At 42.8% G+C, this 144,179-nt stretch overlaps 3 protein-coding genes, 1 long non-coding RNA gene and 1 pseudogene across 5 annotated transcripts; 3 read left to right on the top strand and 2 right to left on the bottom strand.

The window, feature by feature from the left end:
• Positions 1 to 43,826: 43,826 nt before the first annotated feature.
• On the bottom strand, positions 43,827 to 63,701 carry LOC311106586 (CD109 antigen-like; the record flags this gene model as incomplete). Its single annotated transcript, XM_084148968.1, has 33 exons — positions 43,827 to 44,011; positions 44,126 to 44,228; positions 47,530 to 47,686; positions 47,887 to 48,020; positions 48,976 to 49,041; positions 49,167 to 49,322; positions 50,208 to 50,398; positions 50,655 to 50,826; positions 50,925 to 51,153; positions 51,263 to 51,344; positions 51,438 to 51,614; positions 52,328 to 52,469; positions 52,978 to 53,196; positions 53,978 to 54,091; positions 54,594 to 54,711; positions 54,860 to 54,977; positions 55,076 to 55,145; positions 55,272 to 55,361; positions 56,655 to 56,807; positions 57,010 to 57,186; positions 57,307 to 57,369; positions 57,624 to 57,725; positions 57,883 to 58,161; positions 58,794 to 58,903; positions 59,033 to 59,171; positions 59,322 to 59,415; positions 59,645 to 59,726; positions 61,348 to 61,387; positions 61,830 to 61,955; positions 62,104 to 62,343; positions 63,046 to 63,074; positions 63,283 to 63,458; positions 63,625 to 63,701. 33 exons carry the CDS (start codon positions 63,699 to 63,701, stop codon positions 43,827 to 43,829), a joined length of 4,410 nt encoding a protein of 1,469 aa, XP_084005094.1.
• A 694-nt stretch (positions 63,702 to 64,395) lies between these two features.
• On the top strand, positions 64,396 to 65,544 carry LOC311107065. Its single transcript, XR_014610382.1, has 3 exons — positions 64,396 to 64,757; positions 64,883 to 64,973; positions 65,169 to 65,544. It is a non-coding gene; the product is annotated as an uncharacterized lncRNA (long non-coding RNA).
• Positions 65,545 to 65,593: 49 nt separating this feature from the next.
• LOC311107066 (crooked neck-like protein 1) lies at positions 65,594 to 71,053 on the bottom strand. The gene is made up of 14 exons (XM_084149526.1): positions 70,893 to 71,053; positions 70,300 to 70,452; positions 70,038 to 70,129; positions 69,755 to 69,913; positions 69,386 to 69,552; positions 68,986 to 69,164; positions 68,715 to 68,885; positions 68,425 to 68,616; positions 68,254 to 68,313; positions 68,041 to 68,121; positions 67,709 to 67,948; positions 67,434 to 67,535; positions 67,039 to 67,287; positions 65,594 to 66,275 (listed from the first exon to the last, which is right to left on the bottom strand). Exons 1-14 carry the CDS (start codon positions 70,938 to 70,940, stop codon positions 65,757 to 65,759), a joined length of 2,412 nt encoding a protein of 803 aa, XP_084005652.1. The 5' UTR covers positions 70,941 to 71,053; the 3' UTR covers positions 65,594 to 65,756.
• A 3,106-nt stretch (positions 71,054 to 74,159) lies between these two features.
• Positions 74,160 to 110,247, top strand: LOC311107152 (cilia- and flagella-associated protein 61-like; annotated as a pseudogene). Its single transcript has 20 exons — positions 74,160 to 74,194; positions 80,159 to 80,291; positions 84,199 to 84,399; positions 84,550 to 84,627; positions 84,733 to 84,860; positions 85,427 to 85,470; positions 85,936 to 86,084; positions 87,695 to 87,821; positions 88,364 to 88,565; positions 89,267 to 89,395; positions 91,888 to 92,017; positions 97,431 to 97,525; positions 97,815 to 97,983; positions 100,126 to 100,294; positions 103,411 to 103,705; positions 104,466 to 104,827; positions 106,094 to 106,143; positions 108,965 to 109,168; positions 109,785 to 109,881; positions 110,050 to 110,247. The product of its transcript is annotated as a cilia- and flagella-associated protein 61-like (transcript).
• A 3,003-nt stretch (positions 110,248 to 113,250) lies between these two features.
• Positions 113,251 to 114,663, top strand: LOC311106684 (insulinoma-associated protein 1a-like; the record flags this gene model as incomplete). The annotated part of the gene is made up of 1 exon (XM_084149078.1): positions 113,251 to 114,663. The coding sequence occupies one exon, from the start codon at positions 113,251 to 113,253 to the stop codon at positions 114,661 to 114,663; it is 1,413 nt and encodes a 470-aa protein (XP_084005204.1).
• Between the last annotated feature and the right edge of the window lie 29,516 nt (positions 114,664 to 144,179).

The raw sequence follows: 144,179 nt of genomic DNA on the forward strand, positions 1-144,179 counted from the left end.
GCTCAGCTTTGGCCATCTGACCATTGTGTTTGATCACACTGATGTTGTTACATCAGCGCAGATGGTGTGTGTGTGTGTGTGTGTGTGTGTGTGTGTGTGTGTGTGTGTGTGTGTGTGTGTGTGTGTGTGTGTGTGTGTGTGTGTGTGTGGAGTGTGCGTGCGTCGGCCGGTCAGCCAGCAGGCGGGCAGGCAGACGGGAGGTGTGTTTGGCTGAGATTCTCAGGGGTAGAGACCAGTGACGCATTTGGAGCTGTAATTTTAAATACCAAAGGAAGCATTTCCCCATTAAGGGAAATAGTGAGCATTTTTAGACATCTGCATATCCCTGAAAGTATGTCAATGATGAACAATTACCTCTTAGATCACCACCATAACCCATCCATCCAAAATGCTTTTTCCATGAGGTTTCACATTGTGTGGAGTATTCCATCTTTCATACCCCCCACCTTTTTTCCAGTGACACCCTTTTCCATATAGGAAATGATCAAACAAAACAGGAGTTATTTTCACAAGGACAATCCTAGGTTATTTCTAGACCATTATAATAGAAAGGTATGGAACATGTCTGTAATTTTAAATATATAGCTATCATCTGAAACAGATTGGAAAGAGATTTTGATTGCACACACATACACACACACACACACACACACACACACACACAAGACACTCAGTTACAGACACACAGACAGCCTGGTGCCCAAGTTAATTCTGACGTCACTTCAGTAAATGTGCTTGCGCCTGTTTTCAGCAGCATAGGTTCACTCCAGACTGGGATCACTGGCACTGCAGCGATGTTGGGCGCATGTTGCTCGTTCTGACAGATGACCTCTTTGGAGATATTGTTTCCAGACGTGGTCGCCCTGAGGTGAAATGCGGTAGTGGAATAAATATCCTCCTCTCGTCTGTGTGCCTTTCAAAATGTTCTGCACCGTGGACAAAGAGAGTGGGGAGTAGTGTGGTCTGGGAAGTAGGACTGGGGGGGGGGGGTGAAAACACCCTTGAAGTTATATCATGTGTAAAAGCAATATGTAGAGGCTCTATCGTACCCCCTCATCGCGACTAGAGGAACCCCAGCAGAGAGCTATACTGACACCTAGTGGTAGCTCTAGGCGAGGCCACTAGGTTGACAGATACACATCTCAATCAGTCTCCTCATGATGGGAGGGTTCAAGCACATAAATCATCTGAGACACACCGCATGCTACTAGAGGGTTTGTGCATGTAGTATGTACGACACAACTAAACTAAGAAAAAGGAATAAGATCAGGTTTTATCTCACACTAGTCTTACCCTTATACACTGAGTGTACAAAACATTAGGAACACCTGCTCTTTCGATGGCATAGACTGACCAGGTGAATCCAGGTGAAAGTTATGATCCCTTATTGATGTCACTTGATAAATCGACTTCCAATCAGTGTAGATGAAGGGGAGGAGACAGAAGGATTTTTAAGCCTTGAGACAATTGAGACATGGATTGTGTATGTGTGCCATTCAGAGGGTGAATGGGCAAGACAAAACATTAAAGTTCCTTTGAACGGGGTGTAGTAGTAGGTACCAAGGGCACCGATTTTAGTGAGTCAAGAACTGTAACGCTGCTGGGTTTTTCACGCTCAACAGTTTTCCGTGTGTATCAAGAATGGTCCACCATCCAAAGGACATCCAGCCAACTTGACACAACTGTGGGAAGCATTGGATTCAACATGTGCCAGCATCCCTGTTCAATGTTTTCGACACCTTGTAGAGTCCATGCCCTGACGAATTGAGGCTGTTCGGAGGGCAAAAGGGAGTACAACTCAATATTAGGAAGGTATTCCTAATGTTTTGTACACTCAGTGTACATCTGTAATATGAATGTAATAACAGAGCAACTAACAAATTATACTGTAATTCCAGCAAACACACTAGGAAAAAACGGTTTACCCAGTAATTTTGTTGTTCTTTAATGACTAGTGTCATATAAAGTTCATGAACTTTACTTCCAGACTTTCCCGGGTTTCTGATAAGACTTTGGGACACTAAATCAGAAGCAAATGAGATGTTTGACAGAGAAAATCCCAAATGCCATCAAATCCTGTGGAAAATATTTTGCCCAGCGGATCACTGAAAGAGAGACACTGTGTGCTAAATGAAAAATTGGATATCTGATAATAATGGCAACAGAAATCCTTTCAAAACAGTAGCAGGATAATTTAATTTGGATCTCCCAGTAACATTTCGAAGTCCAGTAACAATATACACCATTAGGTTATACTCACTAACTGGTCCGCCTCTGTCTACTTTTGCCACGTCTAGGAATAAAAATACCCACTTTTCACATAGTTAAATGCACACTGTGTCCAACAGAAAAGTATATAAAATTCCAAGTATTTCTAGACAAATAAACTAATCATAATCTCAGTTTTTTTGTAGTTCATTTGACATATCCAGTCCCCATCCATTTGTGTGAGACTAAGCAGAACAGGTGACCTTTCTGACCTCTGAACTTAACAAACAAGTTGAGGCGTCAGGGTACAAATTAAACCATCAATGGCTGAAGTTATCCTCCCCTCTGGCATGTGACTGTCTCTAATGACATCATTATCCACAAGTTCATTCAAAGTGGACCATGTTTCAGTCTAGTCACCACTGTCTATTTTTCACCAGCATACTCCAGATTCCTCAGGGTTTATACACCAGCCCTGGTTCTCCTTCCTCTGTGTGTTCTGTTCTGCCACGTAGCTGTATGAGATAGTAGCGTTCTGCACAGATTATCCCCCAGTAATCCCACCAGACCACTTTGCTGTAATTGCTCAAATAATTTCCCATATTTATTCATTCGCTTTGTATAAATCATTTTCCATCACTAGTACAACACTTGCCTTATAAAATATACTGAACAAAAGTATAAACGCAACATGCAACATTTCTAAGATTTTACTGAGTTACAGTTCCTATAAGGAAATCAGCCCATTTAAATTCATTAATTAGGCCCTAATCTATGGATTTCACATGACTGGGAATACAGATATGCATCTGTTGGTCACAGATACCTTTAAAAAAAGGTAGGGGCGTGGATCAGAAAACTAGTCAGTATCTGGTGTGACCACCATTTGCCTCATGCAGCCCGACACATCTCCTTCACATAGAGTTGATCAGGCTGTTGATTGTGGCCTGTGGAATGTTGTCCCACTCCTCTTCAATGGCTGTGCGAAGTTGCTGGATATTGGAGGGAACTGGAACACGTTGTCATACACGTCGATCCAGAGCATCCCAAACATGCTCAATGTCTGGGGAGTATGCAGGCCATGGAAGAACTGGGACATTTTCAGCTTCCTGGAATTGTGTACAGATCCTTGCGACATGGGAACGTGCATTATCATGCTGGAACATGAGGTGATGGCGGCGGATGAATGGCACGACAATGAGCCTCAGGATCTCGTCACGATATCTCTGTGCATTCAAATTGCCATTGATTTACATTTACATTTCAGTCATTTAGCAGACGCTCTTATCCAGAGCGACTTACAGGAGCAATTAGGGTTAAGTGCCTTGCTCAAGGGCACATCGACAGATTTTTCACCTAGTCGGCTCGGGGATTTGAACCAGCGACCTCTCAGTTACTGGCACAACGCTCTTAACCACTAAGCTACCTGCCGCTTTGATAAAAAGCATTTGTGTTCGTTGTCCGTAGCTTATGTCTGCCCATACCAGAGCCCTACCTCCACCATGGGGCACTCTGTTCACAACGTTGACATCAGCAAACCGCTCGCCCACACTACGTCATACATGTGGTCTGCGGTTGTGAGGCCGGTTGGACGTACTGTCAAATTATCTTAAACAGCTCTGGTGGACATTCCTGCAGTCAGCATGCCAATTGCATGCTCCCTCCAAACTTGAGACATCTGTGGCATTGTGTTGTGTGACAAAACTTCACATTTTAGAGTGGCCTTTTATTGTCCCCAGCACAAGGTGCACCTGTGTAATGATCATGCTGTTTAATCAGCTTCTTGATATGCCACACCTGTCAGGTGGATGGATTATCTTGGCAAAGGAGAAATGCTCACCAACAGGGATGTAAACAAATTTGTGCATGTGGACAATTTCTGGGATCTTTTATTTCAACTCATGAAACATGGGACCAAAACTTTACATGTTGCGTTTATATTTTTGTTCAGTGTAGTTGGCCCTCTCATAATTCAGTCTTTTTTGGGGGGTTTTGAGAAACGGAACATCTGTGAGCCAGTCATGAATTGTGCCGTTAAACTCTTCCAAGCAGTCTCCTCCTCTAGTTTGATCCCGAGCCTCAGGGTTCCTCACTTCCTGATGAGACTGCAGAGCTGAGCCGATAGTTCTTCAAGGCCGTAGTCCTTCAAACAGTCATAGTTATGCATACCAGTATGCAATATGAACTGACAGACAGAGTCCTGTCAGTACTGTTGCTTTCCTCCTATCTACAGTATGTCATGGACCAGAAGCACACATATTTCAACATGAAAAACGGTTTCTCATAAATGACAGAACATTCCTGCAGGACCTGTCTTCCCCTCTCAATCTTTCCTTTACATTGTATAATCTGTACAGTACAACTGCAGGGCAAGAATTACTCAGGTACAGACCTGACATACCCCTCAATCTAATCAGGCAGGCACACTTGAAACAAACCTTAACCTTTACACAGCTCATGTCTTCTCTGACATCTGTCCAGACCACAGTTCAAATGCTATTTGAAATAATTTAAAATACCTTAGCTGGGCTTGATTGATTGATTGATTGATTGATGAACCAATAGAATAACCACAAAGCTAGAAACCCTGTCCATCTGGCACTCCAGGAGGAAAGCAAACATTTAAAGTAGTTGAGAGATTTCAATAGTATTTGAACCCAACTCTATCCCTCCCATGACACACAATTAAAATGGTCCTCGAGGGGCGCATTCACACTAACATTAGCCACTATAAAGATATAGCCTACTCATCATGTGGATTTATTTTACAGTTTCCTAGCTGTGGGATGTGAAATTAAGTTTGTCAGGGAATTAAAAATAGACATTGCCTCATGCACATGGGTAACCATCATATTTGAGTTCTGTAACGTTTGGGTGTTTGGTTTAATATTTTCTGCATCCTTCCATTTGGCCTCCAGTCTCCCTATAGCTCCTCCCATTCCTGCCATAAAGCAGCAGTCATTGTCTGGAAATTCATTACTTCTGCACACTCAATACTGAGTCTGGGTTGAGGGATAAATCTCCAAGCCAAGTTTCAGGAAAAAGCCACAAAAAATTTATGAGCCTTTTCCATGGATAATGTTGTGCATACTGAATAGGAAAGATAATCTAGAGAAGCTTCCATGGTCATAGACCACCTGCAGTCTCAGACATTCCAGACCTCATTTGTATCTCTGACGAGACTGTGGAGAAAGCTTTACACACTCTCACTGTGCCGTGCCTCTCACTGTGAAGGGGCTACGGCTGCTATCTGCCAGCACTATCAATCTGCTTTAATGTGCACAATGACAACAATGGGCTAACATGCTATATCCACAGCCATGTGAGCAGGCTTTTATTTGCCTCTGAAGTTCTAGCACACATCTGGGAGACATTTTGTTATGGTTTACATTTTGAGAAACAAAATAGTTTCTTGCTAGCACTAGGGCTAGGCTAGTGATCACAGTCTAGTCTAGATTCAGCCAAGGTGTATATTTTCCCGGGTCGTTTACAGTCCAAAAGTTGTGGGAGTATATGACAATATAACCATGGTGATGTAGAATTATAGGTCGGCAAAAGAAAATCAGGAAAGCTGGACACGACATGGTTGAACAGTTACACCACAATATTCTAGACTTGTGGGTTTGTGAACTTGCTTGCCTCTTAACCTTCTGTGTATCAGCCCACTACCAGCTGAGTTTAATACACTAAACGGGAGGAACTGTTACTGCACAAACACATAAATCAATCAAAGCATGAAATAGGATTCCCTGGTTGAGAGACACTAGGTCCACTGAAGGAGTTGTATTAAACCCCAAAGGACACATTCACCTAATTATCAAACACATGGATGAACAAGCTTATGGTAGTTTACAATCTAACATCCCTGGGAGTCCCATAGGGCGGCACACAATTGGCCGGGGTAGGCCGTCATTGTAAATAAGAATTAGTTCTTAACTGACTTGCCTAGTTAAATAAAGGTTAAATAAAAAATATATAATGCGTGAGCTTTTAATGAGTGGAATAGAGAATTGAGCAATGTTTACGTAGCTGGGTTGGAAAGTATTCCAAGCCCTCTGGCGATTTGGTAAACCCTAAATGTACATGTAGCAATTAATAAAGCTGGCATCGAACACTACAAGGCACTAGGGCGATAAAATGCCTACTTGTCAAGGGTTTGTGTGTACATGCATTTCACGTTTGTCTACCTGTCTAATCATATGATTGTGTGGGAGTATCGTTCTCATGTAATTTAAATGTTTCTAACTAATTTGTTTCCCACCACTCAGTTATGTGGGAGTTATAACAAGCTGAATAAAAAGGCTTATGCTGTAGGGAAAGGGAAGGCAGACTCCCATTTACTGATCGTTTTATTCCATTACTATCTTAATTAATTTGAACTGATGTAACGGCTGCATTTCACACTAAATTGAAACCCTTGGCATCCAGGGTGTGGTATGATATTATGGCAGATCTTTGGATACCAGAGTTAAGTATTCTGGGGTCATGAGTAGAGTAAGGCAACTCATTGTTTTTGCATAAATGCTGTAATATTATTCACTTTGAAAATACTTTCATTTTACAACCTATGCCACTTAAAACTATCATGAAAAGCAGTCCTTCCAGACGAGAGATTTTAACAGCATCTTAGAAGGAAGGGCCTTATCAGTCACATTCATTCACCAGATATTACCTCATCTCTTTCAAAGCTTCTCTAATAGCACTGTTCATTTACGAAGCATTACATTACATCAAGAAAGGGGCAAGTATGACACTTAAACAGAAGCGTATGCTAAAATGAAATATTTGTACTGGGTTACCTGGTTAGCTGGGGCTGCAATGAGTGTCAATGAGTGAATAACCATACCAGCTATCTCCCCACCATGCCAGACACGAGGTCACATTTGTTGGCCCTTGCTGCTGCCATCTCTGATCATTTAACTTCATCAGACATCCCATTTAACTTAATCTGAGTTGTTTTGTTGCTGATGATCAAAGAAAGAAGCATGATGGCACCGTAAACAAATGCTTATGCTGAATGTCTGCAGAAGACGTGCAACACACTCACACACACCCTCCCTCTTTTCACCACCAAAAGCTGTTAGTGTCCCACTCTAACCCCAGAACTCTCACTTCTCCCAGCCAAAAACACAAAGTATTTGCGACATTCGAACAGAACAAAGTGTGACTTGAAATCAAATCACAGATGAATCACTTCAGAATCACTCTTTTAATGTTCTGGTCAGTGTGTGGTGCTCACTCAGACAGCCTGCGGACACTATTCTTTTTCTTTCTTTCACTTGACCTCCAGGTATCAAGTTCAACCTTGCTGTCCAGACTGTCCGAGTGTTGGATGGATCAGCTGTTAAACCATGCTAGGTCACCACATCAGAGGACAGAGAGGAGTCCTTCATGTTGATAACAGGGTGTGTCGGGGCACAAGTACAGGGGACACGGGGCCATCCATCATCACAGCTAGAGGAGAGTGCAAGGGAGGTCAGAGGTCAGGTACATCTGGTAAACGCTTTACATTTTACATTTTACATTTTTGTCATTTAGCTGATGCTCTTATACAGTTAATGCATTCCTCTTAAGATAGCTAGGTGAGACAACCACATCTCAGTTCCCTTTCAGTCAGTCAACTTCGGTACAACATACTATGGGGAGTCGCACTCTCGCGACTTCAGTTGAAGGATTTACAATCACACCTGTCAAAGGCCAATGAAATCCGCGCCTCGCTGGAAGCCCTGCCTTCCACAAGTTATAAGCGTGAGGCTCGGATTCATTCCTTCAATTATTCTCTCTTCACCTCGGTGTGAACAGGAACGATTCACGCTACTAAAACAAACGATTGGAACACGAGACTGTCTTACGTTGAGCCAACTAAACTGTCCCTTAGTGGTAGAGTGTGCACACCCACTGGACGCTGTGTGCTAAAGTTGTATGGTTCTCATAAGTTTCTTAATCGAGAACAATGAGTTATTATTCAAATTGCTTGGCCTTGCTATAGCAATACGTAAGATGACTAATGCGACCGAAACGACGAAGGCTAACAAGCCAGGTTTGGGTTCACGACCGTACCCCAATGAATTCAAATATACTCATGTTGTTGTCTTGTATGTCTTGGCTTGGTGCATGCTCAGGCTTCCCTCGCTCAAATCAGTTAGAGTGTGAGACTAGGGGACGGCTGGCACTGTTAATCTAAAAAGACCATGCAGTGGTCAAATATGCTAGCTAGCCTAGCTTAGACTAAAAGCCTCATCATGGCTAACATCTGCTAGCATGCATAACTTCCGGCGAATGAAGCTTACTAGCTTTCCCCCGGCGTTATGGCAATCACATTCCTATTTCCAATTCCTGGAGTTGGAGGGAGTGGAGGAAGCGGGGATTGCGGGCACATCCGGGCACTTGGCTTGGGTAACCCCCGGAGCGAGGGGCCTTAGCAACGGTCCGAGCGACCGGTCAGCCCCTCCACAAAAACATCACGTCAGTGCCCCCACGTTTGGGTATGGCCAAATGGGGTGCTACGTCAGCCATTGCCGGAGCCCCCTGTGTCCATAAGGGGCTGGGCTTCATCCAGGCTATACAGTCTCACAGAAGCACAACTTAATTTGGTAGCTTGTCCATGTTTAAAGCCCCCTCTGTTACCCCGTGTTCCATGGTGTTCACAGGGTTCAAGGGGTATATCAACCTCCCCAGGGTGAGAGTAATAAGTTGGGCGATTCACTCTCTGTCCACAAGGGGGTATTCCACCCCATAGTTGGCTCATTACTGGGATTCATTGCTGATTCCTGCCTGTAACTCACTAGTCCCTTTTAGGTGCTTAGTGATACAGGTTATGGGTTGTATAGGCGATTGGTTTCATTCCTGGAAATTAGATTCAATTACGAATCGCCCCTTGGCTGTTACCACAAAAGGGGTCTGTTTTCACCCAGGGCTGATGTCGGGGTACAGGCTACAATTTGTTGCGCGACCCCTACACTCCTGCGGAATCATCACGTTGACTGTTCCCGAGGCCTCCTTGTCCTTTTTTTCAGGGAGGGAATGTCCTCCCGTCTCCAGACGCGGGCAGTCCAAGTGGTTTCTATGTCGGATCCTGGACAGCTGGTACAGCCGGTATTTCCTGGTTTCCTGAAAGGGGTCGGGACTTTACGCCCGTTTTAGACTTCTGTGTCCTCAGAAAGCATCTCAGAGTTGGCAGGCTGGTGTCCCATTTTCAGTCTATAGGTTTTATTGTAAACCAGAAAATGAGCTGTCTAACCCTATTGCAGCGCATACCATTACTGGGTCTCAAGTTAGACTCGTGCATAAATAACCCGGAGAGGGTGTCCGGGTTCAAGCTTTGCTTGGCCCAATTTCGGTTGGGGCGCACAGTAAGTTTTCACCAGTTCCTGCACCTACTGGGGATGATTGCCTCTATGATTGTGGTCATTCCCCTGGGAATATTATTGATGCAGCTGTTCCAGCGCTTGGTGCTAGCCATCTAAACTGGTCGATTCAGGTGTCCCCGACATGCCTTCGGGCACTGGCCCAGTGGAGGGATCCCCGGCTACTGTCGCAAGGGGTACTCATGGGCTAGGTGTTGTTCCGCAATATGGTCACGACAGATGTATCCCACAAGGGTGGGGGGAGCTGTCTGAGGGTTACTCAATTTGGGGAGTATGGACGGTGTCACATAGTGCACGGCATATCAATTACCTGGAACTTCTGACGATGTACGTTGCGGTCAGGTGCCATCTCCCACGTTTGTCGGCCGGCTTGTACTGGTCAGATCTGACAACATGACAACGGTGGCACACATCAACAGTCAGAGGCATTGTAGATCTTTACGCATCACGAGAAAACTCACGTCTATTTTTTCTCAATGAGGGACCCGAGTACCCCGTTGGGAACAGATGCTCTGGTGCACCAGTGGCTTCGGACCCTCCTTTATGTATTTCCACCAGTAGTTCTGATTCAGCCCATGTTGGCGAGGGTGCGCCGGCAAGACTATCATTGATTCTTGTGGGTCTCCGTTGGCCCAGGCAGCCTTGATTCGCGGAGATCATTTCCCTTTTAGGTGGGGACCCATGGAAAAACCCGTTACGAAGGGACCCGTTGTCCCAGATGCATGGGCAGGTTTGGCATGTGGGCAGGTTCTAGCCAATCTGATGGCTAGAGGTTTACCTCCAAATGTTATTGCTACCATTCAGTCTGCAAGAGTGCCTGAATGCGTATAAGTAACAAGCATTGGCGCTCTGGTGCCAAGATAAAGGGCTGGTTCCTTTTCAGAGTGACATCCTTATGTTCCTTCAGGAGTTATTCGTGCAGGGGTGGGCATTCTACACATGGCTGCAATCTCAGCATGTAATGTGGGAATTGACGGATCCACACCAGGTGCCCACCCCCTGGTTGTGCGGTTCCTGAAAGGTGTACGTCATCTCAGACCTGTCTCTAAACCTATTGCGCCCACATGACACTTGCCGCTGGTTTTGGAGGCACTGTGTGCGGCCCCCTTTGAGCCTCTGGAGTCGGTGGATCTGAAGATCCTCTCCTACAAAACCTCCATGCTCATGGCTTTGGCCTCGGCTAAATGTGTTGGGGACCTCCACACGTTATCCATACACCCTTCCTGTACTCAGTTCGCAACAGGCGACTCTAAGGTGACGTGGAGTCCAAATGCGGCCTTCGCCCCGAAAGTCATGGCTATGTCCAACAGGTTCTTAGCTTTGAGCCATTTCCCTTTTCGCCTCCTCTTTTTGCTTCTGAAGAGCAACAGAGGTTACATACAGTGGGGGAAAAAAGTATTTAGTCAGCCACCAATTGTGCAAGTTCTCCCACTTAAAAAGATGAGAGAGGCCTGTAATTTTCATCATAGGTACACGTCAAATATGAGAGACAAATTGAGGAAAAAAATTCCAGAAAATCACATTGTAGGATTTTTAAGGAATTTATTTGCAAATTATGGTGGAAAATAAGTATTTGATCACCTACAAACAAGCAAGATTTCTGGCTCTCACAGACCTGTAACTTCTTCTTTAAGAGGCTCCTATGTCCTCCACTCGTTACCTGTATTAATGGCACCTGTTTGAACTTGTTATCAGTATAAAAGACACCTGTCCACAACCTCAAACAGTCACACTCCAAACTCCACTATGGCCAAGACCAAAGAGCTGTCAAAGGACACCAGAAACAAAATTGTAGACCTGCACCAGGCTGGGAAGACTGAATCTGCAATAGGTAAGCAGCTTGGTTTGAAGAAATCAACTGTGGGAGCAATTATTAGGAAATGGAAGGCATACAAGACAACTGATAATCTCCCTCGATCTGGGGCTCCACGCAAGATCTCACCCCGTGGGGTCAAAATGATCACAAGACCGGTGAGCAAAAATCCCAGAACCACACGGGGGGACCTAGTGAATGACCTGCAGAGAGCTGGGACCAAAGTAACAAAGCCTACCATCAGTAACACACTACGCCGCCAGGGACTTAAATCCTAAAGTGCCAGACGTGTCCCCCTGCTTAAGCCAGTACGTGTCCAGGCCCGTGCTAGAGTGCATTTGGATGATCCAGAAGAGGATTGGGGGAATGTCATATGGTCAGATGAAACCAAAATAGAACTTTTTGGTCAAAACTCAACTCGTCGTGTTTGGAGGACAAAGAATGCTGAGTTGCATCCAAAGAACACCATACCTACTGTGAAGCATGGGGGTGGAAACATCATGCTTTGGGGCTGTTTTTCTGCAAAGGGACCAGGACGACTGATCCGTGTAAAGAAAAGAATGAATGGGGCCATGTATCATGAGATTTTGAGTGAAAACCTCCTTCCATCAGCAAGGGCATTGAAGATGAAACGTGGCTGGGTCTTTCAGTATGACAATGATCCCAAACACACCGCCCGGGCAACGAAGGAGTGGCTTCGTAAGAAGCATTTCAAGGTCCTGGAATGGCCTAGCCAGTCTCCAGATCTCAACCCCATAGAAAATCTTTGGAGGGAGTTGAAAGTCCGTGTTGCCCAGCGACAGCCCCAAAACATCACGCTCTAGAGGAGATCTGCATGGAGAAAGGGCCAAAATACCGTGTGTGAAAACCTTGTGAAGACTTACAGAAAACGTTTGACCTGTGTCATTGCCAACAAAGGGTATATAACAAAGTATTGAGAAACTTTTGTTATTGACCAAATACTTATTTTCCACCATAATTTGCAAATAAATTCATAAAAAATCCTACAATGTGATTTTCTGGATTTTTTTTCCTCATTTTGTCTGTCATAGTTGACGTGTACCTATGATGAAAATTACAGGCCTCTCTCATCTTTTTAAGTGGGAGAACTTTCACAATTGGTGGCTGACTAAATACTTTTTTTCCTCACTGTACATTGTGTCCGGTGCAAGCTTTACACACGTACATTGAAGGACCCGGGGTATCCGGTTATTTGACCAGCTTTTTGTATGTTTTGCTAATCCAGCTCGCAGCAGGGCGCTCTCTAAGCAGTCTCTCCCACTGGATTGTGGAGGCTATCTCCCTGGCATATAGCAGCAAGGGGTAAGGGTTAACTAGTGGGTGCATACACCGCTCCACAAGGGGTCTGGCAGTGTCTTGGGTGTTGTTTAAAGGGTTGACTATAGGATATATTTGTGCTGCTGAGAGTTGGGCATCACCACACACTTTTGTGAGGTTTTATCGCTTGGATGTCAATGCTCCCAGTGTAGCCCACAGTGTGCTTATGACTGGGACAGGGGCAAGTCACTAGGCAGCATTCTGTGTGCGCAAATACCCAGACTGCCGCATCTGGCGAGGACAGGTCTGGGGGGTCTGCCATGGGGTCATTTCATTTAGTACCCATTGGGGTCGGGTTGGGGCGTGATTATATTTCCCCATAGCATGTCGTACCCAAGTTGACTGACTAAAAGGGAACGTAAAGATTGGCAGGGACTCTGCTGTCTTAGTGTCAGGGGGAAGCTCGTTCCACCATTGGGGTGCCAGGACAAAGAAGAGCTTTGACTGGGCTGAGCTGGAGCTGGCCACCCATAGGGGTGAGAGGGCCAAGAGACCAGAGGTAGCAGAACTGAGTGCTCAAGTTTGGGTGTAGGGTTTGAGCATTGCCTGAAGGTAGGGTGGGGCAGTTCCCGTTGCTGCTCTGTAGACAAGGACCATGGCCTTGAAGTGGATACGAAATTCGACCAGAAGCCAGTGTTCGGAGGACTGGGGGAAACTAGGTACAACACCTGGGAGGGAAACGAGGCACAACACCTGTTTGGCCCTGCGCCGCCCGTTCCTGGGCTCGGTGAAGAGCGATATTAAATTGAAGGAATGAATCCAAACCTCACACTTATCATCTGTGGAAGGCAGGGCTTACAGCGTGATGTGGATTTTATTGGCCTTGTCATGCGTGATAGTAGATCCTTCAACCAAGGTCGCGAGAGTGTGACTCCCCAAAATATGTTGTACCTCGTTTCCCTCCTTCAGGGAACATAGTTATATTCATAACATTATGTTATAGTAAATACATTATTCCTCAATAAAGTAGCTATCAGAAAAGCCAGTGCTTGTAGTAAAAAGTCTAGTGAGAGTTTTAGTTCACGAAAGGGTGTTAGAAGCTGAGCTATGACCTTCTAAATTCGAGGAGTCAAAGAAATTGGACTTTGCTTGGGAAGTAATCTTATACAATGTCACTATCAATTGATCTATTCACTTTCTGTAAAATGTATAATTAAATTGAGGGTTCATATAAATTATAATAATAATAAAACATATTTGGTAGCGGAATAAGATTGGGGGAAATCAGGTCGTGACTTTATTTTCCTTATCCATTATTATCATAACTAAATAGCCAGTCTAAAAGATGTCATGAGTCTTGTTAAACGATGTGTAATTGCAGGAAATGAGCTTCAAAACAACAACATTTTCCAAGGTCCCTCAAAATAAACAATTTCAAATGTGAAAAAGGGGGCCCTAGGGAAAAAAGGTTGTGAATCCCTGCCGTAGAATCAAGTCTTGTAGATAACAGACCACAGGTCTGACATTGGGACTGTGTTCCTGCCTCTGGAAAGTAAATGCTTGGAGTTGAGTGACTGTCGGCTTTCAGCATAGTGACAACACAGCCATCCATTCAAGAGGAATAGAGGGAAAGTGAGGGAAAAAAGTATTTGATCCCCTGTTGATTTTGTACGTTTGCCCACTGACAAAGAAATGATCAGTCTATAATTTTAATGGTAGGTTTATTTGAACAGTGAGAGACAGAATAACAACAAAAAATTGTTGTCAAAAATGTTATAAATTGATTTGCATTTTAATGAGGGAAATAAGTATTTGACCCCCTCTCAATCAGAAAGATTTCTGGCTCCCAGGTGTCTTTATAAAGGTAACGAACTGAGATTAGGAGCACACTCTTAAAGGGAGTGCTCCTAATCTCAGTTTGTTACCTGTATAAAAGACACCTGTCCACAGAAGCAATCAATCAATCAGATTCCAAACTCTCCACCATGGCCAAGACCAAAGAGCTCTCCAAGGATGTCAGGGACAAGATTGTAGACCTACACAAGGCTGGAATGGGCTACAAGACCATCGCCAAGCAGCTTGGTGAGAAGGTGACAACAGTTGGTGCGATTATTTGCAAATGGAAGAAACACAAAAGAACTGTCAATCTCCCTTGGCCTGGGGCTCCATGCAAGATCTCACCTTGTTGAGTTGTAATGATCATGAGAATGGTGAGGAATCAGCCCAGAACTACACAGGAGGATCTTGTCAATGATCTCAAGGCAGCTGGGACCATAGTCACCAAGAAAACAATTGGTAACACACTACGCTGTGAAGGACTGAAATCCTGCAGCCCCCGCAAGGTCCCCCTACTCAAGAAAGCACATACTGTATACAGGCCCGTCTGAAGTTTGCCAATGAACATCTGAATGATTCAGAGGAGAACTGGGTGAAAGTGTTGTGGTCAGATGAGACCAAAATTGAGCTCTTTGCCATCAACTCAACTCGCCGTGTTTGGAGGAGGAGGAATGCTGCCTATGACCCCAAGAACACCATCCCCACCGTCAAACATGGAGGTGGAAACATTATGCTTTGGGGTTGTTTTTCTGCTAAGGGGACAGGACAACTTCACCACATCAAAGGGACAATGGACGGGGCCATGTACCGTCAAATCTTGGGTGAGAACCTCCTTCCCTCAGCCAGGGCATTGAAAATGGGTCGTGGATGAGTATTCCAGCATGACAATGACCCAAAACAAAGGAGTGGCTCAAGAAGAAGAACATTAATGTCCTGGAGTGGCCTGGCCAGTCTCCAGACCTTAATCCCATAGAAAATCTGTGGAGGGAGCTGAAGGTTCAAGTTGCCAAACGTCAGGCTTGAAACCTTAATGACTTGGAGAAGATCTGCAAAGAGGAGTGGAAGAAAATCCCTCCTGAGATGTGTGCAAACCTGGTGACCAACTACAATAAACGTCTGACCTCTGTGATTGCCAACAAGGGTTTTGCCACCAAGTACTAAGTCATGTTTTGCAGAGGGGTCAAATACTTATTTCCCTCATTAAAATACAAATCAATTCATAACATTTTTGACATGCGTTTTTGTTGTTATTCTGTCTCTCACTGTTCAAATAAACCTACCATTAAAATGATAGACTGATCATGTCTTTGTCAGTGGGCAAACGTACAAAATCAGCAGGGGATCAAATACGTTTTTCCCTCGCTGTATGTTGAAAGGGGCGGCAGGTAGCTTAGTGGTAAAGAGCGTTGTGCCAGTAACCGAAAGGTCGCTGGTTCTAATCCCCGAGCCGACTAGGTGAAAAATCTGTCGATGTGCACTTATCCCTAATTGCTCATGTAAGTCGCTCTGGATAAGAGCGTCTGCTAAATGACTAAAATGAAAGGGTGATGATATGTAAATCTACACTAACAATTTTTTGAGGTGAGTTATATGATTTATACTTACCGGTATTTGTCTTCAGAGTGAGGATCTAGTTGTCATAGTTCAGTGTTTACTTTGGAATTCTCCTATATCATATTTAATTCCACAAGGATCCCATCCAATGTGCGTGCATGCGTGGGTGCGCAGCTCCCCTGGGACTGCTGGGCAGAAGAAATATCAGCCAGCGCAGAGAAGAACGAGATTGAACTTCACTCAACTTTCTAGAGTTTTCCCCCTTAGTTAACACTATCAACGTTTCCCCTTACTGTGGGAATTGTGATTGAACTAACGCAATATTAGCCACTTTCAATGCAACATACCGAAACAAAACAAACTATGCAAGACTTAGTATGCAAAACTAACTATGCAAGAGATTTTGTTGTAGGCAGAACACATCGGAGTAGGATTCTATTGCATTGACAGGCACCACTCAGCCTGTACTCTACACAGACCTGTGCGGCATAACCAATCAGAGCTCCAGTAGGCCTATATGCAAATAGACCATTGCCAAATATGGATTTGTGCCATTCACTTTGAACTGGACTGTGTTTACAGCATGAGCGGATGTGAGAAGATGCTTTTGTTTTGAGATCAAAGCAAGAGCTGTATGTAGCCACATGTGCACATTTGTTAATATTCTTTGCTAGTTAGTGAGTTCTCCATTGTTTTTAATGGTAGGCCACCCTGGTAGGTCTACATTATGATCAAATAGCCACAGTAGCCTACTTGACCACTGTCAAAACTGTAACTTAAAGCAGGTACAGCCTCAGTGTTCACAGTAAACACACGCTGGAAGTTGCACAGAATTATCACAACATTAAAGTTTGCGCTCAGAAAATGTTTTGAGGGAACATTGATCACATCTAAAACAACTTATTTAGATAATGTTTGTTGTACATTCTCATTGTTGAAACATTTGAGGCACTAACTAACTAAGTGCTGCCCCACTGTGCACAGACGTCATTACAACGTCTATTTTTTATTTATATTTGGTTGAGTTGTCAACTAACGTGAATTGAACTTGAAATCAAAAAACATTTCACCATGTTATTGGATTTAGGTTAAAAGTTAGGTGAAAAAAAATACTACATTCCCTTGCGCTGATTACTTTTTACAAATCCACTCAGTTTTCCACATTGATTTAACGTCATCACATCATTTTTGTGTTTAATTGACATGGAAACAAGGTTGATTCAACCAGTTTTTGCCCAGAGGGGCCATTCCTCATGTAACAAAAAGATGGATAAGATCAGTGAGGGCCATTCAAGTTTCAGTCAAGATGAGTTACATTTGGTGAATTAAGATCTTGAGTTAATTTCTTCCAGGGATCATAATTCTATATGTCATCATGGGAATTTATGTGTGCTTTTAGCTGAAACAGATGTATAATATAGTTTGTCTGACTAGCATGTGTGATTGTTTAAACACATAACAATTCACAACATAGCTTAATTGTACCATCTCTCTCTGGTGTTGGCCAAAAGATAACAGACTATAAAATGGTTTGGATGGAGGATCCGTATCACCAGACAGATCGCTTCATGTGGAGCTCAGATGTTCGAAGTGAGCCATCAAACGGAAATTCCTCAGAGCACATATTTCTACAGGATCTGGCAACCCATGGTATGTGGCACCTTACGGACAGACGGACGGAGGGGAATCAGATGCTCAAATCTCCCTGGGAAAAAACATGTCCAACATTCTGTCTGTATATGTGAGGATTCCACACGCAAGCCCATGTTAAGTGGGCATTGGATGGCCAGAGCCCATGCAGACATCACAAATCATACCCCACACGAAAATGTGAATATTAGCACTCACAGATCACCTCTCACAGATACAGTGCATGCATGGATAAATATAAGTTTAGGACAGATCTTGTGTCTGTGTCTGGGGAGTGGGTAGCACCAAGCTTCCCACCAACTTCCCACAGTGGTTTGTTTTAATGGCGTGTATCATGATATGTTATACAGTAGTCATACCATGTATATGTCTTGGATTCCACACATTTTGTTGTGAACAAGGATTACGTCTGGTATCTAAGCAATGACATGTATCTGGATGTGTTTGTTATATCCCCATAAAACTCAACATTTGTCTTGTAAGATTATTTTGGTCATTTAGTATCCAGAGCGATTTACACTAGATGGCCAAAGGTATGTGGACACCCTTTCAAATTAGTGGATTCGGTTATTTCAGCCACACCGTTGCTGACAGGTGTATAAAATCGAGCAAACAGCCATGCAATCTCCATAGACAAACATTGGCAGTAGAATGGCCCGTACTGAAGAGTTTAGTGACTTTCAACGTGGCACCATCATAGGATGCCACCTTTCCAACAAGTCAGTTCGTCAAATTTCTGCCCTGCTAGAGCTGCCCTGGTCAACTGTAATTATGAAGTGGAAACGCTTAGGAGCAACAATGGCTCAGCCACGAAGTGGTAGGCCACACAAGCTCACAGAACGGGACCGCCGAGTGCTGAAGCATGTAGCGCGTAAAAATCGTCTGTCCTCGGTTGCAACACTCACTACCGAGTTCTAAACTGCCTCTGGAAGCAACGTCAGCACAATAACTGTTCGTCGGGAGCTTCATGAAATGGGTTTCCATGGTTGAGCAGCTGCACACAAGCCTAGAATCACCATGCGCAATGCCAAGCGCTGACTGGAGTGGTGTAAAGCTCACCGCCATTGGACTCTGGAGCAGTGTAAACACGTTCTCTGGAGTGATGAATCATGCTTCACCATCTGGCAGTCCGACGGACAAATCTGGGTTTGGTGAATGCCAGGAGAACGCTACCTGCCCGAATGCATAGTGCCAACTGTAAAGTCTGCTGGAGGACAAATAATGGTCTGGGGCTGTTTATCATTGTTCGGGCTAGGCCCCTTAGTTCCAGTGAAGGGATATCTTAACGCTACAGCATACAATGACAATCTAGACGATTTTATGCTTCCAAAGGTTTGGGGAAGGTCCTTTCCTGTTTCAGCATGACAATGCCCCCGTGCACAAAGTGAAGTCTATACAGAAATGGTTTGTCGAGATCGGTGTGGAAGAACTTGACTGGCCTGCACAGAGCCCTGACCTCAACCCCATCGAACACCTTTGGAATGAATTGAAACGCCGACTGCGAGGCAGGCCTAATCGGCCAACATCAGTGCCTGACCTCACTAATGCTCTTGTAGCTGAATGGAAGCAATGTTCCTAGAAGAGTGGAGATTGTTATAGCTGCAAAGGGGGGACCAACTCCATATTAATGCCCATGATTTTGGAATGAGATGTTCGACAAGCAGGTGTCCACATACTTGGCCATGTAGTGTACAGTCAGTGCATTCAACTAAAACGTTTGTCTAGTAAGATTTTTTAGGTAATTTAGCATCCAGAGCAAATTACTACTTTTTGCTACTTAGCATGTTAGCTAACACTTCCCCTAACCCTAACTCCTAACCCTAATCTTATCTCCTAACCTTAACCCCTAGCCTAGCTAACGTTAGCCACCAAGCCACCAAGCTAATGTTAGCCACAACAAATTGGAATTCATATCATATCATACATATCATACATATTGCAAATTCGTAACATTTTGTACAAATTGCAATTCGTAACATATCATACGAATTGTAATTCGTAACATATCATAAGAAATGGATGATGGACATCCACAAATTAATACATACCATATGAAGCGTAAAACACTGCTTTCAGAAAGTATTTAGACCCCTTGACTTTTTCCACATTTACAGCCTTATTCTAAAATTGATTCAATAGTTTTTTTCCCTTATCAATCTATACACAATACCCCATAATGACGAAGCAAAAACAGGTTTTCAGAATTGGTAGCTAATTTATATATATTTTGTAACGGAAATATAACATTTACATAAGTATTCAGACCCTTTACTCACTACTTTGTTGAAGCACCTTTGGCAGCGACCACAGCCTTGAGTCTTCTTGGGTATGATGCTACAAGCTTGGCACATCTGTATTTGGGGAGTTTCTCTCATTCTTCTCTGCATATCCTCTCAAGCTCTGCCAGGTTGGATGGGGAGCGTTGCTGCACAGCTATTTTCAGGTCTCTCCAGAGATGTTATATCAGGTTCAAGTCTGGACTCTGGTGGGCCACTCAAGGACATTCAGAGACTTGTCCTGAAGCCACTCCTGCATTGTCTTGGCTGTGTGTTAGGGTTGTTGTCCTGCTGGAAGGTGAACCTTCGCCAGAGTCTGAGGTCCTGAGCGCTCTGGAGCAGGTTTTCATCAAGGACCTCTCTGTACTTTGCTCCGTTCATCTTTGCCTCGATCCTGACTAGTCTCCCAGTCACTGCCGCTGAAAAACATCCCCACAGCATGATGCTGCCACCACCATGCTTCACCTTAGGGATGGTGCCAGGTTTCCTCCAGACGTGACTCTTGGCATTCAGGCCAAAGAGTTCAATTTTGGTTTCATCAGACCAGAGAATCTTGTTTGTCATGGTCTGAGAGTCTTTATGTGCCTTTCGGCAAACTCCAAGTGGGCTGTCATGTGCCTTTTACTGAGGACTGGCTTCCGTCTGGCCACTCTACCATAAAGGCCTGATTGGTGGAGTGCTGCAGAGATGGTTGTCCTTCTGGAAGGTTCTCCCATCTCCACAAAGGAACTCTAGGGTTCTTGATCAGAACCATGGGGTTCTTGATCACCTCCCTGACCAAGGTCCTTCTTCCCTGATTGCTCAGTTTGGCCGGGAGGCCAGCTCTAGGAAGAGTCTTTGTGGTTCCAAACTTCTTCCATTTAAGAATGATGGAGGGCACTATGTGCTTGGGGACCTTCAATGCTGCAGAAATGTTTTGGTACCCTTCCCTAGATCTGTGTCTCGACACAGACACCTTCTACTTCATGGCTTGGTTTTTGCTGTGACATGCACTGTCAACTGTGGGACCTTTTATAGACAGTTGTGTGCCTTTCCAAATTATGTCCAATCAATTGAATTTACCACAGGTGGACTCCAATCAAGTTGTAAAAACATCTCAAGGATGATCACTGGAAACAGAATGCACCTGAGCTCAATTTCGAGTCTCATAGCAAAGTGTCTGAATACTTATGTAAATAAGGTATTTATGTTTTTTATTTTGAATAAATTTGCACAAATTTCTAAAAACCTGTTTTCACTTTGTCAATATGGGGTATTGTGTGTACATTGCTGAAGATTTAAAAAAACATTTAATCCATTTTAGAATAAGGCTGTAACGTAACAAAATTTGGAAAAAGTCAAGGGGTCTGAATACTTTCCGAAGGCACTGTATATTGTACTAATTACAGTGTCACAGATTTACATTTACTATGTTACGTCTACCCCTGAGTCCAGGTTTCCATATCCAGTGGTGTAAAGTACTTAAGTATAAATACTTTAAAGTAGTACTTAAGTAGTTTTTTGGGGTATCTGTACTTTAATTTACCAGTTATATTTTTTACTACTTTTACTTTTACTTCCCTCATTCCTTAAGAAAATATTGTACTTTTTACTCCATACATTTTCCTTGACCCCCAAAAACATGTTACATTTTGAATGCTTAGCAGGACAGGAAAATGGTCCCATTCACATCTTATCAACAGAACATCCCTGGTCATCCCTACTACCTCTGATCTGGTGGACTCACTAAACACACATGCTTCATTTGTAAAGAATGTTGAAGCGTGCCCTTGGCTATCCCTTAAATTTTAAAAACCAATAAAATGGTGCTGTCTGGTTTGCTTAATATAAGGAATTTGAAATGATTCATACTTTTACTTTTGATACTTAAATATATTTTAGCAATTACTTTTACAGTTGATGCTTAAGTATATTTTAAACCAAATACTTTTAGACTTTTACTCAAGTAGAAATTGACTGGGTCACTTTTACTTGTGTCAGTTTCTATTAAGGTCTCTTTAGTTTTACTCAAATGTAACAATTGGGTACTTTTTCCACTACTGTCCATATGACAGTGTGGTCTGGTTTACTATATGTTTTTATATAAAGCAGTTGCAGTATAACTGTACTAATACAGGACCGTTAGAAAACTACAGTGCCTTCAGAAAGTATTCATACCCCTTGACTTATTCCACATTTTGTTGTGTTACAGCCTGAATTCAAAATGGATTAAATATATGTTTTTTCTCACCAATATACCATAATGACAAAGTGAAAACCTGTTTTAGAAATTCTAGCAAATTTATTGAAAATGAAATACAGAAATATCTAATTTACATAAGTATTCACATTTCTGAGTAAATACATGTTAGAATCACCTTTGGCAGTGATTACAGCTGTGTCTTTCTGGGTAAGTCTCTAAGAGCTTTGCACATCTGGATTGTACAATATTTGCCCATTATTCTTTTCAAAATCCTTCAAGCTCTGTCAAATTGGTTGTTGATCAATGCTAGACAACCATTTTCAAGTCTTGCCATAGATTTTCAAGCAGATTTAAGTCAAAACTGTAACTCCTGAAAATCTCCCCAGTCCTTAGCGATTACAAGCATACTCATAACATGATGCAGCCACCACTATGCTTGAAAATGGTACTCAGTAATATGTTGTATTGGATTTGCCCATAACACTTCGTATTCAGGACAAAAAGTTAATTGCTTTGCCACATGTTTGGCAGTATTACTTCAGTGCCATATTGCAAATAGGATGCATGTTTTGGAATATTTTTCTTCCTTCTTTTCACTCTGTCATTTAGGTTAGTATTGTGGAGTAACTAAAATGTTGTTGATCCATGCTCAGTTTTCTCCTATCACAGCCATTAAACTCTATAACTGGCTTCATGGTGAAATCGCTGAGCAATTTCCTTCCTCTCCGGCAACTGAGTTAGGAAGGACGCCTGTATCTTTGTAGTGACTGGGTGTATTGATTCACCATTCAAAGTGTAATTAATAACTTCACCATGCTCAAAGGGTTATTCAATGTCTGCTTTTTTTTTGTCATCTACCAATAGGTGCCCTTCTTTGCGAGGCATTGAAAAACCTTCCTGGTCGTTGTGGTTGAATCTATGTTTAAAATTCACTGCTCGACTGAGGGACCTTACAGATAATTTTATTTTATGTGTGGGGTACAGATATGAGGTAGTCATTCAAAAATCATGTTAAACACTATTATTAGTGTCCATACAACTTATTATGTGACTTGTTAAGCAAATGTTTTACTCCTGAACTTATTTAGGCTTGCCATAACAAAGGGGTTGAATAATTATTGACTCAAGACATTTCAGCTTTTAATTTTGAAATACTTTGTAAACATTTTAAAATACATAATTCCACTGTTTTTTCAAGATTATTATTTTTTTAATCAGCTACTTTTACAAATTATTATACTCATTAAGAAGAATCAATGTCATCTGAGGTGTCACGTTCGTTGAACGGAGTAGACCAAGGCGCAGCGTTGAAGGCAAACATACTTTATTATCCAAAGTGATAATACGAACAAAACAATAAACGAATAACGTGACGTCCTAGGTTAAACAACCAACACGGAACCAACCAACTGGAACAAGATCCCACAACTATTGTGGGAAAACAGCCTGTATAAATATGGCTCCCAATCAGAGACAACCAGCAACAGCTGACACTCGTTGCCTCTGATTGGGAACCACTCTGGCCAACACAGAAATACAAAACTAGAATCCCGACATAGAAACACAACACATAGAATATACACACCCTGGCTCAACATATAGAGTCCCAGAGCCAGGGTGTGACATGAGGACTGACATACATACAGCCTGACTTAAAAACGTCAGTAGACTTTACATATAAATCTCACTTGAAAGGGTGATTTACTTTAAATAAATGCAGAAAATGTCTGAAATATCCTTGTTGCCAACATGGAGCCTTGCATTTTACCTTCTCTATCCATACTCATGTCATCTGCAAGATTTACATCAGTCGGTGCTGGCTGTAAAGCCAAACTGTATGGAGCTTGGTTGTGCTTTTCATTTCTGATAGCTCTTTACCATGTCCCTGGAAAAAGGGAGAATTCTAATCTATCTGCTCTCATGGATTACATATTCGTAGAGTCCTCAACAGTATCAAGCAATGGGGAAAGAATGCATATGGTGAGGAGCAGAGGAGACATGGGGTATGTTCTCCACACACATATATATATATATACTGTTTGGCATATCCTCAACTTTAAAGAGGGAAAAATATAATACAAATGTGAGTGAGGGAGAAAAGCTAATATTAAAAATATATATATAATATATTTAATATTAGCTTTTCTCCCTCACTCACATTTGTATTATATTTTTCCCTCTTTAAAGTTGAGGATATGCCAAACAGTTTGAGCCAGCCACTGGGAAAATGTATAGCAGTGTGATTGATACCACATTGTGGAATAAAGCCCCATATTAATTGGGATTTGAAGCCATAGATCCCTTCAGAACTGTTAGTCGAGCTTACATTGTTCAAATGCAACTATTCTAGATTTGAGGGTAAAGACACTTTGGCTAAACCCTCAAATTACTGTCATTAGATGATAAAGAGCTCTGACTTAAAGCAGTTTTCAATTACAATTATAAATGACATGGACTTACCTATACTCCCCATATGGTCTCCTTTGACTGGCTTAAACATGAACATAAGCACTTATCAAGGATTTAATAACAGTTCATCATCCATTGACCTTATAAAGCTACCCTAGCAGCTTTCTTAGTGATAATATCTGCATCAAAGAGGAACCGGATTTGTACATTCACACGAAAAACGTTTCTCCCTATAGCGCAGCAGATTTGCCTATTCATCGGGTTAACTTTCTTTATGGCTTACATAAAGACAGTCCCCAGCTCTGCAGGGCCAGAGAATGGTTACGTCCCAAATGGCACCCTATTACCTATGTAGTGCACTACTTTTGGCCAGATCCTCAAGGGCCCTGGTCAAAAGTAGTGCACTATGTAGGGAATAGGGTGCCATTTGGGACATAACCTGTATGATACCACCCACCCTGCAGGAATGGGGCACCCGGAACAATCTCCTCACTGGGGTCCTGCTCTCCACCCTAAGCCCTAGCTCACCACTGATGCTTCCAGCCAGCACTGCGGCAGTGGAAATGTTGCTTCTGGAAGTCTAATATAATCTGGCATCATACCACTGAGGCCTTAAATAACTGATTCTATCCAGCTCTGCAGCTTTAAAGTGAGAGCCCTCCACAAGGTCAAATATGTTGCCATTACTGTAATGTCTTTATTAGAATTTTGGATGAAGATTTGATGTTATAACGCATTCACCCAGAAAGACTGAAGACTGATACTTTTGAGAATGGCTATTGTTGTTGTCACGCACAAGGTAAAGGAAGCAATTCTGTGTGAATCAGGTATGGCCACAACTATCATGTTTTCCACACATTAGTCCATTCATATGTACGGTGGTGACACGTGCCACAGAATATTAATGCAGTGGCCTGTTTCTCATTACGCTAAATTGATGACTGTGGTAAGGAAAATGTATGGCAGCTGTCTAAATTTGTACTAGTAAGCTCATGCTGGGCTTGGGCAAAATAAATGAAAGCTCTTCTGCTAATAAGAGAGGCTGGCTGAAGCAGCGACTTCCCAGTAGCTTCACCTGCCTGGCAGCATCTAAGAACTTAACACTTAGCTAAGGCTCTTGAAAGCTCTAAAGCCGTTTTCAATGGCTTTAAGCTGGAGCCTCTCGTTTTACCTTTGGTCATGTTTGGCCAACCCATGAAGAATTGCCCCCCACTCCCACAACCACTACTACCAACCAGCCCCTAGCAGTGTACAGTAGCTAAGCCCCTTTCCCAAATCTCTCCTTTGAGCTCAGTTTTCCACGATACAGCACTTTTCCCATCAGCAGAGACCATCCGGAAACCCCAACTGAGAAACACTCACACTCCCAGGGACCATAAACTGGCCTCTCCTCCTAGCATGTTGGAGAATGACTTACTACAGACGGCCTGTGGACACTGCCAATCATCCATTCCTTTTGTGTGTATGCAGGGAGAGGGCCACAGGCACGCCGGGGCCTGCCCTTTTGCCCTTTCGGTGGAGAAAGGCACGTTTTTTTCCACAAGCCGAGGGTTTTTGACCCTGTTAAAGGTTTTCAACTCTCCCTTTTTGGGATTCCATTCATAAATCATAGCTCCAAACCATACTTACATCACTGTCAGCCATAGTAGTTATTAATGAACTGTATTATTTCATGGGCATCCAAGGAATGGAATGGATATCTAGTTGTTGAACACAGTAGTTACTCGGTTATATGATATATGCTATAAGTTATGTAGGCAGTAACTTGTGGCGGTAGAAAATGATTGTGTTGCGCGTTTACCAACAGTGCTCATTATCTTCAGAACAACCATTATCCCATATTTTCGAAGAGCAGAAGTTCCATGTTAATCACAGTGAATAAGGGTAACTGCCTACAAATGGTACCAAATTAACCCAACTGACTTAAATTGACTAAACTGCGGATTAGATTTATGATTAGATAAAGAAAATCATCAGATCTGGTCTGGGACTCCCAAGTGGATCGCTGTCTTGACAGGTACTGTAATCCCCATTGTAACTACAGCTGTTTCAAGCCTAGCGACAGAAAACAATAGACATTCGTTCCATCAGCGCTTTAAGTGAAATGTGATGTATAACTCCCATAATGTTGTCTCGCATCACAACGTTCTCTTTGATTTCTCAGTGGTGCTCCCAGTAGTGTGGCTAGCCAAGTTGACTCGGTGTGCTTGGCCTGTGAAACCTTAGACTGAATTATGAGTTAGCTTGTGGGAAGAGGACCAGAGGACTTTCCATGACTCCCCGGGATGAGATGAGCGAGTCCTGCCAGATGCATGCATCATCATCACCACGGCTGGCGAGCCGCACTAAGGTCATGTTTGGTTCTTTGTCAGAAACAAATGAGAGCTCCCCCATGGGCTATTCCAAGGGATGGGATGACATCATGACTTGATTCTGGGCCAAATCAGGATTATGCTGGTAAGGCATGTTTGCTTTTGAATCTTATCAAATCAAATCAAATCAAATTGTATTGGTCACATACACGTGTTTAGCAGATGTTATTGTGGGTGTAGCGAAATGTTTCTGTTTCTAGCTCACACATTGCAGTAATATCTAACAAGTAATGATTAACAATTTCACAACATATACCCAATACACAAATCTAAGTAAAGCAATGGAATTAAGAATATATAAATATATGGACGAGCGGCATAGACATCAGTGGGACTTTGTGTTAGGGGGCTTTCAGCTTAATCTGAAGATAATCATTACACAGCTGCGATTTTGGGCTCACGTTTTGAAAGGAGGTAGTTGAAGGGGATGAGTAGGCATTCATAGTTTAAGGGAGTTTTAGAAAAATGTAATCAAAGTTCCATCACTTGTCCTGTCAAGCAATTTTGGATAATTAAGATAATGAGACATGGGCTATTACAGTAAAACATGTATAGCATTGGTAGTGTAATGGTTACAGTGCGCCGAAGACGATTTAGTGATACCTTTTATAAATATCTATGAGAGCTAGCGCTCAACCTTTGCACTTATTTCCATGGCAACGGTTATGTGGTGGTGTTGTCTTTTATAATTAAGGGCAGGCAAAATAAATGAAAATATTTGTGACGCTAAGGTTGACTTGGCTGAAATAGTTGCAATACATTCACAGTTTTAAGTAGCCTACCCACAATTGATCATGCATTAAAGCTCCTTCCAATCCAAATATGTCATAGCATTTCTGTATTAAGTGATTCTTGGTAAGTGTTGAATTTGTATTTGTTTATGACATCTGCATCCTCATGGTAAACATTTTATAGGTGTTATTTGAGGTATTTCTTAATTGCTGGACATCATTACAGTGCCTTGCAAAAGTATTCATCCCCCTTGGCATTTTTCCTATTTTGTTGCATTACAACCTGTAATTTAAATTGATTTTTATTTGGATTTCATGTAATGGACATACACAAAATAGTCCAAATTGGTGAAGTGAAATGAAAAAAAAAACTTGTTTAAAAAAAAATAAAAAAATACATAACGGAAAAGTGGTGCGTGCATATGTATTCACCCCCTTTGCTATGAATCTCCTAAATAAGATCTGGTGCAACCAATTACCTTCAGAAGTCACATAATTAGTTAAATAAAGTCCACCTGTGTGCAATCTAAGTGTCATATGATCTGTCACATAATCTCAGAATATATACACCAGTTCTGAAAGGCCCCAGAGTCTGCAACACCACTAAGCAAGGGGCACCACCAAGCAAGCGGCACCATGAAGACCAAGGAGCTCTCCAAACAGGTCAGGGACAAATTGTGGAGAAGTACAGATCAGGGTTGGGTTATAAAAAAATATCTGAAACTTTGAACATCCCACAGAGCACCATTAAATCCATTATTAAAAAATGGAAAGAATATGGCACCACAACAAACCTGCCAAGAGAGGGCCACCCACCAAAACTCACGGACCAGGCAAGGAGGGCATTAATCAGAGAGGCAACAAAGAGACCAAAGATAACCCTGAAGGAGCTGCAAAGCTCCACAGCGGAGATTGGAGTATCTGTCCATAGGACCACTTTAAGCCGTACACTCCACAGAGCTGAGCTTTATGGAAGAGTGGCCAGAAAAAAGCCATTGCTTTAAGAAAAAAATTAATGAATGAATGAATAGTTATGCACGCTCAAGTTTTCTAGTTGTTTGTCTTATTTCTTGTTTGTTTCACAATAAAAAATATTTTGCATCTTCAAAGTGGTAGGCATGTTGTGTAAATCAAATTATACAAACCCCCCCAAAAATCAATTTTAATTCCAGGTTGGAAGGCAACAAAATAGGAAAAATGCCAAGGGAGGTGAATACTTTCGCAAGCCACTGTAACTGGTTATTTGATTGTGACATATGCTCTTACCTAGACCTCCTATTGTGTTCTGTTGAACTGCGGTGTGTTACAGTTGAAGTCAGAAGTTCACATACACCTTAGCCAAATACATTTAAACTCAGTTTTTCACAATTCCTGACATTTAATCGTAGTAAAAATTCCCTGTCTTAGGTCAGTTTGGATCACCACTTTATTTTAAGAATGTGAAATGTCAGAATAATAGTAGAGAGAATGATTTATTTCAGCTTTTATTTCTTTCATCACATTCCCAGAGGGTCAGAAGTTTACATACACTCAATTAGTATTTGGTAGAATTGCCTTTAAATTGTATAACTTGGGTCAAACGTTTCGGGTAGCCTTCCACAAGCTTCCCACAATAAGTTGGGTGAATTTTGGCCCATTTCTCCTGACAGAGCTTGTGTAACTGAGTCAGGTTTGTAGGCCTCCTTGCTCGCACACGCTTTTTCAGTTCTGCCCACAAATTTTCTATAGGATTGAGGTCAGGGCTTTGTGATGGCCACTCCAATACCTTGACTTTGTTGTCCTTAAGCCATTTTGCCACAACTTTGGAAGTATGCTTGGGGTCATTGTCCATTTGAAAGACCCATTTGCGACCAAGCTTTAACTTCCTGACTGATGTCTTGAGATGTTGCTTCAATATATCCACATAATTTTCCTTCCTCATGATGCCATCTATTTTGTGAAGTGCCCCAGTCCCTCCTGCAGCAAAGCACCCCCACAGCATGATGCTGCCACCCCGTGCTTCACGGTTGGGATGGTGTTCTCCGGCTTACAAGCGTTCCTCTTTTCCCTCGAAACATAACAATGGTCATTATGGCCAAACAGTTCTATTTTTGTTTCATCAGACCAGAGGACATTTCTCCAAAAAGTATGATCTTTGTCCCCATGTGCAGTTGCAAACCGTAGTCTGGCTTTTTCATGGCGGTTTTGGAGCAGTGGCTTCTTCCTTGCTGAATGGCCTTTCAGGTTATGTCAATATAGGACTCGTTTTACTGTGGATATAGATACTTTTGTACCTGTTTCCTCCAGCATCTTCACAAGGTCCTTTGCTGTTGTTCTGGGATTGATTTGCACTTTTCACACCAAAATACGTTCATCTATAGGAGACAGAATGCGTCTCCTTCCTGAGCGGTATGACAGCTGCGTGGTCCTGTGGTGTTTATACTTGCGTACTATTGTTTGTACAGATGAACGTGGTACCTTCAGGCGTTTGGAAATTGCTCCCAAGGATGAACCAGACTTGTGGAGGTCTACACATTTTTTCCTGAGGTCTTGGCTGATTTCTTTGGATTTTCCCATGATGTCAAGCAAAGAGGCACTGAGTTTGAAGGTAGGCCTTGAAATACATCCACAGGTACACCTCCAATTGACTCAAATGATGTCAATTAGCCTATCAGAAGCTTCTAAAGCCATTACATACTTTTCTGGAATGTTCCAAGCTGTTTAAAGGCACAGTCAACTTAGTGTATGTAAACTTCTGACCCACTGGAATTGTGATATAAGTGAAATAATCTGTCTGTAAACGATTGTTGGAAAAATTACTTGTGTCATGCACAAAGTACAAAACTATAGTTTGTTAACAAGAAATTTGTGGAGCGGTTGAAAAACAAGTTTTAATGACTCCAACCTAAGTGTATGTAAACTTCCGACTTCAACTGTACGTATCGAGCCAAATAAAACTAGCCAATTACAAACTGAATCCAAAGAGCTTGGGCAGTGAGCTCATTACATAACCCCAAAAATATGTTAGCTAATAGCAGATTCAAAGTTTAGTGTTCTTTTCATTTTTGAAAATGTTCTTGTAACCACATCCCATAAGCAATGTTTAGACGGGAACATTTTTGTAATGTTTCCCTTCCCTGATTTTATCAACGTTAACAGCACAAACACATGTCAACATGTGATTGAGTAAATAGCTGCATCCACGACCACACGTGCTTGTTTCAATAAACGGCAACCTCAGCTTGATGCAGTCAGTGTCACTAAGGTAATGGAAATGTATTATTGGGAGATGCAATACAATTATGAAGAGCATGGCAATGGAAATCAATAATTGAATCTGATACTCTGGAGGCTGGGGTCTCCCATAGTGACTGTAAGCTATGTGTGGGATAATCAGGCGCCCCAGTGTTGGAACATTTCATCACAACAACAGTAGCTCAAACCTCTGGACAACCAAACCCACCTGGACATACTGGACAGTTTAATAATGATCCTCTAATGATCTATTTGGATTTTCCTTTCCCTGACCTGCCCCTGCGGATGACCTCACAGAGGCAGCTTAGGGTGTACCGAGGGGCCACAGTGACTTAGTGCCCTACCAGGATCCTGAGAGTCAATAGCCCCTGGCAGGCCCTGAGGCTGTGGATTGACTTCTATGGCCAGGGCCCCTGAGTAGAGCTGAGCTCAATACTAATGAATGTCATACATCACCTCCAGCCAGGACTGCTCTGCTCTCTCCAATGTTGGGATGGACTTATGTTGTAATAATGCTTTCACTCTGCATCCCAAATAGTAACCTATTCCTTATATAGTGCACTACTTTTGACCAGTGCCCCTGGTCAAAAGCAGTGCACTATATTGGGAATAGGTTACCATTTGGGATGCATCCTGTGTGTTACGTTACCAAACTGCCTCACTCCCATCCCCGGGGAAACCTTAATAATCAATTTTTATTTTATGACTTCCATTATCCTAGTCAGCAAAATGAATGCTACATTCATAAATTCACACTTGAGTCGTGAGCCATTTATGTATACGTCCATGCCTGGACCTGATCTGCTATGCTCTGGGGTTTATGGAAAGCTGCACTGCATATCTGCCTGCCTCAGTTCACTCCAGATTCCTGTAAACTGGGGCATGAAGAAGAAGCATCCCTTGTTCTGAGGAGCGCCTAGCTGACCAAGATTCACATGACAGTTTAGTATGAATAAAATAATGGAATGAATTGAACGATAACTATTGCTGTTGCGAAGCAGTCGTTAAGTAGATTGAGAAAATAACTTCCCTGGTGCATTAACGAGCCTACCACATCCTTTTTTGTTTTTTTATTGGCAATTTTGTATTATTACTATTATGCTTTAGTTGCGAGAATACTTTCAAACAGAGCAAGAGCAGTGTTTAATTGTCATGGTTACCCTTACCCTGGTCCCAGATCTGTTTGTGCTGTTATGGCTGATATTTTTTCCACTAATTCGTCCTTTGACCAATCACATCTGATTTTTTCACAGCAGATCTTTTTCAGAGCTGATCTGATTGGTCAAAAGACAAATTAGTGAAAGAATATCAGAATTTGGCTGCCTGTGTAAAAGCAGCCATGTCAACGTCTCGTTATGGCATGACAAGGATTGGCAAGGAGTAGCATGATGGCACAAACAGACTGATACCTAGGCTAAGTTACCCTCACCCAAGGTCAGTCGTGTCACTTTTCACTGTAGATAGACATTATATAAATACACTTGTAATGTAAAATGGTGTGAGGATATCCACCCTAAGTGAACCTTAGCATACTGTAGATTTGGTGCTAAACAGATCATAGGTGTTTCTGTGTGGTGTGCTATCCTTCCACTGATCCCATATTTTCTTAATTATTTTTGTTGCATGTGGTCTATGAGTCTCTGGCAGTGATCTCGGCCCATCTGCCTTCGATTAACAGTGACAGTCAAAAAGGCTCTCTTCTCACACAGTTTGACTTACACAGGCGATGTGAAAGCATCTATAAAAAGGTTCCTGTTGTTACCTTTTTTGTCATGGAAAGTAATTTACTTTTTTTTCTCACTCAAAACTTTCTCTTGAGCAAGTTTGCCACCTAGTGGTGAAATGGATGACTCTTATGGTCAGCACAGAGCGAAGACCATTCAGGATCCACAATGTATTAATTAAATCTGAGGGAAGGTTATTATTACACATTTTCTCGTTGCCCCAGAGGAAGAGGTGTTGTGAATCTTGGCTCCGTCATCTATCACTAATATGAACAAGTAAGACCGATCTTTCCCAATCTTTAGTCCCAGAGTAGCCCAATTTACAGTGGTTTTGATTCCAACAACTGCTCTAACAATCAATTATGTCTGGTTATCTACAATATAAACTAAAATGTGATGGGTGTCCTTGGTAAATTAATTAGAGTGGCTTGAGCGAAAAATGTTGGATTTCTTGTTGGATCCGATGATTGACCTTGTCCTTTACCAACAAATTAGTGGAACTGGATCTTGTTGGAAAATTGGAGCCAGGTGGTTGTTGCAAGTATCATACAGTAATTACTCATCCGCTTTGTCTAAGAAAACACTATTTTCTTCTATGAAATAATACTGAAGCACAGAGTAATTTTGACATTCCTGCCTGTATGTGTTGTTTGATGTCCAAGGGAATGACCAATGTGGTCTGTGCTACATGTGTTGGGTGGGGGTGGATAGATGTAGGATTTACACAAGGGTCTGGCCTATTTAGAATGACTAACGATGAACCAGAACCGTGTGTTTGTATGGAGTAAGAACCTACACTGAGGAAATATTTAACCTTTATTGTGTTTATATTCTCAAGGTCTAGACGCACAATTTTCTGGCTGGGCGTGCGGCGAGCAACGTGTTTATTTACAGGGACGTATCAATTTTTTTTGTACTCGTTGGAACCAGAGGTCTGTCTCTCATGACCAGATACACTAACAAGTAAACAACCGTTCCTCTTGTGTCCTTATTACAGACATAAACCTCACTGTATTATTCCATACTGTACAGTACTGCACAGTGTGCATGATAAAGCTGGGAAAAAACAGGTAGTTTGCTATCAAAGCCTATTTAATTACTATGGGCACGTCCCAAATGGAACCCTATTCCCTATATAGTGCCCTGGTCAAAAGTAGTGCACTAAATAGGTAATGGAGCCTATGAAATAAAGTGTTGCATGCTCCAGTCAGTAGCATATGGTCCAAAGTCCACAGCTCACCTCTGTAATTCACAGCTGCGTTGAATATCCCTCTAATTGCCCTGCTTCCTGGTTTGGCTGTTCAGGTCTCCCTGGTTGCCTGGGTAATTTCTGAAGGCATATCTCCTGAGCATGACGTCCATCTCTGGTATCTCCGACTGAGTCCAATGTTGTTCTGTTACCAGTGGGAGTTGACATGCAACCCCTTTCTACTGTTGATATACCCTGAAGCACCTCCTAACTATGTAGGGAATAGGGTGCTATTTGGGACGCACACCTAACTGAGATCAGAGGCAGGCTGAGGGGCAGGAAGTGATTTTTGGATGGACCTAGTTGAGAGACACCCAAAGTAAAACCCTGTCTGTGCCATTTGGTGCTGTATCCAGTTCAGACCCAGGCCTGCAAGGCGTCAGATACCGGTAAGCAAAGACAGGATTCCCCTCCTCTGGAAGAAGCAACACTTTGGCTCATGGACATTTACGCATATATAGAACCTTAAGGCTTGAGGCTGAGGGATTTGATTGTATAGTAGTTTGTAGGTTCTTTAGATGCTGGATGGATGACTCTCTAAATAGACAAACACCGGATGGACACTGATTACTCTTTTGAGCTGACGACATTCACACCCATGCATCAACTCAACTACTTCTTGTTATGTCCCAACGATTAACCAACATCTGACCAATCAGAATAGAGCAAGGTAGAGCTAAGTAGTAGCTAGGTAGATAACCCATAGAGCTAAGCCATAGCTAGACAGATAATCTATAACCATTACAATTCCAAACAACTGATTCACCATTTTTGAGAACTACAAAACAGTGACATAAAATAATCCTACATGATCAACAGGGTAGATGTATGTCAACTCTGCAGAACTATAGGAATTAACAACATCCATTGCAGTTCGTGAGTAATCAGCTTGTAGTGAGTACAATGTTGAAGAATCGTAACCAAATGATTCTACCAATATCTGCCATGTAAGTACACTACCAGCAAAGGAGTAGTATGTTGTGATAGAAGTGTTTCCCCTCCCCAGCTGTCAGAAGGAATGCCAATAAATAAAAACAGCAGTGTGAAACAGCATGCCAAGGCCCAGAGGGCATTCATTGACCAAACAAAACCTCAAAGGAACTATGAATAAGGATCCAGAACATGAGGTCAAAATGACCTAACAGACTAACGTCATTCACTACACAGTCTGTCTGCGAGGGCATGATTCCAACTGGCCACAGACGTCAATTCAACGTACATTTCATTCAAATGATGTGGAAACAACATTGATTCAACCAGTGTGTGCCCAGTGGGTTGGTTCTTTGACTTTGTTCGGTCAGGGCCAGATCTCCAACCCCACTTATTTTTTTGTGCCGATTGAAGGTTTTTTCAATTATCACTTAATTCACTTGTAACTCTCTCTTCTCCTCATTCTGTGTCCAGTAAGGGCGGTGTGTGGTTGATGTATTTCATCGTCATGGAAACAGCTTGGTTGTATTAAAGAAAATATTGACCCATTTTGAATGTTATACTGTTTTTCGTGCATCCCTGAGCGATGTTCTATCGATTTCCAGGGTCATGTCATGTTTTCATGTGTATCTGAGCTATTCGCCATTCAAGCAGGCAGAAATACAGTGATGCAAAACTCGTCATACCGGCTGTATTTCTGCCTGCTTAAACGGCTAGCTCAGATACACATGAAAACATCAAATGACACCGGGAATCGATAGAACATTGATCAGAGATGCACAAAACAATATAACATTCTTCTTCGATGAGGTTTAACGGCGGTTGGCATCCAATAAATGTTGCATTACCGCCACCTACTAGACTGGAGAATAACACCTTATACTCTGGTTAAAAAAAAGTAAATAATAATAATTATTGTTATTAGAATTCTAATACCCTACCATCTAACACTACACTCACAAAACATAAAAAAAAAAAAAAATGATACCATACTCCAATATTTACATCTATTTAGTTTTACTTCAGGCCAACAGCCTGAAAGCATTGGACACCGCCACTTAACACACACTGTAATGCTTGATGTCAAGTCTCGCACACCCAAATACCTCTCTGCAGCTGCCACCACAACCTCTATTTTCTGCGACTTACGTTCCATCCCTGCAGTACAGTTGATAACCATTGCTATAAATGCCAAAAATCCAATCTTACTGAAACATATATACAGTGCTATGAAAAAGTATTTGCCCCCTTTCAAATTTTCTCTACTTTTGCATATTTGTGATACTGAATGTTATCAGATCTTCAACCAAAACCTAATATTAGATAAAGGGAACATAAGTGAACAAATAACACAACAATTACATATTTATTTAATAAACAAAGTTATGCAACACCCAATTCCCCTGTGTGAAAAAGTAATTGCCCCCTTACACTCAATAACTGGTTGTGCCACCTTGAGCTGCAATGACTCCAACCAAATGCTTCCTGTAGTTGTTGATCAGTCTGTCACGTCGCTGTGGAGGAATTTTGGCCCACTCTTCCATGCAGTACTGCTTTAACTCAGTGACGTGTGGGTTTTCAAGCATGAACTGCTCGTTTCAAGTCCTGCCACAACATCTCAATTGGGATTAGGTCTGGACTTTGACTAGGCCATTCCAAAACTTCCAATTTGTTGCTTTTTAGCAATTTTCATGTAGACTTGATTGTGTGTCGCCAGGCATAATGGGACCCATCTCGTCCAAAATGTTGACTCAAGTTTGCCAAAAAGCACCTGGATGATCATCAAGACTCTTGGAAGAGCGTTCTATGGACAGATTATTCAAAAGTATAACTTTTTGGAAGACATGGTTCCAGTAATGCCTGGCGAAAACCAAACTCTGCATTCCACAGTAAGAACATCATACCAAAGGTCAAGCATGGTGGTGGTGGTGTGATGGTTTGGGGATGCTTTGCTGCCTCAGGACCTGGACGACTTGCCTTAATAAAAGGAACCATTAATTCTGCTCTAAATCAGAGAATTCTACAGGAGAATGTCAGACCATCCGTCTGTGAGCTGAAGCTGAAGCGCAGCTGGGTCATGCAGCAAGACAATGATCCAAAACACACAATCAAGTCTACATGAAAATTGCTAAAAAAGCAACAAATTGGACGTTTTGGAATGGCCTAGTCAAAGTCCAGACCTAATCCTAATTGAGATGTTGTGGCAGGACTTGAAACGAGCAGTTCACGCTTGAAAACCCACACGTCACTGAGTTAAAGCAGTTCTGCATGGAAGAGTGGGCCAAAATTCCTCCACAGCGACGTGAGAGACTGATCAACAACTACAGGAAGCATTTGGTTGGAGTCATTGCAGCTAAAGGTGGCACAACCAGTTATTGAGTGTAAGGGAGAAATTACTTTTTCACACAGGGGAATTGGGTGTTGCATAACTTTGTTTATGAAATAAATATGTAATTGTTGTGTTATTTGTTCACTTATGTTCCCTTTATTTAATATTAGGTTTTGGTTGAAGATCTGATAACATTCAGTATCACAAATATGCAAAAGTAGAGAAAATTAGAAAGGGGGCAAATACTTTTTCATAGCACTGTAACTTGTTGGTTTATCCCTCTGTACTGGTACAGATCTACTACTCACATCACTCCTCTCAGGATCCCTCCCCCTTGACCCATCTTCCTCTACTTTCTTCACTGCCTCAGCATATGACAACTTCTGCACTACTCTAACCCTGGTAACCTCAACCTGCCTCTCTCGCATGGGACATTTCTGATCCCCAGCCCAATGGGCACCACTACAATTAACACATACAGTGGGGGAAAAAAGTATTTAGTCAACCACCAATTGTGCAAGTTCTCCCACTTAAAAAGATGAGAGAGGCCTGTAATTTTCATCATAGGTACCCGTCAACTATGACAGACAAAATTAGAAAAAAAAATCCAGAAAATCACATTGTAGGATTTTTTATGAATTTATTTGCAAATTATGGTGGAAAATAAGTATTTGGTCAATGACAAAAGTTTCTCAATACTTTGTTATATACCCTTTGTTGGCAATGACACAGGTCAAACGTTTTCTGTAAGTCTTCACAAGGTTTTCACACACTGTTGCTGGTATTTTGGCCCATTCCTCCATGCAGATCTCCTCTAGAGCAGTGATGTTTTGGGGCTGTCGCTGGGCAACACAGACTTTCAACTCCCTCCAAAGATTTTCTATGGGGTTGAGATCTGGAGACTGGCTAGGCCACTCCAGGACCTTGAAATGCTTCTTACGAAGCCACTCCTTCGTTGCCCGGGCGGTGTGTTTGGGATCATTGTCATGCTGAAAGACCCAGCCACGTTTCATCTTCAATGCCCTTGCTGATGGAAGGAGGTTTTCACTCAAAATCTCACGATACATGGCCCCATTCATTCTTTCCTTTACACGGATCAGTCGTCCTGGTCCCTTTGCAGAAAAACAGCCCCAAAGCATGATGTTTCCACCCCCATGCTTCACAGTAGGTATGGTGTTCTTTGGATGCAACTCAGCATTCTTTGTCCTCCAAACACGACGAGTTGAGTTTTTACCAAAAAGTTCTATTTTGGTTTCATCTGACCATATGATATTCTCCCAATCGTCTTCTGGATCATCCAAATGCACTCTAGCAAACTTCAGACGGGCCTGGACATGTACTGGCTTAAGCAGGGGGACACGTCTGGCACTGCAGTATTTGAGTCCTTGGCGGCGTAGTGTGTTACTGATGGTAGGCTTTGTTACTTTGGTCCCAGCTCTCTGCAGGTCATTCACTAGGTGCCCCCGTGTGGTTCTGGGATTTTTGCTCACCGTTCTTGTGATCATTTTGACCCCACGGGGTGAGATCTTGCGTGGAGCCCCAGATCGAGGGAGATTATCAGTGGTCTTGTATGTCTTCCATTTCCTAATAATTGCTCCCACAGTTGATTTCTTCAAACCAAGCTGCTTACCTATTGCAGATTCAGTCTTCCCAGCCTGGTGCAGGTCTACTATTTTGTTTCTGGTGTCCTTTGACAGCTCCTTGGTCTTGGCCATAGTGGAGTTTGGAGTGTGACTGTTTGAGGTTGTGGACAGGTGTCTTTTATACTGATAACAAGTTCAAACAGGTGCCATTAATACAGGTAACGAGTGGAGGACAGAGGAGCCTCTTAAAGAAGAAGTTACAGGTCTGTGAGAGCCAGAAATCTTGCTTGTTTGTAGGTGACCAAATACTTATTTTCCACCATAATTTGCAAATAAATTCATTAAAAATCCTACAATGTGATTTTCTGGATTTTTTCTCCTCAATTTGTCTGTCATAGTTGACGTGTACCTATGATGAAAATTACAGGCCTCTCTCATCTTTTTAAGTTGGAGAACTTGCACAATTGGTGGCTGACCAGGGGCGGTGTGTTCAATAGGGCGATATGGGCGACGCACTGCCAAACGGGAAAAGGAAGGGATTTTTTTTCTAATCAATTATATCACGGCAACAGTAGTTATCAGTGTTGTAATCTAGACGTCTGATCTGCCACAGTGCCACTAAATGTCCAATCAGGCTAAAGTCGTGCTTCAAATCCCCCCCCCCCCCCCCCCTTTTGGGGCGATTTCAGTCAGGTTGAAAATCGCCCAGAAGTCTGTCATAGACTCCCATGTAAAATCTATTTTTTTCAAATATCAGAGCTTTCAATACAATCTCTATGGGTTTCTGAGGGCTTGCACTTACGCGCTTTCGTCATACGTAACATAACCATGAACGTAACTAAGAAAAGAGCGGGTAGCAGCCTCAATCAATTCACTACTACTATCAAAATGGCTAGGCTTCAGTGCAACTCGATTGTGTCTTTGAAAGAAGTTCCTTTTTGTCGGCGAACAAATGAAGATAAATTGGCAACGAAACAATTAGGACCTCCCAGACCAAATTTAATAATTCAACAGGTTTCTACTAAAGGGGGGAAGTCCTACACCCAAGGATTTTCCAAAAATTGGTACGAACGAAAAACCTGGCTAGCAGGCTGCGATGTAGCTAATGCAGTCTTCTGCTACCCCCTGCTTACTCTTTCACCCTGAAGGCGGCACGGCAGACAGCACCGCTTGGACAGCGACTGGTGTGTAACGGACATGCACCATCTTTCAGGAAAGATTAAGAAACATGAGCTGTCAAAGACCCACATGGATAGCTGTTTGAGATTGTCTGCTTTGGGGAGAGTGAACATTCCCACTCAACTGGATGAGGGATACAGGCTAGCTGTCCGCCGCCACAACGATGAGGTTAGTGTTGATAATCACAAGTTTACTGGAGAACTGAAACTGACAAGGCTGACAAGATAGGACCCTTTTGTCCATTGTTATTGGAAAGGAACAGAACTTATAACCAGCTCCTGACCTAAATAGATCTTAGCACAACATTTTACTCAACATATCATATTCCATATTCACTATAACAAATATATTTACTACGACATTAGCAAGAACCGCCACATCCTCAGCCGGCTAATCCAGTGTGTGAAGTTTTGCGGAGTGTTTGAGTTAGCTTTGCGAGGCAAAGATGAAACTGAGGGCTCCACCAACCCTGGTAAGCCAACACTTTTGAGATCAGTCAATAAATGCTTCTGGTATTGACTTATATGCTGCCCCTGTCTTCATGTTGTTGCTGGACATATCTTTTTTTAAATGTGTGTAGGTCACCTAAATCATCAGAAAAATTGCCCCCCCTGAGAATTTTTTCAGGAGCCGCCACTGTGGCTGACTAAATACTTTTTTTCCCCACTGTACCACTACTTTCCCCAATGCTACACATTCCTTTGTCTCATGCCCTTCTGCACACTTCTCTCACCTAGGAACATCCCTCCTACACACTGCTGCCACGTGCCCATAAGCTTGACACCTGTAACAACGTAATGTATTTGGCACAAAAGCTTGTGCAGGATAACTTATATATCCTAACATCACTTTGTCGGGCAAAGACTCAACATCAAAACTCAAAAGAACAGACAATGACTTTTCTGTTTCTCCACTCACGCCACCCTGTCTGCGTCACACCAAATGACGAGCATCACAAACACCGGGAATCTTCCCCTTCAGTTGGTCAGCTTTCACATTTACCGCTACCCCAATAATCCCTCCTTTCAATGGCGCCCTTTTCTTGAGAGCAAAACAATTCACATCTCTTGTCCCCATTCATTTAACATGGAGCACCTGCTCCCTCTGACCAGCAGAAACACAATTATCACAAGACCACTTCTCGTTACCTTCACCGATTCCACAGCACCCAACTCTGTTTTCAACCCCCCTGAAACCACACATGGATCAGCCAAAAGGCAAGGGTCCACTTTTTCCAAAACCTTCACTCCTACTGTCACAGACTCATCTTTATTCTGACAATTTGCGCAATCCTCGGGCTTCGAGAACTTCACCACACCTACCATCTCCGATACTTTGCTCTCATTCACTTCCATTTCTACTCCTGTCTTCAACTCACTCTGCTTACACTTCCTACCATCCTGCTTTAACATTTACATGTATTACATTTTAGTCATTTAGCAGACGCTCTTATCCAGAGCGACTTACAGTTAGTGAGTGCATAATTATTATTTTATTTTTTCATACTGGTCCCCCCTGGGAAACAAACCCACAACCCTGGCGTTGCAAATGCCATGCTCTACCAACTGAGCTACACGGGACTGTAACAAACCATCTCCTTTTTTCCCGCCATTTTTAACCGACTCAAGTTCACCCTCTTCCTCTCCCTCTTTGACCTCCTCTGCCTCTCTTTTTCCCTCCATTCCTCCTCCGTATTCCAAGTATAACTCCTTATGATAATACTGCACTTCTCCTGACATACATCTTGTTCTTGCCTTGTCAAGGGATGCCATTTAATCACAATCTCTGTACAATCAGCACAAACCCCTCGAGCATCACAATATAACATTTAAAATATGTCAACCTTTTTTTAAAAGGGCAGTGCAGTCAATAACATGATTTTCCTGTGTTTTTTTAAAATATATTTCCATACTATGAGGTTGGAATAATTCTGTGAAATTATGATAATGATTATTTAAAAAATGATAATGAGCTGTTTGAAAAGACCGCCTGAAATTACAGCTTGTTTTGCATGGGTGGGGTTTTGGACCGCCTGGCGACATCACCAGGCGGTATAAGTTAATAGGCCAATAACAAAGAGAGTTTGCCCTCCTCTCTGCCAATAACAGCTAGTTTTCAGGTTACATATCCCTCCCATTAGGCTCCTCCAATTAGGCCCCTAGGTCACTCAGACCACTCCCAGACAGTCCTAGCAAAATTCTTGCTTGAGAAATAGCTTTTTGCTAAGAAGCATTTTTGTATATTTTTTTTTTTTACAATTTTAATTGAAAACAATCACAGTAAGGTACTTAATTGTTACCCATAAATTATATGATATTGAGATCAAAATGGCTGCATTGGATCTTTAAAACTCCACTCTGTAAATACCTGACATGACCTCTAAATTCCAGTGCCCCACCATTTGTGACTTGGTAAACTGCAATGTGTCTCAGTAATTATATGTTAGTGAACACTAAAGAGAGAATTCATTTCAACATAAAATGTCTAGTGAATACTACAGATAGCACTTTCTGTAATGGGTAATTCCCGGAAAGTATTCCCGATGCATACTGTCTGTCATTTACTTCAAAAAGGTTTGCATGAGAGGCTGGAGGGGTTGTGAACTATGTGTTGTCTGATCTGTTCTGCCGTTTCCAGTTGCCAGCCACTTGAGTATATACAGTTATAGGATCTTAAATTGACCAGTTTCTCACAGCAGGAAAATTATCCTGCAGCAACAGGAAATTTGAATTATTGTGTGGATTATAATGAATGGACATTTTTGTTGGGGTTGATACATTTTTAGTTAACAAATCAAGTCTGACATGTTTAAGTGGAAATTACAAACTTTAGAAGCCTTTTTAAACCTTGAATACACTAAAAGTTTTCATTTCCTGCAACAACAGGGTGATCAAATTAAGATCCTACACCTGTATTACTCAGGTCAGTCAGTCTGCTCTCAGAGAAGGGTGTCTTTCTCTTTATTCAACAGACTTTACATTACATTGTACACTTTCATACCCAACATATGAAGACATATCAGATTGTGACAGTCAGTCATTATATTGATTGTGATATACTATATTGTACTTTTCATGAATGCCTTAAAAGTGATGACAAGAAGAATTGAAGTAAATGCATAATATGCCTGTAATGTTCTGCAATCTGGTAAACCTCTATTTATATTTCACTTAAATGTCCAATAAAAAATTCTAAACAGTATTTACAAACATTCCAGTGCATGAATAAACCCCTACAACTTATCCAGAACGCTGCAGCCCGTCTGGTGTTCAACCTTCCCAAGTTCTCTCATGTCACCCCGCTCCTCCGCACACTCCACTGTCTTCCAGTTGAAGCTTGCATCTACTACAAAACCATGGTACTTGCCTACGGAGCTGTGAGGGGAACGGCACCTCCTTACCTTCAGGCTCTGATCCTACACCCAAACGAGGGCACTACGTTCATCCACCTCTCGCCTGCTAGCCCCCCTAACTCTATGGAAGCACAGTTCCCACTCAGCCTGGCACCCCAATGGTGGAACAAGCTCCCCCATGACGCCAGGACAGCGGAGTCACTGACCACCTTCCAGAGACACTTCAAACCCTACCTCTTTAAGGAATACCTGGAATAGTATAACAGTAATCCTTCTACCCCCCCCCCCCCCCCCCCCCCCCCCCCCATAAAAAAAGGGGTGGTTGTCCCATTGGCTATCCTAAGTTGAATGCACCAATTTGTATGTCGCTCTGGATAAGAGTGTCTACTAAATGACTTAAATGTAAATGTAATGACTGTGAGATGTCTAAGACAAAACATACTGCAGAGCAAGATTGAATATAACGTTGATTGAAAAAAAATACTTCCCCAACCTATTCAGTAAAATCACAGTTTCCACTTACTTATTATTAAACAACCGAATGATATAACAAGTCTATACAGATCTCTTTTACAAACTGCAGGCCAGGAGGACAAGGAGAGAACAGGCGAGAGTGGCCACATGGTGGCAGACAGATATACTGCCAGACACATAGGCCTCCTGTCCTTTACACTGGCTGCAGTCTTCCCCACAGAATGAGCAGGCGTCCATGTCATGCCTCCAATAGGACTGGTATGTCCTCACCGTCTTCCTCCCTTGGTATGAAACAAGAAAGGAAACAATTAGTTTACAGGTACAAGTCCACCAAGAGATTTCAAGTAATTTCATGCCTCATTTTGAATGTGTGTTGAAACTTAAGTATTGCTTACGGGGCTCGTAGTAATCATAGATGAGAACCGTTGCATCCTGGACGTTGGCAACCTTGAAGTCCATGATTAGAGGGATTTTCACACACATCTCCTCTGTCATCACCTGAGGAGGGAGTCAACATGAGAATACAACGAGAGGTGGTTTCCCTGCTGAACAGTGAACTTGATGTCATATAACACAAGTTTTGACTTCTGACCAATGCCTCCATACCTATAATGAGTACTTATAACAATCATACAGTGGGGGGAAAAAAGTATTTAGTCAGCCACCAATTGTGCAAGTTCTCCCACTTAAAAAGATGAGAGAGGCCTGTAATTTTCATCATAGGTACACGTCAACTACGACAGACAAATTGAGGAAAAAAAATCCAGAAAATCACATTGTAGGATTTTTTATGAATTTATTTGCAAATTATGGTAGAAAATAAGTATTTGATCACCTACAAACAAGCAAGAATTCTGGCTCTCACAGACCTGTAACTTCTTCTTTAAGAGGCTCCTCTGTCCTCCACTTGTTACTTGTATTAATGGCAGCTGTTTGAACTTGTTATCAGTATAAAAGACACCTGTCCACAACCTCAAACAGTCACACTCCAAACTCCACTATGGCCAAGACCAAAGAGCTGTCAAAGGACACCAGAAACAAAATTGTAGACCTGCACCAGGCTGGGAAGACTGAATCTGCAATAGGTAAGCAGCTTGGTTTGAAGAAATCAACTGTGGGAGCAATTATTAGGAAATGGAAGACATACAAGACCACTGATAATCTCCCTCGATCTGGGGCTCCACGCAAGATCTCACCCCGTGGGGTCAAAATGATCACAAGAACGGTGAGCAAAAATCCCAGAACCACACGGGGGGACCTAGTGAATGACCTGCAGAGAGCTGGGACCAAAGTAACAAAGTCTACCATCAGTAACACACTACGCCGCCAGGGACTCAAATCCTGCAGTGCCAGACGTGTCCCCCTGCTTAAGCCAGTACATGTCCAGGCCCGTCTGAAGTTTGCTAGAGTGCATTTGGATGATCCAGAAGAGGATTGGGAGAATGTCATATGGTCAGATGAAACCAAAATATAACTTTTTGGTAAAAACTCAACTCGTCGTGTTTGGAGGACAAAGAATGCTGAGTTGCATCCAAAGAACACCATACCTACTGTGAAGCATGGGGGTGGAAACATCATGCTTTGGGGCTGTTTTTCTGCAAAGGGACCAGGACGACTGATCCGTGTAAAGGAAAGAATGAATGGGGCCATGTATCGTGAGATTTTGAGTGAAAACCTCTTTCCATCAGCAAGGGCATTGAAGATGAAACGTGGCTGGGTCTTTCAGCATGACAATGATCCCAAACACACCGCCCGGGCAACGAAGGACTGGCTTCGTAAGAAGCATTTCAAGGTCCTGGAGTGGCCTAGCCAGTCTCAAGATCTCAACCCCATAGAAAATCTTTGGAGGGAGTTGAAAGTCCGTGTTGCCCAGCGACAGCCCCAAAACATCTCTGCTCTAGAGGAGATCTGCATGGAGGAATGGGCCAAAATACCAGCAACAGTGTGTGAAAACCTTGTGAAGACTTACAGAAAACGTTTGACCTGTGTCATTGCCAACAAAGGGTATATAACAAAGTATTGAGAAACTTTTGTTATTGACCAAATACTTATTTTCCACCATAATTTGTAAATAAATTCATTAAAAATCCTACAATGTGATTTTCTGGATTTTTTTTCTCTCATTTTGTCTGTCATAGTTGACGTGTACCTATGATGAAAATTACAGGCCTCTCTCATCTTTTTAAGTGGGAGAACTTGCACAAATGGTGGCTGACTAAATACTTTTTTTCCCCACTGCTCTAAAAAATAAAGGGAACACTTAAACAACACAATGTAACTCCAAGTCAATCACACTTCTGTGAAATCAAACTGTCCACTTAGGAAGCAACACTGATTGACAATAAATTTCACATGCTGTTGTGCAAATGGAATAGATAACAGGTGGAAATTATAGGCAATTAGCAAGACACCCCCAATAAAGAAGTGGTTCTGCAGGTGGTGACCACAGACCACTTCTCAGTTCCTATGCTTCCTGGCTGATGTTTTGGTCACTTTTGAATGCTGGCGGTGCTTTCACTCTAGTGGTAGCATGAGACGGAGTCTACAACCCACACAAGTGGCTCAGGTAGTGCAGCTCATCCAGGATGGCACATCAATGCGAGCTGTGGCAAGAAGGTTTGCTGTGTCTGTCAGCGTAGTGTCCAGAGCATGGAGGCGCTACCAGGAGACAGGCCAGTACATCAGGAGACGTGGAGGAGGCCGTACGAGGGCAACAACCCAGCAGCAGGACTGCTACCTCCGCCTTTGTGCAAGGAGGAGCAGGAGGAGCACTGCCAGAGCCCTGCAAAATGACCTCCACCAGGCCACAAATGTGCATGTGTCTGCTCAAACGGTCAGAAACAGACTCCATGAGGGTGGTATGAGGGCCCGACGTCCACAGGTGGGGGTTGTGCTTACAGCCCAACACCGTGCAGGACGTTTGGCATTTGCCAGAGAACATCAAGATTGGCAAATTCGCCACTGGCGCCCTGTGCTCTTCACAGATGAAAGCAGGTTCACACTGAGCACATGTGACAGACCTGACAGAGTCTGGAGACGCCGTGGAGAACGTTCTGCTGCCTGCAACATCCTCCAGCATGACCGGTTTGGCGGTGGGTCAGTCATGGTGTGGGGTGGCATTTCTTTGGGGGGCTTCACAGCCCTCCATGTGCTCGCCAGAGGTAGCCTGACTGCCATTAGGTACCGAGATGAGATCCTCAGACCCCTTGTGAGACCATATGCTGGTGCGGTTGGCCCTGGGTTCTTCCTAATGCAAGACAATGCTAGACCTCATGTGGCTGGAGTGTGTCAGCAGGCCCGCCCGTTCCCCAGACCTGAATCCAATTGAGCACATCTGGGACATCATGTCTCGCTCCATCCACCAACGCCACGTTGCACCACAGACTGTCCAGGAGTTGGCGAATGCTTTAGTCCAGGTCTGGGAGGAGATCCCTCAGGAGACCATCCGCCACCTCATCAGGAGCATGCCCAGGTGTTGTAGGGAGGTCATACAGGCACGTGGAGGCCACACACACTACTGAGCCTCATTTTGACTTGTTTTAAGGACATTACATCAAAGTTGGATCAGCCTGTAGTGTGGTTTTCCACTTTAATTTTGAGGGTGACTCCAAATCCAGACCTCCATGGGTTGATAAATTTGATTTCCATTGATAATTTTTGTGTGATTTTGTTGTCAGCACATTCAACTATGTAAAGAAAAAAGTATTTAATAAGATTATTTCATTCATTCAGATCTAGGATGTGTTGTTTAAGTGTTCCCTTTATTTTTTTGAGCAATGTATATAATAGTAACACTTACAGAGTCCAGGTAGAGGATGACTTTCCCCGGAGGCGTTTCCACTCTCCGAACCACATCGTTGGTCTCAATGCCATCCTGAGTCAAGATGAAGCCACTGAGAAGGCCCACGTCGAGAATGGCCATGCCAGTCTGGTTAATGCCCTGGCCCTCCAGCAGACTGCAAGAGAGCAATACATAAATACCTACATCTAACGCAGTAGGTACTTAACCTTTAGTAGCATACTGGCACGCCAGACCATGTGGTCCTTTCCAATATCTGTCTTATTTAACAGCAAGCGATTGAAAACAGAGATTTCTTTCTTGTTTTCCATTTTTAAGTTGTAAATGTGTGTTACCAAGCCAAACTCTAACTCTTACCTTGTGCAAATGTAGAGATGGATGTAGTACATGTTAGTGTCAAACAACTCTATGTGCAAATCAAAAGCCTCCTGTGTAGTGTCTCTCCGTTTTCGTGACAAACCTCTGCTCTCTAAATTGTAAAACACATTCATCTAGAGAGAGAAATTGAGAGATATAAATAAAGGACAGGAAAATCTAAACAATTTACAGGCATTTTTCATTTCCATTGTTTAACTGACAGAATGTTTTCTTCAAAATGACTGCAGGCTGATTTGTTGCAGCCCATTCACACGGATGAAAACAGGTCAAGATGACTGAGACTAAAGGCCGATTAACGTTTTGCAGCAGCAGGCTCCATCATAAACTCCCTGGGACACAATCGGACAGTGTTAGCGTGAGATAGGTGTACTCAAATAACAGTGCAAAGTGGACATTTTTACTATATATTTTGGTTATTTCTTATCCTTTTGATATGAGTTTAGTCATTGGTATGATGCAGCAGGCTGGGTAATCACTCACAGCTGTAGAATGTTTTGTTTTCATGTGTTGTACCTTCTTCTAGGCACTGGCAACCTCTATGTCATGGGGCTCATGTGAATACTATAATAGCCCAGCAACCGGGGTGGCTTAGCTTTTGTCTGTAATGTCTTGTAATCACTTACTAACGCAACATTGCTTGGCATGGTGGGTCTACTATTATGAGTGGCGCAGTGGTCTAAGGCACTGCATCGCAGTGCTAACTGTGCCACTAGAGATCCTGGTTCGAATCCAGGCTCTGTCGCAGCCGGCCGCGACCGGGAGACTCATGGGCGGCGCATAATTCGTCCAGGGTAGGGGAGGGAATGGCCGGCAGGGATGTAGCTCAGTTGATAGAGCATGGCGTTTGCAACGCCAGGGTTGTGGGTTCGATTCCCACGGGGGCCAGTATAAAAAAATATATATATATATGTATTCACTAACTGTAAGTCGCTCTGGATAAGAGCGTCTGCTAAATGACTAAAATGTAAAATGTAATGATCGCTAAACCAGGGTGACAGGTTTTCATTATTGAGATTGATGGAAATTGTTGGCAGACATGACATCAAGTACATATAAGATTATCGCTACCTGAAACAGAGCAAATCCTTGGCCCTTGGCAGAAACCTTTAAGCGTACCTCTCGGCCTGTCTCAATCTGAAACGTAAATCACAGCAATCAGTTGCAACATCATCACTAAGGTGGCGCCAACCTGGAGAATCATGCGCTGATTTGTTCTTTATCGGTAGATATTCATTTGAATGGGGATATTTTTTATTTACCTCTCGGCTTTGGTATAGCAAATAGTTGGTGTAGTTGATGTGGAAGCTGGCCACTGTAGTTGAGGGTGCTGTGTTGACTGTAACGTGGAGATTGATGAGTTGAGACCCACTGTAAACTGCATACTCAGACAAGGCCTGCAGGGCTATCACTGTATCCTGAGGAGAGAAAGGGACAATAAAGCAGCTAGACTCCGGCAGCGTCCCAAATGGTACCCTATTCCCTATATAGTGCACTACTTTTGACCAGGGCCCTAGGGCTCTGGTCAAAAGTAGTGCATTATGAAGGGGAACAGGGTACCATTAGGAACTCAACCCTAGACTTCATTTCCAAATATGGAGGCAAGAAGAGGCCACATTCATACACCCTTTTACTAAACAAATGCCAATTCCCACAGAATGAAACCAATATCTGTTTTTGCTTTGGATGTTGTTTGTGTGTCTGAGCACGGACTGGGCTGCTCACAATAACTTTTCTTTTAGCCCAGCCAGCCACAGAAAGTCTCCCTAACGACTTGACAGAGCAGCTGTTCCTTTTCCCTGTTGGTTATTATAATCCTCTATCTAGCTCTAGAGGTATCTCCATGTCAGCTCAATACAGCCAGTTCCTCCTAAATCCTATCTTCACTGAGTATCTCTTGTAAGCTCTTGGGCCCCTAATATCTTTTTATACCCTAACTCTATCCGTGGTGGGATTTTGGGTAATGTGGAAAATTTTATCACAACGTGCCTCACAGCACTTGAGGGACTTCATTTCAATCCATTTGACTGACACAGAACAGGCTCCATAAACACTAGACTAGGGGATTGTTCTTTTGGGTTTTGTGAATGTTCCTTTTGATTATATTCAGTGAAACTGGAATACAGTATGTTCTGAGCCAACCTAACTGATCTGGACTCAGAGATTGACCCTTTAAATGCTTCTGTTCTGACCCAGCCTAACTGATCTGGGTTTAGACACTGACCCACAGTGACCCTTGAAATGCATATGTTCTGACCCAGCCTTGCTGATCTGGGATCAGAGCCCGACCCTTCCTTCCTTGCCTGTGTGGAGCCGTATCCTCCCAAGTGGTTCCTCTGCTGGCTGAGCCATTTCATGAGGCCGAAGCCCTCCACCACCCTGGAAAGCTTGTGGAGGGAGAGCAGCAGGTAGGCAGCCATTTCGATGTCTGCGGAGCGTGGCTGCCACGACTCAGAAAGCCCTACGCCTGATGAACTCCAGGATGGAACACCGTCTGCAAACAGAGGAAGTAACGGAGGGAAACACAAATTAACTACATCATCAACAACAACAACAACAACAATGACGACAACATCTGGAAGAGAAGGCTTGCACTGTATATAGAATAACGTATCATTAAACATGCAGAAATCAAGAAAGTGTCATCAATTGAGTGTTTTCTAAATTCCTCTTGAAATGTTTTTACATATAGCTAGCACCTTTGTAAAGAGGTGTCTCATCCATCCCCATCCAACTCCCCAAGTGTTTACCCTTCATCTCTGCTCGTCCAATCAGCTGTGCCAGCGCTCGGTCTGCACTCTCGCTGTTGGCCAGGGCCAGAGCGTAGGTGGCCAGACACAGGCTGTAGTTACTGGAGATCCCTAGAGCAAGCCTGGTCTCCAAAAACACCAGGGCCCCGGACACCTGGCTCGCATACATGTTCTGAATAATAGAAACAAAGAAAAGGCCAAGATTTAACAGACTCAGATTTAACAAACCAAATACTGTAGCACAGAATCTTATTGTAGCATGACTCCCACCTTGTAGCTGTCATCCTCCAGTAGAGCCATGAGAACGTAGGCTGTGAGAGATACAGGGCCATCCAGGCCTCCCTGGAGCTCAGTGTGGATGACCCGGCCGGGCTCCAAGAAGGCCCCGTCATCCCCCTGCTGGGCCCCCAACCAGGTGGCAGTACTGACCAGCACTCTGCCGTCGATGGAGATGAAGGGCCTCGCCTGCAGGAAGCACTTCAGTACGAACGCAGAGAGCCTTCAGAGAGAAAACATGGATACAGGGTTACAGACAGACAGACAGACAGACAGACAGACAGACAGACGGACGGACGGACGGACGCAGACACACCGGCCGAGTTACTCACCATGTGCTTCCAGAGTAGTCACTATCCCCAAAAGCACTGAAGGAACCATCATCTCTCTGGTAGGACAGTTCATGCTCATAACCTACATGGTTAAGAGACCAAAAGGTTCATTATGAATCTTCATCGTACAAATTTCAGCTCAGTGACATACGAGTTGGTATTATTAGCAATGCACCTTTCATCATGTAAGATGTGGCTTTAATCACAGTATCATGATCAGCTTGTCCAGACGCGGTCAGATACTGGATGACATAGATGTTGGGCGCAAAGTGGATCATGTTCTGCTCCCCGCAACCATAAGGCATCTGGATGAGGGACTCCAGGCCCGTGATGGACGGTCCAAGGATGTCACCTTTTACACCAAGAAAGAATATAAATGAAAGAAGAGAGTGACCAGATAGAAACCATGAGATATGACATCTTGGTCTCACAATGCATCACCAGACTGAGACAGCTCGTACCATAGAATTAGGAATTAGAATACAAGTAATTGAATAGGATCTCTATTGTCGACATCCAAAGGAGCACACGTGGTAACAGACAGCTTAACAAGTAACAAACAAACATGGGCTTCCTTTAATATGGTGACACACAATTAGCCTAACAAGTAACAAAAAGACATACTCTTCCCTTATATATTTACAAGAGCTGCCACTTAAACAGCAAGCATGTTTACCGGGCAACAAATACAAACAACCAAAGTAGCCTGCTAGATTGACAGGTTGACTACAGTGACAGATGCAGCACTCTGTAGGGTTCCATTCTTAGAAGGGTAAGAAACAATCACACAGCTGCTGACCATAAAAAGTGAAGGAAACGTTGCCAAACATGTCATTATTTTCCACTGAAATGTATGATTCAACCTGTTTGAGGCTTTGTCTTTGCTTGTCATTCTTTGTCAGTGTTTCCAAAGAGTGTTCATTTCGCCATTTTATAGGGGTAAAGTGTTCATAAAAAAAGTCAAATATATTGTGAATATGCTCATTATAAGACCGTAGGAAAGGAGTTTTGGGTCACTAGCTTGTGACTGGAGTGGAAGAGGCCAAGCTGGATGTGTTTGCATACCGACTGCAGTCACTTGTGCTCGCTGACTGCCCTCCACAACATCTGCAGGGAAGGTGAATGCCATTTCCCTGTAAAGGCTTTTCTCTGTCCCCACCAGCTCCAGAAACATGGTCTTTGAAAAAGACTGCTCATGTCCTTCAGGCTACCAAAACAACAAGGACGAAAAATGAGTACACACAAATAAACAATAATGTGTCATACGACCTGGGCGAGACTGAAAAGTATTTTGAAGAAGCTGCTGCTACTCTGTTAAGTATTTATACATAGTCACTTTAACTCTACCCACATGTACATATTACCTCAACTACCTCAACTAGCCGGTGCCCCCGCACATTGACTCTGCAACGGTACCCCCCTGTATATATAGCCTCCCTACTGTCACTTTATTTTACTTCTGCTCTTTTTTTCTCAACACTTTTTTTTGTTGTTGTTTTATTCTTACTTTTTTTGTTTAAAATAAATGCACAGTTGGTTAAGGGCTGTAAGTAAGCATTTCACTGTAATGTCTGCACCTGTTGTATTCGGCGCATGTGACCAATAAAATTTGATTTGATTTGAAATTAATTTGATACTCCAATTAGGAGAAAAAAATGTATTGCTTTCGTTAACTTGTAAGTTTATCAAAGTAAAATGAAACTTGTGATCTGTACCTTGACCAGAACCATCCGGCGGACGGCGTCAGAGGCCACAGACGATTTGGCTTTGACCGAGATGGGGATCTCCCCCAGGACCAGTGGCCTGATGGGAAATAGAACAGAGGTTCCTTTCTGACTCTCCACAGACACAGTACGTGTACTGGCCATAGAGAGCTCCTCATTGTCCGGGAAGACAAAATCAAACGAGTCACTCTGGGCAACAATCACCATCACCTGGAAGAGGAGAAGAAGAGCAAACAAAGAGAGAAAGAGAAGAAAGGGAAGTCGCCCAGATCACATTACACGTTTCTCAAAAGACATGGAATGTATGGAGAGGCAAAAGGAACTGTTCTTTACCGCCAAATGTTTGTCATGTAACAATATTACAGATTAGAACTATGATAAATGGATTGTCTTGTCTTGATAAATGGATTGTCCACATAGAGGTGAGTGATAGTGCTGGGATAGGTCCCTGTTGGATTAATAGGTACAATGCTTTGTTACCTCTGGCATACAAACATACAAAGTGACCCAAACTGGTTCATTCTTGTTCTGGCTGCAACTCCACTACAGGATTCTATTTGTAACTGTAAACTGGGTGGTCGAGCCCTGAATTCTGATTGGCTGAAAGCCGTAGTATAGCAGACTGTATACAACGTGTATGACAAAACGTGTATTTTTACTGCTCTAATTACATTGGTAACCAGTTTATAATAGCAATAAGGCACCTCGGGTGTTTGTGGTATATATTCCAATATACCACGGCTAAGGGCTGTATCCAGGCACTCTGTGTTGCGTCGTGCTTAAGAACAGCCCTTAGCCGTGGTATATTGGCCATATACCACACCCCCTCGGGCCTTACTGCTTAAATATGTTATGGTGAATGTGTAAAATAGGGAAATCAATACTGTAACATGTACTGTAGTGAGAGATTCTCAACACAGTAAATAATATAAAAGTGGCTATGCCAGAGAGACATCTGAGAGGCACATTGATGCCAGACAGTGAAGCTCACCTCAAGGTCCTGTTCAAGGTAGTTGAAGAGAGTGACCTCCACGACCAGCAGCTCTCCTCGAATGATGAAAGCAGGTAGATTCAAGGACAGAAAGAAGTCCTGAAACACTGTGAGCTGAAAACACAAGAGAGGAGAGGAGAGGAGAGGAGAGGAGAGGAGAGGAGAGGAGAGGAGAGGAGAGGAGAGGAGAGGAGAGGAGAGGAGAGGAGAGGAGAGGAGAGGAGAGGAGAGGAGAGGAGAGGAGAGGAGAGGAGAGGAGAGGAGAGAATCGTAGATTAAAGTAGAGTAGAGAAGGGTAGAGTAAAGTAGAGTAGAGAATCGTAGATTAAAGTAGAGTAGAGAAGGGTAGAGTAAAGTAGAGTAGAGTAGAGAAGGGTAGAGTAAAGTAGAGTAGAGAATCGTAGATTAAAGTAGAGTAGAGAATTGTAGGTTAAAGTAGAGTAGGGTAAAGTAGAGTAAGTCTATCTGGGAATGAACAATGACTCGTAGGGGGCCAACATGCATATCAGGGTGTGTGTGAGGATATAGTACAGGAAAAGTTGGTAAATAAAATATTGCATCGGAGCTATTAGAGTGTGCAGCTTTTCCTTTTCTTCTAAAGGGTATAGTACAGTACCTTTGCAGGGGTCTCAATGATGCCCATGCCCAGATCTGCAGACATGACAAAGGCAGTGGCTACCCAGGATGTAATGCTGTCTGGTACAGTCAGAGGGAACTCAGCTGTGGTAGAATCACTGTGACCAAGATAAAGAAATGCATGTCGTCAGTAAAAATTGAATTAATGCACATTTAATGAAAGTGTGTGTATGTGTGTGTGTGTGTGTGTGGGTGTTTGGGTGCGTGGGTGCGAGTGTATTATGGACCATGGTTCCTGTCCATCACCCTGTGTTGGTGTCCAGCCACAGCCAGGTCTCAGGGAAGTCCCTGCGTTCCCGAGGCTCCTGCTTCTCCTGTTCCATATCATCCCCCTCATCACCAAGCGATTGGATTCCCTCCCCTGCTGTAGGGAACACAAGGGTTAACACAGCCAAGACAAATACTGCACATAGGCCAACTGGAATCACAATGTGCTTTGTGGGTAATTATATCTGAGCTTACGGAATTGAGGTCTCAATTGCTCCCCCATCTTCTCCAACTTGGCATCTGTCAAAACCATGATGCCAGATGTCTGGGGGTGTAGAGAAACAATCACAAAGAACATAAGAAATATGCAAATGTTCATAGGAATGTGATATATAGTATGTGTGATGGTCTTATGGCATCTGATATGCCTGTCAAGGTCACAGCTAGCCACCGTAAAGATGGAGTAGGGATCTCCCATTCTCCTGGCGCCGGGGGGAAAGTCTGTCGTCTTTATGCCGTACTCTGCCATCTCCTCCAGCACCTGAGAAAAAACACCATCATTCACGAAAGCCTGCTACTGTTACAATCTACACAGCACAACAAAACAGCTCGAGACAAATATGCAATGTATTGTTAAGACCTGTTTGGTCAGGTTCAAAACAGACAGTTCATAGTGACTTTGTTTACACCTGACCGATACTTGGGTGGGGGCAATAGATAGTGTTTCATACGTGTACCTGCACAGGATATTATGTCATGTACAATATGTGTGGTGCACATTGAAATTCAGACAATGAAAAGCTGTAGGGAATCACAAAATGACAAAAAGCTCGCCATAGACCAGGGTTGGGCAACTAGCGACCCGCGGGGCTCCCCCCTTTTGTAGGCCAGCGGATCAATTTCCCCCAAAAAATATAATTTTTTTGCCTGACCCATGAACACTTGATAGGGGGATGAGGGAGGACAGGAAAGGAGGAGAGGATAGAAGAGGGTTGCAACAACAACAAAAAAATGGTGGTCTCAACTTACTGTTGAGAGTTAGAATAGTAGAATACACAAGGTGCAATTTCTAAATTTGGTTGTGCATTAACAGTTTGTCTCATGTTATGTCAGTTACTGACAGTCACTCAATTTTTTGATTGGTGTGTTAGTCTATCCAGCTATCTAAACTTGTATTAAAGTTGGCTGAATACAGACTGGGCACGAGCCCAGGGAACCTGACCTCCAGAGGGCCCCCATTTATTTTGTTAGTCACTCTCACTCAGATATCATATTAACATGGCATAAGTCATGGCAAAACGTGTAGAATTGCATGAAATGTACTTAAAAACAAAAAAATATTATCTCTGCTTCAAGACAGGGGCCAGTAAAATGTTTTGCCTGTGAGATGGGGGGACCCCCAAACAAATCTCGCTTAGGGCCCACAAAAGGCTAGGGCCGGCCTTGGCTGCTGGTATAATGCATTTATTTAAGAGAGTTAAGTAGTTTAACTGCACAATTAGATTGAATGCACAAATCAGTTGACTCCATGTGTGGGTATGGATGTGGGTAAGCAGACCCACGAGCCACTGCGGCCCCTCATGATGAGTTCAGATTTTTTGTGGCCCCCACCCCCAACAAAGTTGCCCATCCCTGTGTCATCACTGGTGCTATCTAGTCCAAGGTTACAAAATGGATCACACTCTTTTGTGAAACAAACAATGTCTTTCAAAACGAGAAGTACATACAGTGTCTGCTTACATGCATTTTCCTTATATTACTGAATTCTGTGGCAGTCAAGTTCACGCATGTTTTTGATGCTGTTTTTTGCTTTTACGACATTGGTCTTCCTCACCATGTCCTTGGTGATGTCATTGTGTGAGTGGGGCCAGCATGTTGCCTTATCCACCACCAGAATCCCCACCAGTGACCCGGGCTCAGCCACAGACACCTTGAGAGACACCTTATCAGCAGGCCTAACCCTGTCCTCACTCCAGCTCAGAGACACCTGCCAGACAGAGGTCACACCACAATATACTGGGGCAGAATATCACAGTCAAGATGATGAATGACTATACTGCTAAATTGACTGTTACTTATTCCAATGATTCAGTTTAGAGATATGATGAAGGGCATTGGGTGTCTCAATCTTCACCTTGAGCTGGCGCAGCACTACAAATGTTCAAAGTCAAATAACAGATGACAACTACCTTGTTTTTTAGATCTTGGGCGATGGGAACATGAAGTGCATCATTGAAGATCTCTCCATCTGAATGTACACAGTATACGACAATGCAGGCCAAGGGAGCCCAGGACTCCTGTGGGCTCAGGATGAGGGAAGAAGAGCTGCCTCTTCCAGAAGACAGCACCTGTCCCCTGGACATTACCTGAAGACAGGGGAGACAAGAGAAGAATGCTGGGCCTTTGGATACTTACTGATGAGATTAAATTAAAGATCAATCTTTTAAGGTATCATTATATGACAGGTAAACTGCTGAGGTACTTACCAGGTAGTGAAACTCTTTCAATGGGAAATTGCTCTGAAGTGTCAACTGGAGCGGGACATCAACCTTCAGAAAATCAATGTTTGGTTTTATCACTTACAGTAAATATACCACGAGGATCTCACCATGTTACTAGCGTTTATGAAACTGTCCATTATTAGCGCAAGGTGCTCAAGCCTAAAGCATCTCACACATTTATGACACAATCTGCTATGGTGTCCATATTAGGACAGCCTCAGTCTCAGCTGGACTTCTTTCAATCTCCTAATACGGACATCTGGTAACATTGATTTAATCTTAACCATGCCTGTGAGATTTACCTGTGGAGTTGAACTGGACTTCTGGATCTGCAGGTACGATTTACTGGGGGACTTGTAGCTGCTATAGACCTGTAGCATCTTATAGCCATCCTTGAATGAAGCCTAAAAAATATGAAATATTATCACAAATGATGATATCTTTATCTTTACCATGTACTGCGGTACCTACAACAGGTACAGTTCAATACAAAAGAGAGATACTGTACATTGTTGGAAGTTGGCAGTGATTTTGAAACAGTGATTTTGAAAGGCCACTTACATCTAGAGTGAGTGTTGCCACCTTATCTGAGAGCTGTATGTGAATGGGGATGACCCCGTCTGCAGGCACAGGTAAAACCATTGTCTGGACTGGTATCTCATCTGGCATTGGAGGGAGGCCAGGACCAGTAGAGTTCAGCACCACACGAGGCAGCATTAACCCCAAGTCATCCAACTTCCAGCTCCATGGACTGTGCCTTTGCTGTGTTACCGAAATTGTAACAGTCTTCCCCTGATCACCTCGAGTCAGGGGCCGCTTGTCGTACGTGGATATTTTCAGCTGCAAGAACAAGGTGTTTGTAACTAAACGTGTTTCAATACATGACATCCATACTCCAGTGATCATAAAGACTTCTATTGTTTTCTGTGTTGAGAATTGGAGTAGTAGGGCACAGCGTTCTGAAAAACCTGGGTATGGCTCGGGAAAGTTCACCAGCATTTTCAAACACTTATAGTAGTACCTTTGTTTCCATGGCATTGATATGAGGTAGTCTGAAACCGTGATATGCCCCACTCATGTACATGTACATTTTAGTAATTTAGCAGACGCTCTTATCCAGAGCGACTTACAGTTAGTGAATGCATACATTTTTATTATATCTATTTATTTATTTTATTTTTTATGTATTTTTTATACTGGCCCCCCGTGGGAAACAAACCCACATCCCTGCCGGCCAAACCCTCCCCTACCTTGGACGACACTGGACCAATTGTGCGCCGGACTCGAACCAGGATCTCTAGTGGCACAGCTAGCACTGCGATGCAGTGCCTTAGACCACTGCGCCACTCGGGAGTCTATAGTATCACTGATCACGCTGCATGAAAACAGCCGTACTGATACAAAACGTGAAAAAGCTACTTAACCTACTTTGTCAGAGCTGCAATACACTATAGACTTATAATTTCGCTTACCTCAGCGGTGAAGCTCAAAGAGGGCTTTATATAGCTGGGGTATCCACGGAAGGCAAGGTTATATCTACATTTAACCACAGCCACCTCCATAGTGCTGTGATAGGTCAGTCCTTAAAAATCAATAAACAACAGATTCTATAGATCAGTAATAGTCTGAATGCGAGAGTTATTCTTCATTCTTGATAAGAAATTAGTGTACAGAATCTAACTTATATGGTTTGAAATAACTATATGATTACCTGTCAGGGACTCTGTGACATAAACTATGATAGTAAGAAACCCATCGTTCTCATACTCCCCATACATGTAGTCTGTAGATCGTTTATACATGACCTGGTAGTCAGGCACATCAAAAGAGAAACCTGTTGAGCCGTCAATCTGTATAAAAAAGACAAACATTGAATCATCTCCCAGATCTCCACTTCAGGTTTTATGAATGTCATTCAAATGCCAACAGTATCCCTTAAGTGATTCATAAGACTAAAACTACAAATGTAACTTTGGGGGTTTTGGGGGGGACGAACTTACCTCTTTATGTTCACCATTACTCACATCGATGCCATGAAAACGATGCAAGTAGGTTATGTTCATGTGACCTTGCACAGGCTTCCCATACATGTATCTGTGAGATAGAGAGAGAGAGTAGATTACAATCCCTCTTGCTGCAGTGGGACCTTCAAATGATCTGAACCAAATAGTTTGGATTGATGTTATTGATTTTATTTCAGTGTTATACACCATTTGGTGCCCAGCCCATATGGGCTTATAAAACACAATTTCTTCAAGTACGAGTGTACAAAACACATAGCCTTGTTCAAACCATAAGGTAAAACATTATCAAACTGATTTACTTAGCAGTGACCATGCCCCAGAGAGTATCGTCATGATGAAGGACACTGGGGGCCTCTATCCGCACCTCAAACCTGGGCAGCACTGAAACAAACACACAGAACATTCATTGAAATCGATTACAATCACACACACACACCTCAGCAAAAGCTTTCCAAATGTGTATTTTTATTGAAGATGCACTACATGACCAAAAGTTTGTGGACACCTGCTCGTCGTACATCTCATTCTAAAAGCATGGGCATTAATATGGAGTTGGTCCCCCCTTTGCTGCTTCTGGGAAGGCTTTCCATTAGATGTTGGAACATTGCTGCGGGGACTTGCTTCCATTCAGCCACCACAGCATTAGTGAGGTTGGGCACTGATGTTGGGCAATTAGGCCTGGCTCGCAGTCGGCATTCCAATTCATCCCAAAGGTGTTTGATGGGGTTGAGGTCAGGGCTCTGTGCAGGCCAGTCAAATCTTCCACAACGATCTCAACAAACCATTTCTGTATGGACCTCGCTTTGTGCATGGGGGGCATTGTCATGCTGAAACAGGAAAGGGCCTTCCCCAAACTTTTGCCACAAAGTTGGATGCAGAGAATTGTCTAGAATGTCATTGTATGCTGTAGCGTTAAGATATCCCTTCACTGGAACTAAGGGGCCTAGCCCGAACCATGAAAAACATCCCCAGACCATTATTCCTCCTCCAGCAAACTTTACAGTTGGCACTATGCATTCGGGCAGGTAGCGTTCTCCTGGCATCCGCCAAACCCAGATTTGTTCGTCGGACTGCCAGATGGTGAAGCGTGATCCATCACTCCAGAGAATGTGTTTCCCTGCTCCAGAGTCCAATGCTGGCGAGCTTTACACCACTCCAGCCGACGCTTGACATTGCACATGGTGATCTTAGGCTTATGTGCGGCTGCTCGGCCATGGAAACCCATTTCATGAAGCTCACGACGAACAGATATTGTGCTGACGTTGCTTCCAGAGGCAGTTTGGAACTCGTTAGTGAGTGTTGCAACCGAGGACAGACGATGTTTACGCGCTATGCGCTTCAGCACTCGGCGGTACCGTTCTGTGAGCTTGTGTGGCCTACCACTTTGCAGCTGAGCCGTTGTTGCTCCTAGACATTTCTACATCACAATAACAGCACTTACAGTTGACCGGGGCAGCTCTAGCAGGGCAGAAACTTGACAAACTGACTTCTTGGAAAGGTGGCATCCTATGACGGTGCCACGTTGAAAGTCACTGAGCTTTTCAGTAAGGCCATTCTACAGCCAATGTTTGTCTATGGAGATGGCATGGCTGTGTGCTCGATTTTATACACCAGTCAGCAACGGGTGTGGCTGAAATAGCAGAATCCACTAATTTGAAGGGGTGTCCACATACTTTTGTATATATAGTGTATATTGAAGTACACAATCAGTAAATGCTATGCAGTTCAATTACAGCCTATTTAGTTACAACCTAAATGTACCATATTGAATGTGTTTGGTTTATGTAAATGAAAAATGTATAGCTTATTAGCTGAAGTTTAATGTCAGAGTAAATAGTTCAGCTTTAGTCCTGTTCAAAATGAGGGGGCGTCAGTGAGTATCCCCTGGTGGGTCATCTACCTTTGTTATGAACAACATAAGGAGGAACCAGAACTCACGGAAAAGGTCCAGGAGCCTTAACTAAGCTTAACTATGATGTAACGTTGATGAAAGCGATCTTACCATAATGTTCCACATTGAATTGGTTTTCACTCACAATTTCCTGCAAGACAGAGAGAAAATGTGAGAGGTGACCACATTTCAGCACCATGAACTATGTCTTGTTTATTTCTAGCCCTCCTACAGTAAGACTTTTAAAATGTCTGGACAGTCTTGTTCTAGTTATCTACTCTCTATTGATTAAAACAACATGAGGGGGAAAGTCTTGACACATGTTTCAGTGAAGACACGTTTTTTTAATAACACTCATTTATTTGAGTATTTAGTGTCAATTATTCCTAAAGATTAAAACATTTGCAGACAAAAAACGCATCCAAGCCCCAAGGCCGTCTGTTAACAATGGTTTCCAGAATTAAATGCAGCATCGTCAAGATGAAATATAAAACCTGTGTCATCCTGAAAAGCTTTAATAAAGCTATAATAATAAATCAATGTTTTGAGCAGCAAAATGTTACCATGGTCCTTTAAATTTTAATAGGACTTACATTGACAGAAGTCACAATGGTCCACTTGCCAAGGGATGGATTCTTAGACAGCTGAAACTCTTTGGACAGAACACCCAGAACACTGTCCAATGACAACCACTGCCGGATCATGTTTGCCTTAGGATCCTGGCTCACAGCGTTCATAAAAGGAAATTAGAATTATAAAACTGGCCATCATAGTTTCATATCTCAAGTTTCCATTAATCCGCATGCTATCACTTCCACACTGAATGTTCATACAATACCCGCTTGGTATGTTAACAGTAACACACACCTTAATGATAATATCTATCTTGCCCTTATATGGCTTGCCATCTGGGTAAATGGACACTGCCCGGATCTTCACAACCTGTCCAGGACTGTAGTTGGCCTTGTCTGTCTGAATAAACGTGGATGAGCTTTTGGGGTTAATACGCAGGACCGTTGAGTTGGTGAACACCATATTGCCCATCCCGACATAGCCTTTAACCACCAGCGTGTAGGGGTGCCAGTAACTCAGTTCACTGTCAGGGATCTGTAGAGGGAGGAATGGCAGAATAGGTCAAAGGTCAAAGTGGGTCAGAAAGAAGAAGTATTCAAGTATTCTGGCAGACACGAGTCAAGGCTAAGGAGTCCTGTTATCTCAGACACAATGATGTACGGTGATACTTCGAACGTGACTTACTTCGTCATGTTTGTGGTTGTTTTTTTATTTATTTTTTATTACGATGCCTGACACAAAATATACACCTGATCCAAGCCTCTCTCTATAAAAGGTATGGTGTGGGACCTCAGAGTTGAATACCAAAACTCAAGAGGCATTTTCTATGTGCCTGTGACCAACAATACTGTGATCATCAGCACATACTATAAAAAGACAGTCTCTACTTTGAAAGGGGGAATACAACTCAAGTAACCAAAATTGTAACAACATCACTGCCACTGTAATATTTGAATGTGTATCTTCATTCATACCATGTATAACTGAGCCTCCTCTGTAGCTCAGTTGGTAGAGCATGGCACTTGCAACGCCAGGGTTGTGACTTCGATTCCCACGTTGGGCCAGTATGAAAAAATGTATGCACTCACTAACTGTAAGTCGCTCTGGATAAGAGCGTCTGCTAAATAACTTAAATGTATAAATGATAGCTTTGACTGTGACATCTAATTGCTACTTTCATTGTTTTTATATTGTATAAGCACACACATTATACATATCAGAAAAATGAATACTTACCGGTGAAAGAACCAACAGCTCAGTAGAACCTGTATAAAGAAAATTTGATAAAGAAAAAGGGATGTTTATCATCAACTGAGTCATAATCAATTGAGTTAAAGCACTGATAATCATACAACATCATTATAGCAGAAATTTCACGGTTGCTGCTTGGCGTGTGAAACAAAATTCAAGCAAACATTTACCATTCAAACAGTTATAGAAATATGAAATGTTGAGTTGAAAATAATATCTTACCTCCTTGAATTATGGTTGCTTCTGAGACGACAGTATTGTTACCATTAACAATCTCAGTAACGACGTGGACTTCCACCGCCTTGGTGAGGATAGTGACTGATAGTGTGATGGGGACACCAGGCAGTAGCACACTCGGAACAGAGATCAGGTATGAAGGCCTGGGGGCCGTGCTGGGCCTGAATGAAAAGAGAATGGAGAAATGTGAAAATAGTGGAGGCAATTTAACAATTTTGTATCCTCTATAACGACAAATAAGTATAGCATCTTCTATAATGGAAAAAGTATAGGATTGCAAATACATTTGTCTAGAATACTTTTGAAGTACTCTTTTTTTCCCCATACCTTGGGGTGTTCTGGGCTCCACTGAAAACGGCAAATAATCCAAGAAATCCCAACACTTGAAACCACTCCATTTGCATGAACCACACACCAAAGTGCTTCACTGATCAATGGAACCAAGTCATTTCTGTCTTCATACGTGTTGTAAAGTAACTCCACCTCCTCTGTCCCCAGAGAATACATATTATACTCTCCACCAACCATATCAAACGAAAAAAAAACACCTCCCAAAAACATGTTCTTGTTCAATCAATATTTTTGTGTCGGGAAAATTGTAGTTCAGTTACTGCAATTAGACGCATGTACTTTTGTTCTCATAGGCTACTTACCCAGTACCCAGGTATGTTTTGTCCATGAAGCAAAAACTAGCAAATGGTTTTTAAATTGCCACCTAATTAATGCATTTTAATTGGACACTACAACAGTATCAAGCATCATTCAGCTATCCATCTGTTTGTGAATTCACTATTGCAAAGTAATGGATTCATATCTCAATTTACCATACAAAACTTGATGCGATAGGTCATACCATCGAAATATCTTTCTGAACATTGCTCATCACGTTCTGCGCCAGTGTTCTAGCCTGCTATTCTTCAGTCCAACAGCAGATGGCAGTAAATCAACAGTCAATGACACCTCCCCAACGATAGAGGGCATCGATGTATTTATTGATGCTGAAGTTTTACGAGCTTTCACGTGCGATGATTTGTTCAAGTTCAACAACATATGAGTTAATTTCGATTTTTTCCCCCCCTAATAATGTTGAATAGGCTAACCTTCTAGCTACACAACACTTATGTTTTAGTGGACAATATCAATAGCATTTTGCTTGTTGGCTAGTTGCAAGTATAGCTAGCCAGAAGCTAATTCTCTTTGGCCATACAGTGAGATGCATAGACGGCGCTAGCTTAAACGAGTCAACTCTGTTGACATAAGATGCAACATTTGGTATGTATGGACAATAGCTCACTAGCATTCTAGCTAGCTAAACTCTCTTTCAAAGAAGATAGCTAGCTAGGCATAAGACAGTAAACTGAAGTCTGCTGCGCCTCATCATCATTCATTGCATTGAATGCATGAAACATCTCAAGCTTTGTTTCTCCCTTCACAGCAATCTGGATCCATTGACAGAGACGGTATCCTTTAACACGTACAAATGGAACCCCTGCATTGTAATAACATACATTCTGTCTATCTATACATATAAACCCCTTTGTCTTGTTATATCAGAAGACAAGCAGTCCTTAACTTTCTTTTACAGTATGGAATCCGATTTTACCTACATTACCTGGCCCACTGGCCTGAGTACTTCATTGTTGCAGAGGCCCCTGGTGGAGAATTGATGGGTGACAGTAGGTACATGTCATATGTACCTTTCTATATGATGATTGCTTTAGAGAAAATGCAATAGAATACATAACAATAGCAAAGGCATACATTCTGGATAGCCTCCATCAAAATTACACTTCTGACTTTGTCCTTGCAGTCATGGGAAAGGTGGAGGAATCAGTGGCGCGAGAAGAGTAGCATTTTGTTGATATTTGCAGATATGAGGAAAGCCTTGTCGAGAGACACAGAGAAGAAGTCCATCATTCCTATACTACATCCTGTCAGACCAGAAGATATAGAATAATAGTAGACTGTGGCATTCTGACACTTTTTAAAACAAATACATTTATATTTCCCAAAAGTCTGCATTGGAAAATGAAGGGTGATTAGGACTAGTTTTATTGTTAAGGTGTAGTGTGTGAAAGCTTACAGTATATCATTGTACATAATATTGACTTATCCAAAAAATGATCCTTTGTGAAACTTGTGTGAAATTTGAAAGTACGAAATGCTATATGGAATTGAAAGGACTAATTCAAATTCAATAAATGATATCTACTTACATGACTCACCCAGGTAAATGATATCTGCTGCGTTGTTACAATCAGTTATATGGTACAAATAAATGAAAACATGTTGGATATCAGTGTTTTTTTAAAATTTTATTTACAATGTCATTGCACTACAGTAAATGAAACAAAGACATGGAATAAGAATTCACATTAACAAAAACATGTTTGTAAAAAAGCACTAGAAATTACCCGATGAGCTCCAACTTGTCACAAGTGAAACATTTTCCAGACAAGCTAATCATTCACTGAATCCTTTTTGCTCTTCCTGGGCTGTTTCTCACCACCATCTTTGTCACTATCACTACTGCTGCTACTATCACTACCGCTGCTACTATCACTACTGCTGCTTTCATCAGAATCATCTCGGTCATCATATGTGCTCTCTTTGGAGTCTTTTTCAGGCCCAGGCTCACTGACCATAGGATTTTCTGATGATGGTGATGCCGAGTCTTCTGACATTTTTTTGTCTCTACCTTTCTCCCCTCTTCCGTTTTCTTCTCCATCTATTTCTCCATCTCCATCTCTCTCCACTCTTCTGTCGTCATCTTCCTCCATTTCTTTGCCACTACCTCTATCCACTACTCCATTGTTTTCTTCTTCTTCTTCTTCCTCCTCATCTTCCTCCTCTTCGTCATCATCTTCTTGTTGCTGCCTCTTCCACATCTTGGCCATGGCGAGTAGCTTGAGGTTGGGCTGGTTGGCTGCATCCTCAGGGAAGATATAGTCGTAGTACTCCTCCCACCCTGCATCCGACTGTTGAATCAAAATGAAAAGTAAATTAGTGATCAACCGAACCACATCATGACAAACTTGCCGAGTACCTCAACTCCTCCAACTAACCTCAGACTCGATAATTCAAAAATGTAAATTCTTAAACCCTTACTGTGTACCTATTTTTGCGTGCCTTTCTTTGTTTGCTGAAATCCATACTTTTTAATAAAACGTTATATACAACCACTGACTGTTTCGTCATTGCTGTTGCTCTAAGATGGCAACTCCGCGTGAATGGTCATCACTAGCTTCTATTGCCACAAAGTCATAAAACCTGGCCATTTCTACTATTTATCTTACAAAAATTTGATTTTAAACCTAATCACACTGCTAACCTTATGCCTAACCCTAAATTAAGACCAAAAGGCTCATTTTTGTAGCCCATTTTGTGGCTGTGGAATCTGACTTTGTGGCTATAGAAGCTAGTGGGCACCAGAGCGAATGCGCATGTGCCAATTGAATCTCAACAAGGAAACAGTCGGTGGTTGTATTTGATTAACATTTTATTAAAAAGTATGAATTTCAGCAAACAAAGAAAAGCATGCAACAACAGAGGACAAACATAGGTACACAGTAAGGGTTTAAGAATGTACATTTTTGAAGTGTCGAAGCATAGCGAGTCAGGTTCATGAAAAAAAATATATAGTGCGCTCTCAACTCGGAAGAGATGAGTTACTCGGCAAGACATAAACAAAGGTAATGAATTGATGTTGGATTGGTATTTACCAAAGGAAACAACACTTACCCCATCCTCTGCTGTGAGCTTTCTCCTCTTCTTCACCTTTTCCGGCAGCAGTTTCTTCACCCTCTCCCTGGTCGTGTCCGAACCAAACTCCTGCTCAAACTCCTTCCAGGACTCCAACAGCATCAGACGCTCCTCCTTCTCCTCACAGCTCCTCAGACCCTTGTTGGCCTCCTCAAAGATCCCCCTACACCTCTGCAGCCGGTCCGAGGTATCGATGGACAGCTCGTACTGGGCATAGCTGATCCAGACCTGCAGGAAACATTTAGTGAAATTACACAATGAACAGGTATTGTTTGACGAGTTGCTGCGCTACAGTGAGTGTTAGGCAGGTGAGTTGTTGCATGGGACGGTTGGTAGCAAGACAGTCACTTCAAGGTTAAAGGGACAGCTCTCACCTTGACGTGCTGTGTGCGCTGCAACAGTCTCTGGTAGAGGCCTCTGGTGTTGTCATACTCTTCCTGCTCAATTTCAAAGTCAATGTAGGACTTCCACAACACCTAAGATTGGGGGAAATATTTAACATTTTAAAGTAAAATTGTTCAGAGGTATCTTCATTAGTTTTCACTACAATACTTTTCACTTGACGGTTGTTTTCAGACATGCTAAAAGACAGGAAGTGGAAAGTCAATACAGTGAGTAAAGGCCCTGGGTGAGCGTTTTTGAGCCTGACCTCTGGCATGTCCAGTCGTGGCTGTCCGATGGCCAGCTCGAAGATGGCCCGGGCCCTCTCTGTGTCTCCTAGAATGGTCTCCAGCTCAGAGAACTTGATCCAGGTGGTGCAGTTCTCTGGGGCAAACTCCAGGTACTTCTCATAGAGCTTCCTGCATCGGTCAAACTCTCTGAGCTGCAGCTCCAGCTCAATGTAGCCCTTGAACAGCTTGTTTTTTGGACATTTACCAATGGCAGTGCCCTAGGGAGAGGAAGAAGGCCCAAATTAGAGAAAGGTTTGAAGTATCACAATGATAAACATAAATAATCTTCAGCAATCAGTAGGGACCTTACCAAGCCTCGTCTGGCTGCTTGAAGGTTCTTCTGGCGGATTTCAAACTGGCCGTACAGTAGCCAAATCTTGGCAAATGTGAACTATGAGGAAGGATGCAAAGTAATAAGTATGATAATTTGTTGATTCATGTTTTTGTTCAATATCAAATGTTGATTATGTCCCATTTCAGAAAGGATGTGCCATTGATTGTAAACATTGCAAATTGCCAATACCTTTTTGTGAGGGATGAGATCCAGACATGCCTGGTACACCTGTCTTGTTCTCTCTGGGTCCTGCCAATCAAAAGAATAAGCACTGAAATCCACAGCCATATGCACAATGTCACACATAGCAATGTGAGAATTATAGCCATTACATAAACACACAAGATGAAGGCGGCTTACCTTGACCTCCAGTTCTTCATATAGAGCGTAGTTTATCCACAGGTAAATGTATCTTCTCCAGTGCCTCTTCTCCTGTATAGGAGGGATGTTGGCGATGGCTCTCTCATAGACCTCCCTGGCAGTGTCAGGATCCGCATCGCTCTCCACCAGGCGGAGGTAATCAAACCATGCGTCGTAATTGTGTGGGCTTGCCTACACAGGAAACAAAACACAATACAATAGAAAGCTATTAGGGGATGAATTATTGAACCATAAGGGTTTCTTTGCACATTTGTACAGGTTGAACGTACCTTGACTTCCTCCTCATACTGAAATCTCCGCTTGCTGACGATGACGTCCTCAATTCCTCTCCGGTCTCCAAACTTCTTCTCAAATACAGTGTAGAACTTGAAGAGCTCCTGAGCCTGATGCTTGGGGATTCTGTCCAGGGCGTATTTGTAGATTACTCGAACGCGCTCAAACTAAGAGACAAAGGGGGAGAAAAGTTGGGTTGTTCTGTTGACCACAGTATAAATGTGTGGGAATAAAACTGACATGGTTCAAAGTGTCAGATTTACATACCTCTTTCTGTTTCTCTTCAAATCTGGCGAAGGCCACAAAGAGGTTCTCATTGACATGCTCCTCACCAAAGAACTCCACCGATCTCTCAAACACCTTCCTCCCATGGGCGATGTAGCCGTGCTTCTCTTCAAAACGGGCATACTTGATCCAATTCTTCACGTCAGGGTGGACAATCACAAGTGCACTGGAGTTAAGGAGCTTTAAAAGAGATGCACTCTACAGGCATGACGACAATATGAAGGTAATACCACTACAGTAGGTTGCAATGCATCATTACAAATGTAATCACCTGTTAAAATCAAACACCTGTGAATTAATAATGCACTCTACTGCAACCACAACTAATTTACCAATACATTGTAGTAAGTTTATGCTTAAGCACTTCCCATCAAAAGGATATATCTCTCATAGATGGAGCGGGCCTTGTCGACCTCCTTGTAGCGCAGCTCAAAGTTGATGTAGGAGTGCCAGGCTTGTTCCTCTGGTTCCCACTCTGTCCAGCGCTCAAACACCTGTCTGCAGCCAGCAATGTTGCCCAGCATCTCCTCCATGTAACTGTACTTGTACCTGAAAGGGGGGAAAACAGCAAAATAACAGATGAGCCGCAACATAATTTTGCACATTGGTGGTAGACTCTGCATGCTTTAGTCATTATTCTGCAAAAGTCTGATTCATTGAGGATCAATAATGTGACCACATCAGATGATTTTTTACCAAAACGTTTTTAACCAGATATGAACGGTTTAGGAGAGGTAAAGTTGTTCATTACCAGAACTGGTTGACACGGGGCAAGATGGTGATGGCTCTGTCCCAGATGTTGCGGGCGTGGTTCACCTGCCGGTTCTTCATCTCCATTTCGGCATACTTCAGCCACAGAGCAATGTTCCGGTGGTCTACATCCAGAGCACGCTCGTAAATAGAGCGAGCCCTGGGGGGGAGAGACGAAGGTCAGACAACAAGTATCCCAGTCAAAATCCATCTATAACATTCACATCCGATTTCAAATAGGTATGGTTCACAATCATCAGCTTCACAATGTGAAATTAGCATACCTCTGGACTTCTTTCAGGCTCTCCTCCCATTGTGCGTATTTTATCCAGTTGCTGATAACAGTACGATTCTTTCTGATGTTGTCTTCAAATCCCTATGAGAAGGTGTTGAGCCCAATATGGATCTAATTAGATCAATGTATTTACTTTGTTCTTCACAAGATTTACAGACAATGATAAAACAGGCAAGTTGGCAGACCAACAGAATATCAACAGTAAAAGTTTGAAGTGTAATGCATGTGTCCACTGTCACGTGGGGTCTTACCTTTCTCTTCTTCAACTTGTAATCGTTCAACTCCTCTTCATCAGTGATTTTCTGTTTGGGCGGCGGTGGCAAAAGCTCGAGCTCCCTCTCCTTTGCCTCCCTGAGCAACTGCTCAGCTGTGATTTGTACCTCTGCTGGAGCTTTGTTTTTCACCTACACAGAACAAATTAAGACGTTAATTTAAGAATGGGTGAAACTAGTTGATTGGAGATAATACTAGTTAGCTTTATAGTACATGTTCCAAGTGGAAACAGTTCGTGTGGCCAACGTTAGCTGGCCTTAAATCTAACTCGCTAACCAATTACGTAACAAGCTAGCTAACCCTTCATCACAGACACTGACTGTTGGGTCAGAGTATCTAGCTAGTTACGTTAGCTTTCTAAATACAAGTATTTGCAGTGCTTAGTTAAGTAGCCTGCTACCCTTTCGTTCGTCTAAAGCTAAAAGTAATTTAACTACATTTGTACCATAACAAAGGACAAGTCTTGTTGTGGTTAGCTAGCTACCTGGCTAGGCCCATATAGACATGTCATGGCTAAGCACTACAAGTTCGCTAACGTTAGCTAGCTAACTGTTTTGAAATGTTTCGTTACCTTAGCCACTTTCGGTATCCTCTGTTTCCCTGCCGCAGTGGATGCCATTTTGCTGGGTTCTATGGCAGAGTAAATGAGAAACAACTATTACAACGAACCGATAAAAGTTTAGAATATTTTCACAGCGCAGTGGGCTCCGCTACGACACTTTCAAACGTGCGTCGAACGTAACCTATAAACTGTAACCTTTCACCCCAAGACGTCACTGAACGTTTTGTTTCTCTGGTTACACAACACATCCCCATCAGCTGGAGCTGGGGCTAGCTTTACCAAAGACAGTACAGTGGCATTACTTTATTTCTTAGTTTTGTTTAATACAGGAGGACAAACAACTATTGACACTTTATGTTTCAATAATTAGCTAAGCATGAAAAAATAGAAACCCTGATTTGCATCCTTGTTGTAAATTCGGAAGAATTCTAATAATAGAGTATGTTTCCATGATGCTAATTTTACAAGAATGCTGGAGTGGACTTCAAACGTAAATACTTGTTGATATGATACCCCATAGCTATTGCATTTTTAACTATTACAGGTATGCATTTGTTGTGTTTTGTTTAATTTTGTATTGGTAAGCCATTTCCCAACGTTTACACCCTGTATTCAGTGCAGGTGACCAATAAACGTTGATTTGATTATCATTTAGTTGGTTTGCTTGTCATTTGCTTTTCTCTCCCAAAATCAGAGAAAGATGAGGACCATAACTTCCTCGGGTGGCAAAGTTCAGACTGACTGAGGAGAACAGAGTCATTGGATGCACACGAGATCAATAGCCTGATCAGTCCTGCCACAGTACATATTTGGAAGAGTAAACGTCATTCATCTACTGTGAGTATGCGTAATCTTACTCATGCCAAATGCATGCAACAGATATTGACACTCAAGGTGGGACAGATCTTTCGATACATCATTAGTTTACTTTTATCATATCAGAATGCATGAACATGCACATGTCAATCCATTACATGGGCCACAATCAATCATTTATCCTCGCCTCACTGTCTGTATGTTGGTATCCTCAGAGAGAAGGCTAATCTGGCAGTGACCCTGAACAATGCAAAGAATGAGGTGCTGGCCCATGCTGCCTTCTCTGATCACCCCATTGGAGACATTGTGGTCCTCTGTAGCTCAATTGGTAGATCATGGCGCTTGTAACGCCAGGGTAGTGGGTTCGATCCCCGGGACCACCCATACGTAAAAATGTATGCACACATGACTGTAAGTCGCTTTGGATAAAAGCGTCTGCTAAATGGCATATTATTATTTTGGATCAAGTTTTTTGGGAACCATTCCTGCATGACAATTACAGCACTGAAAAATACTTGGTTTGTATGAACTAAAAGAGAGACTACACTTGTTCTTGTTTTCTTTCAAATTTTTCTTTCCTCTTCAGCCTGTGAACACAATTTTCCTGCACCTCTTCACAGCACAGCCGATCTTCTCCAGCGGGAGTACCAAAGAGATTGGAGATGATGAATGTTTTCAATGTCTGGTATGAAATCAGCAAAAAACAGAGTGGCAGAGTGAACAGCACTAACGAGTGATGGAATGGCATTGCTCATAATCATGTAACAGGCCCTTTCATAACATAGGCTCAAAAATATAACATGTTAAACTTTTCCATAATATAATAAGACTAGGGGTGGGTTGCACCAACATGGTTTAAATTAATCTAGGATTAGAGCTAATCTAGGTTTTGTAAATCTAGGTTTATAATTAATCAGAGATGTGTTGCACCACTTAATTTTAAATCTGGATCAGTAAATCTATGATTAACGGGTTTAAACTATGATTAGTGACATTTTTACACCAATATATGAGGTATTTCGTGAGTTGTAACGAAGTAGCTAGCCTATTTGACAAATGATGCCACAAAGTTGCTGTTCCTTGATAAAATAATAACAATGTAACGTTAGAACTACTGCAACTCCATCATGAAAGGTTCTCATGGGATGGCTGATTTGAAATAAAATCCGTTATTTACCCCACCAGTTCTAGACAGAAAACTAATTTGTTAGCTAATGTTAGTTACTGTAGCTAGCTAGTTTATAAACCAAGCTAGCTAGCATAAAATATAATGTATTATTGTCATTACTTAGCGTTATTTAGCCATTTATTATTTGTCCGCTAGCCACGTGATCATGGCACGTCAAAGATTTTCAAATTTCTCCGCTTATGAAAATAACCTCTTGTCGGAGTTGATGGAGGAATTTAGTAACGTACTGGAGGATAATAAGACAGACAACACGACTGTCAAAAAGAAGGAAGACACCTGGGCCATTTTATTCGACAGATTTAATGGATCGACACAGATTAAAGAGAAGAGGGGCCCAAATCGGATGAAGGCGTGCTGGAAAAACTTAAATGCGAAAGCCAAAAAGGATGCTGCAGAGGAGAGGCGGGGGCTATTTCAGACCGGAGGAGGGCCTCCGTCCAAGGGAATTGATCCTCTCCCAGAAAATATGTGAGATGATTCCCCAGCAGTTTACCCCTCTCCTTAACCCCTATGATAACGACGAACAACTCGACCCACCAATATTGAGTAAGCATAAATAACTGGTAAATATCAATGACTATAATGAACGTTAAAACTAACGTTAATGCTACTTCACTACAATGTTACCGTTATCAGGCCCATTACAGCATGTTGCATTACATCCTCATTCGTACCAAGGCTGGGCATATCATAAGCCCCAATTCAATTGTTGTACGTAAATAGCCTACTAATAATACGTTAATTGTATTTCCTTTCCTTTAGTTGAATTGATACCTTGTGCCATGGAGAAACAGCAGTGCCTGGAACTTGCACCAGCAGCAAAAACACCAGTCAGGCCAATCAAACGCCCCAGAACTGACATGAACCAAGCTCCTATTGATGTTTTGGTGCTGGAGAGAGAGAAGAATCTACTGCAGATTGAGGTCTTGAATTTACAAAAAGAGCTACTGCAAATTCAGAAACAGAAACTCCTTCAGGGAAACAAATGCCCACTGAGTAAAGAATGCTGATCTTTTTATTTATTTAAGCAATTTGGTGTCCTCCAGTCTTGTTCCCACTCTTCTGTTCTGGTGCTTCCAATTCCATCCTGTATGGTATTGAGAATAACAAAGTCTAAATAATACATTTGAATACAGATAGCCTAATTAGGAATTGTATGTGTCGATCAAAATATAATATTGCTTTTTACATGTTACATTATATACACCTTAGGCTGCAAAATTGTTCTCAATCAAGGTTCTCCTCACAGCATTCCCATTTGCATTGGCAGCATGTTGCACCTGGCCATCTTCTGCATTCTCCTCAGGTAGGTCCTCCTCAGCTTCCTCAGATAGCTCGTCTCCTTGTCTCTTGCCAAAGTTATACAGAACTGCCACTGCAATAATGTCCATCTTCGTGCGGAGCCCCTCCTTTAGGCACAGGAATCTTTTTTTCCACACTCCAAAAACTCTCTATGAGACCTCTTGCCAGGATATGAGAGGTGTTGTATTCTCTCTCTTCAGGTGTCTGGGGGTTTAAAAGGGGAGTCATAAGGTACCCGCGACAGGCATATCCATTGTCACCTAGTAGTTGGCCTTCATAAGCCCCCCTTTTCAGCATTGCTCACAGACGACTATTGTCAAAGATTCTGCTGTCATGTGGATCCTGGCCATCTAGCTATGATGTTGGTGAGCTGACCTTTGTCATCACGTTGATGGAGCAGTAACCTTTCAGATTACGGAATAGTTCTCCATTCTCACCACCAGGGTTGGGAATAGGAATGTGTGTACAGTCTATTGCCCCTAGTACACCTGGGAATCTAGCTCTCCTGTAAAATTCAGCTGTAGGCTTGAACCTTATGGGGGACCTCCCGCACCTCAGACTCCTGAAGCGGACCAGCTACCACTGGCCTGAGGAGAGACACAAGAAACGAGGGGTTAATACGGTAATCAGCGGGAAGTAATAACCTATAAGTGACCTCGTTGACTCTCCTCAGGACTTTGAACGGCCCCACAATCCGCGGGCTCAGCTTCCGGCAGGGCAGAAGGAGGGGCAGATTCCGGGTCGAGAGCCAGACCCAATCCCCCGGTACAAAGACGGGGGCCTCACTGTGGTGGTGGTCAGCGTTGGCCTTCTGACGACGCGTTGGAGGTGAACATGGGCAGCATACCACGTCTCCTCCGCGTGCCGAAACCAGTCATCTACCGCAGGAGCCTCGGTCTGGCTCTGGTGCCACGGTGCCAGAACCGGTTGGTAACCTAGAACACACTGGAAAGGCGTTAGGTTAGTGGAGGAGTGGCGGAGAGAGTTCTGGGCATATTCTTCCCATGGCAAGAACACCGACCACTCCCCCGCACGGTCCTGGCAGTAGGACCGCAGGAACCTACCCACGTCCTGATTTACCCGTTCCACCTGCCCATTATTCTCGGGGTGGAACCCAGAGGTCAGGCTGACCGAGACCCCCAGACATTCCATGAACGCCTTTCAGACCTTGGACGTGAACTGGGGACCTCGGTCAGACACTATATCCTCTGGTACCCCCTAGTGCCGGAAGACGTGTGTAAACAGGGCCTCCGCAGTTTGCAGAGCCGTGGGGAGACCGGGCAGAGGAAAGAGGCGGCAGGCTTTAGAAAAGCGGTCCACAACGACCAGGATGGTGGTGTTACCTTGGGAGAGGGGAAGATCAGTTAGAAAATCAACACTTAGGTGAGACCATGGTCATTGTGGAACTGGTAAAGGTTGTAACTTACCAGTTGGGAGGTGAGGTGCCTTACTCTGGGCGCACACTGAGCAGGATGAGACATACACCCTCACGTCCTTAGCCAAGGTAGTCCACCAGTATTTTCTGGTCAGGCAGCGCACTGTACGGCCGATACCTGAGTGACCAGAGGAGGGTGACGTGTGTGCCCAGTAGATCAGACGATCACGGATAAGAGCAAGCACGTACTGTAGCGTAATGCCTGCTCTATATCCGCGTCCATCGCCCATACTACCGGCGCCACAATGCAGGAGGCCGGCAGTATGGGAGTGTTGTCGCTGGGCCTCTCCTCTGTGTCATACAGCCGGGACAGTGCGTCTGCCTTCACGTTCTTTGTACCCGGGATGTATGATAGAGTGAAATCAAACCGGGTGAAGAATAGGGCCCAACTGGCCTGGCGAGGATTCAGCCTCCTCGCTGCCCGGATGTACTCCAGGTTACGGTGGTCCGTCCAGACGAGGAAAGAGTGTTTCGCCCCCTCGAGCCAATGCCTCCACACGGTCAAGGCTCGGACAACAGCCAACAGCTTCTGCTCCGCCGGGCTGAGCTTCTTTGAGAAGAATGCACTAGGGCGGAGCTTGGGTGGCGTACCCGAGTGTTGAGACAGGACAGCTCCTATCCCAACCTCGGAAGCATCCACCTCAACTACGAACGGTAGTGATGAATCGGGGTGGGCCAGTACTGGGGCTGAGGTGAACAGACCCCGCAGTTTGCTGAAGGCCAGGTCAGCCTCAGCAGACCAGCGGAGCCGGGATGGCCCACCCTTCAACAGGGAGGTAATGGGAGCTGCGACCTTGCCAAAGCCCCGGATAAATCTCTGATAGTAGTTGGCAAAGCCAAGGAAGCGCTGCACCTCCTTAACCGTGGTTGGAGTCGGCCAATTACGCACAGCTGAAATGCGATCTCCCTCCATCTCCACACCTGAGGTGGAAATGTGGTATCCAAGGAAGGAGACGGACTGCTGGAAAAACATACACTTCTCTGCCTTAGCATAAAGGTAATTTTCCAACAGTCGGGCCAGCACCTTGCGAACCAGGGACACATGCTCGGCGCGCGTTGCGGAATACACCAGGATGTCATCGATGTAGACCACTACACCGCGACCAAGCATGTCCCGAAACACCTCGTTCACAAAGGACTGGAAAACTGAGGAGCATTCATCAAACCATAGGGCATCACCAGGTATTCATAATGCCCCGTGGTTGTGCTGAATGCTGTCTTCCACTCATCTCCTTCTCGGATATATACCAGGTTGTACGCACTCCTGAGATCTAATTTGGTGAAGAAACGCGCCCCATGCATTGATTCAATCACTGAAGAAATGAGGGGGAGAGGATAACGAAATCTTATCGTCTCCCTGTTCAGTGGTCGATAATCAATGCACGGGCGCAGACCTCCGTCCTTCTTCACAAAGAAGAAACTCGAGGAGGCGGGTGAAGTGGAGGGACGTATATACCCCTGGCGCAGGGACACGGTGACATATGTCTCCATAGCCACCGTTTCAGCCTGTGACAGGGGGTATATGACTCCTGGGAGGTACAGCGTCTACCCAGAGGTTTATCGCGCAATCCCCCGCCCGATGAGGTGGTAACTTAGTCGCCTGCGTTTTAGAGAACGCTTGCGCCAGATCGAGGTATTCAGGGGGAATGCGCACGGTGGAGGTACTGTCTGGACTTTCCACCGTGGTTGCACCAACGGAAACACCTAGACACCTACCCTGACACTCTCGCGACCACCCCGTGAGAACCCTCTGCGGCCATGAGAGTGGGGTTGTGGAGTGCTAGCCAAGGGATACCTAATACCACAGGGAAAGCAGGAGACTCAATAATGGAAAAAGTAACCTGCTCACAACGAGTCTCCTTGGTAATCATGGTGACTGGTGCAGTAACTTCCTTAACCAACCCGGACCCTAATGGTCGACTATCAAGTGCTCTGATGGGGCGTGGAATGGATAGGATAATCAATGGAATGCCTATATGGTGTGCGAATGCCCTGTCCATAAAGTTCCCGGCTGCGCCCGAATCAACTAGCGCCTTACACTGGGGAACTACCATGTGCTCAGGAAAGGAGATGTGTATTTTACAGTGCGCAGCAGAGGGCTCTGAACGAGTGTGGGTGTTCGATACCTGGGGTGATGCGAGAGTGCCCTGCCTGCCGCCTCCAAACTCGTTCCACACCGCGTTGCCCACTCCAGGGCTTTCCCCGAGAGGCAGGAGACGAGGGCGGACACCCTCTCCCGCTCCGATGGGACCGGACGGATGCTGGAGAAGTAGAGCTCCAGTTGGAGAAGGATTCCTTGGCACAGCGCCGCTGTCCCGTCGAATTCCCGTGGTCGGGATATCTGGATCCCTCCGGGTGCTGGGGTGTAGGTGGCGGGATCCGGTTGGCCAGCTGGTCTTGACGGATCGGGCTCTCTCCTCTCCAGGCATTGGACAGCCTGAAGAACCCGATCCATTTTTTCACCCATGCTGGCTAGCATAGTTGAATGCTCCTGGACCCGTTCCACGACTCCAGGCATGCGCTGACTCCATAGCAGGTGGGTGATTCTGTGATGAGGTGGTGTTGAAGGAGTCAGGCGCAGGAGGGTAAATCACAGAATAACAGGCTTTAATCCGCAAAATGCAGGTTTACGCAGAAATGCTTCAAAAACACACTCCAGGGCACAAAACAGGCACACTGGAAAATACAAGGCACACTGGAGATTCTCCCGTCGATACAAAATACACGAGCTCCACCGAGCTTCACTAACCTCCACAATAAACAATCACCCACACAGACAAGGAAGCAGAGGGAACACTTATACAATGACTTAATAAGGACCAGGTGTGTGTGATTGAAGACAAGACAAATGGAGTGATGATAAATGGATCGGCAGTAGCTAGTAAGCCGGTGACGCCAAACGCCGAAACCTGCCCGAACAAGGAGGGGAGGCAGCCTCAGCGGAAGTCGTGACAGTGTATACATTGCTAATGTTGTAAATGGCTATTGTAGCTTGAAATGGCTGATTTTAAATGGAATATCTACATAGGTGTACAGAGGCCCATTATTAGCAACCATCAGTCCTGTGTTCCAATGGCACGTTGTGTTTTCAAACCAAGTTTATCATTTTAAAAGGCTAATTGATCATTAAGCTGAAAACTGTTGTGCTGATTTAAAGAACAAATAAAACTGGCCTTCTTGAGACTAGTTGAGTATCTGGAGCATCAGCAATTGTGAGTTCGATTACAGGCTCAAAATGACCAGAAACAAATAACTTTCTTCTGAAACTCGTCAGTCTATTCTTGTTCTGAGAAATGAAGGCTATTCTATGCGAGAATTGCCAAGAAACTGAAGATCTCGTACAATGCTGTGTACTACTCCCTTCACAGAACAGCGCAAACTGGCTCTAACCAGAATAGATAGAGGAGTGGGAGGCCCCAGTGCACAACTGAGCAAGAGGACAAATACATTAGAGTGTCTAGTTTGAAAAACAGATGCCTCACAGGTCCTCAACTGGCAGCTTCATTAAATAGTACCCGCAAAACACCAGTCTCAACATCAACAGTGAAGAGGCGACTCCGGGATGCTGACCTTCTAGGCAGAGTTGCAAAGAAAAAGCCATATCTCAGACTGGGCAATAAAAATAAAAGATTAAGATGTTTCGCTGTTCTGTGAAGGGAGTAGTACACAGCGTTGTACGAGATCTTCAATTTCTTGACAATTTCTCGCATGGAATAGCCTTCATTTCTCAGAACAATAATAGACTGACGAGTTTCAGAAGAAAGTTCTTTGTTTCTGGCCATTTTGAGCCTGTAATCGAAACCACAATTGCTGATTTTTTTATATGTTTTATTTTACCTTTATTTAACTAGGCAAGTCAGTTAAAAACAAATTATTATTTACAATGACGGCCTACACCGGCCAAACCCGGACGATGCTGGGCCAATTGTGCTGATGCTCCAGATACTCAACTAGTCTCAAGAAGGCCAGTTTTATTGCTTCTTTAATCAGCACAACAGTTTTCAGCTGTGCTAACATAATTGCAATAGGGTTTTCTAATGATCAATTAGCCTTTTAAAATGATAAACTTGGATTAGCAAACACAACGTGCCATTGGAACACAGGACTGATGAATGCTGATAATAGGCTTCTGTACGCCTATGTAGATATCCCATAAAAAATCAGCCGTTTCCAGCTACAATAGCCATTTACAACATTAACAATGTCTACACTGTATTTCTGATCAATTTTATGTTATTTTAATGGACAAAAAAATTGCTTTTCTTTCGAAAACAAGGACATTTCTAAGTGACCCCAAACTTTTGAACGGTAGTGTACGTTCTGTACCCTTTTGCTTTATATGAAGGAGTACTTTACCAATACATTTACTCTCAAATTAGATTTTGCAGTTCTCAGAATGTTAAATTACTTTTTGGAATTGAGGAATGTTTAATTCAACATGTTCATACATATTTCTATTCTAATTTTGGTGAGTGACGAATGATCCTTGGGTTGCTCATGGCATTCAGCAAATTATTGAGGCTTCTGTTACAGGGTGGAGGATCATTACGACCTCGCACACATCTTTACGGAGCAGACAAAGGTCCTCACAGGATCCTATGGACCTTACTTCCTGGCTGAGCTCATCGAGGCTCAGGATGAGAAGAATCATTCAGCTGTTTGTAAGGTACAGCTATGTTTAAAGTTGTATTTCTTTGTTGTCATGAGAATTTTGAAAGCCAAGTTAACAAACAGATCACCGACCATTTCGAATCCCACCGTACCTTCTCCGCTATGCAATCCGGTTTCCGAGCTGGTCATGGGTGCACCTCAGCCACCCTCAAGGTCCTAAACGATATTATAACCGCGATCGATAATAGACAGTACTGTGCAGCCATCTTCATCGACCTGGCCAAGGCTTTCGACTCTGTCAACCACCGCATTCTTATTGGCAGACTAAATAGCCTTGGTTTCTCAAATGACTGCCTCGCCTGGTTCACCAACTACTTCTCAGATAGAGTTCAATGTGTCAAATCGGAGGGCCTGTTGTCTGGACCTATGGCAGTCTCTATGGGGGTGCCACAGGGTTAAATTCTTGGGCCGAATCTTTTCTCTGTGTAAATCAATGATGTCGCTCTTGCTGCTGGTAACTCTCAGATCCACCTCTACGCAGACGACACCATTTTGTATACATCTGGCCCTTCATTGGATACTGTGTTAACAAACCTCCAAATGAGCTTCAATGCCATACAGCACTCCTTCAGTAGCCTCCAACTGCTCTTAAACACTACTAAAACTAAATGCATGCTCTTCAATTGAACGCTGCTGGCACCCGCCCACCCGACTAGAATCACTTCTCTCGACGGGTCTGACCTAGAGTATGTGGACAACTACAAATACCTAGGTGTCTGGTTAGACTGTAAACTCTCCTTCCCGACTCACATTAAGCATCTCCAATCCAAAGTTAAATCTAGAATCTGCTTCCTATTTCGCAACAAAGCCTCCTTCACTCATGCTGCCAAACATGCCCTCGTAAAACTGACTATCCTACCGATCCTTGACTTCGGCGATGTCATTTACAAAATAGCCTCCAACACTCTACTCAGCAAATTGGATGTAGTATATCACAGTGCCATCCGTTTTGTCACCAAAGCCCCATATACTACCCACCACTGTGACCTGTACGCTCTTGTTGGCTGGTCCTCACTACATATTCGTCGCCAAACCCACTGGCTCCAGGCCATCTATAAATCACTGTTAGGCAAATCCCCGCCTTATCTTAGCTCATTGGTCACCATAGCAACACCCACCCGTAGTATGCGCTCCAGCAGGTATATCTCACTGGTCATCCCCAAAGCCAACACCTCCTTTGGCCGCCATTCCTTCCAGTTCTCTGCTGCCAATGACTGGAACGAATTGCAAAAATCTCTGAAGCTGGAGACTCCCTCACTGACTTTAAGCATCAGTTGTCAGAGCACCTTACCGATCACTGCACCTGTACACAGCCCATTTGAAATTAGCCCACCCAACTACCTCATCCCCATATTGTTATTTATTTTGCTCATTTGCACCCCAGTATCTCTATTTGCACATCATCTCTATCATTCCAGTGTTAATACTAATTGTAATTATTTTTCACTATGGCCTATTTATTGCCTTACCTCCATAACTTGCTACATTTGCACACACTGTATACATATTTTCTGTTGTATTTTTTACTTTATGTTTTGTTTTACCCCATATTTAACTCTGTGTTGTTGTTTTTATCGCACTGCTTTGCTTTATCTTGGCCAGGTCGCAGTTGTAAATGAGAACTTGTTCTCAACTGGCTTACCTGGTTAAATAAAGGTGAAAAAAATAAAAAATAAAAATATTTGTATATCCTTAATTCAACTTCAGCCAAAACCACAGGAGAGGAAAAAACGTCAGCCCTTATGATTATTAAGCTCTGGATCAAGTCAGCCATTTTGTTGTTTCTGATGTTGTCTCTGTCTGTTTGTTTTATCATTGGCATCAGTAATCTCTGATCCACTGTCAAAGCGGTTTAAAATTGAACATGTAATAGTGGCGGTGCAGATGCTATTGCCTGGTTCATAGAAATCCTGCTGGGGTCCATTCCCCCAGGACTTAGAAGATGGCAAATCTTTCCTCTACTCCCTGCAACTCAAGCTGACATGTGTTCATGGCAGCATATGGTAGATGAGAGTTGACACTCTGCCAAGACATGCTCTCACTAAACATATTGTGTTCAGACATCTAGCATTTGTTTTTTTGGTGGGGGGATTTGTTCTCCATTCAGAGAACAAACAGCACAACATTGCCCAAGAGGGATGTACTATTCAGACCTCTCTTCCTCTTAGGAACATCGTAAATGTAGTAGTCCCCTGTAGCTCAGTTGGTAGAGCATGGGGCTTGCAATGCCAGGGTTGTGGGTTCGTTTCCCACGGGGGGCCGGTATGAAAAATGTATGCACTCACTAACTGTAATCGCTCTGGATAAGAGCTTCTTCTAAACTGTAAATTATTTACTTATTGTGCACTTTAACTATGGTACCATCAGTTTATAAAGGTCTAATTTGGAAACCAATCATCTTTAATGTGCCACACCTAGGGCTGTGGCGGTCATGAAATCCTGTCAGCCGTTATTGTCATGCAAAAGACTGCCGGTCTCACGGTAATTGACCGTTAATTAACATAAACAGGTTTAGCATCTCCAGGCCTCCAAGCATACACGCCACTGATGTGCTTTTGGAACATCTACATTTAAAAAAGTCTAATAAATCAGTTTAATATACACCATCACAATAAATCCATTATTTATTTTAGTCAGGTCTAAAGAAACATTATGATATGAAGAAAATGTATTTCAGAAGAACAGAATATGAGTTGGACTATTGTAGGCCTATGTTATCTGGCTATGCTCCATGCCATAGGCTGTGGGCTTGTTCATTTAACTTACAAGATATGCTTATAAGTCCCATGCCATTATTTTATTTTATCAGATTTTAGTAATTTTATCAGATATAGTAAGAAGAATATAATTGAAGTTAGCGGAATAAAATAGAAAGGATATAAGCGTACAAGTGACCATTTGAAACAGGTCCTAGCGGAGCGTGTGCTTAATATGAGCAGCTGAGAAAATAAATATAAGAACGCTTATTTCACTCCATGCTTCAACCACTGTTTGAGGATCATGCTTTCGCCAATTGTGCGCCGCCCATGGGTCTCCCGGTTGCGGCCGGCAGCGACTGAAGCTGGACTCGAACCAGGATCTCTAGTGGCACAGCTAGCACTGCGATGCAGTGCCTTAGACCACTGCGCCACTCGGGAGTGGTCTAATTAATTTGTTGAATTTTGGAGTATAGACATCTTAAATCAGTTTTGTTTTATGTTTTTCTGCCATGCGTAATATGTGGTAGGATATGTTTTGTATAACGGCACAATCATACTTTTGATTCAGTTTTTTTTTTCAGGCTTGAGCTCATAAGCCTATGCATATGCATAAGCTCTAGTATGCATATGGTTGTTTTGAATTAATCATCAACTTAGAAAGCGCTGTCCATTTAGTTCTGTTAGGCTTTGAAACAACATCCACATCAACCATGTTTTACACTGTTTCAACCTGCTGTTGAAGTTCTTCAAATTGATCATCACAGTGAGGTGAGTTTTAAAAGTACAATAGGCCTACTGTTTTGATGATAAGTGTTTGATGTGATTTTCGATTGCATTTGCATTGATGTCAGTGGTTAGAGGGACAATAGAGCCCTGAGTACCCGGCCATTAGGACCTGATGGTAGTTAGCAAATTGGGTACTACAGAGGCATGTTCAGAGTGCATAAAAGGAGATTACCTTGACTCAATGGTCACGTGGTATTTTACTGTGGTCATGACTCATGACTGCAGTAATATGGTCACCACAACAGCCCTAGCCACACCTCAAATGAAAGTTGTAGCCTAGAAAAAATAATTGGTCAACTTTTATAGTATGCACATATATTACTAGTGTTAAAACACACAGAGGAAATATACTATCTATTTAATTACAAATGGCATTACAGTATAATGACTGTGTCTGTCTGTGCACTGTCTTCACAAAATGAGAGAACTGCAGTGGTTTTCATCAGTGTGAGTGGTGACATCAACTTGAAGCTCCTCAAGGAGTGCTTTGAGCTTGGGCCCTTCAACAGTCTGCATAAGCCCAGCCCAGAGGACCTGATTGAGACGGCCCCAAAGCCAGAGGAAAAGGGGCCTCCAGGGAACACCAACACCACCAGCCCACAGGGTACTACTGGAGAGGTACAGTATGAGATGAATATGACCCAGGAGGATCCATGTGTCCAAACTACTGTTAGGCTATAACACAATACTGCAATACTGTAAGGCTATAACAGATATGCCATTGTCAGGCACAATGTAACATATTTGTTTGATTACGTGAATTGCAAGGTGTCATCACAGGATGTGAACCAGAGAAAGGATTTGGATCAAAGTGAAGTTACAGCCATACCCAGTGAAGTATCAGAGGTAAACCAATTATGAAGTCCTTATGGTATAACCTTCATGTTCACCTAGCTATGTGCTCTCCTTCATCTCATATTGATATATTAACATTGTTTGCTCTCGTTGCAGCCGGTGGACACCCAGGCTTGTGCTGCAGAGCTTCAGGATTCAGAAGTGACTCTGCAACCAAGAGTCTCAGAAACACCCAATGTTTTCTGTATTCAGTTATTTGTCATCAACAAGAAGTTTGAAATTAGGTAAATTCAGGGGAAGATCACAAGCATAATTTGATTACAAAATAATTAATTGATGAATTAATTAATGATCTAGTCATTATATTGGCATTGTTTGGATGAGAGCTTAACTAACCCATTAGAAGAAAAGAAAGGGTAACTATTTCGAAAAATAAAGAGGAAATACATTCCCATTAATCAACGGTGATCAAATTTAATTTGGCTTTCTCCACTTTATGAATATGTGGAAACCTTTCACTTATCATGGCAGCCCTCCAGTGTGTATCAGTGCTGTATGAAAGAGAGCGAGGGATTGTTAGTTGGCTCCCGCTGGGTCCCTCACTGCCCAGCTGTTCTGAAATATGGAAGCCAGTCACTCCCCACTGAGAATGAGCATGTAATTAATGAGTATGGCGCTTAAAGTGACAGCAACTTGAAGGAGAGAAGTTGAGCTGAGACCTACGGGCATTGTACTCAGATGGGCAGATTGCTTGGCCAGTTGTTCCACTGCTGTGATTTCCATGTCGGCTCTGATTAGAGCTTTGGCAGAAACACAGTTTCACTTAATTTCCTTCATTCATCTCCTACAGATCGGTGGACTTCCTGCCCAATATATTACAACTTTTCATTATAAGTACCCTCTTATAAGTTTTTGTCACGTTCGTTCATCGACGGGTCAGACCAAGGCGCAGCGTGATATGCGTACATGTTTATTAAATATTAAACACAACGACAAAACAACAAACAAAACGAAACGTGAAGTCCAAGGCAGCACAACACAACATACCTTAACTGGAACAAGATCCCACAATCCACTAGTGCCAATAGGCTGCCTAAGTATGGTCCCCAATCAGAGACAACGAGCTACAGCTGCCTCTGATTGGGAACCACACCGGCCAACATAGATCTACACATAATAGAACACCAACATAGAAACACACAACATAGAACATACACACCCTGACTCAACATATACGAGTCCCCTGAGTCAGGGCGTGACAGTTTTATTACTAAACCCATTTATGACTGACATCCTATACTCATTGATTTCCTTATTGTGGAGGCTCTTTGAAACTGAGGTTATGTGGTAAGCATGAAGCCAATCTCCTTGTCTCATCCAGGACCTGCATCATCTCTGTGCCCAAGCTGTCCCCTGAGTTCCCCCTCCTCCAGAGCTTCCTCAGGGTGGTACCACACCAGCAGCCTGCCCCAGGAGCTCTACATCTTCCACTGCTCTGGCCTGCTGAAGTGGGTGTAATATAAAAATGTGATTGGGTACAAAGTGCATTTTCGTAGCATGCATCTAATTGTTTATCTTAGGATCAAACCGAGATGGATGTTAATGGGGAATTGAAGAGAGACATCCCCTAGATCAGTGGTCACCAACCTTTTCTGAGTCAAGATCACTTTCTGAGTCAAAATGCAAGCCGAGATCTACCACTCAGATAAAAAAAAAAGAAATTTAAGCCCATGCAACATTAACCAATTAAAAACAAGTTATGTAGCAATTAGGTTTGTGCAGTAGACTATAGGCCCAATACATTATCACTGCATATTGGCTATGCTTGAATTGACCTGCCAATGTGGTCCTCTGTAGCTCAGCTGGTAGAGCACGGCGCTTGTAATGCCAGGGTAGTGGGTTCGAGCCCCGGGACCACCCATACACAAAAAATATAATAATAATGTATGCATTCATGACTGTAAATTGCTTTGGATAAAAGTGTCTGCTAAATGGCATTGTGAGGCACAGCTAAGTGAGCATGATAAATCTTTTTTTTACTGGACTGATGGCCTGCATCTGATGGTCAGTCTGAGGGGAGGGAGCAGCGGTGAGGCAGCCTCTCACCCGACTCACCATTCCTCCACTCTCCTTTCCTCCGCTTACAAAAAAAGGGGAAACAGTCTTCCAGCTGATGGCAAAACTCAAGTCACACTGCATTATTTCTGCCTTATGCACCAATTCATGTTGTTACTCCTATGACCAGAGAAAGTGAAATATTCCTTGATATTAAAAAAGACACAAGCCGCTAATAATAACAACGCAAGCTTATCGGAACACTTTGCTATGCTCATTCATTCAAAAACAGCAGCTCTTTGCTGTATTCGTTGAGTTTCTCTCTAGTCATGGTTTTTAAAGTTTTTAAATGTCAAAATATAAACTTTGCTGTGCGTTCTAGGCTTCTTTTTACAGTCTATGGCTTGAGGAAACTGCAGACACGGTGATCTGCCGCTAATAATAACAACGCAAGCTTCTCGGAACCCTTTGCTATACTCACTCATTGCAGCTGCTGTGCTGGTTGTAGCGTGAGAGGAAGTAGGGAGAACGCACATTTTATGGCTTATAAAAGTATTGACAGTGCTGAATAACAACTTAAACATGAACTTACTCATAAAAACAGCAGCTCTTTGCTGTATTCGTTGAGTCTCTCTCTAGTCTTGGTTTTAAAAGGTTTGAAATGTCACAGTATCAACTTTACTGTGCGTTCAAGGTTTATTTTTACAGTCAAAGGCTCGAGGAAAGTGTGCAGACACAGTGATCTGAGCTATCTGATTGACCAGTGGTAGACCTATAGGTGCACTTCGTTTGCTCTCTGGGCCTGCCGGATAGGCAGAGTTCTACCTTCGGACACATGAAATGGTTGAAAATGGGAACACTTTGCCTTCCCGGCGCTAGGACTGCTGAATCAAGTGCACCTACCGCCAAAAAACATTTTTAAAAATAGGAACGTTGGCTTTTTTACAGAAATGTTTGGTGATCGACTAGGAATGTCTTTGAGATCAACCAGTCGGTGACCACTGCCCCAGATGTACTGTAAATTGCTTGTGTAATGTCAAGCATGATCTTGTTGTCTTCTCAGGACATTTGACATGAGGCTGGTGGTGTCTGCAGACAGGCCTGCTGTCTGTGACATGGTGAAGAGACTCAGTCTGCATGAGAGCCTGCTGGGGGACCTGGATGTGTTTTACCAGGCCCATAGAGACATGGTCAGTCACAGACACAGAGGGCATATTACTGCCAATAGGACACAGGATAGTAAAATAACCACTAGCTCCATTTACCTTAGCTAGTCTCAGTATATCAATCAATCACACAAAACAGTTCCAGTGATTACAATTATTATGTTGGAAGACTTGGAGTATCACTGATTGATTGATGGTTTTTGAAAGGAACCAAATAATTACCATGTAAACCACAGTACCAGTGGTGATTGACACCCCAGCTGTCAAACATGACTATGACAGAGCTCCAACACAGATAATTACTTTGGAAATGAAAATGGAACCATATTTATGTGTAATATCTCATCTCCCGTCCTCTTTTTCTCTGGGTCTGTCTTTCAAGATGGAACGCCCTTGTAGGTGTTTGTGGCCCATGTTCAGAACCAACTAGTTGGGATTGTAATTGTTAGAAAATAGGAGGCAATTTTCTTGTTTATCTTCACTAGACACACTCTCTCTCTCTCTCTCTCTCTCTCTCTCTCTCTCTCTCTCACTCTCACTCTCACTCTCACTCTCACTCTCTCGATATAGATTACATCTGAGCCAACTATAACATTGAAAACTTCATCTACTTCAGCCCCCACCGCTATGAGGAGCACGGCAAACTGTCACTTTGCCCTCAACCCCATCTTCCAGCACTACGCCAAACACTTCCTGAAGGAGGCGCTGCAGCTCGTCCACAAATCCTGCCTCTACTACCCAATCTACCCCTCCTACCACAGCCAGAGGGTGAGAGAAACAGCCTAAGGACCGTAAAGCTTGCATTGAGTGACTCCTCAATGTGCTCATTCCAGAGTGTGTGCGTGCGTGCACGTTGTGTTCAGTACCAGATAGCGCCTGCCCAGCCACCAGCTCTCTCCAGGGTTAGGGCAGCAGGTGCTGATATAAGACTGCCAGCTCCAGCTCTCTGGACTGTGAGAAGACATTTCCTCACTGTGTAGAGGCCTCCTCCTCCTCCTCCTCCTCCTCCTCTGCTAATTACCTTCTACAAACATGCACCAGATTGGGAGATGAGGGGTAAATATAATTATGGAATTATGGAAAAGCTCATGGGAGAGGGAATCATCATTTGAGCAGTGGATGGTGGAGCATTGGGTTGGCCAGCCATGACCGAGGCAGTAGAAGTTCTATAAAGTAGAAGGAATTTCTTTCTATTCAGGAGCATGTTGAAGGGCATGTAAATCGTGTAAACCAGCTTCATCTGAACTAATATTGTCTGCGTCCCAAATGGCACCTTATCCCTTTACAGACCTCTTATGGGTCCTGGTCAAAAGTAGTGCACTATATAGGGAAAAGGGTGCAATTTGAGATGCATCCTATATCACCTTAGACTTGGCACCTGTTAGTCACCCCCATCCCTTGCCTCCATCAATGGTATAGCTCATAGGTATCACTTCACCTGACCTTTGCCCCTTTTCTTCTCCCCTCAGAACTCCTGTGCCAATTACCTGACCTCTGTCCTGAACTGCATGGTCCCGGTGCGCCCGCCACGCCAGATTGTTTACCCTCTGGAGGAGCTGGGCATCAACACGCCATCCAAGCCGATCACCAAGGACCAGGTGGGCACAGCAGCAGCTGGTGAATATGATTTAACATGCCAGGGAATGCAAATGGGCAAATAACCACTAACTCCAGGTTAACAGAATGAGCGGGAGAGAGATGATACTAGACAGAGCTAGAGTAGGGAGAAAGAAGGGAAGTATCTTTAGTGTGAGTCATTTACATGCCCACAAGAGGGCGCTGCTTTAAAATTGATGGATTTCCCACTTAGCGCGGTGTGTTTATAACACAGATATTTGTGTCAAACAGTAAAATATTGTGGTGGATTAAATTATTTTATGTGACTGATAATTATTCAATCAAGACTAAGGAGTCCCATGTACAAACAGCATTGCAGTTTTGAACAATGCATATAATGAGCTGTAGAGATTTTTCAGTGGTATTGTATATGCACAGCTTTTCTTTAATAGTCTTTCCAAACCCACCTCCGCAGGTTATTTTTAAAGAGCTTATATTTATATAGATGAGGGCAGCAGATGGTTGCTCTGACAGATGGTTGGGGATGTTTGCCTCTGCTGTTTAACAAGGTATAGCAGCATAGTCCACTTATCACACTGTCATAAACCAGTGTCTGCCGCACCTGGGCTGTATCTCAATAGTTGTAACTAGCTTCCTCTCCTTGTGTCCTTTTCCTCCATGATCACTAATCTGGCTGGAAAGACAGGTGGAAGCAAAATAGTCTAAAGTAAACCTAACCAGTCTGTTCACCTATAAGGTCATGGAAAAAAGGAGACAAGGAAAGGAAGCCATTTCAGACTAACAAAACATAGCCCTGGACCTGTCCTTATTCGCTTAATCAAACACTTGTGTTGGATTTGCTGCAAATGTAATGTTATTCTAAATCAGAACTTTATAAGGTAATAGTTTCACTGTTTTACTTTTGCTAATCACAGCACATTCCTTATTTTATTTTACAGTCTATATTCTCAACATTTTGTAAAATAGGCCTAATAATATCAATGGCGCTTTAGTCCACAGCATGTTCTGAACCATAAGATAGACGCAGCACAGTTATGCAACATGTTGCTGTGCTTTTTAATCTTAGATCATAGATTTAATCGGAGACGAATTGTCCCTATATGTGTCACGTGTATCGCATGGCACTCCCCTCTCCCTCAGTGCATTTGCAGATACACCTGCATTCACCCATTCCAGCCCATCCAATTTAAAAGCTCTATTTAGTAACACGGCAACCATCATATCCAGGCTGCCGTGTAGATAAGAGGAGAGCAGAGAGCTGCTTCGCAGCTTTGTCTCTCAGGGTGCATCCCAAATTGTACCCTATTCCCTAAATAGTACACTACTTCTGACCAGAGCTCAATGGGCCCTGGTCAGAAGTAGTGCACTATGGGAATAGGGTGCCATTTAGGACCCAGATGCAGCTTTGTGATGTAAGCCTGGTGTCTAGCACAGATGTATTAATCAGATTTAAAGCACCTGTTCCCTCTCTATCAATATGGGATCATATTACACAGTGCCATGGTCACAGCACCCGGCCATTATGTTAGAAAAAGGTTAGGCAGCATCTCCACAGGGATAGGAAATAGGGACAGATGCACCTGCCCCACGCTATACCTATCTGCACATGACAAATCAAGGTGATTATTTTTGAGGGTGTTCTTTACAAAGTGAAATAAAGATGTCATTAGCTGAACTGATAATTTTCCTGCACTTTAATTACATGGGTTTGATAACATTTGCTCATTTTCACATGAAGAGTTAGAATTTACGTTTTATGTTTACATGTGTTCTTTTAAGAACAGAGCAGGTGCTACTGGCAGTAACAAATATTATTCAAAGGTTAATTCCACCCCCCCGTTTCCCCTTCCTTTGTGGTGTGCTGCCATTTTCCATCCAACAAGGTGTATAGGGGAACCAATCTAGCTAATTAGGAATGCTCAAGGACCAGTTAGTGCACTAAAATCACTGTGTGATTATTAATAATCCATGTCAGCATTTGGAGAGATGGAAAATTCTGTGGATAACACAATGTTCTCTGCAACTATTCTTACTCTGTACCATATGTTGAATGCTCTGACATTTGGACATTTCTTTTCAAAAGGGCCAGTACCCATAATGAATGAGTTAGTATTTAAGTAGGAGCGCTGGCACTTATTAAGTTTCACTCAGTGCTTCCAGTGCCTCCGTCTAATATTAAGAAATGTCCATATTGTTTGGTATGAACGCTGCTAAAAGAATATTAGAATGTTTGGGCTGAAAGCTGGTACTTTCTTTTAGGTAGTTAAGTGCTCAGGGAAATGCCTGTCTAGGGTTTAGGCCATTGTCATTGAAAGAAACCCAAATGGAAAAATGGTGTGCACATTATTAATACAAATAAAGCTTTAAGGAATGCAATAATTGTGTGTGGCATGTATATTGGTTAAATTGCTGGAGTGACTGAAATATTAACATTTTAGGAGAGACATGTTTTGAAATAATCAAACAAATGAATCTTTTACTTTTATAGACACTCTCTCCCTCTTTGGCCCAGGCCCCATATGCACTCAACCACATCAACCAAAAACTAACCATGGAACCAAAAGTCACCATCGATGCCAGGATTGTGATAGTGAGGGCATCAGACACTGGCTTAGCTTTTTTTCCGAGGTGCTCGCTTTTTGGTAAGTATTGAGAAATTGAATACGAAGCATTCATAAATTGCATTTAGAAATGTGTGTTTTGGTCCAGTTGAGAGGTGCTTAGATCTTAACCCGTATCTGAAGGGCACAATCGCCAGATTATATGACTTAATACAGAATATTAATCCGCCTTCCTGGGCAAATACAAAATCTGCATGGGAGCAAGACATGGGTGGCAAGCTACCCGATGACATATGGCAACATAGTATTGAGCGTATCTACACCTCATCATTTTGCATAAGGCACAGGCTCATTCAGTTCAAAGTTTTGCACCGTCTCCATTGCTCAAATGACAGACTGGCAAACATATATCCAAATGTTGATGTCAAATTTTTGAGATGCCATCAGAGTCCAGCAACTGTGGGACGCATGTTTTGGTCATGCCAGTCTTTCAGTGGCTTCTGGGACCCCATTTTTGAGCCATTCTCACACGTGTAACAAAACTATTAGCCCCAACCCATTCACTGCTATTTTTGGAGTACTTCCCCTAGATCAGAATGTTACCACGTATCGCTGCTAGCTCGCCGCCTTGTCCTCTTTCACTGGAAGACTGCAAAGCCGCCTTCCTTTATGCAGTGGGTTAAGGAGGTGATGTCATCTTTGCCTATGGAAAAGGTAAGGTACACTGTGCATGGGTCCCCATTCATAAAATACGTGGAGATCCTGGATTTTACATAGTGTAACTAGTATATATTAGTAAGCAGTCATGTCGGATCTAGTGGCCATATATTGTGCTGATAAGTTTCAATAATAATTATGGACACCGATTTTTGTATTTTATTTTTATATTTCAATTGTTTTAGTTTAGTTTTAGTTTCTATCATTGTCTATTTTTTGTCTTATTACATTTTCTGTGATATCCTTGTATGACGCCTTGGTGGGGTGGGTGGATGGGAGGGATGGGTGGGTGGGTGGGTGTGTGTGTGGGTGGGGGAATAAGGGGTTGGGGTTGTTGTACGGTTTTTCTTTCTGTTCTCATATCTGAAAATCTATCAATAAAGTACATTCAAAAAAGAAATGTGTGTTTTAGAGGAAGCTCAATGACATCCACCTCTAGATGATTGTAATTAGTGGGAGTGACTGTTAGGTATTAGAGAAGCAGCTTGTACAGCTTTAACAGCTGTGATTAGTAGAAACATGAGTAGGGAAGCTAATAGGCATAACCACCCAGAGCAACATGTGTGAACACACTACCATCCCTTTTCCCACCAAGGCAATTTATACAACCAGCTTACTATTGGTGTTACTCTGAATTCATGGTTACCTTCAAACAAACACCAACAGCACACCTTTTGTTATTACAGTATTTTTTGCATAGTCATAAATAAGTCGTTTTCTTAACTCTTCTTAATCTATCTGCACATGCAGTGTGTGCCGATTCTTGTTTCTCAAAGTCTTGATGTTTGGTTAAATGAGGCATAGTTCTAGGCTTGGATGAAGGCCAGCACACACACGACAACCCTCCATGACAATGAGTAAAAACACTTGTCTAAAGTGTCTGTCAACAGCATTCACTTGCAGAATGAGTTCTCCAGCATTTGTCTTTTATTCCAGGAATCCAATCTCTGAAAATGTCACCAGACCTTTGATTGGTTAGAAAGTGGAGGCGCTGCTACATGTTTGCATTCATCCCATCTTTGTGATTAACTGTTCCTCCAAACAATATGGCGTTTAGGCCTGCTCATTCACCATGAGCCGATAACTGCCAGGCAACCGGGTCATTGTGTGTGGATGTGAAAGCAGCGCGGAGGGAGGGAGTGTGCATAACGCAGGGAAGGGGTTGGCAGGCAGGAGCACCGGGGCGTTGGGCACACAGCTGCCTGGGGCTGGCATTCAGGAGGGCCGAGCGCTGGCCCTTTAATTAGCCACTCCACTGTTCTCCTGTCAGGGATCTTCTGCAGCGATCTGTGTTTGCTGTCACTAATGACTTGACTAATGAGGCAGTTAGTGTCCACTAAATTAATGGTGAGGCGGTGCTAGTAGTGGGCCTGGGTGAGTGATGGGTCAGCTTGGGCCCTGCTGGGCCCCCTTATCAGGCCAACCCAAACGGCTGGCCTCCAGCTTTCCATCCTCCTCCATCCAGCCCACCCCCCCCTCCTCCATTACTCAGTGCGACAGGGTCAGAGTTGGGGGAAACAGGGCAGACAGATAAAGAGGTGTTGGTGTGGTGGGGCTGCTCTGCCTCTCTGCCTGGTGGTCAGTGGGGTGGGGGGAGTGGGGGGAGTGGGGCGTCGGGGTCACAGCGGCCGTCTGTCAGCGCCTGATAACAGACAGACAGAAAGCCAGGAGCTGGTGATTTGGTCACGTCCAGAGCCCAATAACAGGCCTTAATGCCTCAGTGCTGGGAGTTAAACCCACCTTCTGGCTCAGATTAACACAGAAAGTTGGATTGAACTGAGCTCTGATTATTCTCTGTTCATCAGAAAAAGTAACGTTATGACTATAACTACTGTTCCCTGAAGGAAGGAAACAAGGTACAACATACTATGGGGGAGTCGCACTCTCGTAACTTCGGTTGAAGGATCTAAAATCACGCCTGACAAGGCCAATGAAAAATGTGCCTCGCTGGAAGCCCTGCCTTACACAGGTGATAAGCGTGAGGCTTGGATTCATTCCTTCAATTTAATATATATAGGATATAGCCATGACGCAACATCACCTTTGAGTCGCCTGGGGCGAATTGAGTACATGGCCGAGGCCAAAGCCATAAGCAGGGAGGTTTTGCAGGAGAGGATCTTCAGATCCACCAACTCCAGAGGCTCAAACAGGGCCGTACACAGTGCCTCCAAAACCAGTGCCAAGTCCCATGTGGGTGCAATAGGTTTAGAAACCGGTCTGAGACCCCGGTGAGGCTCCATCAATTCCCACATGACCCACTGAGATAGTGGGTCAGAATGCCTGTCCCTGCTCAAAAAGCTCCTGTAGGAACATAAGGATGACCCTCACAGTGCACTGAAAAGGAACACGTCCTTTCTCTTGGCACCAGAGCTCAAGCGCTTGCCACTTATACGCATACAGCCCTCTCATGGAGGGCACCCTTGCAGACTGAATGGTAGCAATAACATTTAGAGGGAAACCTCTAGCCATCAGATTGGCCTTCTCAGGGGCCAGGCCCATAGGAACCAAATCTCCGGCCTGGGACAACAGGTGCGCCTGGGACAACAGGTCCCTGCGCAACGGGAGTTGCCACGGGTCACCACCTAAAAGGCGAACGATCTCCACGAACCAAGGGGCCAACGGGGAGCTACAACAATCAATAATAAGCCCTCCCGGTGTGCCCTCTCCAACGTGGGCTGAATCAGAAACACTGGCAGAAACTCGTAAAGGAGGGTCCGAGGCCACTGGTGCGCCAGAGTGTCCGTTCCCATCAAGAAATGTATACGTCACTGCGCATTTTCTCGCGATGCTTAAAGATCTACGTCAGCCTTGCCAAAAATGCCCCATACCTGGGAGACCAGCAGGGGTGTAGCCTCCACTTCTGAGAGAGTGGGTTCTACCTGGATAAAATATATACACCCGAGTTGAAGCAAACGGGGACATGCATTGCCCATCAATAGGGAGTGAGCCAAGGTTAGGAGGGAGAGAGACAGCATCTCTCCCTGTCTGTTGATTCACTCCACCACTGACATATTGCCGGTTCTGACCAGCACAAGCCGGCCCGACAAAAGCAGGGGGAAGCGCCTGAGCACCAGATACGGCGTTAGGAGCTCCGGGTAACTGATATGCAGTGCACACCGCACCGGTTTCCACGTAGGTCTAGAATGGGACACAATGTTCAGTCCATTTTCGGAACCAGGAAATACTAGCTGTACCAGGATCTTCCGGGATCTTCGACATAGGAACCACTCGTATTGCTTGTTTCTGGAGACTAGAGGATATTTCCTCCCTCAAAACGGGCGTTGAGGCCGCGAGAATAGTCGATAGCGTGGAGGACGCACAACAAATTGTAGCCTGTTCCCTGGCATCACCGTTCACATGATCAAGGGCGACACTGCAGATGCGCACCATTGGATGGAGCAGACAGCGAGCCTCCCATGAAGAGCCATCTGAAGGGACGGGACACCACCTTGTAGAGTGGGAGAGATTGGTTCTTCTTCCATTTCCACCACTCTTGACAACCATCAAACTCACATGTGGGAGACAACACTTTTGACACCTGTGAACACTGTGGAACTTTGGGGTTGAATAAATGCTGCCAAGGTTAGCCTAAAGCCCGGCCCACACAAGGGCTTCGATGATCATTCCTGTTCACACTGAGGTGTAATTGAAGGAATGAATCCGAGCCTCACGCTTATCACCTGTGGAAGGCGGGACTCACAGCAAGGCGCGGAATTCATTGACCTTTGGCAGGCGTGACTGTAGATCCTTCAACTGAAGTCGCGAGAGTGCGACTCCCCATAGTATGTTGTACCGAAGTTGACTGACTGAAAGGGAATACACTGGATTAGGCTGCCATTGTGAACAAGACTATGGTTGAGTTATTTATTCTATACAGCAAACCGAGTGTTAAAATCTATTGACATTAAAGGGTTGTAATAACTATTGTGTTGACACATCTGTTTGTGTTGCCTGAAAAGGTATTTTTTTCACTTCATACACAAATGTGCAACTTAGATGCAGTGCATTCACTAGACAAGATCAATCACTTTCTCTCACGGAGAGAGGCAGCAGACTTACAGGCGATCTAAAGCTTGACATGACATGGCTCAGCCCAGTGTACATCTCCTTTTCACTCAGCACCATTGAGGCTTTCTCTGTTGTATTGCCAATGGGAATAATGTCCATTTGGCACGGAACAAAGGAGGACATTTACATCACAATAGACCTTTTACACTCCTGATAGTAAACGCATAAGAGGAACACTACAGGCTGGGGACAAAACCAGACAAAACAAAGGAAGGGCTTTTATTATAAGGCTTAGAAAAGAAAGGATTTTTTATGTATACCGATGTAGATGAAATGCAATAAGGGTATTAGATGGAGGCATTAAGTTGCATCTGCGCCCTCTCACTCAGCTCCCAGAGAATAACAGCACACTGCAGATAGAGCCGTAGCTCTTTTCTCTGTGATTCCCTCTATTCTTCCTGGAACCAATGTACTGTATGTCTAGTATTAGATTTTCCCACTACTACACAATGGAACAGGAACACTGACATATAATTCTTGCCGAAATACACCCATTTGTTCATCAGGTCAAGACCATTTGTGTTTAGGTATGATGAAGTCATAATTTCTCTGAAAATACATGTTCTCGTATTCTGCGCTGGACATTGTTAATTCCTCCAGATAGTGCGGTGCTCTATCTATGCATTCTTCCAAGACTGGCTGAAGGCCACTGAATTGTCAGAAGCAGGGTCATCTTCCCAGTAATCATTATGTTCCTTTCCTGCTCCAGCCCACACCTGCAGGTTCAATAACATGACTCTGATCTCCACGCATGGCTTCCCAGGCTACTACACCAAAATAAAGTATGAGATTCCTGTCCTCAAGATAAGATACCTGCAGCTTCTCTTAATATCATTCAACGTCTACATGGAAGACTGTCGTCATCAATGTCAATGGAAATGTACATCAGAGCTTAGGAATCATTTAGATCGCATGGATACAGAAATGGCCTGTATTACAAATGTATAATACCCAGACGCAGAATATACTGTATCTGCCTATCAAAGACATCTTTCAGCAGGCTCTATAAAAGCTTGAACATACTACATAATGAACATCTGTTGTAGACTGTGCCAAGCTGACTAACTTCACTCTCCCTGTCCACTACCCACAGCCATTGCTACTGTGACAGGGACCATACCCAGCTGTCTCTGCACTCCTGGATCAACGTAGTGACGGGCAAGATGGTGGGCATCGACAGGGCAGCCAAGCACGTGCTGGTGTTGGGGGGCAGGAAGGTGCCCTATAATCACCTCATCCTGTATACAGGCCAGCAGTACCAGATTAGAGGGACATATAACACACTGGTCTACTACAGGGGTGACAAAGTCATTTTTCCCCGGGGGCCACATTCGGTCTTCAATGAGGTCCGCACTGAAAATGTGTTATTTCCTTGCCGTCAAAATATCCATATATATTTTTTAATGTTCTATGCTCCCTGACTGTCTAGCTTTCATTTAGGTGATTATTAGCAAGCTGAACACTTTCAAGAAACTGTATGAATGTAGGTCCATAATCATTTCAACACAGTTCTGATTTGGTTTTAGTTCTTTTAAAGTATATTGAGTTTGTATTGGACCGCCTCGCGGGCCGGATGTTCGACACTCCTTGTCTACTATGTAATAGTGTCAGGTGAAAAGCACACTCTGGGCTCTATTTTAAAAAACCTAACACAATGATAAATCTTAGCGCTGGTGGTAGCGTTATAGGGTTCAGGGGTGTGTCAGAAATATTTTTGTTATTTTCACAACCGTAATTATGGGCGCAGTAGCTGGCGGTGGTGCTAAAGGGCTGGGTTTTGATGAATAAACAAGTTGTGGGTGTGTCAAGGCTTGGCCTCTCACTGGCCAATCAGAACAACGCTCCATGGCTAAATATGTGGTTGCTTCAAGTTGTGTATTTACGTTTTTTAATGTATTCCATTGTCATCAATTCCAATTAGAATGTTAGTCCATTATAGCCTAGTTCGTTAAATAGCCTTCCCCATATTTGCTAATGTTGAACATGTTTGCAGTCCACATTGTTCTAATTGCATTGCTTCAATATGGAAATACATTGTTAAACATAGGCTATAGCATTCACACTAGGCCTACTGTAAATTGCAGTCTGGACATGGACATGCCAAAGGTAGTCAATCAACAAGATTACATTCACTAAGCTATTGACGATACAGTAACTTGTTTTAAATAGGCTATGTCCAAATACAGTTCCAGGCACCATAATTGCTCTTTGTGGACATATAATACAAACAAGGCAACTTAGACTACAGAGGGTTTTACGCACATCCAAACTTTTAACAGGAGCTGGATAAAGATCCAATATAAAGACAAATGGGGAACGTCCACTCAAATATACTGCTCGCAAATGTAATGTTTTATAAACCTCATGGAACCATCTTACAGGTCGTATTTGCACTTCTCCAGAAATAGCAGACGAAATTGCATTGCATTCGAGCCATGTACGATCTCACCATAGATGGGTTGGCTGACAACGTCTATACAAAATACTAGCTCCTGTCAATTGTATTATTGCCTATGTGCGAGGCAGAAATCTGCCGTTAATATGGCATTATAGGCTGAATAGTTTGGAGGAGCGCGTCTTTGGTAATCAGAAGAGGGGCACTCTTTGAAAATGGGGATGGTTAGCCTACTTCAACAAGCGAAATGCAGTTATGTGAATTGTGAATAATAAAAAAGGGCAAAAACCTTCAAAGCACTCTCAGTAGACCATTTAAAACCCCTTTATTCATAGACTACTTGGCTAATGGCCAAGATAAAAAAGCTAATGCAATGCTGCTAAACCAGCGTTTATTGAGGGGAGGGTAGGCTATGCTTGATTATTGTATTTTATTTTATTAAACGAATTGGGGGAAACAAATAATTGTTTTATGTTTCTAAATGTGAGATTCACCGGCACAAAAGGCACATCATTCCTTCCATGGGCACTGTGCGTCACGGCTGGATAGGCTGCGCTTCCACTCTCAAAAATCCATGATGCCATTACCAACTGCTTTACCGTTAAGACCTGCTTTTTGTGGGTCTTAAAACTATCCATTAGCGCTGCATGAAATTGTCACTTTTGCGCTTGTTTTTAAGGACAAACCTCAAATATTGCCACCCCTTACACCTCAGCGCAAGCGAGCTAATGTTACATGGGCAAATTGCCAAACCTTCCGTTGGGATGGAAAATGCCAAGCGTGTCAGCTTTTACATGACGAAAAAACGAACGTGCGTTTGACACTGGCGCTTCCTTAGCACCAGACGAAAATAGAGCCCTCTGTTTCTATAGATAGAGCAAGTTATTTCGACATAATCGTCATCATTTCTCAATGCCGTTATGCTGAATTGATGACATACCATGCTTTTTTTTTTACGTGCACAATGTTGAATGATTGCTGTAAGGATTTCTGGATTCTTCCCTGCTAGGTTCCCTGTCCCACTGTTGTGGACATAAGCCAACGTCCTCCCAACAGCCAGCTCCCAGCCCAGCTGTAGATACACAGGCCTTTCCCATCCAACCTCTTTACCCTCAAGAACCACTACGACTGTGTGACAGTCTACCAGTGGCTGCTGAAGAACTTTGTAGAGCTGGAGGGTTTGTATGTAGCCTTGGTACCAGTCTGTTTGTACCATCATGCCACTCCTTGTCATACCAAGCAAATGCTGAGGAGTGGCACGAACAGACTAGTAACCAGGCTAGTATGTACAGTGCATTCTGAAAGTATTCAGACCCCTTGACCTTTTCCACATTTTGTTAGGTTACAGCCTTATTCTAAAATGGATTTTTTTTTTTTATCCTCATCAATCTACACACTATACCCCATAATGACAAAGTGAAAACAGGTTTTCATAAATTATTGTAAATGTATAAAAAAAAAAAAAACTGAAATACCTTATTTACATAAGTATTCAGACCCTTTAATATGAGACTCGAAATTGAGCTCAGGTGCATCCTGTTTCCATTGATCATCCTTGAGATATTTCTACAACTTGATTGGAGTCCACCTGTGGTAAATTCAATTGATTGGACATGATTTGGAAAGGCACATACTTGTCTATATAAGGTCCTACAGTTGACGGTGCATGTCAGACCAAAAACCAAGCCATGAGGTCGAAGGAATTGTCCATAGAGCTCAGAGACAGGATTGTGTCGAGGCACAGATCTGGGGAAGGGTACCAAAACATTTCTGCAGCATTGAAGGTCCCCAAGAACACAGTGGCCTCCATCATTCTTAAATAGAAGAAGTTTGGAACCACCAAGACTCTTCCTAGAGCTGGCCGCCCGGCCAAACTGAGCAATCGTGGGAGAAGGGCCTTGGTCAAGGAGGTGACCAAGAACCCGATGGTCACTCGGACAGAGCTCCAGAGTTCATCTGTGGAGATGGGAGAACCTTCCAGAAGGACAACCATCTCTGCAGCACTCCACCAGTCAGGCCTTTATGGTAGAGTGGCCAGACAGAAGCCACTCCACAGTAAAAGGCACATGACAGCCCGCTTGGAGTTTGCCAAAAGGTGCCTAAAGGACTCTCAGACCATGAGAAACAAGATTATCTGGATGCCAAGAGTCACGTCTGGAGGAAACCTGGCACCATCCCTACAGTGAAGCATGGTGGTGGCAGCATCATGCTGTGGGGATGTTTTTCAGCGGCAGGGACTGGGAGACTAATCAGGATCGAGGGAAAGATGAACGGAGCAAAGTACAGAGAGATCCTTGATGAAAACCTGCTCCAGAGCGCTCAGAAACCCAGACTGGGGCGAAGGTTCACCTTCCAACAGGACAACGACCCTAAGCACACAGCCAAGACAACGTAGGAGTGGCTTCGGGACAAGTCTCTGAATGTCTTTGAGTGGCCCAGCCAGAGCCCGGAATTGAACCCAATCTAACATCTCTGGAGAGACCTGAAAATAGCTGTGCAGCGATGCTCCCCATCCAACCTGACAAAGCTTGAGAAGATCTGCAGAGAAGAATGGGAGAAACTCCTCAAATACAGGTGTGCCAAGCTTGTAACGTCATACCCAAGAAGACTAGAGGCTGTAATCGATGCCAAAGGTGCTTCAACAAAGTACTGAATAAAAGGGTTGAATACTTGTGATATTTCAGTTTTTTACTTGTAATACATTTGCTAACATTTCTAAAAACCTGTTTTTGCTTTGTCATTATGGGGTATTGTGTGTAGATTGATGAGAAAAAATACAATGTAATCAATTAAAGAATAAGGCTGTAAAGTAACAAAATGTTGAAAAAGTCAAGGGGTCTGAATGCCTTCCGAATGCACTGTATGTACTGTATGTAGGAAGTGCTAAAGGCATGATAACCCCCTTACATTAATTTCCACTGATGTGCCATTATTCAACAGCATATGAATAATAAGGGTAATTAGTGAGAGGGGGAAATCTTTCATCTCTCTCAAACAGGTCTGCCTCCTCCATCTCCCTTCATTTACAGGGTGATATTAATTTCTGAGAGGCTTGTGTCCCAAATGGTAATCTATTCCCTATATAGTGCACTACTTTTGACCAGAGCCCTATGGGCTATAAAGGGAATAGGGTGCCATTTGGAACGTAGGCAGAGAAAAGGTTTTCTGTTTTCTGCTGATGAAAAGTCTGATGTCATTAAGTATAATTAATATTTTTCCTCTGAAGGAATATGAGATGTGCAGTGATCCAGATTAAGCCTATTATATTCACTAATTAGGGGATCTGTTCATTATGGAGGATATCATTACAAAATGCAAATTACTGTTACTACAAATTTAATGTTGTAGACAGGATGAAAATGTGTTGGAAATGGCTGTATTTTATTTGTTCCTTATTCCAAACATCTTTTTTTAAAGGAATGGAGGGATAAGGAAAAGGAAGGAGGAATAATAACGAATATAAATCATAGAGCAAGCATTTCAAGCATTTCAAGTGTACTGGCAGGATTGCCCTATGCAGTGGCTCTGTTGTAGCTTTCCACTTCAGCACCATGGACAGGGACACAGAAAAGAACTGACAAACAGTGAGGTGCTTCAATAAACTGCTTTCGTTTTCTACAAAAGCATCAACTTCATGTTTGCCGTCCCCATAAACATGATTACAAAATGTTACATGTTGGATTGTCACTGGCTACTCAACCAGTTACTTGAACGCTTATATGGATTGGGACAAAAACACACTACTATGCAATTCTTCTCCCCCCCCCCAAATTGTCAAATACAGTCTTTTTTATACAGGCCTTAGCAATGATTTTATTCAGGCTCTACATCACTGTCTCCCAAATCAACTGGAATGCAACCATTGTTGTTCCTCCCATTTAGGATAATAAGCACAAGGGTAGGAATGCCTACCTCGAGGAGAAAGCTGCCACTTCCGAAACCTGTGCATTAAACGACCCATTCACTGAGGCTAAACTAATTTAGATCCTGCTTTGCTGTCATTATTAGCATCATTGTGTTTTCATCACCAAGGCATGTCTTGCATGCAGAGGCTGAGCTGTAAGAATTCAGAGGTCACTGGGATAGCTGCTCTCATCTCATCCCCCCACCACAGCTCTTCACTGACAAGGAGAAGATTAGGCTGTCTTTGTGTGGTTGCCTTGCCCCCTTGTTGAGTAATTTGTCTGGCTGTAATAGATTTCAATCAATCCTCCTCTTGTGATGGTAAATTGCTCACTATTCATTCAATCTCTGTTCTTTGTTGTAATGTCCAGTTTTTATGTTGGCGTGACAGATAATACCATCATCTACAGCAACACCATCGATGTGTACGCCTGTGTGGGGACTCTGTTAAGCCTGGGTGTCGAAGGCTTTCGCATCCACCTGGTCCATCTGCCCACTGATGAAGACTCTAGCTGCAGCCCCAGCTCCTGCTTCAGTAACCACTTGGTGGAGAAGGCCATGAAGAAGGCCTTGGAGAACAGTGGGGTCCATGTTCACCACAACTGCCTGCTGGCCCAGATGAATGACGGACAGAACCCTGAGTCAATCACCTTCTTGTCCTTCACCAGCGACAGTCAACCTCTCAGGCTGGAGTGCTCTTTAAGTCCAAATCAACAACACTGAGAGAAAAGAGGGCTCTTACTAGGGTGTAGTAACCTTATACTTGATTCAGTGAATTGTGTAAGAGGTCTCTAAAATTGATTTTTATATTTGTTGTCATTTAGCAGATGCTCTTATCCAGAGCAACTTACAGTTAGTGAGTGCATACATTTTATTTTTTATTTTTTTATATATTTTTTTATACTGGCCCCCCATGGGAATCGAACCCACAACCCTGGCATTGCAAACACCATGCTCTACCAACTGACCTACATCCCTGCCGGCCATTCCCTCCCCTACCCTGGGCCAATTGTGCGCCACCCCATGGGTCTCCCCGTAGCGGCCGGCTACGACAGCCTGGATTCAAACCAGGATCTCTAGTGGCACAGCTAGCCTTAGACCACTGCGCCACTCGGGATTGTACAAAACACAGGAGGTTGGTGGCACCTTAATTGGGGAGAACGGGCTCGTGGTAATGACTGGAGCGGAATCAGTGGAATGGTATCAAATACATCAAACACATGGTGTCCAGGTGTTTGATGCCATCCCATTTGCTCTGTTCCGACCATTATTATGAGCCGTTCACCCCTCAGCAGCCTCCACTGGTACAAAAGTGGTCTGTGGTATTTTTTTCCCAAAGTGCTTCAATCATTGTTGTTTTCTTATTGTCCATTTTTATTGTGGATTTCATAATCTTATGAGCAGAGTAAAATAGCTGGTAGCAAGAGGGTTTTGATACAAATGTAGTAAAACTGTTCACGTCCTTGATTTCTTCTTGTGGGTTTTCATGAACCTCTCCTCCAAAGGGGTGGACTACGATGCCTTTCAGTCCATCAACAATGCCTGTCTGGTGTACAACGGCCGACTGGTCATAGACACCACCTTCCATACCAGCGACTCCACCATCCATGCTGCCGGGCCTCTCACCAAGTTCCCCCGGCGCTACCTCGCAGACCAGTGGTCCCACTCCAGATTCAACTCCAGGGAGGTGTGCCAGGAGCTGGCTGCTATTCTGCTGCCCTTCTTCGACCCCACCCTGGAACCGGCCATCAACCCTCCAGCCGACCTGGACCGCCTCATCACCATCTACACACAGGCCAAGATTCAAGGTCTGCTGCCGTCCAACAAGCGGCTTATTATGCTTACCCAATAATAATGCATTCAATCACAGTTGGGCTCAATTGAACTCAATTGATTGAACATGAAATTGATTTAAATATGATTGAAATAGCCTATATAGGCCCATGTAGCCTATGTATCTTTTAATGCCGTCATCTCGGTTTTCATTTGAAGAATACCAGCTATTATCCTTCACTTGTTTGTAACAATTTCAAATACTTTGGCAACTTTGTATTTGTAGTATTGTAAGTTATCGGCAGTCACAGTCAGATAGCCTAAACATACTGATTCTATGTTTAGAGGAGATCTGTGAATAATGTGATGCGGAAGGGCAAAAAAGCATCTAACGATGCACTTTGGCTGCTCTATGAGTGGTCTGGATCACTCGTAGATGTGTAAAGATTTTTAAGAGCCACGTTACTAACGAAGGCTCTGGGAAACCCCTCAGCTACTAAAGATACATCGTAAGAAGGGTCTAACAATTATCTTAATGCTACGAAGGCTCTGGGAAACGAGGCTGAGTCATAATTCTGATTAAAACGAATTGTATTTTTTTCTATCACTGTGTTTATGTATTGAAAACCACACATTAGCACATTGTCTATCGTGTTATGCAAGGTCTGTTCAGGAGAATGTACTCCATCTCACATTTTTATGCAAAGTTCCATTGTTCCCTGGTAATGGAATCTCTGAGAAACTCACTTCTTTGTTATTTTACTGTGTTTGATAATCAAGCAACATTGACCTATTCTGTATTTAGTTAGTCACATGGGAAACAAGGTTATGTGTTCACAATACAATCACTTCTCTTTGTCCTTTTCGAACGAATGAAATAGCCTTTAACTTTTTTCAATGGTAGAAATTCCATATCATCACCAGGCATTTCACTGCTCATTCTGAAGCATTTTCTATTCCACTGTAGTAGTCATCCACACATATAAAATTCTGTTCATTTGAAAATACATACTGTAACTATTTATTGCTCATCAAGTTACCAAGTTCCAAGTTTTTATTCTTATCAGTATTATTCTTATTTGTTTTTTTATTATTATTATTATCAACAATTATTATTACCATGTGTTTTTGTAAATATTAGACTAATTAGGTACAGTATTTCATACCACCCCACGTGTCTTAACCTTGGAAGATACTGTATATGTTGGAACCATGCCTGGGTTTTCATTGTTTATTGGCATCAGTAAACCCATAAACCCCTGTTTAGCAGTACTATCTGCTTTTAACATCTATACACCAAGATGGGAGACTGCCGGGAGGATTGAGCAAAGGCCGTCTTGACCCTGTAGAGGTAAGTGCTATTTTAAATGCTCACTAGAAAGTGTTTGACTTGATTATTTTTTCCACATACAGTTGAAGTCAGAAGTTTAAATACACTTAGGTTGGAGTCATTAAAACTCGTTTTTCAACCACTCCACAAATGTCTTGTTAACAAACTATCGTTTTGGCAAGTCGGTTAGGACATCTACTTTGTGAATGACACAAGTAATTTTTCCAACAAATGTTTACAGACAAATTATTTCACTAATAATTCACTGTATCACAATTCCAGTGGGTTAGAAGTTTACATACACTAAGTTGACTGTGCCTTTAAACAGCTTGGAAAATTCCAGAAAATGATGTCATGGCTTTAGAAGCTTCTGATAGGCTAATTGACATAATTTGAGTCAATTGGAGGTGTACCTGTGGATGTATTTCAAGGCCTACCTTCAAACTCAGTGCCTCTTTGCTTGACATCATGGGAAAATCAAAAGAATTCAGCCAAGACCTCAGAAAAAAATGTGTAGACCTCCACAAGTCTGGTTCATCCTTGGGAGCAATTTCCAAACGCCTGAAGGTACCACGTTCATCTGTACAAACAATAGTATGCAAGTATAAACACCATGGGACCACGCAGCCATCATACCGCTCAGGAAGGAGACGCGTTCTGTCTCCTAGAGATCAAATCAAATCAAATTGTATTGGCCACATGCGCCGAATACAACAGGGGCAGACATTACAGTGAAATGCTTACTTACAGCCCTTAACCAACAGTGCATTTATTTTTAACAAGTAAAAATAAAACAACAACAAAAAAAGTGTTGAGAAAAAAAGAGCAGAAGTAAAATAAAATAACAGTAGGGAGGCTATATATACAGGGGGGTACCGGTGCAGAGTCAATGTGCGGGGGCACCGGCTAGTTGAGGTAGTTGAAGTAATATGTACATGTGGGTAGAGTTAAAGTGACTATGCATAAATAATTAACAGAGTAGCAGCAGCGTAAAAGGATGGGGTGGAGGGGCAGTGCAAATAGTCCGGGTAGCCATGATTAGCTGTTCAGGAGTCTTATGGCTTGGGGGTAGAAGCTGTTGAGAAGACTTTTGGACCTAGACTTGGCACTCCGGTACCGCTTGCCGTGCGGTAGCAGAGAGAACAGTCTATGACTAGGGTGGCTGGAGTCTTTGACAATTTTGAGGGCCTTCCTCTGACACCGCCTGGTATAGAGGTCCTGGATGGCAGGAAGCTTGGCCCCAGTGATGTACTGGGCCGTACGCACTACCCTCTGTAGTGCCTTGCGGTCGGAGGCCAAGCAGTTGCCATACCAGGCGGTGATGCAACCAGTCAGGATGCTCTCGATGGTGCAGCTGTAGAATTTTTTGAGGATCTGAGGACCCATGCCAAATCTTTTCAGTCTCCTGAGGGGGAATAGGCTTTGTCGTGCCCTCTTCACGACTGTCTTGGTGTGTTTGGACCATGATAGTTCGTTGGTGATGTGGACACCAAGGAACTTGAAGCTCTCAACCTGTTCCACTACAGCCCTGTCGATGAGAATGGGGGCGTGCTCAGTCCTCTTTTTTTTACTGTAGTCCACAATCATCTCCTTTGTCTTGATGAACGTACTTTGGTGCGAAAATTGCAAATCAGTCCCAGAACAACAGCAAAGGACCTTGTGAAGATGCTGGAGGAAGCAGGTACAAAAGTATCTATATCCACAGTAAAACGAGTCCTATATCAACATAACCTGAAAGGCCGCTCAGCAAGGAAGAAGACACTGCTCCAAAACCGCCATAAAAAAGCCAGACTACGGTTTGCAACTGCACATGGGGACAAAGATCGTACTTTTTGGAGAAATGTCCTCTGGTCTGATGAAACAAAAATAGAACTGTTTGGCCATAATGACCATCGTTATGTTTGGAGGAAAAAGGGGGTGCTTGCAAGCCGAAGAACACCATCCCAACCGTGAAGCACGGGGGATGGCAGCATCATGCTGTGGGGGTGGTTTTCTGCAGGAGGGACTGGTGCACTTCATAAAATAGATGGCATCATGAGGAAGGAAAATTATGTGGATATATTGAAGCAACATCTCAAGACATCAGTCAGGAAGTTAAAGCTTGGTTGCAAATGGGTCTTCCAAATGGACAATAACCCCAAGCATACTTCCAAAGTTGTAGCAAAATGGCTTAAGGACAACAAAGTCAAGGTATTGGAGTGGCCATCACAAAGCCCTGACTTCAATCCTATAGAAAATGTGTGGGCAGAACTGAAAAAGCGTGTGCGAGCAAGGAGGCCTACAAACCTGACTCAGTTACACCAGCTCTGTCAGGAGGAATGGGCCAAAATTCACCCAACTTATTGTGGGAAGCTTGTGGAAGGCTACCCAACACGTTTGACCCAAGTTAAACAATTTAAAGGCAATGCTACCAAATACTAATTGAGTGTATGTAAACTTCTGACCCACTGGGAATGTGATGAAAGAAATAAAAGCTGAAATAAATCATTCTCTCTACTATTATTCTGACATTTCACATTCTTAAAATAAAGTGGTGATCCTAACTGACCTAAGACAGGACATTTTTACTAGGATTAAATGTCAGAAATTGTGAAAAACTGGGTTTAAATGTATTTGGCTAAGGTGTATGTAAACTTCCGACTTCAACTGTAGGTATGCATTTATCTTTGTGACTTAATTCAACTGCTCATTTTGCAAAGTAAGATCTATGATTTATCTCTCAATTACTTTGATCATTAGAACATTTTAGTAAGAGATATGAAAAGGATAGGGATAATGTTTTTAAGTTGTGCTGTTAACAACAACACTGGAATCTCTATCTGATCGGTCCTATTTTCCCCAGGGCCGAGAGATCCTGACTGGCCACATAGACTGGCAACTACTTCCACCTGCACCTGAACCAGTATGACATGGTGGAGACCATCACCTGTCTGTCACTGAAGCCTCTCCCAGTGTCCAACTACCTGTGTCTCTATTGGAAACATGAGCTGCTGCTCAACCACCTGTGTTCCCGTTATGATGAAGGCCTGGTTCACGACCTCTACAGGTAGCTGCTGGGGCTGTTTACATTACAGCACCATACAGAGAGGAGAGGGAGGAAGTAGGGATGTTCAGGTCACTGGAAAGATATAGTTACATTTCAAATGTTTACAGACAAGACAAGTATGGTATAGGGAGTGGTAAAGAAATGTTTGTCTTTATTAGGAGTTGCATAAATCAGCCTCTTGAAGTAGGCAGCTCTCTCAGATACTATCCCCTGTCAGTGTTTCCTGGTAGGCTAGCATTTGAAGAACTGTGTGTGGGTGACCTCGTTTCTGATGTTTCAACACAAGCGACCCCCAGATATAGGAACCATTGTCCCTGGTTCTAATCTGTTTATGCAGATCCCCAATCTGCTTTTCTGCTCTTTGGAGGAGACAATGGCTTAGCCACCCTGCAGTGGTCATAAGGCTCTGTAACTCATGTTAAATCTGTTTTTTCATTGGACCTTGTCATGGCTCTGAATGAGGCCACTCTCAATGTCATTATTGAAGCTAACTGAACACATCATGAACCGGTAAAATAATTGATTGACCATGCTGCTGCTGCTGTTGTTGGTGGTTATTAGGTTATTAGATGAACGCACTAACTGTGTGTGTGTGTGTGTGTGTGTGGTTTTGTACTTATTTCAGGGAGAAATGGTGCCTGGCAATATATCATGATCACTTTGCGGACTTTGTGCAGGAAATGCACCCAATCATGGAATCAAGTGCAGGTTTGATTTCTCGCATCTTTCTCGATTCATATTCATAAGGATAATGTGTGAAACGTTTGAGTGTTTGCTTGTTATTTGCATGAGTATTTGTCTACCAATACTATTTGTTATAGTTGAGGGGGTAGGTACAATAGAAAGGACATTTTTAACAAAGACTTTCTCCTTTTCTCCAGGACCACAATGATGTGTCCATTACAGAGCTCATTCAGAGAATGGTGGATGAGAAGCTGGACATTATTGAGCCAAACATGTTTCTCAAGAAGGTATTTGAGGAAAGTGGGGGTCTGGCTTCCCTGAAGACCAGCACTCTGAATTACCTGAGGTACAACAGATACCATGTATCCATGTATGCCCAGCCTGGACTACTGTAATGGCTCCTCAATGTTATCTTGCCTCATCCCACTTTTCCAATTAAATATTTATCACATGGAAATATTGCTCTTTTTTATGTAATTAAAATGTTATAGAATCATCCAACTGTAGTAATAACATTTACATTAAATTGAGTTAATTTGAACTGAAAATACCATAGCCAATGTTCTTAATATGCCTGGCCTCAAAGACTAGAAGTAACATTGTAAATGTAAATCTGTGACATTCAAATTAGTATGATATGTTACGTTTGGTATTATTACATAAGACAGAATGTTACCAAAAACTAAATGTGGGATGTTGTTCGGGGAGGATGGGTGGGTGTGTAATGCGAACGTTTAGCAACCCAAAGGTTGTGTGTTAAAAATCCCATCAAGGACAACTGTATCATTTTAGCTAATTAGCAACTTTGCAACTATACTTAGCATGTTAGCTAACCCTTCCCCTAATCTTAACCCCTAACATTAACCCCTATATAATGTCCACCTAAACAACGTTAGCCACAACAAATTGGAATTTGTAACATATCATACATATTGCAAATTCGTAACATATTGTATGAATTGAAATTATGAAATGGATGATGGATATCCACAAATTAATATATACCATACAAAACATAACATGTCATACTAAATGGAGGGAGACAGATTTGCGTTTTCTATTTACATCTACTCCAGAGAAAACAAAACAGAATCCTAAAATAAATATTATCTTTAAGTAAAAGAAGTGACAAGGAATTGTCAAATTCAGCTTTATCACAAGAAATTCGCCTTGAATAGGCTAGGCCTACTCGCAGTTGTGACCGTAAAGTTTATTGGGATGGATGACTGATAAGGACCTGACCTAGGCCTGGAGATTAAAGTGTGAGCACGAGGAGGGGTTCTATATTCTACAGCTGTATGGTAATGAGCCTAAAATCTTCACTGCCTGTCTTTGCGCAGCACACGCCACCAAACAAATAGCCGCACACGCGCCTCAATGTATGGGGTCGTTCAAGCCTTTATCACATAGCTCGGTAAGATAAACGTTAATGGGGAGAACGAGAATATATTAATTTATAAAATGACACGGCTCAATGACACCCAATGAACTGTGTCGTACCCTGGCTATTAAATAATTAGCCATTTTAATGCAAACAATTTTACAGAGGAAGGCAATGTGGGCCTATAGGTCATTTTAAGAAAATAATCTTTGCATCATATGGGCCTAGGCTAATTACCTTTTTCCTAAGTGTAAATTAAAACTTCCAGATATGTGTGATTGTTTTAATTCGTAGCCTATTAGTGTGCTTTCATTAGGCCTATTTGATTCTTAAATTATGTTGCAGAAGGCCTACACTTATTACTCAAAGGGGCTTTTGCCTCCTCGACATGTTTGCTTTTTCTGAATTAGGGTCTATTCAGAATTTTAAAAAGGAAACTTTCCGAATAGGCCTAACTGATCATCAATAATTTCACGTAGCCCCATTTCAGATTATTTTGAGCAACTTTTTTGTTGTTGTAGCCTATACATATATAGGCATATTAATAACTGGGGAGTTCTAGGTCATTCTTAATCCCATTGCATACAAAAATATCTTATTGGGTGAAATTCTGTCAACAGTGTGTCATCGCAGTAGACACAAAAACACTTGCTAGACATCTGACGTGTGGTTGATGGCACAATGCAATTAAATATTGATGCATTAACCAAACTAGACAAATCTTCTCATTCATCGCCATGATGGTGGGTAGCCTAAGCTATATTTTAGAGATAGGATATGATTTGACCCTGAAGGAATTGGTTTGGACTGTTTTAACGGAGAGATAATCATGGTTTGGCCCATTTGGAGACGGTCCGCTTTGTCCAAACCGCACTGATTAGGCACAGCACGCGCCGACAGTATCTCTTTGCCAGATTGCTTTTGGGGCCCATTTTACCGTGCAATTTCCTTTTCAATCACAAGCGGTATAGGCCTATAGCTTGCACAAGCGCAGCCATTGTAATGCAAAACAGGAAACCCCTTTTATTAATTATGTATGCGTAAAATGACTGCTTCATATGTCCAGAGTTCAACTGTCGTATCCAACACATGTCGCTATGGATGCCTTGAAATGTTTCTTTGTCGCTGCTTAAAAAATAAAAAATAAATCGTTTGGTTTTTTTAAATTTTGTGTTTTTATGGGATAGCCTAGACTATACAACTTGTTTGTATATAGGTTGCCAATAAACAATTTGCCGAAATGGTTTAGCCTCGAATAAGGTTTAATATGTATGCAATTGAAGCAGACTAAAACATGCAACTCAACAATGTGTGTGTGTGTGTGTGTGTGTGTGTCTGCACTGAAGATAATATTTTGAGTAGGGCCAACAAATAAACAACACCAACCCCAGCATCTTTTTCATTGTCCGTTAATCAGGCACCCCTACCCAATTTAGATTTTAGATTCTGATGGTTGTTGTGTAGTGATGGACGTCTCCTTTTGGCAGATCAGAACCCCCCCCCCCCCCCCCCCCCCCCCCCCCCCAAAGGAGACACACAAAGCCGAGGCACGTGTGCATTTCTATACAAACTCACCAGACCGTAAAAAAGGAGGGTCCCGGCGTGTGCCTTTAACCGGACGAGGTGGGGGGTGGGGGGTGGGGGCAATGCGCGCCTAGTAATATAATACAAACTCAGGTACATCTGTTTAGAAATCTGCAAATCCTCCTACATTTCCACCCGAAACCAAGCCCCTCTCTCCACCCTCCCACACCCACTCGGCAAATCCATAGGGATCTTAGTTCCATCTGATTGGTTGGGGATGAGGCAACAAGGGGCGAGAACAATGTCATCATGTCTCCTTAAAAAGAGTGCAGCTATGTCGTGGTAAAAGCATCTCGGGAAGAGAACGAATCAATAGCACGGGACGGTGAAAATCAAAGTATCCGATGTGTCTGTAATAATAACCTGAACCTGGATTTTATTTCAACATCATCTGTGCGTCCAAAGTGCCTTATTCGTTCCGTCCACCGCAAAAATGCCAAGAGGCTTTTTAGTGAAAAGGAACAAGAAAGCAAACCCTGTGTCTTACAGGGTGCGCTCTGACGAAGAGGAGCAGGGACAACAAATACAAGCTTTGCGGAGTTCAAAAGACCCAGTTCCGTCAGCGGCTCTCGCATCGTTCACTGAGCGCGCAGCAGCAGCATCCCCGTTCTGCGAGGCATCAGCCACAGCAGCAGCACCCGGACATGACGCTAAACCCGTTCAGTTTGGGAACCCGGAGGCAGAGTACCAGGCGCTCAACAGCCCCACCCGGCCCGTCAGTAAGGACCACGAACGGGCATATTTTGAGAGACGTTTCAATCTAGGCTCACCTGTGTCTGCTGAATCCTTTCCCACACCTGCAGCGCTTACCACTTTAGATAATCTCTTTTCCCCAGTGGACCTAAAAATCGGTACCAGTAACAGCAACCGGACCGGGACAACCACGAACCCAATCCCATCCGCTGTCACCGGGAACGGCACCAAAAGGCCTTCAAGCGACACCGAGCGTAAAAACAAGCCTCCATCCAAAAAAACCAAAGCTATCAGGAAACTACATTTCGAAGACGAGATGACCACATCACCCGTGCTTGGCCTCAAAATTAAAGAGGCGCCTGTCAACCAAAAACCCAGACCACAACCGGCAGCAGGTGACAAGCCCCTCGGTGAGTTCGTCTGTCAACTGTGCAGAGAAGCATATGGCAACCCGTTCGCGCTCGCCCAGCACAAGTGCTCCAGGATTGTGAGGGTTGAATACAGATGCCCTGAATGTGATAAGGTGTTCAGCTGCCCCGCGAATCTAGCCTCCCACAGGCGCTGGCACAAACCTAAGCCCCAGAATACAGCGTCAATATCTGGTGCGCAAAATATTAAATCAGAGAGTGATAAGATGCCCGCGATTGATAAGGCGGTGTCTGATGAAATAAAGCACCGGAGCGACAGAGACACACCCAGCCCCGGGCTGTCAGAGTCGGGATCAGTTGGATCAGATGAGGGTCTCTATGATTGTCATCACTGTGGGAAAAAGTTTAAACGCCAGGCATACCTGAGAAAGCACATCCTATCTCAACATGCCACATCCTCCCAAAATACCAGCAGTGAGGACCACGATGCCTATCCATCATCTCAAAGCGAGGGAAAGCCGGGTGACCAAACTCCAAGCCACGCACCATTGAATCTGAGTTCCTCAGGGTGCCACCTGTGCCCTGTTTGTGGAGAGAACTTCCCCAACAGAGTCAACCAGGAGAGGCACATCCGTCTCCTCCACTCCTCGCAGGTCTACCCATGCAAATATTGCCCTGCCATGTTCTACAGTTCACCGGGACTTACACGGCACATCAACAAATGTCATCCCTCAGAAAACAGGCAGGTGATCCTCCTTCAGATGCCTGTGCGCCCAGCCTGTTAAACTGAGGAACAACCTGTGCCTTTACGCATGGAAGTCATCTGCATGAAGTTTGACTCCATCCTCAACCTGTGCATTTAATAATGGGGGATTTTAAATCCTGTTTGGAGCTTGAATTCTATATTTTTCAGACTCATCTTAGTTGATCTAAAGAAAGTAAAGCATTAGACTGTTAACTTATTTTTTTAGTCTCTCTGCACAAGTGCTATTGCATTAGCTTCTAGACCTAAGAAAGGGATATCCTAGCTGTACCGTTGTCATAAAATTGCCTTTTAATTCACAGGCTGGAAATGTATCTATAACTTTATTAGCTTTACTATAGCTTGTGAATCTGTGGACATTCAATTTTAGCTTTGTCTCTGAACATAATACAATTCGAAAGGTTTTCTCTATCCATCAATGCCTTGGATTAGAGCTCTTGTACACACCTGCTGTAAAACTGCCTTAATTTATGTGTCGAATAATGATTGTTTTTAATGTCTTATTTATCATTGGCCAGATATTGTATCATTATTGTTATTTACATACTGTATTGCCAATATACTACATGTAAACCATCATGATTTTTATTTATTTATTTATTGAATTTATCTTATGTAAATTATTGTTTTGTGTGATTTATGTGTGACTCATTAATGTATTTCCTCATGCCATAGCAAAAGTATCCTTTTGACTTATTTATATCAAGTTTACATAGATACTGAGAATGGTGTATGAGTGAAGTAGCCTACAATCGAATGACCTTGAGCTTATAAAACATTCTCTTCAATGCTCTTAAATGCAATCATATTTTTTGCTCTGATTGTTTTGTATCTATTAGCTCTTACCGCATTTGTATGTTTCTGCAGTATTTGCTATATGTCCAAATAATAAAAGCAAAAAAATCCATATTGTTTGACTAACTTGGACTAACTTATGTTTTCTGACCTGAGCTTATGTAGGACCGTGCAGCCATAGTGGTGTTGTCAAGACCATATTGTAGTGCTTGTCAGTAAGTAAATGGGCAATCCTCGACTTGACCCTGCATGGTCAGTCAGTGAGGGAGTGCCGGGCAGTGCAGGTGTTTAGCAGGTGGCCAGACAGACACTTGACTGAGTTTGTTTTGGCAGCCTTCCCAAAAGGCTCCCCCACACTACACTGACTTTGTGTCTCAGGCTATCATCGTCACACAAGAGGCAGCCTCCACTAGCGACATCCCATCGCAGCCCAGCAGCACAGAGCAGCCCAACAGGTAGCAGAGATAGCACTACTGCACCAGATAGTGGGGGGGGGGGGGGGGGGGGGGTGTTCATTCCTCACTGCATCCCATCACATAGTGCAGCACAGCAGATAGCTGGGGAGGATACTGTGCTAGGTCCTGTCACTACTAGGGCTACATAGAAGTCACATACACTACCAGTCAAAAGTTTGGACACACCTACTCATTCCAGGGTGTTTCTTTATTTTTACAGTTTTTTACATTGTAGAATAATAGTGAAGACAACAAAACTATGAAATAGACTTATTGAATCATGTAGTAACCAAAAAGTGTTAAACAAATCAAAATATATTTTATATTTGAGATTCTTCAAATAGCCACCCTTTGCCTTGATGACAGCTTTGCACACTCTTGGCATGTTGTAATAATCCTTCAGTCCATTCAACTATAATGATAATCCACATAATAACTATAAAGGTTTGCTAGCTTGTCTTAAGGTATTTATGGTTGTGAAATAAGTTATAGCAGTGGTAGTGACTGCCGTCGTAATGGTAGTGACCTTTTATAGTTGAAAAAGTAGGTAGATGGAAAGACTGATTGATTGATTGACTGATTGATTGATTGACTGATTGATAGACAGGATTGCCTGAACATGTGAAAGTTGGTTTGGTGTCTCTAGCTTGAATGGTTTAAGAGTTACTATTACTGTTGGTGGGTTATTTTATGCTAATGTTAATGGTTATAATTGATCAAGTTTAGAAAATGTTAAAGTTGTTTTAGTGTTTGAAGCTGAAATGGTTAAAGAGCAGTCTATCAGTATGTTCTTATGGTTGGCAGTAAGGTAAAATAATTAATAATAATAATTAATTATAGTAAACTAAAACTGAAAGTAAAACTAACACTAATCATGAAAAAACAATGTAGTAAACTGAAATTAAATAATTAACAAAACCTGTTTGAAAAACAAAAACGATACTTTTATTTAAAAAAGTATAATAGTATAAAACAATCTGAATCCAAGTAAGTAAGTTGAGTCAGTCTGCATATTTCAATGTTGGTTTGGAGTTGATATCTTAAACGGAGGAGATAGGACTAGATTATTTGTTTTGTTTTTACAATTCAACTCTATGGCCAATGAAATGCATTGAGTTTTATACAAATATGGCTGTAGTACAAAAAGTATAACAAGTATCACAAATATTTTCTTAGGCAACCTGAAGACAGTCTGTCTGCAAGTTTTAAAGTGTGTTTGGTATTGATAACGTAAGCAGTTTAGAGTGAGGGAAATTATAATAATAAATACTTTTCAGCAAGCACATTAATAATCATGCAATGACATTGTAATTTTGCTTAGTGATACTGAGTATAGTGTTTAAAAAAGGAAATAAGGGACATTTTTAACATTGCAACTAAGGGGGTAAGAAAAATGGAGAAAATGGCCCCCCGGTTCAGTGTGTCTTAATAGCCGAGCACTACGCTTTACACCTGGGCTGCACCTGGTTCTCCATGGCAACCAGATCTCCGGAGGAGTAGAAAGGTGTGATGGCCGGGCCAGCCACACCCTCACACAGTACCTGCTGCTGGTGATAGAGGACTACAAGCTGTCAATCACACATATGGTCATTGCCACTGGGAGTGGCATGGGTCAGGAACTGAAGGCATGGCCCTATTATATTGTTTCTAACCTCAGATTATAAATGAGAGAAATAAAACTTGAGCTGGATGATAATAACTGAAAATGTATACATTAAGACCAGGCACCACATGCTAATAGGGATTTTTTTAAATCATAATCATATCACAATCAACTTTTACCAGTTGAATGTAGACACAAATATAATAATTTTTTGTATACACATTTTCATATTTTTTTATGATAGAATATGCAAATTAGTTGATATTGAATTAAATATGTACATACAGTACCAGTCAAAAGTTTGGACACACCTACTCATTCCAGGATTTTTCTTTAATTTTTACTATTTTCTACATTGTAGATTAATAGTGAAGACATCAAAACTATGAACTAACACATATGGAATCATGTAGTAACCAAAAAAGTGTTAAACAAATCCAAATATATTTTATATTTGAGATTCTTCAAATAGCCACCCTTTGCCTTGATGACAGCTTTGGATGTTATGGATGTATGTCCATTTAAAGTGATTAAAATTCATGAAATTCTGATTACGGCATTATGATTAACTAAAGAAAAGTTATAATGTTTACTTTTTGAAAGTTCTCATGATAAAGGAGCAAAATACCAAAAAAATCTCAAAATGTATAAGTAGATGAAAAAATGTCATTAGAAGCCTGTGGGGCCTGGTCTAAAGAAATTACAATGGATATACCACTGAGAACTGAACAAGTTCCTAACCTGGAATGAGTAAATGTAAGCGCGTTGGTGGGTGGTTAGGAATTTTCATTTGACTTTTGTTTACTACAACATTTTTACCAATATTGTGTGGTGCATTTCTGTAAAAAAGGCACCTGCAGTTCTGAGGGTTAGAGACAAGAAGGTTGTGGTAAAACGTCACACAATAATGCTGAAAATTCTTGGACCCTCTGAAGAGGAAATGTCCTCAACTGCACTTCACAAACGCCCTGCGGTGACCACAAAGTATGTCCTCACTAATCTCAACACATTCCTTCAGTTCCCCCTGAACCCCAGACCACACTCCTCACACAGCGACCCCCCCCCCCCACACACACACACACACACACACACCTCCTCCCAGTGGGTCTGACAGACAGACAGGTGTAGGGCAGGCAGCTGGGGAGCGGGCCAAAGATAAGTGCTCCAGATAAAGCCTTTCACACAAACATTACAGACTGCTGCTGCACTATAATGGAGCTGTCTGTCGCAGTCTACATCTACACAGAAGAAAGAAAGAAAACCTTTGGGGAAAATATAAAACCGTAGTGTTTACAAATAGATACAAGTCTACTACTCAAATGTGACAGCTAATCTGATCTCCATTGAAGGAGAGAGGAGTGAGACTGTGTTAATATAACCTGGCACTACTGACTCTGTAATTAAGGAAGGGGTAAGTGTCACAGCTGAAACCTCAGTCTTGTTTGCCATTGCATTGTGTGTGTTGTCTTTAAGTGTGCATAGCAGAGGCTTTCCAGTCAGTATCCCAAGGCAGTTCTACTCCTCCCTGGTCCTGTTCAAAGACACCTTCATTTTCTCCTTTGAGCTGACTTCATATCTCACATGAAAGCAACACAGACTTATTTAATTTGGCTGATGTAATCAGACATCTATCACGGTGTAATGCGGTTAGCCAGACCTGGGGAGTAGTGTTACATGGTAGGATGAGTTACTGTGTGTGAGGGCATACGTGTGTGTGTGTGTGTTTTAACCTAACACACACACATGGTGGAAGTTACACCTGCCCTTTGCTTGTCAGCCACACCCCCAATTTCCTTTCCTCTCCTTTCTATTCACGTCCTTCCTCTGCTTATCAGCTCTGCCCTCCATCCCTCCATCCCTCCTGAAAAAAAGGAAAAGTGAACAGGCAGTCTTTCAGCTTAGTCCACAGCAGAGTGCAGCACCACACGTGCCGCCTCTTATCTTCACCGTTCTGAGAAAAATACAAAAGAAGAGAAGTAAACACTCTCTCACCCACTCCCCCTCGGCTGCCCATGGCAAGTCAAACAAACCTCCAGGCATTTTCCAGTATGGCAGGTGTTGGTGTCAGGTCCAGGCAACCCCAGGGAGAGTCAACACACACACACACACACACACACACACACACACACACACACACACACACACACACACACACACACACACACACACACACACACACACACACACACACAGTGAAACATTGTTATGAGTACAACTGCATTGTTTGTTTTGGGGGCCGGTAATTAGTGTGTCACTAACAGCCTGCAGCATTTTTTTACAATCACATTTTAATATTTCAATTTCCATCATGAAAAATGTCCTTTAATGTGATGAACTGCATTTCATAGACTCCGACGCTTGCTATCAGTCTGCACCCTAACACAAGGCTATTGTTGTCTGTTAATGTTGCTTGTATAAAAAACGATTATCACCTCCCTCTATAAGAGTGAAATGCAACCATCTCCCCTGTGAGTTCTTTCCTGACTGTAAATCAGAGACAAATCTCCCTGCAGCTGCTTCTATTAAAGATATACTGTTATACCTTAAATAGTTTCTGCCTAGATCTTTGGATCGAGTTTTCCACAACATATAGAATAACTGTAGGAAGAAGTTCCTTGTTTTTGGTGTTTTGATGAATATCTACATTATTACTTGTCCATAGTTTTATAATATGAGTTGTGAGAGCTGACAGGCTTAACCCTTGCCCCTGCCTATATAACTCTAACATGCCATTTGGATGTTATGGAGAGTGGAACATCAACCACAGGAAAATTAAGACAGCATAGAGGAGCACACAAAACGTTAACTACTGTTGCTCCTAAAGAATTAAGTCCAATTTCCACTCTTACATATTAATGTCCATCCCCATCCCCCCCATAGCCTTTCCTGTCCTAGTCTAGCTACAGAACCCTGACACAGCTCAAGGGTGTTGGAGTCTAGTCCTGCAGATTGCTACTGATCCTATTTACAGTGTTCAGGATACAGGTGGCTCTGATACCCATCTTTCTCTCTGTGATTAGCACGGCTCAAACAATAAGCTCTAATCACTCTGTTGACCTGACATACTCTCAAAGTGAAAGGCTAATTATTTCAACCAAGAGACCAAAGAGAAGAGAAGGGTCTGTTTGGATCCTAATGACAAGAAAGATAGGCCTCCAGCCCATTGTTGTGACACTGTCATCAGGTGATGTCAAGGTATACTGTCTTAACCATCACAACTCTGAAGTATTTTTCTAAATGTTTTACATACATTTTTATAGTTTTAAATATCTCCATAAATGTAAAAATCCTGACATCTCCTCCAACCTCCATTCAACCCTCCAATCTCAAGCGCATCAACCGCATTTATTTGTACATGCACATGAGTCTGTAGCTTACGTGTTAACAGCTTGCTTGTTTAGAACGAGACACAGTCTAAAGCTGGCACATGTCTATTTGGTGATTCCTGAAAACACCGCAACACATTTCTCTGTTGTGTTCTTCCAACCAGACGGCTTTTGTGGACAGGACAGCTGATTCCAACCACAGCACACACAAAAGACCCCGGACCTCCTCCACACATGCCCCTCACAATGCCCCGGCCCTAATGCTTGTAAATCTATTCACACATCCAGAGGCCAAGATAATAACAAGCTGTTCAGAATGAATTTCCAATGAGGCAGGAGAAGCCTCTCACATTAGAGCCTGATTATGTTGCAGACATGGTCCTGTTTTATGGAGAGATGAGAGATGCAAATCCTCCATTTACGATCAATGCAGATAAATGTGTATTCTTGGACTAACCAATGGCTGGGTGATCGTCCTGACAGCCAATAGTGGCTTGACTACAAAGGAATCCTACCTGAATTGAAGACGCAAAGATAACATCCATTAAACACATAGGCAACACATATCGTAACTAGCCTAAACCAACTGACACACACACACACACATGGTATATACAACCTTGCACAATACAACTGAATACTACAGGTTTTTGGTAACCTCTCTTTCTTTCCCTCTTTCTCTCCCTCTGTCCCTGTGCTGTTCAGTATTCCAGTTCATGAAAGGTCAATAGAGGTTAGAGAAGTGTTTCTCAATGCCTCTCCAGGAAGCAGGGGCATAATTATGCAAATAGTCCTGGCTCCCCTGTGCTCCTGCCAGTCTGCTGTTCTGGCCAGCCCTCTGCTCTGTGAGCCTGTGCAGATGATCCACTGACATGCACACACACACTAATAAACACACGCACACACACACACACAAACACATAGAGTACACACTCATACACACACAAACACAGACATGGCACGTGCACACACACTTACAGAAACAAACATGTCATATCATATGAAAAAGCACCCAAGGGTACGAAGACTGATTTTATTAGTGGTTGATTGAATCTGTGCAAATTCAATAACTCAATAACAAATCTAATAGCTTTTATGGCTTTGATGTCAGTTTTTGGTAATGTGATGTGAGCGTACATGGGGAATGTAAGGAGGTGACTGACAATGTCCAATGTCAAGATGGTGGCAGTGTGGAATGGACCAGACCAAAGCAGAACAAAGACCATGGATGCGTACCAAATGGCACCCTATCCCCTATTTTGTGCAATACTTTTGACCAGGCCCTGATCAAAAGTAGTGCACTATATAGGAAATAGGGTGCATTTGGAACACAGCCCACATTACAAAATGCTATAGTTTACTATTGAATTCGGTTGTAAACAGTAGTATACTGCAGAATACTATACTACACACTGTAGTGTCCCCGGATCATGTGTAGTGCTACTATAGCATTTTGTAGTATACTGTAGAATACTATATTAAATACTACAGTATACTGCAGACCACAAAAACACTGCAGTAAATACTACAGTAATGTCAGCAAAAACACTACAGTTTGCAAAAACACTACAGTAATTACTATAGTATACACTGTACTACAGTATTTCATTTGCATACAGTGCATTCGGAAAGTATTCAGACCCCTTGATTTTTTCCACATTTTGTTACGTTACAGCCTTATTCTAAAATGGACAAAAATGAAATAAAATCCTCATCATGCTAAACACAATACCACATAATGACAAAGCGAAACCAGGTTTTTAGAAATTTTAGCAAATGTATTAATAACAAAAAACAGAAATTCCTTATTTACATAAGTATTCAGACCCTTTGCTATGAGACACGAAATTGAGCTCCGGTGCATCCTGTTTCCATTGATCATCCTTGAGATGTTTCTACAACTTGATTGAGTCCACCTGTGGTAAATTAAATATATTGGACATGATTTGGAAAGGCACACACCTGTCTATATAAGGTCCCACAGTTGACCGTGCACATTAGAGCAAAAACCAAGCCATGAAGTCAAAATAATTGTCCGTAGAGCCCCAAGACAGGTTGTGTCGAGGCACAGATCTGGGGAAGGGTACCAAAACATTTCTGCAGCATTGAAGGTCCCCAAGAACACAGTGGCCTCCATCATTCTTAAATGGAAAAGTTTGGAACCACCGAGACTCTTCCTAGAGCTGGCTGCCTGGCCAAACTGAGCAATCGAGGGAGAAGGGCCTTGGTCAGGGAGGTGACCAAGAACCCGATAATCACTCTGACAGAGCTCCAGAGTTTCTCTGTGGAGATGGGAGAACCTTCCAGAATGACAACCATCTCTGCAGCATTCCACAAGTCAGGTCTTTATGGTAGAGTGGCCAGACGGAAGCCACTCCTCAGTAAAAGGCATATGACAGCCCGCTTGGAGTTTGCCAAAAGGCACCTAAAGACTCTCAGACAATGAGAAACAAGATTCTCTGGCCTGAATTCCAAGCGTCACGTCTGGAGGAAACCTGGCACCATCCCTATGGTGAAGCATGGTGGTGACAGCATCATGCTGTGGGGATGTTTTTCAGCAGCAGGGACTGGGAGACTAGTCAGGATCGAGGGAAAGATGAACGGAGCAAAGTACAGAGAGATCCTTGATGAAAACCTGCTCCGAGCGCTCAGGACCTCAGACTGGGATGGAGGTTCACCTTCCAACAGGACAACGACCCTAAGCACACAGCCAAGACAGTGCAGGACTGGCTTCGGAACAAGTCTCTGAGTGTCCTTGAGTGGCCCAGCCAGAGCCTGGACTTGAACCCTATCAAACATCTCTGGAGAGAACTGAAAATAGCTGTGCAGTGACGCTCCCCATCCAACCTGACAGAGCTTGATAGAATGTGAGAAACTCCCCAAATACAGGTGTGCCAAGCTTGTAGCGTCATACCCAAGAAGACTCTAAGCTGTAATTGCTGCCAATGGTGCTTCAATAAAGTACTGAGTAAAGGGTCTGAATACTTATGTAAATGTGATATTTCAGTTTGTCTTTTTTTTTATAATCTAAAAACTAGTTTTTAGAATAAGGCTGTAACGTAACAAAATGTGGAAAAAGTGAAGGGGTCTGAATACTTTCCGATTGCACTGTATGCCCATTCCCCTCCCTCATATCCCAATTTGTGCCACACATAAGTAACAAGCCTACATGCCAAGTATAGACCATATATTCTGTTCCCTACAGGTTATAGATAAGAACAGCGCTGAACTATCCGTTCAGGCCTACCCATGGCCGTAACCAATAGCGATTTTAGCATGTAAATCTTGGTGGGGCAAAAAAAATACACAACGTTTTTGATGCATGCCAGCAAAGCCACTACACAACACAACACTAAACAATACATTAATTGCACTATAACAGTGACAAATGGTGCCCACAAACTGTTAGGGCCTACATAAAGCTGTCCCAACAGCAGAGTCCCAACAGCAGTCCCAACACCTTACCACTGCTACACCTGGCTATCAGCGGAGCCTTGTCTGGCAGCGAAACAGTTTATTCAGCCTAATATGATAGGCTGACTTGCTTAAACAAATGTGGTTTCTACTGACAATTGAGATGTACAAACTATGGCATAAGGGGATGACGAGCGGATAAGAGGTAATCTGTAATTTAGATTAAGACATTAATGAGCGAGCTAGGACGAACGTAGTCAATATAACTATTATTATTATAATTTTTTAAAACCTTTATTTAACCAGGTAAGCCAGTTGAGAACAAGTTCTCATTTACAACTGCGACCTGGCCAAGATAAAGCAAAGCAGTGCGATAAAAACAACAACACAGAGTTACATATGGGGTAAAACCAAACATAAAGTTCAGCACTTTTAAAATGTACTGCAATAGAATTCAGAACATGAGCCATTCTTACAGTATTCTCCCTGTACACCAAGTCAGAACCGTAGGATAAATAAAGGGGGCAAATAAACAGACAGTGAAAGCTCTTACAATATTTGATGATTACATTTCTCTAAAGCAGGCTATAGGCTACATGTGCACCATCAAGTCAGAACAGTAGGCGAAATTATGAGGGGAAAAGTGACCAAATTATTATGGTGAGGCACATTGGCTACTAACAGCTTACTACACAACATACACTTAGTATTACTTTCTGAGCTACAGACAGTATACAGATCTCCCTGGCATATTACATCATTTATGCAGCAGCATACAATACATTTTTGGACTCACCTTGTTGTGCTGTGTTCACTTGAACAGGAAGATGTTTTGAACATGGCAGAAGTCATGCTGGATTGACAGCATGGCCAATGTTGAATGTTTATCCCTTTAAGCTTGGAAATGAGACCCATAAACACAGACTTGGGACCACACAGCCACTCCACTGAATAGCAGGCTAGTGATCGCTTTGCAATTCTTGCAGTTAGGCACTGATTCCTTCCAAACCACTCATTGTTGAATTTGCGATTTCCAACTTGTTATGTAATGTTTATGTCCAATGGCCAATGAGCTCCAATACGTTTTATCTATAATTTATCTTCATTATTTCTCTTCATATGACAAGGATTGAAAAGGATTTGCCAGTAGATTGTCGACTTGATTCATGATGATGACTAATAGCTTGCTAGCTAAGATTTTGAAAGTATGATGTTGACATGATCAGTCCAATCAAAGCTATTGTAGATATAATGTGATTTTACGTCATTTCTGTCTGTGGCCAATGACCTTGAGTCTTCTTGGATGGGCACTTCTAATGTAACTCTATGGCAGCACCACAAAGGGCTTGAATTTTCGAGCTCTACCCTTACATTTTGCGGTGACGTGGTGTCCCCATGAGTGACAGAACACTGAGCCAATCATGGCGCACCTAGAGAACATTACCAACCACTACGATCCGTATTTTCCGCTGGCTGCCCCTCCACCACAGAAAGTACTGCGCTAGGCTGAAACACCTGCATTTTGGAGCAGGCTTACTCAAGAAAGCAAAAAAGAGACCAAGTTTGCATGCGGCTTTAATAACTCAATTATTTATATTTTCTTCTTATATTGTTTGCAAACTGATATGTGACACGTATTAATGCCAAAATAACATACAAAACAGGCAAAAAATACATAAATAAATATATATACACTACCGGTCAAAAGTTATACAACACATTCAAGGGTTTTTCTTTATTTTCACTATTTTCTACATTCTACACAGAATAATACTGAAGACATCAAAACTATGAAATAACACATATGGAATCATGTAGTAACCAAAAAAAGTGTTAAACGAATCAATATATATGATATATTTGAGATTCTTCAACGTAGCCACCCTTTGCCTTGATGACAGCTTTGCACAGGACATCTACTTTGTGCATGACACAAGTAATTTTTCCAACAATTGTTTACAGACAGATTATTTAACTTATAATTCACTGTATCACAATTCCAGTGGGTCAGAAGTTTACATACACTAAGTTGACTGTGCCTTTAAACAGCTTGGAAAATTCCAGGTAATGATGTCATGGCTTTAGAAGCTTCTGATAGGCTAATTGACATCATTTGAGTCAATTGGAGGTGTACCTGTGGATGTATTTCAAGGCCTACCTTCAAACTCAGTGCCTCTTTGCTTGACATCATGGGAAAATCAAAAGAAATCAGCTAAGACCTCAGAAAAAAAATTGTAGACCTCCACAAGTCTGGTTCATCCTTGGGAGCAATTTCCAAATGCCTGAAGGTACCACGTTCATCTGTACAAGCAATATTACGCAAGCATAAACACCATGGGACCACGCAGCCGTCATACTGCTCAGGAAGGAGACACATTCTTTCTCCTAGAGATGAACGTACTTTGGTGCGAAAAGTGCAAATCAATCCCAGAACAACAGCAAAGTACCTTGTAAAGATGCTGGAGGAAACAGGTACAAAAGTATCTATATCCACAGTAAAACAAGTCCTATATCGACATAACCTGAAAGGCCGCTCAGCAAGGAAGAAGCCACTGCTCCAAAACCGCCATGAAAAAGCCAGACTACGGTTTGCAACTGCACATGGGGACAAAGATCGTACTTTTTGGAGAAATGTCCTCTGGTCTGATGAAACCACCACTGCTCGCAGTAGGCTCAATAGGGAACTAGTCTAGAGACGCTGCTGACAGTGTGGTTGCAAGATTCTGGACAAAAGGCCATTTTAAAACCGTCCCACGACTCCTGTCGTGTCTACACAGACATCCCCCAAACAAAAATCGGCTCTCAGAGACTGAGTGCGCAACTGGTAAATAGTCGCTTATAAATATGTCAGTCAGGTGGCTATCTGCCCGCAGAGACTCCTAGCTGTAACGTTGAACAGCCTGGTCTCATATACTAGATGTAACATAGTAAATGTAACTCCACAACACTCAAATTAGCCAGCTAGAAGGATGAAGTAAGAAGCTAACGTTAAGCGGAGCCTACCTCAGCGGCAGCAAAAAAATACACTGATATGTTCTCATAATAACTTTGCTTTAACAGAGAGTAGGCTACTGAGACTGACAGTGATGTGGCGCTCAGTAGTGAGGATGAGGCAGGCTGCAATGCATGCAGAAGGAAGCAGAGGATACAGAGAGAGAGAGTGGAAGCAAGCAGAGGAGCGAGGTTAGTACAGTGGTTCCCAAACTTGGGCTCTGGGCCCCATGTGGGGTCCCTTGAGAAATTATGTACAGTCGTGGTCAAAAGTTTTGAGAATGACACAAGTATTGGTCTTCACAAAGTTTGCTGCTTCAGTGTTTTTAGATATTTTTGTCAGATGTTACTATGGTATACTGAAGTATAATTACAAGCATTCCATAAGTGTCAAAGGCTTTTATTGACAATTACATTAAGTTTATGCAAAGAGTCAATATTTGCAGTGTTGACCCTTCTTTTTCAAGACATCTGCAATCCGCCCTGGCATGCTGTCAATTAACTTCTGGGCCACATCCTGACTGATGGCAGCCCATTCTTGCATAATCAATGCTTGGAGATTGTAAGAATTTGTGGGTTTTTGTTTGTCCACCCGCCTCTTGAGGATTGACCACAAGTTCTCAATGGGATTAAGGTCTGGGGAGTTTCCTGGCCATGGACCCAAAATTTCAATGTTTTGTTCCCCGAGCCACTTAGTTATCACTTTTGCTTTATGGCAAGGTGCTCCATCATGCCGGAAAAGGCATTGTTCGACACCAAACTGTTCTTGGATGGTTGGGAGAAGTTGCTGTCGGAGGATGTGGTGGTACCATTTTTTATTCATGGCTGTATACTTAGGCAAAATTGTGAGTGAGCCCACTCCCTTGGCTGAGAAGCAACACCACACATGAATGGTCTCAGGATGCTTTACTGTTGGCATGACACAGGACTGATGGTAGCGCTCACCTTGTCTTCTCCGGACAAGCCTTTTTCCGGATGCCCCAAACAATCAGAAAGGGGATTCATCAGCGAAAATGACTTTACCCCAGTCCTCAGCAGTCCAATCCCTGTACCTTTTGCAGAATATCAGTCTGTCCCAGATGTTTTTCCTGGAGAGAAGTTGCTTCCTCGCTGCCCTTCTTGACACCAGGCCAACCTCCAAAAGTCTTTGCCTCACTGTGCTTGCAGATGCACTCACACCTGCCTGCTGCCATTCCTGAGCAAGCTCTGCACTGGTGGTGCCCCGATCCCACAGCTGAATCCACTTTAGGAGACGGTCCTGGCGCTTGCTGGACTTTCTTGGGCGCCCTGAAGCCTTCTTCACAACAATTGAACCTCTCTCTCCTTGAAGTTCTTGATGATCCGATAAATGGTTGATTTAGGTGCAATCTTACTAGCAGCAATATCCTTGCCTGTGAAGCCCTTTTTGTGCAAAGCAATGATGACGGCACGTGTTTCCTTGCAGGTAACCATGGTTAACACCCTCCTTTTAAAGCTTCCATTCTGTTATTCTAACTCAATCAGCATGACAGAGTGATCTCCAGCCTTGTCCTCGTCAACACTCACCTGTGTTAGCGAGAGAATCACAGACATGATGTCAGGTGGTCCTTTTGTGGCAGGGCTGAAATGCAGTGGAAATGTTTTTGGGGGATTAAGTTCATTTTCATGGCACAGAGGGACTTTGCAATTAATTGCAATTTATCTGATCACTCTTCATAACATTCTGGAGTATATGCAAATTGCCATCATAAAAACTGAGGCAGCAGACTTTGTGAAAATTAATATTTGTGTCATTATCAAAACTTTTGACCACGACTGTATTCTCCCCTGCAGCTCGGCATGCTATTCATTAGACCGAGTCATCAGGAGTTCTTTGCCTGAATGAGACAAGGACATGTGGAGGGGCTCAAATGCAGAGAGAGCAGACAGACAGTGGCTGTTAGAATCGGAGCTGAGTGAGGAACACAGTGGAGAGGGAGTGTTTAACGGAGCTCGCTGCTCTGTGGTGATTAACAGCTATCTCTGTCAGAAAGGTCACGGCTACAGTCACAGGTCACTCTACTGGGGGTGATGAACACAGCTATCTGAATAGAACACTGAGGTGGATCAGAACATCAGAGTTGATGAGGACAAGATCTTTCAAATCCGTCTGCTATCATATCAGTTGGATTAGAGCTTGCCTTTTGAAGGAGGAAATATAAGGATTCTACTATTAATATTACTATTACTACTACTACTGTGGTCCTCTGTAGCTCAGCTGGTAGAGCACGGCGCTTGTAACGCCAAGGTAGTGGGTTCGATCCCCGGGACCACCCATACACAAAAAATATAAAATAAAATGTATGCACGCATGACTGTAAGTCGCTTTGGATAAAAGCGTCTGCTAAATGGCATATTATATTATTATATTATTATTATATATTATACTAGGTCTGACTGTTCTCAATCTGTTTTGTTCAATCAATACAATAAATATATTGCATAATCTTTTCAAGAAAGCAAATTCTGAACAACAAACATCAACAATATATAGCAACATTTTTAAAATGATAAAATGTACAAATGCATTTACTTACCATTTATAGAGAGTTATGAGATTACTCTTGGCTGAACTGTGTCTGGTGTCAACCTGTGGAATCAGGTGGCATGGGGTGGCATGGGGTGGCATGCGGTGCCCAGCTGGTCTCCTCATGGTGTCCATGCCCGCCCCCCTGTCCGTCTGGCTCCGTGCCTAACATCATCACACCCTTCATGGGGGGCCAGTATAAAAAAATATGTATTCACTAACTGTAAGTCGCTCTGGATAAGAGCGTCTGCTAAATGACTAAAATGTAAATGTAAAATGTCCCACATACAGTGGGGAGAACAAGTATTTGATACACTGCTGATTTTGCAGGTTTTCCTACTTACAAAGCATGTAGAGGTCTGTAATTGATATCATAGGTACACTTCAACTGTGAGAGACGGAATCTAAAACAAAAACCCAGAAAATCACATTGTATGATTTTTAAGTAATTCATTTGCATTTTATTGCATGACATAAGTATTTTATACATCAGAAAAGCATAACTTAATATTTGGTACAGAAACCTTTGTTTGCAATTACAGAGATCATACGTTTCCTGTAGGTCTTGACCAGGTTTGCACACACTGCAGCAGGGATTTTGGCCCACTCCTCCATACAGACCTTCTCCAGATCCTTCAGGTTTCGGGGCTGTCGCTGGGCAATACGGACTTTCAGCTCCCTCCAAAGATTTTCTATTGGGTTCAGGTCTGGAGACTGGCTAGGCCACTCCAGGACCTTGAGATGCTTCTTACGGAGCCACTCCTTAGTTGCCCTGGCTGTGTGTTTCGGGTCATTGTCATGCTGGAAGACCCAGTCACGACCCATCTTCAATGCTCTTACTGAGGGAAGGAGGTTGTTGGCCAAGATCTCGCGATACATGGCCCCATCCATCCTCCCCTCAATACGGTGCAGTCGCCCTGTCCCCTTTGCAGAAAAGCATCCCCAAAGAATGATGTTTCCACCTCCATGCTTCACGGTTGGGATGGTGTTCTTGGGGTTGTACTTATCCTTCTTCTTCCTCCAAACACGGCGAGTGGAGTTTAGACCAAAAAGCTCTATTTTTGTCTCATCAGACCACATGACCTTCTCCCATTCTTCCTCTGGATCATCCAGATGGTCATTGGCAAACTTCAGACGGGCCTGGACATGCACTGGCTTGAGCAGGGGGACCTTGCGTGCGCTGCAGGATTTTTTATCCATGACGGCGTAGTGTGTTACTAATGGTTATCTTTGAGACTGTGGTCCCAGCTCTCTTCAGGTCATTGACCAGGTCCTGCCGTGTAGTTCTGGGCTGATCCCTCACCTTCCTCATGATCATTGATGCCCCACGAGGTGAGATCTTGCATGGAGCCCCAGACCGAGGGTGATTGACTGTCATCTTGAACTTCTTCCATTTTCTAATAATTGCGCCAACAGTTGTTGCCTTCTCACCAAGCTGCTTGCCTATTGTCCTGTAGCCCATCCCAGCCTTGTGCAGGTCTACAATTTTATCCCTGATGTCCTTACACAGCTCTCTGGTCTTGGCCATTGTGGAGAGGTTGGAGTCTGTTTGATTGAGTGTGTGGACAGGTGTCTTTTATACAGGTAACGAGTTCAAACAGGTGCAGTTAATACAGGTAATGAGTGGAGAACTGGAGGGCTTCTTAAAGAAAAACTAACAGGTCTGTGAGAGCCGGAATTCTTACTGGTTGGTAGGTGATCAAATACTTATGTCATGTAATAAAATGCAAATTAATTACTTAAAAATCATACAATGTGATTTTCTGGATTTTTGTTTTAGATTCCGTCTCTCACAGTTGAAGTGTACCTATGATAAAAATTACAGACCTCTACATGCTTTGTAAGTAGGAATACCTGCAAAATCGGCAGTGTATCAAATACTTGTTCTCCCCACTGTAAGTACAGTGCTATGAAAAAGTATTTGCCCCCTTTCTAATTTTCTCTACTTTTGCATATTTGTGATACTGAATGTTATCAGATCTCCAACCAAAACCTAATATTAGATAAAGGGAACATAAGTGAACAAGTAACACAACAATTACATATTTATTTCATTTATTTCATAAACAAAGTTATGCAACACCCAATTCCCCTGTGTGAAAAAGTAATTGCCCCCTTACACTCAATAACTGGTTGTGCCACCTTTAGCTGCAATGACTCCAACCAAATGCTTCCTGTAGTTGTTGATCAGTCTCTCACGTCGCTGTGGAGGAATTTTGGCCCACTCTTCCATGCAGAACTGCTTTAACTCAGTGACATGTGGGTTTTCAAGCATGAACTGCTCGTTTCAAGTCCTGCCACAACATCTCAATTGGGATTAGGTCTGGACTTTGACTAGGCTATTCCAAATCTTCCAATTTGTTGCTTTTTAGCAATTTTCATGTAGACTTGATTGTGTGTTTTGGATCATTGTCTTGCTGCATGACCCAGCTGCGCTTCAGCTTCAGCTCACAGACGGATGGTCTGACATTCTCCTGTAGAATTCTCTGATACAGAGCAGAATTCATGGTTCCTTCTATTAAGGCAAGTCGTCCAGGTCCTGAGGCAGCAAAGCATCCCCAAACCATCACACCACCACCACCATGCTTGACCTTTGGTATGATGTTCTTACTGTGGAATGCAGTGTTTGGTTTTCACACAGGGGAATTGGGTGTTGCATAACTTTGTTTATGAAATAAATGAAATAAATATGTAATTGTTGTGTTATTTGTTCACTTATGTTCCCTTTATCTAATATTAGGTTTTGGTTGAAGATCTGATAACATTCAGTATCACAAATATGCAAAAGTAGAGAAAATTTGAAAGGGGGCAAATACTTTTTCATAGCACTGTATATAGTATAAATACTATAGTATTCACTGTAGGGTTTTTGTGGACTTTACTGTAGTGTTTTTTTTTTTTTTTTTTTTTTTTTTTTTTAGTCATTTAGCAGACGCTCTTATCCAGAGCGACTTACAGGAGCAATTAGGGTTAAGTGCCTTGCTCAAGGGCACATCGACAGATTTTTCACCTAGTTGGCTCGGGGATTAGAACCAGCGACCTTTCGGTTACTGGCACAACGCTCTTACCCACTAAGCTACCTGCGCGTGTTGTGGACATGACTGTAGTATACTGTAGTATTTACAGTTTACTATAGTAGAAATACTGTAGTAAAAAAACGAGTATATATATTATAGTAATTACTGTAGTGTTTTTGCTATAGTATTTGCTGTAGTGTTTTTGCGGATTGTAGTATCCTGTAGTATTTACTGTAGTGTTTCTGCGGACATTACTGTAGTATTTGTTTTATTATCTTTGACATAGCAGTAGGGGCTTTCTCCTTAAGGAAACCCACAACTTGTAGGTACCGTAGGTAGGCCCAAGGCCGTATCTAGGGTTTTAGTTTTAGTGAGGGCCCTGAAAGGATAAATTTTTTTGAAAGTTTAAACTCATTTACTGCATTTCTATACAATTAAAAAACGTACAAATGCTATTTGGAGAACAGCAAAAACAAGCAAAAATGACCCCAGCCATTATCACCTTGGCTGCTGTAGGTTCATTCACAGTCGATCTACAAAGAATACATAGCCTATTTGTTACAAGGTAGCATCAGCGACGATACACAAAGATGTATTACATTTTAAAAACTGTATTGTTAAAATTTTTATTGAATTTTAATGTTGGCCTATGTGGAAGATAGGCAATGTGGATATGTTCATCTTGAAACATATCTTATTTTTGTAAGTTCCTAACTTGTTTGATAAGATTAGTACAGTCGTAGTCAAAAGTTTTGAGAATGACACAAATATTAATTTTCACAAAGTCTGCTGCCTCAGTTTTTATGATGGCAATTTGCATATACTCCAGAATGTTATGAAGAGTGATCAGATAAATTGCAATTAATTGCAAAGTCCCTCTGTGCCATGAAAATGAACTTAATCCCCAAAAAACATTTCCACTGCATTTCAGCCCTGCCACAAAAGGACCACCTGACATCATGTCTGTGATTCTCTCGTTAACACAGGTGAGTGTTGACGGGGACATGGCTGGAGATCACTCTGTCATGCTGATTAGTTAGAATAACAGACTGGAAGCTTTAAAAGGAGGGTGTTAACCATGGTTACCTGCAAGGAAACACGTGCCGTCATCATTGCTTTGCACAAAAAGGGCTTCACAGGCAAGGATATTGCTGCTAGTAAGATTGCACCTAAATCAACCATTTATCGGATCATCAAGAACTTCAAGGAGAGAGGGGTTCAATTGTTGTGAAGAAGGCTTCAGGGCATCCAAGAAAGTCCAGCAAGCGCCAAGACCGTCTCCTAAAGTGGATTCAGCTGTGGGATCGGGGCACCACCAGTGCAGAGCTTGCTCAGGAATGGCAGCAGGCAAGTGTGAGTGCACGCACAGTGAGACAAAGACTTTTGGAGGATGGCCTGGTGTCAAGAAGGGCAGCGAGGAAGCCACTTCTCTCCAGGAAAAATATCTGGGACAGACTGATATTCTGCAAAAGGTACAGGGATTGGACTGCTGAGGACTGGGGTAAAGTCATTTTCTCTGATGAATCCCCTTTCCGATTGTTTGGGGCATCCGGAAAAAAGCTTGTCCGGAGAAGACAAGGTGAGCGCTACCATCAGTCCTGTGTCATGCCAACAGTAAAGCATCCTGAGACCATTCATGTGTGGGGTTGCTTCTCAGCCAAGGAAGTGGGCTCACTCACAATTTTGCCTAAGAACACAGCCATGAATAAAGAATGGTACCAACACATCCTCCGAGAGCAACTTCTCCCAACCATCCAAGAACAGTTTGGTGACGAACAATGCCTTTTCCGGCATGATGGAGCACCTTGCCATAAGGCAAAAGTGATAACTAAGTGGCTCGGGGAACAAAACTTCGACATTTTGGGTCCATAGCCAGGAAACTCCCCAGACCTTAATCCCATTGAGAACTTGTGGTCGATCCTCAAGCGGGTGGACAAACAAAAACCTACAAATTCTGACAAACTCCAAGCATTGATTATGCAAGAATGGGCTGCCATCAGTCAGGGTGTGGCCCAGAAGTTAACTGACAGCATGCCAGGGCGGATTGCAGATGTCTTGAAAAAGAAGGGTCAACACATATTGACTCTTTGCATAAACTTAATGTAATTGTCAATAAAAGCCTTTGACACTTATGGAATGCTTGTAATTATACTTCAGTATACCATAGTAACATCTGACAAAAATATCTAAAAACAGCAGCAAACTTTGTGAAGACCAATACTTGTGTCATTCTCAAAACTTTTGACCACGACTGTAGAGAGGCCCTCCACCTCCTCCTTCTCCTCCTCTTCTTCCAGAGGGGACCCTCCATGCCCTTCGAGGCTCTGCCTATTCTTGTCCTGGGCTGGGTCTGGGCTGGGGCTGGGCGGGGCAGTGGTGGGGTGGTGGTGTTGGTGAGGCTGCTGGGCCGGGCGGTTGCCAGGGTCCCTGTGTGTGACTCCGGGCTAAAGCCTGGCACGTGCCGGCGCAGCATGCCTGGCCCAAGGCTTGACGAATCGCTGAACGAGGTTGCTGCAACTCTGAGCCGAGGAGCACCTGAGCCTGGGGTCTGGACCGCCACAGTGGGGGCCACAGAGGGAGCCACAAAGGGTGCCACAGAGGGGGCCCTGCGGTCTGTCAGATCAAGCTGGTCCACTAGAGAACAACCGTTTCACAGTCCACTTCCAGAACGACCTTCCTGCTGTTTAAGAGAATCCCTCAAGTGCATGACACATACTACTGTCCCCTGCACAGTCCACACTTTGCATTTGTAAGAAATGGTAAAAGTAAAGTAAAGGGTTTTATGTACAAAAGGTACAAACAAACAGGTTTGTTCATAACCAATACTAACAGAGCAAAAGATAATTAAAACAATGGAGTGTATTGGGCTATCATTATATGAAATACAGAACAGATTTAAAAAGCACAAAGTGGCAATACTGAACAATAGAGTTGAAAGCACCTGCGGAGAGGCTTTTTATCCTGAGGGTTTTGTACAGGGCTCAGTGGTTTCATAATCTGGCCACTCTGGATTTCACAGGATGAATTAGGACACCAAAAGAGCATCACAGGTTTAGCTGCCATGGCAACCAGGGCCATAACACAACAGCAGGTTTCATTCTGCAAAATATTTGCTGATGAAATGAAATGGTCTTCATTCTAAAAATGAACTGCAGTTTTGCTCATTATTTGTAATTTGATATTGTAGGCTATGAGTAAGTCTTCATCATGTAAAGGGAAGATTCAGTTCGACAACAGAAGTTGGATCCTATCTTTGACAAGCAGCCTGCCTGTCCATTACCTGGAGTAAGAAGGACACCAGAAAACCTGGTAATCACGCTCCCTTGGGCAAATATTGATCCCAGACAGACACATGCTTTCAAGTCACATAAGATGAAATATGAAACAAACATCAAATCACTCTGTATAAGTTATCAACACTGGTTCCTCTCTTCGGTCCTGTGGTCGTAGAACACCATGTCCTAACTGTCCTGTCTGAAAAACCCTACTTTGGGCGGATGCCGGACGGACCACAAAAGGTACCACTCAGCAATTAGAGATGGATCTCCCTTGTCACGGCCAGACAATGAGAGGGTTCAGTAATTGAAACATTACGGCACCCCATTGTTGTAGCCCGAGGGGCAGGGCTCTTTGGTGACTGCAGGGGGCTGTTTCGTGCAGACCACAATCAATAAAGGTCAGGGGAGGGGGTCTGGAATCTCCATAAACTGACAGAGGTTGTCAAAGGGCCGGGATGGTGGCAGCTGATGCTTTTTAAAGAGATGCTGACGGCTCAACCCCCTTCAGTCCCACAGTGGGACGACTATTTTCATTGCCTAATGGAGTCACTGAGTGTGGACTGCATGTACCAGGACAGAAATTCTGTTTTTCTACTCAAGTGATGATAGAATTACAAGGAGTCATTCTTGATTTCTAACACAGTTCACTCAAGGTTACTTCTTTTGTATTCAGGTTTTGAAGGCCCTCAAGGTTCATCCTTGGTCATTTTAGATTTCTTTCCAGGAAATGTCTGGAAATTCCCTCACTACCTTAGTATACCTCAATGTTGTCCTCAGTTGATGTGCAATTCAAATCAAATCCAATTTTATTCGTCACATGCTTCGTAAACAACAGGTGTAGACTAACAGTGAAATGCTTACATACGGGCCCTTCCCAACAATGCAGAGAGAAAGAAAATAGAGAAATAATAGAAAAGTAAAACACATAATAATAAAAGTAATAATAAATACACAATGAGTAACGAAAATGTCAGGTTGATTACTCCTACCAGGTAAAAACCCAAGTTTGCCCAAAAATTCTCCAAGGAAACCATTTCTTTCTGTAAGTTAATTCCTTGAGTGGCAGAAATTAGAAATTCCCCTGATGGCGGAGGGGTTGGGGCCGGTGACAGAGGCTGCTCACACTCGACCGCCTCTTGAGCTACGGTTGGTTAATTAACCCCCGTCAATCGCATTGACCTTCCCTGCGACGCGCTCAAGAGGCCCACGACCACGCCGACCCTCACCGAAAGCGATAATTGGCTTGTAAAAGTGCAGCCAATCATAGACAGGGGCCAGAGACAGTAGCTAGCTAGCTATCGGCACATCGACAGAGGCTTCGCCCCAAATGGCACCCTATTCCCTATATAGTTCATTACTTTTGACCATGGGCCCTGGTCAAAAGTAATGCACTATATAGGGAATAGGGTGCCATTTGGGGTGCAGAAACAGTCAACCATAGAGCACACTTGCCCTTCTTCCTGAGAGAAACCTCTGAATGTCATTAAGGAGGCTGAAAGCATCCAATTAACCTCATCAGCTCCCGGCTACTAACGAGGTGCTAAAAGGGACTTGGGCAGCGAGGCAAAGCCTGCGTCAGCTCGCCGACATGGAGAGTACTGGAGACAGCCAGGCGAAGAGAGAAAAGCATAATCCAATTTCATAGCCATTACCCAAATAAGTGAGCTGATTACATTTTCATATGCATTTTGGGATGTGCTGTAACCGAGATGAAGCTTGATCACTGCTGAAAATCCGTTTCGGTACTAGTTGCATCATCAGTGTAATTCCTGTGTAGTGTATACAACACCCAATTCATTTTTGTTAATCATATCCCCAAATAATTGCAATGCATGGACAAAGGACGAAAAAGAGGTGAGAAATAGTCCCACAGAAAATGAATATTGTTATCAACCTTTCCTCCCTATGCAGCATGCTTAGACTACAAAATGACATGCTAAAACCACCAAGCTACCAAAACCACCCAAAACCAGTATATGTCCCAAATGGCACCATATGTCCTACATAGTGCACTTCTTTTGACCAGAACCCTATGGACCCTGGTCAAAAGTAGTGCACTATTAAGGGAATAGGGTGCCATTTGGTAAGCACACCCAGTCTTGATTGGTCTGTTCAGCACTGACCCTGTCTGTACACGCCAAGGCCCAGGCGTCTCGTTAGCTGGCTAGTTCCCTGGGTGTGGCCGGCAGTGAGACACCACATGCTGGGCAAGCAGAAAGAGGGAAGGCCTGACAAGCAAGCACCTCCCTGCTGTAGAACTGAGCTTGCGTCTCAAATGGCACCCTACTCCCTATATAGTGCACTACTTTTGACCAGGGCACATAGGGTTCTGGTTAAAATTTGTGCACTATTTAGGGAAGAGGGTGTCATTTGGGAAGTAGCCTGAATAACAGCACAGAACAACACCTCTCTATTCCCAGATAATTGTAGCTAGATCATTAGGGAGAGAAGGTACAGGCTTTGAGTCTTAGCGTAACCACCTCCCAGAGGTTTAGCAGCCCAATACAACAGCCCAACAGTTCTTCCAAGGTGTGTCTGCTGCTACACCAGTCATCTGATGATTACATACGGGACCTGTGGTGACTAGCTAATTGAGCCTTGGGGACATTCTCTCACTCTACATCAGCATTCACTCTCGTACTAACGTTTATGTTTAAAGGCATGCCGTTTCAAACTATAGAGTTTCGAACATTCAGATTGTCAAATATGTATTCCCATTGTCTGTATTCACATTTGATTATGCTTTCTAATCATTTCAATTATTATCTGAGAGCTGCTACCTGTAGTAAAACGTACAGGACACAGTATATCTGTTTCTTTCTGTTTGTGCTATAAAATACTGTACTTCATGGAGTCATGGCTGTACACCACATTTGGGGTGATAGACAGAACCAAAGATCAAGGTCCTTGAAGAGTGCTGTGACTAACCAACCCGCTGTCCTCTCTTGGATGGCCTGGTGGTGGTGGTGGTGGGTATGATGCCATCTCAACCTGGCACCGCCTAAGAGAGACAACCAGGGGGAATCGACCATGTGTGTCACACAGATGGCCCACCCTGCTCCCTCCGTCCGGTGGCCAGGCCAGTCTACCCTGGTCTCTGCTAACCTCAATGGAGGTCCATGCCATGAGATGCCAATGTGCCCCCCTTGCCACCCTTGGTCCTGGCACAGGGCAACACGAACTCCCCTCACTCATCTCATCTGACTGGTTTCGTAAATAAATAACAACAACAAATAGCAACAAGAGAGGCGACACCCAGCGGACCCTGTCTGCCATATGGGACCTGCTAGTTTCAGGCATCGCACGATAATACACAGACCCCAGATGGCGACACAGTGCCCTGTCCCACTTTGCGGTGCTATCAAAGGGCTGCTGTGGCTGTGTATTCAAATTAGCCCGCTCCCCATATTACAAAGCCTCCCCTTTCAACTTCCTTTCAATTGTTGACTGCTGATGCGGGCTCAGATGTGTAAAACACAATGGCCGATAATTAACCAAGCTAGCCTTAGCAAAAATAGTTGAATTAAGGAGAAAGTTATTAGAAGACGGCCAGGCGGTGGATGACTCATTCTACACTAGGCTTTGAAGACGTCCCTGGTGGCTGGTGCTGGGTTGGTTTAACATTAAAAGCCTGACCGTTTTGGCATCTTGTTCAAGGGTAGAAGCAGTGGTTTGATCTCTACTGCATTAGTGCTAAGCCTTTGTTCTCCTGAGGACTGTCAAATGGACTGACAGACCACTTCCTGAAACATTTCTTGTGAGTTCCAAATGGCACCCTGTTCCATATATGCACTACTTTTGGCGAGGTCTCTAGTAAAAAGTAGTGCACTATATATGGAATAGAGTGCCATTTGGAATACAACATTCACCTCTGATACAACCTTATCACTACCAGCTGAGGGGCTGACCAAGGTTATTATAGTAAACCAGTGGTGTAAAGTTCATAAGTAAAAATACTATAAAGTACTACTTAAGTAGTTTTTTGGGGTATCTGTACTTTACTTTATTATTCATAATTTTGACTACTTTTACTTTTACTTCACTACATTCCTAAAGAAAATAATGTACTTTTTACTCCATACATTTTCCCTGACACCCAAAAGTACTCATTACATGTTAAGTGCTTAGCAGGACAGGAAAATGGTCCAATTCACGCATTTATCAAGAGAACACGTGGTCATCCCTACTACCTCTGATCTGGCAGACTCATTAAACACAAATGCATAATTTGTAAATTATGTCTGAGTGTTGGAGTGTACCTATGGCTATCCGTACATTTTAAAAACAAGAAAATGGTGCCATCTGCTTTGCTTAATATAAGGAATTTGAAATGATTTATACTTTTACTTTTATTTTTGGTACTTAAGTACAGTTGAAGTCGGAAGTTTACATACACCTTAGCCAAATACATTTAAACTCAGTTTTTCACAATTCCTGACATTTAATCCTAGTAAAAATGTCCTGTCTTAGGTCAGTTAGGATCACCACTTTATTTTAACAATGTGAAATGTCAGAATAATAGTAGAGAGAATGATTTATTTCAGCTTTTATTTATTTCATCACATTCCCAGTGGGTCAGAAGTTTACATACACTCAATTAGTATTTGGTACCATTGCCTTTATATTGTTTAACTTGGGTCAAACGTTTCGGGTAGCCTTCCACAAGCTTCCCACAATAAGTTGGGTGAATTTTGACCCATTCCTTCTGACAGAGCTGGTGTAACTGAGTCAGGTTTGTAGGCCTCCTTGCTCGCACACGCTTTTTCAGTTCTGCCCACACATTTTCTATAGGATTGAGGTCAGGGCTTTGTGATGGCCACTCCAATACCTTGACTTTGTTGTCCTTAAGCCATTTTGCCACAACTTTGGAAGTATGCTTGGGATCATTGTCCATTTGGAAGACCAATTTGCGACCAAGCTTTAACTTCCTGACTGATGTCTTGAGATGTTGCTTCAATATATCCACATAATTTTCCTTCCTCATGATGCCATCTATTTTGTGAAGTGCTCCAGTCCCTCCTGCAGCAAAGCACCCCCACAGCATGATGCTGCCACCCCGTGCTTCACGGTTGGGATGGTGTTCTCCGGCTTGCAAGCAACCCCCTTTTTCCTCCAAACATAACGATGGTCATTATGGCCAAACAGTTCTATTTTTGTTTCATCAGACCAGAGGACATTTCTCCAAAAAGTATGATCTTTGCCCCCATGTGCAGTTGCAAACCGTAGTCAGGATTTTTTATGGCGGTTTTGGAGCAGTGGCTTCTTCCTTGCTGAGCGGCCTTTCAGGTTATGTCGATATAGGTCTTGTTTTACTGTGGATATAGATACTTTTGTACCTGTTGTCTACATAAGGGTGCTAATTAAGAAAACTCACAAAAGCTCTGACGAAGGCCTTGAGGCCGATAAGTAAAGCTTATTAAAGAGCAGTGATACTATCAAGAGCAGTGTGCGCGTTTCTTCTTTTTTTCTCATCTTATTCAACTGTTACCATGCACCTGCAAAAAAGATAGCTCAGATGTGCGAGTGCCTTTTGAATTTTGACTTTAAAACCAAATACTTTTAGACTTTTACTCAAGTATTATTTTACTGGGTGACTTTCACTTTTACTTGAGTAATTTTCTCTTAAGGTATCTATACTTTTACACAAGTATGACAATTCAGTACTTTTTCCACCACTGTATTCAACTTAAACTAAAACAAAAACAAATCATTTAAAAACTATTTTGTAAACTGAAATAAAACAATTAGAAAACCTGTTTGAAAGTATTCCCTTTTACTCCAAAACTAACTAAAATAAAAACCGTACGAATTATGTTGCGTTTTCGTTTTTACCCCTAAATTCTTCAAACTTTTTTTTTTCTTGTGGGGTTTTCAAGCTTCTGAATCTGGCAGGTAAATGCTGCCAGGAGACAAGCCCTTTATAACTTAGGATTGTTCCTTAATATTATCATTCAACTACTTATGTGAACATAAACATGAATGAAAGCTATTTTGATTTGATTGGCTTCTAAAGAATCGGCTCATAATAATATTGTCCTTTATTATATAGGATTTCATGAGTATTCTTCTGGAATGAGATCAGCAGGATACCTGAGCTCATCTACAGTCTCCAGTAATTGCCCTGTTCTCGTTCCTCTGAGAGAGAGAGAGAGCGAGAGAGAGAGATAGCGAATGGTGGCTCTGTGGGCTTGTTACCACAGCAGAGGGTACATGAGGGAGGCCAGTCTGCTGCTGTGAAAGCTGAGGACAGCTCCCAGAACACAACACATGGCAGCTCACTCTACTCTTCACTCTGTGGACCCTACCTACTTCAGTATTCTGCACAGCACTGTTGCGACAGGCAGTCTTAGATTGTAAAAAAATATATAAAAATAAAAAATAAAAATTGTAAAGTGGTTATCCCACTGGCTATAAGGTGAATGCACCAATTTGTAAGTCGCTCTGGATAAGAGCATCTGCTAAATGACATAAATGTAAATGTAATTGTACTCTGCACAATGAAGAAACTAAACAAATTAATGAAGGTTTACAATGTCAGCACCATTATCACCACAATGTAGGATAGTCAGTGCGATCAATTTCTGCACTGACTCAAAAATCACAAACTCACACCACAATGCACACAATAGGCTATTCTCTTGGAATATACTCATTAGAGTACATCCAAGATCAAATATCAGCAGTAGACATACAGTACAAGCTTCTTAGTCGATATACTTTGTTCTTGGACTAGGATTGTTATCAGAATCCACACCTTCATTTTATCATCTTGTTTATAATAATAAGTTGAGTGTACTTATTGCCTTCACTATTGTAAGGCTGCTGCAGGCAGGGATGCAGTCAGGAGAGAGTGTTGTAACTTTAATGAGTTACAGAGTTAATGTTTACAGTTCATTCATTGCGATGCATCTAAAGATATTTTTATTTTACAGTTATTTGCATATGTACAAGAGTAATTGTATTAGAATACATACAGTGTATTTCTGTTGTATTGGTTAGTATTGGATTACGCTATTGACTGTAAGTACCAGAATGCCTTGCGACAGGAAATAAAAAAAAACGATCGAGAGCGCTCGTTATTACAAGTGTCGTGACGTGACTTACTTTAATGTATGACTGTTATTTATCGAATCACCTAACTATGTTTAATTGTCACTCGATTAAATTAATCATGTAACAATTAACTCATTAGGAATTTGGGGCACCACGGGAAGAAGTTGTTTAACGAGTTACCATCTCCCAAATTAAACTCTTTAAAGAAATATATGTTATATATATCGATAACAGTCACTTATAGGTTATTGATTCCTAACGTAATACAATGAAAACAGGTCCCTAGTGGACTGGACTAACAATCGCATGACTGCTTGGGTAGAGGGAGGGTCAGAGTGGAAGGGAGAGACAGAGATTCAAACTATCATGGTTACTTTGAAGACTATGCTCACAGTAATCATAATACTTATGCACCCTAATAACGCTCATTCGGATTAGAAATGCAACATGTATTTACATGTTGCTGTCCTCGATAGTTGAGTTGATGATGTAGGACTCTGGTTTGCCCACCAAAGATCTCAATGTCCTTGGTAGAGTTTCTGGATGTGGTGGTGGTTAGATACTTCAGATGTACCAGCGGTTGTCTGAGAGGGATTGTCCTTCCCACTTCGTGGCTTTAGTGAAAGTTCTCTAGACGACTATACATGCAAGCTGCAGACTGAGATGATAAGGTCTAGTGCATTGTCTTCTTCTTCACCTTGTGTAGAGGTTGAGAGTTTCAGAGTTTCTCCATTTCAAACGTGTGGACTAATGTCTCACGTTTTCTGGTCTTTCTAGTCGAACTATTTTGTAACGTGATGCTTACGCTCCATGTCTGCTGGTCTTGTAGAGTGTCAACCATTTGCTAAATTTAGCTCACGCTCCACATCTGCTGGTCTGAGGTGAATTTCGTCACGAGACTTTTTATTCACTCGGGGTAAAAGGGGCGTTCCATCATGTTTGTGCTCATCTGGGCGTGGCCACTGACTGAGAACAAATCAATATGGAAAACAATCATCTCATCTAGAATGCTAAAATCACATTGTTATCTTCACATAAGTATTATTATACTTAATCATTGG

Source organism: Coregonus lavaretus (genome assembly GCF_964263955.1).
Source record: "Coregonus lavaretus genome assembly, chromosome: 31".
NCBI lineage: Eukaryota > Metazoa > Chordata > Actinopteri > Salmoniformes > Salmonidae > Coregonus > Coregonus lavaretus.

Coding starts and splice junctions, on each gene's coding strand:
- LOC311107066 (XM_084149526.1), bottom strand. CDS start 70,940: ATGGCATCCACTGCGGCAGGGAAACAGAGGATACCGAAAGTGGCTAAG. Junction 68,886..68,985: donor TTGAAGAGAAACAGAAAGAG/GTATGTAAATCT, acceptor TTTGTCTCTTAG/TTTGAGCGCGTTCGAGTAAT. Junction 68,314..68,424: donor ATGAAGAACTGGAGGTCAAG/GTAAGCCGCCTT, acceptor TTTGATTGGCAG/GACCCAGAGAGAACAAGACA.